The sequence below is a fragment of the Electrona antarctica genome (assembly GCF_951216825.1).
Source record: "Electrona antarctica genome assembly, chromosome: 13".
Classification (NCBI taxonomy): domain Eukaryota; kingdom Metazoa; phylum Chordata; class Actinopteri; order Myctophiformes; family Myctophidae; genus Electrona; species Electrona antarctica.
This window is the reverse complement of record NC_136794.1, coordinates 14,491,091-14,623,763: the sequence shown is the minus strand read 5'-3', so window position 1 is coordinate 14,623,763 and position 132,673 is coordinate 14,491,091. Positions and strand designations below refer to the sequence as shown.

The window sequence follows — 132,673 nt, the reverse complement described above, 5'->3', positions numbered from 1 at the left end:
TAAGTGGTCTCCCTCAAGTCAGTGGTTGGTTGGTCATCCATGGCACATCATGATTGGTCCCCGCTGGTCTAAAATGCATTTTGTGTTTTTGTTTGCCCCTGTTTATCTGTGCACTGGATGCGGAGCGGGTCAGGAGGAGCTCTGGGTTGTGTCTGTCCCACTCACAGCTAATCAGGGAGAGAGAGGAATGTTTCTGCGGGCTCTAAAATAACAAGGGACCAAAATATGACCTCCGAAAAGGTCAGTGAACAGCTCCTGGAGCCGTTCCAACACTAACCCCCGTCTTCCACCCCTTATTTGGGATAATCCCAGCTGGACTGCAGGGCTCAGAGATGATGAAAGATTACTGATTGATTCCTCAAGATAGAGACTTGAGAGATCATGTCCCTTGTGTTCAAAATGGGAATGAAATCGTATTAATAGGAAGAGCTTGTTATCGACTATTACTTCTAACTACAACTTAGTATGGTGAGTGCTGTGTACTGTACACAATAGTATGTACAAAGTGTGCACAGAATACTAGAACTCCACCTCTGCAACAGAAAACACTGACTGAAGATAACAACAATGCAGTCTGCGGCCACTTTCATGTCCTATTCTACGCATTTACAATCAGGGTGACACTGTTCTTTGTACTTGGCACTGTGTTACTACAGCTCAGAATAGGCTGTACAATATAAGTAAACGTAAAAAGGGGCACTCAGCAGAGCGCATATCTCCACCAGGGCAGGCTGGGTAAGTTGTGGGATGCAGCTGCCAGGGACGCAAGGAAACTGTTTAGTGAAATGGCATCTACAACATACGCTGCACCTTTTTGCATTCATGATGCCTCCTACAGTATGTGTCGACGTGAAAGTGCTTTTGGAGTTCATTTTTTAGGCAAATTACCGTATGGCATATCAAAACCCTGTTTGACGTTCATTGTCATATTGCAGTCACACATAATAATAATTTGTACAAATTGGGGGGTGGGGGGTAATTCTTCTGCAACAATCATTCAGTGGCATTCGTAGCGTTTGTTGTGCCCCTATGGGTAGCCTATATTACTATTACAAGTAAAATCACTTTTGGCTCTGTGTTTTAGAGTCCTCTCAATGTGTGATTCAAATTTGAGTTTTACTGGACCTGTGTATGAAACGTTAACACATTGATTACTAGGTATTAATTAATAATTCGTCCGCCATAGAGACAGTGTTTTTACCATATTTTGTCGACCCACGGAACCCACGACGTCTCCAGGGTGAAAACAAAGTAAACATGCAGGCACAATTTACACTTCCGGTTTCCTAGCAGCATAGCATAACTATACATTGTGTTGTTTAGACAACATCGATATCATTATTCAAATATTATATATCTATTGTATAAACCAGTGAAAAGGCCATATGATGAAATATTCTGTGCTTGGCAGTCACGTTTTGGATTTGATATTCCATGCTTGGCACGGCAGTCAGTTTGTTAAGCAGATTAGTTTTTAACCAAATTAGTTGATTGCACGTGCATGCGTGCACATGCAATCAACTAATTTGCGTCGAACACACACACACGCACACACGCACACATGCACACGCGCGCGCGCGCACACACACACACACACACACACACACACACACACACACACACACACACACACACACACACACACACACACACACACACACACACACACACACACACACACACACACACACACACACACACACACACACACACACACACACAGTCCGTCCCTGGCCTTCAGTGGAGTGGTGGAGATAACAACAGCAACAGTAGCAGCAGTGAAACATCAAGTGTGGTTTTGTGGCAGAAGGTCAGACACTTCTAGAGAGTGAAAACCTCTCGATGTGTGGTCATGTAACCCGCTGACGACTGGCTGGTGCCGGTGATATGTGATTGACAGGCGCCAATCAATTAGACATGTGGTCGATAGGAAGATTCCTGGTGGAGGGTGAAGTCTGGCGGCCAGGGGGGCGAAGGAGGGTGGGGGTGTGGCGGTAAAGATATCTCTTGCCAAGAAGAAGTGCTGAATGTTCACAATCAAAGACGCCACGTACAGCAGTCTACTGCAACACACACGCACACGCGCGCACGCACGCCTGTGTGTGGACATGTTTTATGAGGTGCCATTGCAGTGATGTCAGAGAAGGAATTCCTCCTCCGAGTGCATGCCTGTGTGTGTGTGTGTACTGATTTTAGTAGACGGATGCCTCTGTGTATGTATGTGCATTTGCGTAGGTCTGTGCATGCATGCATGCATGCATGCATGCGCGTGCGTGTGTGTGTGTGTGTGTGTGTGTGTTTGGGGTGTCAGCAGTGGCACCCCAGTGTGCCCCTGTGGAGGTGACTGCAGCAGTTTGCTGCCTAACACAACGGGCACCTTGGGGAGCTGGCACACTCTGGCTCCAAGACCTGCACCCCCCCAACACACACACACACACACACACACAGTCACACAGTCACACACACACACACACACACACACACACACACACACACACACACAGTGTTGAAAGTTGAAACGCGGCACATTGTGAGCTTGTAGATCTGCTGTTTTCAGTGCAAGATACCAGCATACACAACTAAGTATAAATCAAGATTTTCTCTGCTGTCCTGGTACTCAGGTCCCGTGGGGGTGGCACATCGTGAATGATTCACGTGGCGCTCCTCTGTCCCCTGTTCACCCCACCGTTACAACTCTAGTGCTCATGTGCAAACATTGTCATCATGAATAAGATGAAGTGATGATGTGAGAAACTAAATGTGTAAAACAGCCCTGTTTGTGACCCAGAATAATTTGGAGGTCTGTCAAATGACAAATATATGGTTATTATGCATGCAGTATGCATTTTGTCAATCGATCAATTGAATCAACCAACCAACCAGAATGCTATCAAATACAAGACTACTGATTGGTCAGAGAGAATCGACATCGTCATCATGAACTCCTCTACTGCTTGCATGGAAGCTCGCAAATACTGCTAACACACTTTAAGCATGTATATCAAATATTGAGCAACTGCATGGCTAGCTATTTCTCACTTAACCCATTCTGGGCGGGAAACCCTTTTGGTGTTTTACCCCTTCAGGCCGGGAACCCATTTTTGGGTTCTGTACAGTATTCAAAAATGTAAAAAAATTATATAAATATAGAGTTTTTCAGAAAACTTTAGAAGGCCTTTTTAGAATCGGCCTCAGGCTTAAATGTGTTAAAATGCTATCAGAAAGTATCTTTGTTGGACTGCATAGGTGAAATACAAATCCTTTTCAGAGAACTTGCCATTATTCTTTAACGCTCTCCTATAGAGAGGGTTTGTTGGATGTCACTAATGATGACCAGCAAAATGTTTTACAATACAATTTAGAAGATGCTCTTATCCAGGGTGACTACAGTAAATGGATCACCCTGCAACCAATGACAGGGTAAATGGTTTTGTTCATATTGAAGGGTAATATCTGCAATGGAAAAGTAAGTACATGGTACCAAACGTGCCTTAAATCAAGTTAAGCCGCTGAACATGCTGTAGAAAATACCTATTTGGCGAACATTCAGCGAAAAATACCCTATTGTCCTGTATATAAGACTCAGGGACTAGACTATTTGACATTCAATGTTCTTTTTTAACAAATTAGTCTTGAAAAATGTATATATTCGGCACAATACAGTAGCTACAAGTTTGTAGGTCAGATGTTTTTCCGCTAGATATACAGGTATGCCATTGACAAACAATGATGGGCATAGTAGGCTATATAGAGCTCTGGCGTTTTTACAATGACACACATAATTATTATGTAGAAATGGTTAAGATGTTCTTTGGTTTCAAACCAAAATAAGGCTGATGTTTCTTCAAATCTTTAAATATTTGCCACAGATGCATCACTGGTGACTGTGCCGTAGCTACTCTGGTTTGTTTTTTGTGACTTTGGGAAGTAAAACAGCTTTAAACAGCATTAGCTGTTCTGAAAATGAGTATACGGTACACAATTGAAATTAAGGATCCACAGAAACATTATTTTCATACTGTAGACCTGGTAATCTAATCTCTAATCTAATCTGTATTCTGTCCTTCAGGTGACAGTGCAGTGACTGATGCGAGCCGTAGGATCAAACTGCAGTTGATATGAAAGTGAAATGTGGCATATGGATCCATGGCATGGTGGAAGATCAACGTTTTAATCCACGACTTCAGTACGAGTCACATTTGTCACCTGTTTTTAGCCTTTGAAAGACAATCAGTTAGGAGAGAGGATGTTTGTGACAACAGCCCTATTCTGATTTGTCACCATATCACATTACTTTAACGCATCATAACCCAAGAAGGTAAAGCTATACTCAGTACCCCCCCCCCCCCCCCCCCCACCACCACCACCAATCTGGGAGAACAGGATAAAAAATATATATAGCTGCAAGCAGCGATACGACGGGACCAAGCAATAAGTCCTTTTAGGCAGCTCAACAGTGCCACTTTGGGTTACCCAGCGGTATTGCAGCCCCGAACATAGCCTACAGAAAGACCGACAGACAGACGAGGTATGAGTTATGCCTGTTCAAAGTGCCTGTTATCACTGCTTGCAGCTATATTTTTTGTACAAATGTTCACGTACAAACTTTTCTCTTCAACTGGGACTTCAGATAATGGTCCATAGATTGTGTGTAGAACATTTCACGCAAACTGCTCAAAATAGTGGAACATCTGAGGGCGGAGCTTACTGGTCAAAGTGACAGATGTGTTCCGCATTAGTCAAGGCACATGTGTAAACAAGAACCATGGCTTTTTGCCAAACGAGGCGTGAGTTATGCCTGTTCAAATTTTTCATTTTGGCCAATTGGAGTAAAACTGGTTTCAGCGCTATTTGGCATGACCCTCTACCATACTGTAAAGTTTCATAAACATGTGACTCTGCATGCATGTATTAGGGGCAGAAGAATCATTTTCATAAAACTGCAATATTCATTGGCTCATAAAAGCATCATTTTGTCACTTAAAACAGATGTATTCCCGATTATTTTGTCTGTATAGGACTATATGTCCAAAGTTCACATGTAGAAATATTTGCACATTTTGATCAAAGATCCCGGGAGATCGATTTTTAGCTGTTTTTCATATAATTCAAAATGGTGGGTGATCTAAAGGTCAGAGGTCATAGGTCCCCATACCACATTTGTTCCTCGCGAGGAGACGCATCCCCCCACTGTAGAGCATGTGCATATCTTGTTTACAACATGGCGGAGCAGCAGGGGAAAATCCAAATGCAGCTCAAATAACAAGAACAAAATAATAAAGATTAGTCAAGAGAAGAAAGCTGCTAGTGAAGGCCAGACATATATAATAGAGACGTCACCGGATTTCTCCTCTCATCCACTTGCATTGAGTTGCTCACCCAGCGCATGAGGCGTTCTTCCGGGTTGGAAACAGTGCTTATGGGCCATATGTGAACGCACTGAGCCGTTGAATATCATTGCGCGCGTTCACGTATGAAACATAGTGTTCACGCATGGAGCACAGCACGTGAACGCACGCAATGCATAGTGCCTGGCCCATATGGGCCCATAGAGCAATACCACTTTTGGCCACCATGTCTTTTGCGCTTCAGTGTTTCCTATCGGTGACGTCTCTATTATATACTCTAAGGTGAAGACAGAGAAGAGCCAGGCGACAGCTGTCTGTCTGCTGTGGCTTATGGAGTAGCCATAACCAATGGTACTGTTCATTTGTAAGTAAACACGGATCGTGACAAATCATGACAAACAAATTTTGTTTTGCTCTATAATAGCCAATAGCTTAACATTTTAATCAAGTCTTTTGTCAATTAGGGACATCTTTCATCTTCTACTGCCCAGATCCAGAAGTTTTCCATCTGAAACGGGTTGCAGATGGAATTTTGGTTGCAATATTCATTTGAAGCTATGCCTATAATCATTCATGATGAGCAAATTAATGTACATTTCTCTACTTGAACAGGTTTGCCTATATAAATATAAATGCATATTATATGAATATTCTACGATGATGAGAGTCACGGCACAACAACCTGACATTTCAAAGTATTCCAAGTAAACTATTGTATGCCTAATTATAGTCTATAGGCCTACTGTAGCCTTAGCTGAAATATTTCCACCATTTGCTTGTGCTGATGTAGGCCTAGTTAGTTTGCATTGTTAGCCAACATTAGGAAATAGGAACACAGTTGGTTGTGAACATTATAAGAAGAAAAGGACACGATGAGGACTTCCATGGAGCAGACAGAAGGAATATGGTAGCCTATTCGTTTGTGAAATGAATTACTAGTATATTATACAATACCACCCATCATTTATAATGTACTCGGCTCGCCCGTCCCTGGGTCTCTCAACCATGACATTTTGGCCGAAGTTTAGAACGTCCCGTGGGGACCAGGCCACCAGGGCTTGGAGGCCACGGGGAGACCATGGGAGTCGAGTGTGATTTTGCGATCATGCAACATTTACCCTAAAAACAAAACACGTCAACTCAATTTCATTATAACTAAGATATTCGATCGAAATCCATAATTTTTTAATGCCATATTTAGCCAATAAGACGGCATATGTTTGATGCTAACAGCTAACTAATAACCAAAAACCTCTGCGTGTCCCCGTATCATGGAGGAATGACTTCTGGAGAAGGAGGAAACTCTTCAGTGCCTCCTAATGGACCGGGATTTTTCCAAATCCCTCAAATCACTGAATATAGCTTTAATGCTGGCGGTCAAACAGTTCATGAACTATGCCTGTTCAAAGTTTGCATTTTCAATTGAGCACTGTAGCGCCACTGGTTGTGGGCTTCGTGTCTAAGCAGGGTGACATAGCCCACCGCATTTCGTAAAAAACGACGGTTTGGCCTGTAGTGCCGACAGAAGAAATTATTTATAATTAAAAATTGTGGGTGTTCTTAAAAGGTCAGAGGTCACTAAAGTTGTTCGGCATTGAGGAGACATATGTGTATGAAAGTTTTATTGCCGACGGTCAAACGGTTCATGACCTACGGCTGTTCAAAGTTTATTTTCAATTGAGTGCAATAGTGCCACCCTTTGGCCAATGGTCGTGGGCTTCGCGTCCTAACCGTTTGGAATAGGCCTCTACCATAATGCCAAAACCAACTGCACGGTTAAGCCAGAAACTGCTATTTTTGTCAGAAGAAGACAAAAACAATAAGGGACCAAGAAGTCAGTCCCTTCGTGCTTGGTCCCTTAAAAAAAGCTATAGTATTATTCACTATAGGCACATTCACTTTAACCAAAACTTGATTATGATGACGATGCATATTAGCCTATTATTTATATTTAGATAGGTTTACTTTTCTCCACAACTTAAATGAACACTTCAGCATGTTGAGCAGTACAGTGATAACTGATAAACAAAATGTGTTTTGAGCAATACTGTTGTAGCCGGCTGTTTTCCACTAGATATTTGGTGTAGAGGCAATTTCAGGCAAATAATGACCGATGGGCATTTTTACAATGACACAAATAATTATGTGGTTACGATGCTATTTCCTTTCAAACCAAAATAAGGCTGATGCTCCTTCCAATCTTGAAAAGCTGGTATAGCCACTATAGGCATTATAGGGCCTATATAGCTACTATAGGTTTTGAATCCCAAATAAGCAATGTCAGTGTGTCACGAATATAGACCACTCGTTTAGCCTTTTCATCGCTACTTTTGTGCAACACTGTAAATTGACAATATAAATAGAACATTAATAGGACATTAATTGAGGAAAAACACAAAAGGTTGTTTGCCCCGCAGGGACGATACGTGAAGTCATAACCTATAGGTCTTCTGGTCTATTACAAAACAATCCACCAATCCACTATAAGCAAGTTCTTATGGCATGGTAGAGTAAACAATCATCATCATCATCATCATCAATGCTGGCAAATAAAAACATAGGACTAATAATAACAATAATAATCTCCTTCCTTCTACAAATCTGAGCTGTCAGAGTGTATTCCTGTAAGGTGTTAATGCTTCATGAGAAGGAAAACATCCTATTTTTGGACAATGATCTCAGTCTATGCACACAAACCACTAGCCTACACTATTGTCATTGATACAGGTGCATTATCCTATCCTGTATACAGAACTGTAGGGTAGGTTACTTACTGACATGTACCAGAGGCTACAAAAAACAGGTACAGTAAAGTTAAATCCTACTGCACTGGTTCTCAAGGTGGGGTCCAGGGACCACCAGGGGTCCAAATGGACCCTTACAGGTCTGTAACTCTGCAGTGTACAAATGGAACCAAATGTGTATGCTACACTCTCAGGAGTTTTTTTTAGCACTGCAGATGTTAGTGTAGAACTGTAGATTGTGTTCTCTCTCAGAGATATAACCCATTTTAGGCTACATTCTGTGTTAAAGACCTGTACGGTTCCATTTGGACCGCTGGTGGTCCCCAGACCCGACGTTGAGAACCTGCAGCCTACTGTGCACAGTAATCAGTAGGCTGCAGGTTCTCAGTCTGCATCCTACTGTGTGGGGCTTCTTTATTGCGCACATGACGCATGTGCACTGTGCGGTCCAGAGGGGACCTGCTTCAGTGTGCTGTCATTGCACGCTATTGGATTACTGTGGGAATTCCCTACGTCATTTTCCTTTATGCCACATATCCTTGACAAGACGCCTGCAGCTTAACCTAATCGATTAACACCCCCCCACACACACAATATCAATCAATCAATCAATGCAAGCGGTAACACACGATACAGTACGTGATACGCATACAAGCCAATGCCGCGGTTTAATGATCCATTCCCGTACCATGCCATCATCATCATCACAGCGCCGCCATGGCGGTGCATTGGGTCGCATATGATTTACCTTTTTGCGCAGAGGTGCGGGGTGTTACAGACGACAGTGCGTGACAGCGCTGCTTTCCACACCTGCAGGTCTGTGTTGGGATGGGGTCGGTTATTCCCGCAGTCCAAGTGAACGTGCCGCACGGGCGGGGTGGGTGCCGCGCCACGGGGGGGCCGAGGAGGAGAGGAGACGGCAGTACAGCCCTACCGTAGCTCTCCTCCTCCGGTTCGGTTCGGCTGGAATCTCTTCACGACGCGTCCTGCGGACGGAGGGAGGGCAGGTCGGGCTCTCGCTCTCTTCAAACGCAGCTAAAGTCCAGAGGTGTGCGTGTGCGCAGAACTCCGGTGGTTGTCGACTTGTCGTCCACTCTAGCGAGCATCTCTCACCCCACGTCTTGCAGCGACTCTCCGGTCCAACAACAGAACCGACGGGGCAGAGAGTAGACGCACAATTATCCGAGCAGCGCCGCTGTTGCCCCGAATAATTCTGGGTCGGAATCGGATCGTCCGAAGTCCGAACCCAGCACGGCACGGAGCTGATGATGGCGTAAATTTACTTGAGGATGTAACGGTGTCGCTGTTGGTCGCACCGTCGCACGACAGATAGGGTCTGACTCTGATCATGTATGTTGGAACCGATGCAGATTCTGCGGAATATACTGCGATACCTCAAGAGTCTGTTCATGTGGTTCTTGTTACTGTGGTAGAAACGGCAGTGGGCGGTGACTTAAAGGGGATAGACCCATCCCGCAGAGAACGTGTAACACCGTGCGCGTGCGTGTGTTGTTGAACTGATGATAATGCAATGGACCACACAGCGCGCACGCGCACACACACACACACACACACAAACGTAAGGTAAGATATAGTCAACTTGTGGAATTAAAAGGTATGCCTGCGATATTCCTTAAAATAGCGTATACATAATTATTCAGATGGTAACCGTTGTTGTATGACGTATGATTATGTTCAGTAACAAGGGTCTCCCTGTCTCTCCAGGTATTACATAAAGAGAAAATGCATTTCCAGGTCGGGATAGCTAGGTACCAATTTGTTTCCAACCAGGATAGAGACTAGCCTATATCGGATAAGCAGGACAATTTAAATTGGAAGTGTTAACACAAATAAATGAACAGTCAAAATTAGTAGCCATACTGGAACAATATAAAATGGGAGATAATTGGGTAGGCTATACTCTCTCCTGATTTGTTGAAAATGTGCAACCCACCTGAAAACACTATAGCAAAGAATACTATAAGATTCAGAATATTGACTATATCACTTAGCAAAGTTAGCCTATATTTAAAGCACCATCCATGCACCATGACCAGCTTTATAATTGTTTTTAGTTTTTCGTGGACATCATGTATTGTAATACAGTTCTAATACAATTGAGTTTATCATATAATAGACCAAAGAATTATGATTTTTTTTCAGTGACACAACAGCAGCAAAATGTGATTTAGTTTGGAGTCCAAACAAAAACACATTTTGGACCCTCTCATGGAGCCCCTGGTGGTCACATAACAGAGGTGCAGCAGGAGTCACGCGTCTTAGTGGACCATATGACATCATAGGTATAATTAAACAATAAAATGACAGCTTTGAAGAATCCTGGCAACATTGAATCTGCATCAAGTGAGTGGTGGTGGCTTAAAAAGGATACAAGTGCTCATCTGAATTCATTTTAAAATACATTAGCAGTGGAACATTTTCATGTCAAGGACCCCAAAATTGATATGGCCCACCGGGGTGCATACTTAGTTTAGACATGGGTTAAGGTTAGGTTTACGTGTGCTGCCCCATGGGAGGTTCGGTTTAGGGTGAGGGTTTGAGATAGGTTGTAGTTGTAGGACTGGTCTAACCAATGACTAGTCTAAAACAAAAACTGTCTAAACTAAGTACTGCACCCGGCCCACCCCCATTTTAAAATATTCTGTTCCAGGTAGAACTGGAAAATAGCTGTGTACCACATTGTAAGATCGGATATTTAGCAGTGCATTATAGGCCCCTGAATGTTAACTGGTCAACTTTCAGCCAAGAGAACTGTGGCAGCCACGCTCATGACTCAATGGGAATCGAATAACCGCTTATGTCACCGACTGTGTTGCACAATATCTCAGCACTATTCTGCTATAATATAGAGAGGGTATGCACATGCATAAAGTGAGTGGCACTGTGGCAAAATGAATTTAGCGTTCAATGGAATCCGATAGGACTTTCCTGTAGATGTATAGACTGTCAAGGCCAGAAAGTTTTTGCCACTCCCGTATAACTTCCGGGTATGATGACACGCGCAGACTAGAGCCTCTACTGTTCTCTTTTCTCATTCTGTGCTTATGTACCAGGGAGGCTGTTATGTAGCACACCCTCTGTTACCCTCTGTCCCACAACTAAAGGTGGCACAAACATGGAGCAAAGATTAAATTTGAAATTCCTGGTTAAGTTGGGTTAAGGCTAGGGTTGGGGTTAACCCCAACCTTAAACCTAACCTTTCCAGTATGACCCGGAAACCGAGACAGAGCCTGCAGTAAGCGCGATGTGTGCCACGTGCGGTTCCGGTGGCATTGTCATGGTGGAGCAGCCACAACTTGTCTCTCCAGTCTCCACAGAGCCTGCCCGCTGCGCCAAACCCAGTGAGGACCTGCTGGTAGAAGTGCTGGTTGACTGTCTGACCCTGAAGAACAAACTCATGATGAACCACAAACTTTGGTCCACGCATGCAATCAGCATGACCTTGATCTTTGATTTGGACATGCACGCCTTCTTGCATGGGCGAAGTTGTGGTATTCCACTGCCTGCTCCATCTCTTGGTTTCCGGGTCATACTTGGAAGTGTAATGTTTATCGGGTACGACGCTGGTAACCCTCCCCCTATAAGACAACTTGATTATTTTCTCCATGTTTGTGCCACCTCCAGGTGCGTGACAGAAAGTAATAGAGGTGCTGCTACACGACAGCCTGGAACAGAAGCACAAAGTGAGATAAGTGAACAATATTATAGCAGAATAGTGGTGAGATATTGCACGACAGCGACATAAAGCTTACTTTCATGTGCGTGGCTAACACAGTCTCGACACACCTCGTATAGCACATCTCCACAATTGGAGTGGAAAATAAAATGAACACAATTGAAACAATGAACAATCATAGAAAAATGTTATTTACATTAATGATTTTTCAACATATACGTATGTTTTTATACGTGATTTAAAAGATGAGAGACAGCACGTTGAAGAGCCTCTTGTAGGACATTCCATAGTTAGGAGCTTGGGCAGTAAAAGCCCCATCTCTTAGTAACTACAGTAGGTATGATCTAGGGCAGGCCTAGAGCTAGGCCCTTCTAGGGACCTTTTTAGCACATCAGGGCACAGGGAGGGGACAAGAGCTCAGTAATATAGTAGTTAACTGTATCCACCTGGTGCCCAGATCTAAATTAAAGCCATGATTCCATGGCTAGAATGAAACCTGGTTCTTCAGGAAATGAGTAGTTTCAGAAACAAATCCATATGGTAATGAGGGGGCTATACAGTGCCCCCAGTGGTCAGTGGCAGGCACTGTCAAATGGCTTACAATGCGTAAATGGATTCTGATGATGCAGATTGTTTTCATACAGAATTTCATCCTTTTATTGCTAAATGCATGATTCAACCCTTTTTACACGGACTTGGTTTTAGCCAGCATAAGTTGATATACTTGTATTTGTATATTCTGTGGATGAGTGCAGTTTAGTACGCCTAGATGTTGTTTTCAGACATCTCTGTATTACACCCGTCCTGTGTCAATCATCACATGTAGCATAATAATCATGATTATATACTTTAATAATGATAACCATGGGCATATTAAAATAAGGTAGTAACCAAGGAATGCACAGCTGGCTCTTTATCAATTTATTTTAACAGCAATGGTGCTTCAAAATTGCACATTATTCCCATTTACAACATCTGATAAAAAGGTGAAAAATATAGAAAACACACCAACCCAATCCCTTTTTTAAAGAAGTCATAACAATGCTTAAACCTGAGGAACAAATCTGTCCATTTATAACTCCTGTCCACAGTAGAACCTCTCCAAGAAAACAAAATCAGACCTGTCTGAAGTGAGTGGTGCAACAGGCTAACAGCGCCCTCTGTTGGTACCCTATACATACAGACAGACACAGCCAGGGACGGACCAAGCTGGGCATTGGAGTGACTCAGGGCTTAAAGCCAAAAACAATGTTTTTTTTGCAAATCTGCACTGGTCTCATTAAATGACCCCTATGGGATCCTCAGGACTGAAATCAGTTCCCAGGACTGATAACTTTAAGCCCTGAGTGGCTGAACCCTATGGTTGCACCACTCAAAAATCTAATCTATAAACAGGTCCCTCAGAGATGGCAGTTCTCAGCAAAGAGGATCTAGTTCTGCACAACAAGTACCAGCTAACACCATTGAATTCACTCTAGAAGCAGAAAAATAGACATTAAGTGACCCGACTACAAAACACAGTGGTGACACTTAATAAATGAAAAAGCTTCACTTGTAAACAGACAAAGTAAGCCAATGCGATGCTGAACAGTGTCGCTTGATTCTAAACATATTCATTACTGTCATTAATGTATTCATTACTGTCATTAATGTTAACATTCAGGTTGTGATGAACGGTTTGTTAAGTTTGTTGCAGACTCTCAGTATTTCAGACTTTACGTAAATATCCCACAGATCTTTCAGTGTCTTAATTTCTGGCACTAAACTCGACCACAATGACGGGGCTCCAAATGTGTTTAAAAGACAGCAGTACAGACACAGCAGCCACATATAGATCCACACAGTAATGGCCTTGATGTCAATTCCACTCTGAGTGAAAATTGACATTGAGGACTTTACTGTGTCTGTGTGTCACCAAATCCAAGCACTTGGGCTTACTGTATTTGTGTCCTTATTTACCTGCTCAAACCCAAACCCATTAGAATGGGCCTGTGATGTAATTTTCTTTTCTTGTTTTCAAACATTTCAAGTGGTATAGGTTTTTAGGTTTTTACATACATTACTGGTAACTGGTGGGGTTTCTCTGCCACCAGTTCATTCAATTCTTTATGTTAATGAGCCTGTGATGCCATATGCTTTTTTTCTGCATTGATGTTTAGTCACCCCTATGAAGGCGGTGTACCATTTTTTTTCTGGCCATGGATTCGCCAGTTCAGTAAAGGCTTTTACATTTTTCCACAATAGTGCCTTCATCAGTTTCCTTAAAAAAAATGCATCTATTACAAACACTGTATAATTATAATCACAACATAAGCAATGATTATAGTGCATTCTCATAGTAATACATACATCATTTTATAATGCATTATAATCACCGTTACAATGCATTGTGTGAATTTATACATAGAACTGTAATTGTACAGTGTTAAAAGCAGATTATAATTCATTATAAATGTGTATAATGCATGAAAAAAGGTATGGGCTTCAGGTTATTGAGTTTTGTGTACAATCTCTAATTTGGTCCTAATCTATAATGTTCAAGTAAGATGCAGGATAAATGCACAAGGAGAGACTTTGAAGATGGCAACAATAATGTCAGCAATCATTTGATTATCTCAGATCCCCCCATAAATGGCAGACCTGACATTTTGATCGAAGACATTTCACAAGCTACGGCACATCACAGTGAACACCAAAAACAACCACAATCATATACTCATAGAAACAGAATGTCCATTTCTACTACTTTGTACCAAACACATTATGCTATAGTATACAGTAAATAACTTTGATCACCAAGTCACATGTGGAACTAAACTGAGGAGCAACAGGAAACGTGAAGCACTGGAAACAAATATTGAGTGCACATGAAAGTGCCCACATACAGTAGTACACCATTAGTCTTACAAAAATCACACTTGTGTCAAGTGAGGGGTGCCTCACTTCTTTAAACAAACATTAAAAGTCCATAAACTTGGCTGCCACATGGCGTCACATGGGGTGCCATTTTGTTTACGTCATTAAAAGTCCATAGACTTGGCCGCCATGAGACGTACAGTAATTTCCGAAAGCCAGGCGTTGGAGGGGCTAGTGCCCCTCAAACATACGCACCCATGTATGGGTACTGTTACTGTACATTCAAAGTGTAACACAGAGTGATTGTTTGCATGTATGGAGGTGTATGGGTGTTGTGTAGTAAAACAGTGGTGTCTTTGGAAATAGTTCAGAACGTGTTGTTCTGCAACTGGAGTGGGTTTTACTTGTGGTATTTCAAACACATGAACACACACATGAGAACCTTACAGATCAAACCTCAACCATGTATGTGAGTCATGTATGCTATAAGTCATAACAGACTCCCTGGCTTTGTTCCAGTGCTTGATTCCATTTTTAATGTCAATTGATTTGCTCATCAATCATTAAAGATTTCTTCAACAAATGGGAAAAAACTGTTGAAGCTGCACTGTTCAATGTTTCCTTTTTCTAAATGTGTGTAATTTATTGTGCATGTCTTCTTTGATGCTTGCATTTAATACCAACATAAAAAAAATCCAAATGAAGTGTGTTCTTTTATTTGGAAGAATTTCAGGGATATAAAATAGAGCAGCATCTGACTGTTATGTTGGGGGGGAAGACCTTGTTTAGCCGACATACCAAAAGTCTGACATGCGCTGCAGGATGAAAATCACAAGTGCTGCGGGTTACAAATAGGGTTGGGATTTGTTAGGATTTTAACGGTTCCGGATCCTAATATTATTTTTTTCCCCTTTTTTCTGACATATATTATGCTTATATTATAACTAACCTAACCAAGTACTTAATAAACACAAATTAAATTATTGTATTTGCACTTTACAATTACGAGGTGGCACTATTATTTAAACTTCACCACCACCATCTAGCCACCACGACAATATCATTGTTGCAATTTGTACTGTATAGTACACATTGCAATAATGATATTGTTGTGGTGACAAATGTTGTGTCTTTAATGTTCAGATTAATTTAATATGAAGGACCCCAATTACCCTAATGGCAACAAGCCATAGTGCTTTCTTGGGTTATAAAATCCTCTTAGCAGACCTTGTATTGAACTGTAGGCTACGTCCCTGTGATTTTTTCTGCAAACTGTTTATAAAGTAATCAATGTATGGAGGTATATATGCACCTAAAGGCTGGGCTCTCAACAGTTTCGTGATTAATTTAGAGCCAAATCAAAAGCAGTTGAGTTGCTTATAAGTTGTAAAAATAAGTGCAGACAAATTGATTTTTATTTAATTCCATGGCTCTATAGTTGATTGATTTTGAGTTGTTTCCTCAATGTGGACGTGGTGCAACCGGTGCAAGTTGCAACAACATTTGCAGGAAACTATGGCATCGCATTTATTGCACTTTGCGTGCTCAGCCTCAGAGTCATTTCCCGCTCTGTTAACCACACTCGCTCCGCGGCGGTGACCGCTCGCTGAATGCACAGAACAGTGGTATCCGCCCCACTCACTCATCGCAAAGTGCAATAAATGCGATGCCATAGTTTCCTGCAGTGCAAAGGTTGTTGCAACTTGCACCAGTTGCACGTCCACATTGAGGAAACATCTCAAAATCAATACGCCTACACGAGTCAAGGTTAATCTACTCACTCATGTCAAGTAGTAGACGTCACCCCAGTAACTTGGCTCTGCATGCATGCACAGACACAGCGGAGCTTAATGACGACTGATGAGAACCGTTTGGGGAACCGTTAATAAAAAAACGATGGAACCGGCTCCGGATCCGCAATGTCGGAACCGGGTCTGAAATGGACCCGGTTCCGAATCCCAACCCTAGTTACAAATCACCCACACGGGACGCGTTTTCGGATTTTTAGCTGCATTTTTCCGTCGGTTTTCCGAAAAACGTGTCCAGTGCGCAACCACATTTAGTGTAGGGTATCGGACTAACTGTCGGACCCTTGATATGCCTGCACCCTTTATGTCAGCCTGCAAAGCAATAGGCAATATGTTTGGTCCCAAGATGAATTAAGATTTGGTATAGAGTGTAAAGTCACACAAATCTACCATCCATCCATCATTGTGCCTGCTCAGATTCACACCGTAACAACAACAAAACCACGTACAGTTGTTCTTTTCACATCAGCTGAGACAAGATGGGTTCGTCCTGTTTCTCAGGAGCCCAAAGTGGTTGTGGAAAGGACATACTGTGTGTACTATACTTAATGCCCCAAAACATGCATCTCCAAACCAGTATTATATGGCATTAAATGATTTTTGAAGGAGCAGGAAGGCACAGGGCTGGTTTAAATGACAGATGCTACGCACACAAATAATCTTCAAGGGACAAGAAAATGGCCGCTACACACAGCCAAAGTGACTCAGAAAAAGAATGGTTCACTTATTCTCAACGTCCTAAAATAAATTGGCACCATCAGTGTGTGCGGCCACTTTCTTGTCCCTACCTTTTAATGACAGATGACACATGTACCAGCATCTGATTCAGAAGCAAATGTATTGAATATAATTGAATATATAAATCCATTAAGTTGGCCAATTGTTAATCCAGTTTTGTAACACAGCCCGCTGTTAACACCCTTAACACCCGGGGGTATTTGGAACCATTAAAACAGGGCACCCAGCGATTTGCAGCTTCAGAGCCCATTTCAAGGTTGCTCCGCACCATCTTGGAAGGAGCTAGAAGTAGCTAGATGTAGCCGGGAGGTATGATTACTTCTAACCGCGACAAGTGACGGGACCGCAATGGGCCGTCAAAAACACAATCTAAATCAATGCTTCCAATACTAACCAAAGATTAAGAGTTATTCACGTTTTAAGATTTTTCATCCCATCCATTAAAATGGAGGGGGACCACTTTGGATGACATCCCAACCGGAAATGACATTGAATGTTACCCAATCGACGCTCCCAGCCTGTAGAATGTTGCGCTCGGTTATGAAATGATTAATGTTCCGTCTTTTGATTAATCTCCGTCCGGGGCGTGGGGCGTAACTATTTGATAGGACGGAGACCTCCGCAGGCAGGTAAGAGTGTCAACAGTGAGTGTACAGAAAGTTATTGTGTGCACTCAAACTGGTTAACTGGCTCAGTCTTAAATACCAACTAAAAAGATGTGAATAAAAATCTAATTTGCAAATCTAATGCAAATTACAACAACCCACCTACCCAGACATACCCCCACACACACACACACACACACACACACACACACACACACACACACACACACACACACACACACACACACACACACACACACACACACACACACACACACACACACACACACACACACACACACACACACACACAACAATGTGATACTTCAAGGTGATAGTGTTTTTACAGTCCCTTTTAAAATCTGCATGCTTCAATCACATGTCTCAACATCTGTATGGGACCCGAGATGAGCTAAAAAAATGCTGTGACAGTCTCTCTAACATTACTTTGTTAATGAATATACAATCATATCCCTAGAAGATTTTTTTTGTGTGGTTTCTTGAGTAAAAAGACATTCAAATGGTCGTCTTCAACCACCGCTCCTACAGCGATATGCCACCTAGTACTGTTTCTCAGTTTAATGCTGTGCTATAAAATGACCATCCTTACGATCCGATCACCTACCTACAACACACCACTGACTATGAGCTATGAGATACTTAACATTACTGTAACTTTTTCAAGGCATCCACTGTTTTTATTTCCATTTTGAAATATTTATCAAATTTCCCCTTCTTCTGATACTTCCAGGTGATAAGACCATGTGATGTAATCTGGGGTTGATGTGACTCCCTGAGGCCAGATGGCTCATAGCCAAGTTCTACTGTGGTTAACATTAGTATGTATACGAGACCAAATGCTACTTGTTAAAACAGCTGGGTGTTGGGTGTTAACAATTCCATTTTGTTTTCCAGATTACTGACTTCCTTGTTGCTCCATCACTACAGGCACAGTATAATACAGGATACAGTATATACAATGTACTGGCCACTGGTAAACACTTTGATTTCAGTATGTTACTCTCATTCCAGCCTCATCGTGTCCTGGTCAAGGGATGCATCCTTTAGGACTTAACTAATCATTACCTTGATTCAACTAAGTTAATTCAAGGTGATCTGCAACAAGCTCCCAAATATGTAACATATTTAAGGTATAATGTTACTAATAAATAAAAGTATAAATCTCAATGCAAACAATGAGCAGCCTGACTGAATTTGTGTAACATTTGTTGAGAAAATAAAAAAATATTGTACTTATAAAACAGATTGTATAATCTCTCTATGAATCAAAACAGTCTTCCCACTATGGATGACAATGTGATGACAATGTGGCCATTTCACCTCATTTCCTCTTGGGTATTGACATGGATTCATCTTATGGTTCAAATTATAGCTTCACATTTTCCAAATTTCACTCCACAGTGGAGACACACACATCTGCTAAGTGCTAATGCCCATGAAACTAATAAACTGAAAAAAATAATATTGCTACTAAATCAGTTATCCTGAAAGACAGATTGTGTCTTGAATAAATAAATATGAGACTAGGGGAAACCCAAAACACCAGCCATACATGTCATGATTAACAGTGTCACCCTTTCGAAATATAGTATAATTAGCTTCATTTGTCGTGGCTCCTTGAAGGCAGAGCTATAGATATATAGAGTAAGGCAAACTTGGTTTCAGGATAAAATCGTGTGGAGCCATACTGGCACCAAATGTTACAAGGCCATTGTGTCCTTTCGTCCCGAGGGCTTGGTCATACAGACCTTTTTTTTCTTCTTTGTTTTACATGTGCATATTCAATGCACCTTTCATGCACACACTCCAAGCAGACAAGCTGAAAATACTTAAATTGCATTCTCTATCACCGTGGATCACCATGGGGTTGCCGGGTGTCTGCGGGTATCAGGAAGTTAAATTCAAGACTTATTTTAAGACATTTTAATGCCACCTAGCATTACATTTAAGACTATACTTGCAACAAAAACTTTTTAACTGAGTATGGAATATTGTATAATAAGTTGTAAGTATGAAGATATCAGGAGCGGTTCTGGTGTCTTTAAACTGAGCAGCAGCTTCTATTTGGAGAATAATGGACATTTTGCAGGAACTTACTCCGGCACTAGTGCACTAAGACAGATGCCTTCAATGTTAGTGCACCGCAATTTTTAGCGGAAACGGGGACTGCCCATAACTCCAACATACCATTACTCTGACTACGTGGGTTTAGGGATAGGGTTAGTAATGGGCGAATGAGACCAATGCAGCGTCAGAACAATGAGCCGTCGGACTAATGACATGGCGCTGCGGAAACTGTCTTTATCATATTTGGTTTTCTTTCCGTTTATCACTTGGCAAAATACTTTATTGCCATGATTGATTCATTGACATATTTAAAAACTATTTAAGACTTTAAGGACCCGCAGATACCCTGGGTAAGCACCTGAGGGTTTGTTTGTTATTTGCACTTGATTAAAAACCTGTGTGATTGGGCCCTGAGACGTCACAACAGCGGAATGGCCCTTAGAGCCTTTGGTGCGGACGCTTAGCAGGCAGTTTCCCAAACTAAGTATGTCTATGGCTCTGCTCCATGGCAGCTAGACAGACTTGAGGTTGTTCTGTTAGGACTCTTATGGGGGGATGATAGCAGCCAGATACCGTCAGAGCAGACAGGAAATGGCCAGGGGGACCAGCGCCGCAGACAGGAAGTAGGTGACTCTGTAGAGGTGGAGCGGGGAGAAGGTCACCATGGCAACAGCCAGGGGCAGAGGGAGCCGGGAGGTCAGAGGCAGGAGTTTACTGAAATTGACACAAAACAAATCATAAGTAATATCATCGGATTACATATTATGTTCTATCATTATATTGTGTCATAATTTTGGACATGTTATTGTGTGTGTGTTTACCTGGTACTGAGTTTCAGAGTGTTGGAGTTAATGAGCAGCACATAGGCAGTAAGTAGAGGCACTGTGTGTGGCCAACAGGGGTCAGGATCCAACTGGATGGAATACCTGCAAAACTCAGTAATGTTTAAATAAGTACTTTTTGTCCCTCTATAATTTACTCCCTGTGATGGCTTGAATATGAGGAGATTTTTAAGGTGTATGACATTCCTTTTAAGGTGAACGAAGAAGTGTACTTACAATGAAGCTACTTATTCCCAAAGTAGTTTAATTGTAAGAACTTAAGTACCGTAACCGTCTCATGCACAAATGAGACATGCTTTGGCATGCGTGTGCATGTGAACTAAGCCCAAAGGCACGCCGAAGCACGTTCCATAAGTAGTTTTTTTTTTTTTAAGTAAAATGTCTTCTTATAGTAAGGGCATTTTATCAGGTATTTGACCAATCTGGGAACTAAATCGTTACCAAGAAATTTCTTCACCAATGTGTTTCTAAAGGTGTCTAATAACATATACTAAAAGTTTGAAATTCAACTCCCGTGGGAAATTGAGTTATTAGCATAATATGTGACCAAACCCTTAACATCCTATATAAGGCAAAAAAGTCCAAATTTCATAAATCTTTAAGTAGCATGTGACATATGAAACTAGGGGGTTTTCATGATTCTGAATCCATTCCAAGCATTAGTTTTGCACAAAAAACACTCCTTGGGCAAAATTAGGCCATATCCACTTGACCAAATGTGCTGACCTCATCACGTTTGTGAGGCCGTTTTCCTCCCAAGGAGTGTTTTTTTGTGCAAAACTAATGCTTGGAATGGATTCAGAATCATGAAAACCCCCTAGTTTCATATGTCACATGCTACTTAAAGAATGATGAAATTTGGATTTTTTTGCATTATATAGGATGTTAATGGTACGGTCACATATTATGCTAATAACTCAATTTCCCATGGGAGTTGAATTTCAAACTTTTAGTACATGTTATTAGACACCTTTAGAAACACATTGGTGAAGAATTTTCTTGGTAACGATTTAGTTCCCAGATTTTCATAGATTTCTCTTACTATTATGGAGCAATGTTTTTAAAGTGCCAACATACGTGGATAAAAACCACCTGGAATTACTATTATTTTGCGGTTCCAAATCTATTACTATTTACTTCATCAAATAGGTCAACTATCTGTAATTTATATAGCACTTTACGTGTGTGTGTGTTGTTACTGTGGATGACACCATGATAAAGCATTACAATTGTTTACAACAGGGTCCACCGTTTTCAATTAATCAGTAGAGACGTACAAATATATACTTCTAACAAAAAAACTGGAAATCATCATATAAACAAAGTAATGTGTGAGAACCAAAAGTTCTACTGCTGAGCTAAGAGTTTGTTTTGTTTGTTTCATACAATACCTCTTATTGATACCCTAGCCTGGTTAACCACTTCCTCTTGAAAACATTCAATCATTTGAAATTAAAATGTTTTCAAGAGAGAGTGGTTAACCAGGCTAGTCCTACCCAACCACAGAATCTAAATGTCTCAATACTGATAGAAGAGCAGGCAGGCCAACTATAACCACAGCAGTTGTGTTAGTTGTATTGTATTAACATACTATAATATACTACCAGATAGTGGTTAAAATCATATTCACAAAAGAAAGTTCACGTTTATGCATATTGCATAAGCACAACTATAGACAATTAGACTTCGACATACACAATCTCAACATCTCAGTCTCACACACAGTACCTCAGGTTTCGTGTCCAGTGGATGAGCGAGGGTCCACTGAGCACACACACACACACACACAGTACCTCAGGTTGCGTGTCCAGTGGATGAGCGAGGGTCCACTGAGAGCGCACACACACACACACACACACACACACACACACACACACACACACACACAGTACCTCAGGTTGCGTGTCCAGTGGATGAGCGAGGGTCCACTGAGCATGAGAGGAAGTGTGAAGAGCGTCAACAAACAAAGGTGGAGCTGCAGGTCGTGCCTTGTCTCCTGCAGTGCACACTCTGACAGCAAGGGGGCACCATTACACTCCTCAGGCCTGCTGAGGGCTTGGCCATCGACTGAGCCGTTCCCTGCGTCTCTATGCTTCTGGGGCGCCTGCATGGATTACATGTGACTGATAAATATATAGTGTTCCTTTAGATTTTGATCATTAGGTCGTGTGTTCACAGAGCGCTGGTGCCGTGTTGTAGAGCCCAGCCTGACTGATATATCAGCTAATATTTGAAACTTGTGCAATTTTATGCAACTATCCCTATATTGCGCTGATCAGAGCAATGGTCACCGAGTTATGGTCATTTGCAGTACTAGAGGTTCAGCTACGTGACACAAACTCCGCCCGCGGGCCGGTCCTCCCTTAAGTCAATTTTAATTAATAATAAACTTCTGAAACACTGCCCTAGTGGCCGTGTGCAATTTAGTCTCATACATTTTCCTTTTTTTCCCCATGGACCACCTTGGAAACCACTGTTCCTTTGCGTCTCTTGAATGTTGTGTCAGTAAAATCTTACCAGATTCAGCATGTGACTCAGATACCTTTCTGTCATCTGTAGTCTCAGGACCTGGACAACATTAAAAACACAAGTTGTAAAGTCGTCACTTGAGGAAGTCAAGATTATTATAATATTATAAATATTAACCACATTAATATAACCCTGGTATCCCAATTTAGACAAACATTTGATCAGGTTTTCACTCTTTTGAATATATTTTTCAATTGCACCTGTATGAATTAACTGGTTTTCAGTCTTCAGACTCACCCTGTACAGGTGCAGCAGGAAGCTAAGGAAGAGTGACAGGGCTCCACAGGAAGCCCCGCCCAGTACAGTAAGAGACAAGATGAGGAGGAGTTGTGAGCGGAGACGCAGGGTGCAGCAGTGTCGAGACACAGAGGGTCTGTCAACAGGATAAAGTACAAAGCAATCACAAGTCAACAAATACAGTTGTAGAATACATAATAGTTCACATAATAGTTCACCCTACATTTTACATTTGAATTGATTACATTAATTCTAACAGATAAGAGGTTCAGTCTTTTCTGCACAAAAACAAAGACATGTGGCTCTTAGTATAGAATTATTGGAATAATTACTGTGAGGCGCAAATATGCTGTTTTGGTTTAGTCTGATGACACAATACCAGAATAATGACCAGCATCATACTGGAGCATCTCTAGTCCACTGCACCTGTGTAGTGGAGCCAGAATCAGTGACATCAGACATATAAGGAGGCGGAGCAGGGTGCTGAACCAAAATGCCACGGCTGCCCCAAACACGTAGAGCAGAGGAGACAGGAGGCGGGGCCACTCCTCCACTGGAGCCACGCCCTCTCGGAAGGAACCATCAGGAGATGTAGGAGGGAGGTCGTCCATGGAGGGGAGACGAAGAACGGACCAGGCCTCATGAAACCAGCTGCACCTGAACACGTAACCACATATCTCCATATTTCATCATCATACGTTTCACGTTTTATTTATAAAGTAATGTCCTATTCTATAGTTAGTCATAATTATCAAACGTATTCATATAGCACATTTCATACATAAAGTGCACTTCAATGTGCTTCACAGAATATAAAAGAAATGTTTTAAAACAGGAGGCTAGCAACAAATATATTAAAGCATTATCACAGGGACATGCAAAAGTAGAGTAAATAGCTGGACTATTTACCAATTGTCTTTCTTTTATAACCTGTGCTCTCTATTACAAAGATGTTCTTATCAAGAAAAAAAACTTGGGACATTTTAAAACTGTTGTTTATGGTGTGCACTGAATTTGTTCTTATCTTTGTACGGCACTTTGTAAACTCGTTTTGAAAGGTGCTATATAAATAAAGGTTTATTATTATTATTATTATTTTTAACCACTTCAGGGCTATCAAGTATTGGTTTAAGACTTAAAACAATACTTGATAGACCTCCAGGGCTTTAGTTTAAATGTTTGGTCGTTCTACAAACACACGACGAGTTGTGAGATTGTAGATCGGCCATTTTCGCCAAATCCTAGTCCCAAAATAGGGACGCGGCGATTCGAGCATTTAATAAGTTCCTACCCCAGTAGCAGGTGTAGAATGTAAACGGGAAGATCCACTTTGTGAGGCTGCAGAGCGCCTAACAGTGCCTCGCTCATGTCCAGCACCAGGCCTGTCCTCAGGATGGAAGACAGCTGTTCCCTGCAGGCTAGGAGGAGTGTTACAGCCATGTACACAGGCATCATGGGCCCACAGAACCTCAACACCTGGACAGGACAACATAATCAAGGTTTAGTTGTGATTTGGTTGGTGATTTAAGTTCCACAGGTGTGTTGCAGACGTGCGACGGCATGTTCTTAAAAACAGAGCGGTGTCTCACCTGTCCAAGAACTCTGGGAAATGAAGTCCTTACTGACACCTACAGTAGAAATGGACAGAATCTTTATATCATATTTAACGAATACAAGTTTTGATAACCTGATGGCTCTATGAAGGAATACAGAGTCAGAAAGCCACTGGTGTCCAATCCTGGGTTTACATTGTATTAGTCGTCAATACCGTTAAATATAAACATTGCCGGCCGGATGTAAAAATTCTGTTATTTATTTGGATAAATTAACACATTAGAATATGTAGTTTACTTGTTTTTTACGAGCTTACATTGACTGGTCAGTCATCTCATGGTTTAATTCCCTGCAGCATGGTGCCACTTTGTACTGAAGTAATCTGATCATAGCCTCTGGGACCACAGGCGTTTTGTTTTCAAAAGAAAAAATATATATTTTTTGGCATAGGAGTGGAGTGAACATTGTATTTCGCTATACAAGATTCAGTGTAGTGCAGAGGGGCGTCGCAAAGAATGTGGTGACGTCAGTGTTCTCCGCTGTGTTCTACCGGGGAGAGGAGGAGCAGGGAGGGGTGGGTGTACAGATCGGTGAACCAATACGATCCACCCCTCTAGACCAGAAATCACACTGGCTGGGGCAGGCTACAGGTCAGCCTAATCAGGGCGAGTTACACCACTGTGTTTTCTCTCCTGATCAACAGAGTACAGGTGTTCTCAGATCCGCTCGGTTATTACACATGATAAACATACCCAGGCCAGGACGGTAGGACCTACCTCAGCCAGGTAATAGAATCGGAACCCTTGGTCTATATAATGGGCCGTAAGTGGTTAAACCAGAGTTTTTACTTGGTTAATTCACCTGGTCTAGTGTTTGGCTGGAAAGAAAATCTGTCTATTACTGAGAATACAACTGGCACATGGATGCCTAACATTAATTGCAGTACCTTATACTGACAGTTGGGGGCAGTGTGCATCTGTAGGAGAGCAGAGGTGGTGTTGCCTGGTCTGCTGGTGTGGAGCATTCCTGAGATCTCTGTTACTGATGGAACACTGGCACGCACACACACACACACACAACACATTAGGTGGAACAAGTTTCCTCACCATTTATTAAGACATCATTCAAGCCATGCCTCTCCATATACAATACTGTCATAATAATAAAACTATTTGTGACTAAATTTGACTGAGAGACTGCCATTGGATTTTTTGGAATTTTCGTTTTTTCATGTCCTATGAAAGCAGGGAATCATAGCTTCAAATGGACATATTGATTGTTCAGTTTGACCCACCAGTTTTGGAGATATGGCTTATAGAGTAATGTCTTGCAGAAAACAACAAGTTGAGAAAACAGGCTTGAAAGGTTCACTTCTGTGGTCTCTAACATTACACCTAGCTACATGTTTGGGCATTTATTTCATATTTACATGCCGATTTCAGTTCTGACACTTATTTCAGACATGCTCTAGTATGTGAAGAGTCTGCCTGTGCTATTAACTCATTTTGGGAAAAAGAAAAAAAATGTTTTTCTCCTCTGGTGAAAAGCTGTAATGTGCGCGATGGCAGTCTCTCAGTCAAATCTGGTCACATTTGTGAGTGCACATCATACTGATAATACTAAGCCTCTTATATACAACTTTACCAGCAGAAGAAAGAATACAGAAGTATTCAGTAGAGATGAAATACTCCAACAGAGACAGAAGCACAAACCAGTTTTCTGACTGAGTCTGGGAAAAAGAGTATTTAAGAAACACAAACCAGTTTACCTGACAGTGGTTAAAGAGTCTTCCCTGAACCATGGTACCCTCATTCTGTATACGTTGGACAGTCTGTCTGCAGGCAGAGATACAAGCACCCGTTTTACATCTCAGTATTAAAAAAAAAACTAAAATAATGCATAATAACGATTATAAAATCTTTAGAACGCTTCATGATATAATGTATATTGGGATAGGGGATTTAACTTGCATTAACTTGTGACTTAATTACATTTATGCTTGCCCCTGGGCTTCTGTTTAAAAAAAACTAAAACCTGAAGAAAAAAAAAATGAAAAGAAAGAAATCTTTATAACAAAGGTTTTTTGTGTCTGATGTCGATCAATGTAGGAGAGTCCTAGACCAGAGGTTCGCACACCAATTACCGTTAATTTAATTAATATAATATTGATAATTAATGATGATAATTAACTTAATTAACATGTTAATATTCTAAGCTCTGTTGATACATAGGACCACAAGAGAAATAAGTCTCCGGGACTTTTTGTCTTATCCTTTTCGTGTTTTACTGTACTTCTGTGCGGTTTAAAAGTTTGAGTAGACTGGGGTCCACCTATGCTTTCTATGGCATAGGCAGCTCCCGGCAGGATCCGGCGGGAGAATCTAGACGCAGCTGCACGACATGAGACTAATTCGAGCAAGTCAGCCTGGGCACACTTGAACTTCCATGCGCGGTCAAAGGAAGCTGTCTTTTGCGTCATTTCCGGGTTTTAAGACAGCTGGTGAATGGAAATGAAGCTCCACCCACACGGCAGAATGCCGCTGGGGCAAGCTTTTCCAGGAATCTGGCCGACGTGGCAATCTGCCGCGTGGGTGGAGCTTAATTTCCATCCACCAGCTGTCTCGGAAATGCCGCAAAAGACAGCTTCTTCTGTCCACGCATGGAATCTTAGGTGTGCCCAGACCCAGAGAGAGAGGAGTGTGTGTGTGTGTACGTCAATTTAACAAAGGTGCAGACGATCAGAAATCAGCAGTGATGATTGCAGTGATGTCAGTCATCGACGTTTGCACTACAGTATGCCGAATTGAAGTGGACTCTTTTTTTCTCTCCCTGGAAATAAAAACGTCTGGGTTTCCGAGGCTAAAGTTTGAGTAATAAAGTATTCAATCAATCAAAACAGGTGTTTTGACTCATATAGTCAGAACATTTTCTAACCAATTTGAAAAACTTTTTGATTAAAGCTTCCATTTCAAAACACTGAACTAATATAGTTATATATATATATATATATATATATCCTACAGTAAACTATTTTATTTAACCACTTAGAAGCAAATATAGTAGATCTTGTAGATCTCTTATTGTTGAATATTTACCTTTTCACCTATAATAAATGAATAATGTCATGCCCAGAATACAGACTAAAATAAAAACTGGGAAACATTACCTGATCATTACATTATCAGCCAGAGCAAGACATACGTATAATTATATATAATTCATTATAACACCATCAACTGCTGGTTAAAAACTTTGATATGAAAATGTGCATTTGCATTTTCCTCCGTGCAGTCTTCCATAATGTACATACCTTTCTGTACTCTGCAGTGGCTTGCAATAGTGATTCTAAAAGCCTGATAAACCTGCAGAGAGATACAATTTGACTATAAAGGCAGGTTTCAATTTAATTTCCACAGTTGATCATGTAATATTGGTATGTTGATAATATCGAAACATTTTATTTTCTCCACCAGGCCGAAGTCAGAGGGAAAGTATGTTTTGTACTCGTGTGTGTGTGTGTGTGTGTCCGTCCGTCTGTGTACAGCTAATCTCCGGCACCGTCTGCACACACACTCCCTGGATGCCAATGACAAACCTCTGCCCCCATTTTTACATTACAATTTATCCATACATCTTTGTACAAAATGCTGCAAATCATTAACATAGTGTCTGATTGCGGTGCAACTGTGCACGCACTAGGCTGAGGAAGAAATGCCACTTGACATTTTTCCAAAAACACTCCTATCCTGGTGGAGACGTAAATGTGTGCCCTGAGGGGCACTTTTTCTAGTTTTAAATAGAATGCCTACTAGAAATGTAAATAGGAAAGACATCACCCATACAATAATCAATTGTGATGAATAATTATGAAAAAGATTATTTACAGGAAATACATCCAACACTATACATAATACAGTATATGTTCTTGTATGACTGAAACACAAAAATAAATGAAACTGGTACAAAGTCATACCTGATGAAAATGCTGTAGTTGGACAGTGTGTACTAGGCCGGAGGAGTTAACAACAACATCACTAACAGTCAAACCTGCAAAATCAACAGACACTGAATAGGAGAACCTCTCTTTTCAGCTGAACGCTTTAGAAGAATTATGCAGTATATAACTTTTGAAAAAGGCAGGTCTAAAAGCTCACAACACGTCGCGGTATCCAAAGTATAAAACAAGGTTAAAGTGCTTAAACTGTTCCTCATTTTCCTGGGGACCCCCTGGAACCTCCTCAAGGAACTCTGGGGGAGCACGACTGCCCGGACCCCACTTTGAGAACCACTGCTTTAGAAGCACAGACAAACAGAACTCTGTAAGCTTTAGAAGCACAGACAGAATAGACAACTCACCAAAGGACATAACATGTGGCACAGGAAGAGAAATCATCTGAGACTCCTGTCTCTGCCACTCACACTCCACTGTGAACTATGGGAACATGAGAGCAAATGAACATGATTTCATTTCTGCGTTAAGTCCTTGTGAGATTCCAAATCCTTACCCAACTCTAACAGCCTGCATCCTTACCCAACTGTAACTGCATGGACTTATACTAATAATCGAGATTGAGATCATGTTAATGCTGTTTAATAACTTGAAACCTGCAGTATTTCGTCAATTAGTATTAGTATAAATAGGGAACACCTAATTATAAATGTTATGCTATGTAGTCTAAATTCATTAAGGCTGGTTAAAAACTTAAAAAATGTGCCTCCATACAGTATTCCTGGGCTGTCGAGTGGCGTGTCAAGTGTCAACTTTTCCACACGCCGCTTCGCCCCTCCCTATATTAAGACAACACACCCTTGGTCAGCTGTCGAAGTGGGTGAGGTACCCACTTCGACAGCTGACCAAGGGTCAATATTCTAGGTAAACAAAGTATTTTGCACACCTGATAAATGTTCAGCGACATGTGGGCTAGTGGAGCAGTCGCAACAGGTATGTTTCTTAAAGGGAAATTCCGCAGTAGCCGTTTTTTTACTGAATTCTGTTGATAATGTGTATGTGAACCACTGTTGGTGGCAAAAAAATTAAATATACAGGGCTTCAAACCGGTGAAACGCTGTTCTGCTCAAGCAGGAAGTGACAACATTCTGTGGACGTATTTCCCACAACATCAACAACTAGACCTGTGCCCGTTTATTGCAAGATAGCTATTAATACAAGTTATTTCTTTTTTGAGCAGGCGAAGGCAGTGTGCGGGTGTCTTCTTCTGAAGAAGAAACTTACTTATTTCATATCTTGAAATATAATTTAAAAAAGGGAATCACCAATTAGCTACTACTTAAGTATTACAATAGCTTATAACCACTTAGTAATGGTTAATTACAATGTCATTTTCAGTTTCATGCACACACTACTGTATTACTTTACAAGTGAAATTATAACAAAGTGAAAAGTATACCTGTTTGCCATTGGTGTTGGATGCACTGACCACCAGATGAGATACAGAGGACAGGTCACTCAGACTCAGAGTGATAACCTGAGGTAAGAGCACAGACAGTATTTGTAAATGAGAGGGAGTGAAGTCATACTGTATTCTTCTGCCTACAAATGTGTGAAGTTTCATTCAGGGCGTGGTCTGTGTCATTTTGAAATAGGGCTAAACAGTCAGTTGAAACCAATGGGAACCAGTGCAAAGTCGTAAAAAGTCGGCGGTTTTGATGAAAATTCCTACTTTTCGTTGTTAGTTTCATTAAACTGTTGCTTTATCGACTTTTCAATTTTTAATGTCAGCTGACTTTGAAGGGCTCACGCCAAGCACGTTAGCTCGGAATTAACAAACGTTGACACCCATAAATACCCATATGTGAGTGTTGCTCTTCTCCCCAGTTCCTTTTCATGGCTGGGATTAGGGAACAAGGAAAAAGTCTATTTGAGCGTTACATTTGTATCTCTATGTTGCTGCTGCTTTTGCAGTTCCCGACAATACTTGACCACAGTGTTTCTGTAGGACGAAGAAAAAAACCCATAAAATGTAGGTTCCGTAATGCAATTCCAATGGTCTTCAGCCCTAAACAATGGTGGATTTGGCCACGCTGGGCCACGCCCCAAAATACCTGTATGTGTGTCTCACAGAATATCAGGACATTTGTGATTCAGTTGTAATCTGATTTGTGATTTCAAACAGCAGAGGTGTTAAAGATGATCATAGCTAAACTCAAGTGTGATACCGTTTAAATATTACCATATTATCTTTTTATCTTAAGGGGGGGGGACAAACCTTGTATGTTGGGAGGAGCTCTGTTCCCAAAGACAGATCCACTGCCTGCACACTGGACCATTTGAAAGCAAAAGAGAACATGATGGCGTTAACACATTTTTAGAGACAATGTTGGTTTGCACCTTTTGTGCTCAAGGCACACCAAAGGGAAAGTCAAAATGGGTATAGAATTGGCTTCTGTGTTGGAAAGTAAGTGAACGTATTGTGAATGTACTCTTTTTTTAGTACAAAGATTTAAGATAATTAATAACTTCTTGTATAGAGATGTAGTACAGTATATTGTAACATTGCATTACCCAGTTTTTAACCATGACATTTAACTGTACAAATTATCCCTTAGCAACTATGCAAATAAACCAGGTCATAAGTTTCATTACTGTACCTCTTTTCCAACAGGCAATTTGAGCGATTTAATAACTAGCATAATAAGATGATAACTTTGATTTAATGAACAAAGTGGCTCTGCGAATAACATAACATGAATAATTAGGGATGCACCGAATGGGAAAACCGAATAGCCGAATATGATTACAATTATATATCATTACTATTTTTTTTGCAGTTTTTGTACCAAGGCTGCCTTTGTTGCTACACATGTGTGTACGCCGTACTTGATGCCGCATTTTGATGACATCACCACAACAAAATGGTCGGTTAAGGTAACCCCCGTTCTTCGACTATTCGGTTTCAGCTCTAAAATCAACCAAACCGAATATGCATGTTTTGCCACTATTCGGCCGAATAGTTTTGGTGGCCTAATATTCGGTGCATCACTATAAATAATGGTTCTACTAAAACATTCATTCATAAATTGTTTTATTGCCAAACATTAATAATATTCATAATTCTTCTTACCAAACAGAGCCAATCCTATGTGTGCAGCCATAAATCCAGCTGGTCATCTCCTGTTGGGGGATTGATAATACATTTATTCACTCTGTATGATACATTTGATCTGTCAATATTTAACTGTGACAAATTCACAATCTATTGACTTTAGCATTTATCCATTTATTTAGCCCCTGTTTTCTCCCCCTGTTTAGTCATTATGAAATTCCCAAATTCAACATAATCCTTCTGTATTAACATGCATTATTAATGCAGTCTCACCAGGTTGTTGCTCCGACAATAGAAGTGGCTGTAAGCTTTCCTCCGACTAGACAGTGCAAACAGGAAGTATTTCACCTGTCCGTCCTGTGAACAGCCAAAATGGAGATGTTTGGATTCATGGCCAGTGCTCGTTTATAAGACTCCCACAACTCTTATAAACACCAAATCATTCATGTTCTTGATGAAGTAAGGGGTGAAGTACCTTTGGTGTGCTATAAGCCAGACGCAGTGTGTTCACTTCACTCCAAGCCTCAGGAGAATCTGGATGGAGCATGTTGGGAGGAAAAGTTGAGTGGTGGGATCTATACTGTAACTACTACTACTGTAACTTTGGAGAGTCCTAGACCACTAATTAAACATGATACGAGTCAACATGGCTAATACCATGACATGTTACATATTGGATATTGGATAGAACAGCAATTTCCAACCTGTGGGCTGGGGCCCACAGGTGGGCCATAATGATAATGAATATTTTTAAAAAAATGAACGTTAAAAAACTAATTTCACAATATATATGTTTTTTCTTTAAAACCTTGAAAATGTGTTTTCATTGAGATGCCGACAAATAAGAACTTAAAAGTATCCTACATTAGTTCCAATGATCGAAGCCGGGACCCAATTGATTGATGCTCTAAAAATACAGCCCACCCATCTGACCACTTAACACGGACTGGTGTTAAGTGGTCAGATGATGAAAGAACATCTGGTCTATACAGCTAAAATAACCAACCAGGAACCAACCTGAGAAAGAGATGGAGGGCTCTGGAGGTTCCTCCGGCATCATGACAGGGTGTCTGATGAAGTGATGGTTCAGAACAGACCTCCTCCTCTCTGGGTCCACTGAGAACTGAACATGACACACAGTGATCAATACCACATCCCTGTTCATTAGATGTAGGAGGCATGAGATGAGTCAGTGTCATTGTCACCTGTCCTGTATCGGGGTCAATGAGATCGAAGAAAGCTCTGACAGTGGCAAGAACGAGCTCTTTACACCTGCACGCGCGCACACACACACACAGTAAAACAGTTGGTTAAGTGTAAATTGCACGCGCACACGCACACACACACACACACACACACACACACACACACACACACACACGGTTAAGTGTAACTTGTGTAAAGGATGTTGTATTATTTATTTTTTACCAAACAATGGAGAGATGGTCAGTGGAGACCCATGACCTGGGAACTGCAGTTGCCTTGAAAAAAGAAAGAGACACACAGTAATAACATTCTACTATATGTGTATGACATGTGTGAAATAAGGCTTCAATTGCTGAGATTTAGAGAACTTCAACTCTCATACTAAGTGATGAGTGATCCTTACCACCAGTGCCATCTTGCTGGGGTCTCCCGGGGGGCAGGGCAGGGACGTGAGGCCAGAGCGCACTTGGTAGTCACGGTAACCGCCTCCCACAGACAGGACAGTGACACTGCGGAGGCCTTCTGCGTGACCCACCCACCTCTGTCTCACTGCTGAGTAGAAGTCTGTCATAGAACATAAAATGAAAATGAAACGAAAAAGAAAGAAAAACAAAACAATTGATGCTCATTAAAACTCTATAGACGGCAGGGGGGCGTCAGGGTGGTAGGTGGCGAGTGCCAGCTAAATCTGCAACATGAGCAGAGAAGAAGAGGTCTTGTTGTTTTGGCTGAAAGTGCCCCTGGACTACTGTACTCCTGTTGGCCTTCTGCACAATGTTTATGTATAGTCACATTGCATTGTTCCTACCCAGCAGGTAGGTGTCGAGGGCCAGCACAGGGGCCAGGTGAGGAGAGGCCTGGGTGATGATGAGGCTGACCAGACGAGGACTGAAGCGGGGCAGGGTGAACAGAGCACGGGCCACCACCCCTCCCATGGAGTGACCCACCAGGACCACATTACCAGGGGGTGACTCCACATCCTGATGGGGAGGAGAAAAGGAGAGGATGTGAAGCTAGTGATGAAAGCAAACGTTGGAAAAGATTGTTACACGTCTCATCATTACATGTGATCATTACAGGACATATGTAACGCTTATTAATAAATTGCATGTGTAACTGGGATACACACACACACACACACACACACACACACACACACACACACACACACACACACACACACACACACACACACACACACACACACACACACACACACACACACACACACACACACACACACACACACACACACACACATTATTATTATTTATTTTCTTTTTTCATGTAAGGATATATCGTAAATCAATTCAAATCGATTCAAACACCAGACAATTTATATATTAGAATGTATGGAAGGGAAAGACAAGCATGAGGTGTGCCAAAAGATTGAAAAAATATATATAAAAAAGTGGTGTGAAGCTATAAAGTGATTAAGACACTTTTGTGACTTGACTTCTAACACTTTGTAGTTGTTACTGTAAACTTAGTAATTAGCTCCTTTTTGAGTAGACAGCCATATGTGTGGCTGGGTCTGTCCCTGGCTGTGTCGGAGCACGAAAATAGCGTTTTTTCACCACCAAGTGTCACTGTTGCACAGCCTAACACACACACATAGGCCAGGGAGGAGGGCTTGTACAGTACAGTACAGTACAGTACAGTACAGTACAGTACAGTACAGTACAGTACAGTACAGTACAGTACAGTACAGTACAGTACAGTACAGTACAGTACAGTACAGGTCTGATTTTTATGTATTTGTACTGTGTTTCTTTCTTACTGCTGTACCATTGGCAACTGAATTTCCCCCACAGGATCATCATCTAACTAAGTACTTGGCACTGGAAGCACATCCCAGAAATAAGGCAACATACCATGAACACATGTACCAGAATAGAACTGTTGCTTTATTCTATTGGACCTAATACCATTTAAAGTGGCACATTGGATTTCATATTTCTGGCAAAGCCCCTTGCATGAAGTTTTTATTTTTATACCATACTTTCTCCAAAAAGAAAAAAAGAAAACCCTTAAAATAAAGCATCATTCCATCCTGGTCCGACCCCCAAGCTGACCAGTAGCAGAGTAAGCAGACATGCAAGTTCTGACCTTATACAGGCGGAGGATGGCCTTTATGCATTCGTGCAGGAAGTGTGTTTGCCGACGCAGACTCCCGCCATACAGAGCCACCAGCTCCTCGTTAAAGTCCACTGTGAAGACGTTTAGGTGGGCTCCTCCCTCTATGTTCTCTGCCTTCCTGAGAGCCACCGAGCCCAGGGAACGTGCTGGAAGGACAACAGACGAAAAATCTATAACATCCGATTGTGTTTTAACTGGGCTGTTTGCTTCGTTTGTGCAGAAACCTTGTATCGCAGTGAAAAACAGTGAAAATATGTGGTACTGCTTGTATAGAGCTTGTAGATCTGCTTTTTTCACTTTTTTAATACATGGATTGTATAAATATTTAACCAATTAAAATGAACACAAGAACGTGTGACTAAATAACTACATTGGATTGTTGTTTTTTCCAGGAATGTAACAGTTTTAATCAAACAACAAATAAATAAACGGCAACAAATAAACAATGATGAATGTCAGGTTGTCTGCACGTATCAAGGAGCTCAACGGCCTTTAGGACTTCTTCCGAGACCAAATGAAGAACAAATAATGTGAAATCAACAGGTGGCAAATGCAATTCTATATTTTTTATGGGGGACACAGTAGCCTCGGTCCCAGGCTTACTTATCTGCCAAAAGAAAAGCCTGGTCACAACGTAAGGCAGAGAAGCTATCGGCGGATGTATCCTCCGGAACATCCGTCAGATGTATTTCCCCCGGATACGATATTTTCCCGACCAATCACAACACTTGTTTCATTCGCGGAGAATGTAAACTGATTTGTAAAGCATCAACGTCATTTCCTTGGGCGATACTTCTGCTAAAATCCCGCAACTTCCGCCCAAACAAATGATGTCTTTACTGTCTTTACAGCGTAGGTCTTGCCCATGGTGGGGACACAGAAGGTACTCCCCAAATGTTACATTATAGTGCCACTATTATAGCGTAAATTACTGTTTGAGCTGTTTAACACTAGCATGTCTGAATTAAAATCACTACTACTATGACGGCTAACGGTCAGGCTGACCGGTGTTTTTCGTGCAATTCCATTGGCCACTCTCTCCCTGCATCTCTTCACACCTCTCCCCCCGTGGCGGGGGGTTGACGACTTGCCATTGTCTTCTAAATGTCACATTCCAACTAATTCAAGGCAGCGTTTCAACTCGACAGGACAACTCAAAGTTATTTTTCAACATGTATTTATTTAGCTATGCTCAATAGATAGGTGGAAACAATACGCCAGTCAGTCAACACACCATATTTCACCATATTTTTGATGCGCTGATATATGAAATGAATATGCGCGACAGCTGTGCGTGCGTGCGTGCAAATCAGAAAAGTTTAGGCTACAGACAAAGGAGTTGGGAGTTTGGGAGCGGCCGGCTAGCCACATATTAGCCTATATATATTTTAAAAATACCCAGCATAATTGTTGGGAAGGCTAAGCCTGGCCTAGCCGCCGCCTATGATCGATGTCATTTATATATATTTGATTTATTGTGCCAGCAGAGAGATCCGTAGCAGCAGCACGGTTTATATATACACCATAGGATAGATCAAGTCATGTGACGCATCACCGCCACAAATAGTGCTACAGCGTTATCTAAAATGCACTTCCGCATACCTCACCGTCAGTTACTTGGATATTTTCTCCCTCTCCACGAGAGAGGGAGGGAGAGAGAAAAAAGAGAGCCGTGATGCGTGGAAATCAGTTCCACTGGTCGCGTGCAGAAAAGTTATTTTCTTTTTCATTTCAGTTTACCAAACTATAATTATAGTGACGATGTGAGCGCTATATATTCAATATAGCGCTAGCTATAGCTAGTTTCTGTACCATACCACGTTCCTATGTCGCGCATTTCATATCAGCGCATCTTACCGTCTCGTTTCTGTATTGAATCAACCAAATTTGTACCGTAGTAAAAAAAAACAATGTCTGTTTACTTGGATCCATGAACATAAATTATAACATAATTATGCTAAAGATGGCGTGTATAGTCAACATGTATTTATATCTATTGAGCTATGCGCTTGGTGGAAACAATACCACACACCATATTTCTTTTTCCGTTTCGAGAAATAAAGTCAGACATGAATACTTTGTGTTAATTCAAGAATGTTTATTGTTTCTTAGTGTTACACAATATAACAATATAAAGCATGCAAGGTGTGACATAAAATCAGGAAAACATCCTATGGCATTAGTTTCTGTACATTTATCTGGATGGCACACAAAATGTTGTCTTTCTCTTCTTTCGCTTAGATACACTTGACACATGTCATAGTAAATGTACCAGTGCATGTTCCACACGCCCGTTTGTCACATTTATGGCAGCTGATTAGCGTCTTGTTTGCACATCCGTCAAGCTGACACTGCCTTCTCTTCTTGGGGGTAGGGGTGTCTGGTGTCTGTGGACCATTCTGGGCCCTCTTGGCAGCTCTTGGCGTTGTAGGCTGGTTCTGTGGTGTGGTCGGCAGCGGCTGCAGTGCGCTGCGCTGCTGGCGCCGAGGTGTGCGTGGTGGCACTGACGCAGAGTCCTTTTCATCCATGTGTTCCTTACGGAGCTGTAGTGCCAAGTCCTGTAGGAACTCCCTCCTGGTGAGCTGCGGTTTGTCCAAGCACTGTTTGAACAATACATAGGCATTGATGGCAGCCAGGTCCAGCATGTTGTAAAAGACAGCCACTGGCCAGCGACTGGTGCCAACTCTGACGCTGTAGTTTCGTGCCATCTGATCCAAAATGTCCACTCCCCACTTGGTGTGGTTGTAATCAGTTACAGACTCTGGCTTTTCTTTGGGGTCTGTACCAATCCCGATGGAACGGTGCATGGTGCTCAGGATGCAAACGTTTTTGTTGGGTTTGCTCTGGTAGATGGTGAGCGTGGCATCATTGCTCTTCATCAGTTGCGTGTGGAATAGCCTTTCTTTTCCACGTACGCATGGAGGCAACTCTCGCCTCTGTCTGTTCACAGTTCCAAGTATCGTTGTGTTTCTTGCTCGGAGAGACTGCCCCAACTTCATCGAAGTGAAAAAGTTATCCATTGTGATGTTCCGCCCTTTGTCGAGGAATGGTTCCACCAGCCTCTGGACAACATCTTGAGACAGCGGCACGCCATCACTGCAAATGTCAATTGATTTCTGATTGGGCTATTACAAATAATGGGGGGAGTTTCCCCGCAAGGTGACAAGAGCAGGAATGTGCAGAATTATTTATACTGATTGATTCAATAGTTCAAACACAATCAACACAATAACAATCGAATTGATTTCTGATTGGGCTATTCTGCACATTCCTGCTCTTGTCACCTTGCAACTACGATGCAAAAAATGTGTATAAAGGATTTGATGTCACATGTATGTAACACCAAACATTCAGGCCTACATGGTAATATTCGTTCAAAAACTATAGCCTACGGTACAAAATAAATGTAGGATGTAGCATTTATTCATATTATACACAAGTCATTTCATTGAAAACAGCCAACAGGAAATGTCATGCACAGCTCAGTCACAATGCTATAAACTTTATTATCCCATATAATTATGCTAAAGATGGCGTGTATAGTCAACATGTATTTATTTAGCTATGCTCAATAGATATAGGTGGAAACAATACGCCAGTCAGTCAACACACCATATTTTCTTTTTCATTTCAGAAACTATAATTATAGTGACGATCTGAGCGCTATATATTCAATATAGCGCTCACATGTCACTATAATTAATTACCCTTGCGCAGCAATTACACTGTCCATCTTTGTATTGAGACAATAAAATAAATACGACATTAGCGTTATATATTGTCATTTTTATATAGAGGGGATACATTATAGGGAAGGAGGTCTATCGCGTTGGAATGATTCATGTCATTGATTCATGTCATTTTTACACTGTTCGTTTAGCGTGCCCTCCGAAAAATAAAGTAAAAATATTTTTGATGCGCTGATATATGAAATGAATATGCGCGACATAGTCACAATGCTATAAACTTTATTATTCCAACATAATTATGCTAAAGATGGTGTGTATAGTCGGTCAACATATTTCTTTTTCCGTTTCGAGAAATAAAGTCAGACATCGTTATTTCTGCAAACCGCATATAAGAAATATAACATCTAAAACAACATTTAGTTTATGTAAGTTTGTAATGTAAGTTTGCCTACATGTGGACTTCCACATGTAGGTTGGAATGCAAATGACACATTAGCTTGAACAATGCCCGTCTCCAGCCGGGAGGAAGGTGTGAACAGCACGGCTTGTGGGGGAGAAAGGGTGAGGGCTCTAAGAGCGGTCCCACGGACCAGCCTGACCGGCCTGACCAGCCTGACCGCTCCGACGCGCTAGTGTTAACACTAGCGCGTCGGAGCGGTCAGGCTGACCGATTTTGAAATTTTGAAGTGGATTTTCTTTGTCCATGAAGTCCTGAGAAAGTTCCCCTTGCATGACTTTTTCTAAATGTTCGATTCAAACCATCTCTGTTTTTTTTTCCATCTGAAACGTTTTGGAAATATGATTTTAGACATAATTCTACTAAAATGTCTGCTCTTTTGCGGTCCGTGGGACCGCTCTTAGAGCCCTCACCCTTTCTCCCCCACAAGCCGTGCTGTTCACACCTTCCTCCCGGCTGGAGACGGGCATTGTTCAAGCTAATGTGTCATTTGCATTCCAACCTACATGTGGAAGTCCACATGTAGGCAAACTTACATTACAAACTTACATAAACTAAATGTTGTTTTAGATGTTATATTTCTTATATGCGGTTTGCAGAAATAACGATGTCTGACTTTATTTCTCGAAACGGAAAAAGAAATATGTTGACCGACTATACACACCATCTTTAGCATAATTATGTTGGAATAATAAAGTTTATAGCATTGTGACTATGTCGCGCATATTCATTTCATATATCAGCGCATCAAAAATATTTTTACTTTATTTTTCGGAGGGCACGCTAAACGAACAGTGTAAAAATGACATGAATCAATGACATGAATCATTCCAACGCGATAGACCTCCTTCCCTATAATGTATCCCCTCTATATAAAAATGACAATATATAACGCTAATGTCGTATTTATTTTATTGTCTCAATACAAAGATGGACAGTGTAATTGCTGCGCAAGGGTAATTAATTATAGTGACATGTGAGCGCTATATTGAATATATAGCGCTCAGATCGTCACTATAATTATAGTTTCTGAAATGAAAAAGAAAATATGGTGTGTTGACTGACTGGCGTATTGTTTCCACCTATATCTATTGAGCATAGCTAAATAAATACATGTTGACTATACACGCCATCTTTAGCATAATTATATGGGATAATAAAGTTTATAGCATTGTGACTGAGCTGTGCATGACATTTCCTGTTGGCTGTTTTCAATGAAATGACTTGTGTATAATATGAATAAATGCTACATCCTACATTTATTTTGTACCGTAGGCTATAGTTTTTGAACGAATATTACCATGTAGGCCTGAATGTTTGGTGTTACATACATGTGACATCAAATCCTTTATACACATTTTTTGCATCGTAGTTGCAAGGTGACAAGAGCAGGAATGTGCAGAATAGCCCAATCAGAAATCAATTCGATTGTTATTGTGTTGATTGTGTTTGAACTATTGAATCAATCAGTATAAATAATTCTGCACATTCCTGCTCTTGTCACCTTGCGGGGAAACTCCCCCCATTATTTGTAATAGCCCAATCAGAAATCAATTGACATTTGCAGTGATGGCGTGCCGCTGTCTCAAGATGTTGTCCAGAGGCTGGTGGAACCATTCCTCGACAAAGGGCGGAACATCACAATGGATAACTTTTTCACTTCGATGAAGTTGGGGCAGTCTCTCCGAGCAAGAAACACAACGATACTTGGAACTGTGAACAGACAGAGGCGAGAGTTGCCTCCATGCGTACGTGGAAAAGAAAGGCTATTCCACACGCAACTGATGAAGAGCAATGATGCCACGCTCACCATCTACCAGAGCAAACCCAACAAAAACGTTTGCATCCTGAGCACCATGCACCGTTCCATCGGGATTGGTACAGACCCCAAAGAAAAGCCAGAGTCTGTAACTGATTACAACCACACCAAGTGGGGAGTGGACATTTTGGATCAGATGGCACGAAACTACAGCGTCAGAGTTGGCACCAGTCGCTGGCCAGTGGCTGTCTTTTACAACATGCTGGACCTGGCTGCCATCAATGCCTATGTATTGTTCAAACAGTGCTTGGACAAACCGCAGCTCACCAGGAGGGAGTTCCTACAGGACTTGGCACTACAGCTCCGTAAGGAACACATGGATGAAAAGGACTCTGCGTCAGTGCCACCACGCACACCTCGGCGCCAGCAGCGCAGCGCACTGCAGCCGCTGCCGACCACACCACAGAACCAGCCTACAACGCCAAGAGCTGCCAAGAGGGCCCAGAATGGTCCACAGACACCAGACACCCCTACCCCCAAGAAGAGAAGGCAGTGTCAGCTTGACGGATGTGCAAACAAGACGCTAATCAGCTGCCATAAATGTGACAAACGGGCGTGTGGAACATGCACTGGTACATTTACTATGACATGTGTCAAGTGTATCTAAGCGAAAGAAGAGAAAGACAACATTTTGTGTGCCATCCAGATAAATGTACAGAAACTAATGCCATAGGATGTTTTCCTGATTTTATGTCACACCTTGCATGCTTTATATTGTTATATTGTGTAACACTAAGAAACAATAAACATTCTTGAATTAACACAAAGTATTCATGTCTGACTTTATTTCTCGAAACGGAAAAAGAAATATGGTGTGTGGTATTGTTTCCACCAAGCGCATAGCTCAATAGATATAAATACATGTTGACTATACACGCCATCTTTAGCATAATTATGTTATAATTTATGTTCATGGATCCAAGTAAACAGACATTGTTTTTTTTTACTACGGTACAAATTTGGTTGATTCAATACAGAAACGAGACGGTAAGATGCGCTGATATGAAATGCGCGACATAGGAACGTGGTATGGTACAGAAACTAGCTATAGCTAGCGCTATATTGAATATATAGCGCTCACATCGTCACTATAATTATAGTTTGGTAAACTGAAATGAAAAAGAAAATAACTTTTCTGCACGCGACCAGTGGAACTGATTTCCACGCATCACGGCTCTCTTTTTTCTCTCTCCCTCCCTCTCTCGTGGAGAGGGAGAAAATATCCAAGTAACTGACGGTGAGGTATGCGGAAGTGCATTTTAGATAACGCTGTAGCACTATTTGTGGCGGTGATGCGTCACATGACTTGATCTATCCTATGGTGTATATATAAACCGTGCTGCTGCTACGGATCTCTCTGCTGGCACAATAAATCAAATATATATAAATGACATCGATCATAGGCGGCGGCTAGGCCAGGCTTAGCCTTCCCAACAATTATGCTGGGTATTTTTAAAATATATATAGGCTAATATGTGGCTAGCCGGCCGCTCCCAAACTCCCAACTCCTTTGTCTGTAGCCTAAACTTTTCTGATTTGCACGCACGCACGCACAGCTGTCGCGCATATTCATTTCATATATCAGCGCATCAAAAATATGGTGAAATATGGTGTGTTGACTGACTGGCGTATTGTTTCCACCTATCTATTGAGCATAGCTAAATAAATACATGTTGAAAAATAACTTTGAGTTGTCCTGTCGAGTTGAAACGCTGCCTTGAATTAGTTGGAATGTGACATTTAGAAGACAATGGCAAGTCGTCAACCCCCCGCCACGGGGGGAGAGGTGTGAAGAGATGCAGGGAGAGAGTGGCCAATGGAATTGCACGAAAAACACCGGTCAGCCTGACCGTTAGCCGTCATAGTAGTAGTGATTTTAATTCAGACATGCTAGTGTTAACAGCCTAAATATGACAAGCTGAAATTTCACTTTGACATAAATCGTTATTATCAAGTCATTGACCGGAGGAATTTCATTTTTACAGGAGGTTAGCTATCTAAGAGGGAGTGTGTGCGCGAGAGAGAGATTTGATCACAAACCACTGGACCAATCAGTGCCAAGTTTCTTGGGCACACTGCCAGTAGTACTGATATGCTTTTTTTCATGTACGTTTTATATTTTTTGAAATATTTGACAGAATTTTTATAATGGCAGTAAATTGGTAAGTCAAAGAGGACGAAGAGGTGACTACTAGGGTTTTTTATTTCAAAGAATGTGGTGAAACTGAACGACGACTCTGGGGAGTTTATCAGTTGGCACATTTCCAGTCTATTACACTTGATACACTATCACCTCCTGGCACCTAAATGTGTGTCTGTACCGTAGTGAATGTCTGTTACTCTGTATCTTATCTGATTCCTCCAGTATTTTGCAAGTCTAACTATAGTAATGTTACTGCTCTCAAAATCAAAAAAAAAAGGGTGGAATGCCATGGAGGTTTATGAGCACCCTCGCTGCATGTGGTGGAGGAACCTTAATCATTTCACGGAACCTCTAGCGCCATCCTCGTACCAGAATTAGCCTATTTTAGCCCCACTAGTGAGAGTAGCATGGCCATGTGGATGGCAATGATGGTCAGTTCAATAGTTTGGTCTGGTTCGGTGTAAGGAGCAGCTCAGACTCTGTGACGCAACACTTCGCTCGACATAAGCCACTGTTTTTGGTTATATTATTTATCAGTGAGGAGAGCATGCTAAAGTTGGGTAACCAACAAAAAAGATTCACTTGACTTCATAACGTAATTTCACCCTCATCTTTTCTCTCCAGATAATTATTTGTCGTTTGGTTTCAGTTCCTCCTCTCGCTCCAGTTTCTCTCCCTCTCTTTTATATGTAGAGTGGAGATGTGGATGATCGATTAGCATCATTGGTTTTGTTGCCTATTGTCAGAGTTTAGGCCAAAATGTAACGTAATGTAAATGTAACAGGCATCACATTGTTTACTCTGTTTACTAAGGCTGCCTCTTCCAGTCAAAGACTGTTTATCTATGACACCAGACTGAACACAGACTCATTGTTAACAGACAATAGCGTGCTTGTTTTGGAAACTAACAGGCATCTATGAATGATTCCAAAATGATCGACACACAAAGAAAGTATCTATGAAGTAAAAGTTGCCCACGACTTCCCAGCTGAAATTTTTGGATTATCAATTCATTAATTCATATTCTCTTATCTCTTCAAGATTCTTCATAGTTTTATCGGTCCTAGCGCCGTTTGTAAAGCACTTGTGAGATGCATTAAAGTAGGTTAATTATTATTACTACTACTACAGTACTACTACCACTATAATGATTTGTATTACTACTAGTAGTAGTAGTAGTAGTAGAAATTGTAGTATTTAGTATCAATCAGAGGCATATTTACAATAGAGCAGCTGCCTATACCCAACTCCCTGACTGAGAAATAAAAGAGAGGAAAAACACCAAACCCGAGAACTATTAGTGGGCAGCGGATTGGCTCCTTGCGCATTCCGTTGCACGACACTCACACATAGGAATGTAAATGTAACCCGTTGTCTCATGGGTTGCCAGGTGTGGGGGGTCTAAGTGGACCAATACCTGTACTCGCCTGGCAGGAAGTTGGAACAATCTCTTTGAAAACCTGCAAAATGCATTTGAAAAGTGCGATACAAATGAAGTCAGTACAGCCCGACAATGCTTTGTTCTCAATTTAAGCAACGTCATTACTTCCCTGGGAAAGTGAACAAGAGTCAATTGTGACAATGATTTACGCATCATGTTAAAAAAAAGGAGGGAGACAACATTTGTAGCTGGTGTTTGTAGCATTCAACGAAATCAACGCTGATGAAGGCTTGTGGGCCAAAACGCGTACGCTGTGCTGCTCTGCAGCATACCATGCCAACTCTTTAAAGAATGAAAGGTGCCTTAAAACGAGAGTTCCGTGAGTGCTGATGTTTTCTCTTTTAGAGATTGTTTCTGTAAAGTTAGGTACAGACCGCGCACCAGGTAAAAATGTGTGTTTGAGACGAGTTGGAGTTGTGCAAGCTATTACCTTGACGCATCATGTTAAACCAGATAGTAGACTGACAACCTCTCACCTAAATAGTCTGTCTCCTAGCGTTTGAGAGAGATTTAACTTAACCTCCGTATTTCTGCCTCCCTGAAATGTCATTCCTGGATACTCCACTGTCCACTGGTATCAATTGTATGCACATAAGCATCAGCCCGTACCTTGTTTGTAACTGCCAGCGTTTCCCGGCAGGAAGAGCACGGGAGCCCCAGTCAGTTTGAGAGCTCGGGTCTCCTGGGCGTACTGCCCCTCCCCGTACAGGTACAGACCATACGCTGGATACAACCTGGACACGCGACGAGGCAGGGCCACCCGCTGGCAACGACAATACAGACACACATACACAATAATTTAATATGCACAATCATTTCACAACATTCTGTAGGTTTGTGCGATGAAAACAACTGTAAGCAGCCAATTTCACATGACAGATTTCACATGACATGAGGGGTCATTACCCCTTCCCAATACACACACACACACACACACACACACACACACACACACATATGTATATACATTTTATACAAAGCAATATGCTCAACAGATGGCACAGGACAGGACACAAGTGTGTCACAAGTGTGACACTAATAGTTGTGGTGTAGTGCACCTGTTGGTGTTGCAAGGAATGATGGGAGAGCATGGCTCACATAAAGTGTGGATCCTGTTGAATATGAAAACTGTCTCATTCTCTGTATTGTCAAAACTCACCACCTAACTCAGCCTCAGAGATTAAAAAAGACCAATTGGGGGTGATTATGTCATATCTTCTACTTCCAATTCTCATATGAAAAAAACACACCACTTAAAAATAACCTGGACATTAATTTCAGAATAGGTAGGTATGTACATTGATATACAGCTGTCAGGAAACAGCTTGATTAGAATGATAACGCATCACTACACGTGCGTTTTAATATTGTTTTAATTGGTTGATTAGTTCGGGTAGAGAACCACACGAGGCTCGGACTGAAATGTCACTATCGGTGATGAAGCATATATAATTAAGTATAGTATTAATATAAACCATAGTAGTTAGCCTACTTATTATAATGATAAGCACTAAAGCACTCACCCGGTACTCTGGGTATTCAAACATGTAGGTCATGCTGCATCCATTCTCTTCAAATCCCTTCATCATCTCCCACAGACCCACTGCCAGAAGACCCGCAAACAGACCGAACAAGACCCCCGTGAAGACCCTCATCACGCTTCAGTCTGTGCGGCTTTATTTATTTACAAACATCCATGTTTTCATCCGCTTCCTTCCTTCAACCAGACCACTTGTCTGCTCACCCCTCCCCAGCAGGAAGGAAAGGGAAGGTGCTGTATACGTCCCATAGGCCGAGGGGACAGTCGCGCTGTGATTGGAGAGTTGGTTGACAGGGCAACCAAAGCCGGACCCCACTTTGAGAAGCCCCGCCTGACAACTGAGGCTGAGATGACTGACAACCATCATTTACATTTACACTAAATATTTCCAACACAACATTGGCACTTTGGCAGAATATGTAGGTCATATAAGACTTTTGGGGAGGCATACATGAACTTAAACGTTTAAGTCAGTTTTTAGTAGTGTTTTAGTCAGTGTGGTTTTATTAGTTTTAGTGTGTAGATATGCCATCCAAAACGAGTTTGATCGACATAACGACACAGGTCACCTATCAACCAATTAACCAATCACAGAGCATCGTCCCCACCAAGCATGGGATAGGGCTTTGATCCTACTTAGCCTCGCCCCCCTCGGTCCACAAACCTCGTCACCAGGCTTTCCACGGTCCCTACTCCAGATCATGCTGATCCTACTGAGTGACGATACTAGCGTTGACTCCCTTTGTAACAATGGAATGCGGAAGTGCTCATTCTATCTCAATGGGATTATAGTTCCCATGTTTGGAACCATAGCACCCTCGCTTCAAAGCTTGTCGCTACTCTTTTCTTCTACGGCTCTGATCCTACTATAGTATGCTATGCAGCAGCATATGTCACTGATTGACAGATTGGTTGACCAATTGCAACTGAGAGTACGTGAAAATTGCCTAATTAGGTGGATGATGTTTTATGTGCTATAAATAGCGTATACTATCATTCATATCCCAGTTATATATAGAATAGTCTACAACTTGTAATTCTAGTGTAGTGGGGCAAGTGAACAATTTTGGGTAAGACCAGGTGTAGCTACTACTAAATTACTTTTACAACATGCATTACAACTTAAGAACCCATTATTTACAAACCATCCTTTCCAGAATCAAAAAAAAATGGCAAACTCAGAATATAGAGCGTCTAAAACAGAAAATATTTTAAGATTTTTTCTGATTCTTTTTGTTTCTCTCTTTATCTCACATGTGCAGGTGATTTGAAATGAATTAAACTAGAGAAAAGCAGCCTTTTGGGCATTTACCTCGCCTTACCTGACCGCCCCCTGCCAGGACGTGCACCCCTGGCCCTCCCTCCTCCCGGCAGCTGTGCCCCTGCCAGGACCTGTACCCCTGATACTGCCAGTCCTCCCTCCCTGCCAGGACCTGTACCCCTAATACTGCCAGTCCTCCCTCCCTGCCAGGACCTGTACCCCTGACACTGCCGGCCATTCCTCCTCCTCCCAGCTGTCCCCCTGCCAGGACCTGTACCCCTGATACTGCCGGCCGTCCCTCCTCCTCCCAGCTGTCCCCATGGCATGATCACCTTTGAGTGTACTCTTTTACAGCACTGGTTCCCAAACACTGGGCCGATCATTCGTTCATTATGGGTCCTTTTATTTTTTTGGTTTCCTACATTTTGTTTTTAATTAATATTATAAAAATAAATCTCCCAAAAAGCACAAAAATTACAAAAAATTAAACATGAATTAAAAAAATAAAAACAGTCATTGCATGAATAAATAAATAAATGGAAAACATGTTTAAGAAGTAGTGAAAATACATACAAGCTCACAACACCTTTTGTGCGGTTCTAGATCTGCTATTTTCACTATAGTTTGGGTCCTGGGCAAACGTCTAATATCTATTTTGAGTCACTACACAGTATAGTGATCAATGATCACGTATTATGGTAGACATGTAGAGTAGACGGCATGTCATTTTATTTATGGAAGGTTTAAATCATGACCTGTGTTATCTTAAAAGGAGACGTGACTGACTCTTGGGTCTTGTGAAATCAGCCATGGGTGTTACATTTCTTGACTTTTTTGTCTAATTTTGATTAACTCTTATGTATTCAAATATCCCAAATAAAATACTAGGCATGTGTGTGCTTAAGATTCTGAAAGGTTAACTAGCTCTGAAATAGCATTGCTGTAGTACCGATTTCCTTACTGCAAAAAACAATTCTGACAAATGGTTCCATTTGGTCCCATTTCTACACTCGCAGAATTAAATTAACACAGTGGACTTTACAGTGTAGTAGCCTATGACACAACATAACATAACATAACATACAATATCCAGACTTAATTGATTTAAAGACATTTATTAAAATCTTAATTACAAACTCATCAAAAAGACGAGATGAACATTATTGTCCGCTACAAGTTGTGCATAGGGAAGCTGTAATTTGTGAATTCATACACAGTAAAAGCCTTAGTGTTCATTTAATTCAAATGAGTGTACAAATGGAACCAAATGGACCCATCATCATGTGTACACTATACAGTACACTATTCAGAGTTAAATAAACACTGCCGAATAGGGAGGGGGGACTGCTAATGTTGAAAATGCAAAGTAAGACTTTTGGGGACAAAAGATGCAATTACTGGGGGCGAGAGAAATAAGTAAAGTAATAAGTAACTAGTTACGTTTGGCAGGGAGTAATAAGCAGTGTAACTTTATTACTTTTTTTAAAAGTAATAAGTAATACATTACTGTTTAAGAGTAACTTTGACTACACCGATGATTATTTTGGGGGCTCATGGCCTGAAAAGGTTGAGAACCCCTCCCCATCTCAGCAATAAAAATGCCCAGATCTGCAATATGCTAAGAGACAACACGTTTTTGTTGGTTTGACAGCCTGCATCTGACAAAGCTTTCAGTCAAGTCATTCTCCATTATTCCTTGCCTTTATATTGATATGGCATATTTCAAAATGGTTAATCTGTCTTGCATGAATCATGAATGTGTCTCTTTAATGTCGTGCCAGGGGTTACACTTATTTGCCAAATCTCAGGACTATCCTCTGACACAATATGTATTTTTTGCCATGGATTCCTGGGTAGCCTATACTCCTGCAGTATCTATCCTGCACTATAGGGAGTATAGGCACATCTGGGCAATTTTGGGCTATTTTGTCCAAAATGTTGAAAAATAAAATATTTGGTAATTGTTTTAAGTAGCGTAAAGTACAGTATGCATGACATGCATGTCTAACAGTATTAAGACAACACATGGCAACATTACTTCAGAATGAACACTTCAAAGGAGGGAGAAAGGGAAAAAAAGAATTTACATGGCAGCTTTGGACTTCAACCAAGGGAGGGGGAAGGAACATTTTTTATGAAGATAGTGAGTGAGATCACACAAAGTCTGCTCTCAGTGGGGCAGTATGTACTTAACCTGACTCCGCCAGATGGGGCAGCAGAGAGTACACTGGGTTGGGGGAACCCAGTGTACTCTCTGCTGCCCCATCTGGCGGAGTCAGGTTAGTATGTACTATCCAGTTGTTCCAAATTTGGTAGAATTTGTCTATTCTAGTTCTTAGGATGCATGTTCATTTTTCCATTTTGAAAATATACAGGACTATCCCGTGCCAATCGTCCATTGTGGGTGGGATTGGGGTTAGCCATCTTCTAGTAATTGACTTTTTGCTGGCTGCCAGGAGCACCTGCAGTAACTTTGTGTCTCTCATCTGGTTCAGACATTCAATGTGGCCCAGGTACAAGGTTGTGAAATTCAGAGGTATGTGAGTTTTAAATACTGAACACAGCGATTTATGAATATTGTTCCAAAATACCTTAAATGTGGGACACCCCCAGAGAATGTGAAAGTGATTGGCTTTCTTTGCCGCACACTGCTTCCAGCATGGCCTATCATCACCTTTGTGTTTTTCCTGATACGGGGTCTTAAAATATTGAATAATATTTTTACAGCAATGTTCTCTCCAGTCCATAGAACAAGTCGACTGGAACGCCCAGATCCCTCCCCATACCTCCTCCAAGAGTACAATTCCTGCATCCCTCTCCCACCTCTTTGATGTACAACATGCTTTCCTTTTTAGCATCCGAAAGAGGCTCCACTGTAAGGGCTGATTTCAGTATGAGATAGAATCCGGATTCAACTGCAGAAAAATCTTTGAATTTACATTCTTGATTGATATAATGCCACACCTGGAGATATCTGAAAAAGTCAGTTTGTTCTAAACTGTTGCCACGATAACCTTGCATCCAGAGATAATCTACCTACATAGGTAGACCAGCATAACTTCCTTCTCCAATACCACATGAACAGGCTCTTAGGGAGAGAGCCTTGGTTACATAAACCATGTTTAACCTGTATTGATCTGAAACTATCGATTTCATTTCTTTGTATAAATCACATGCAAGTTGTGACATCTTTCCGTATCAATGACGTAAATCTTATGTCTCCTCTATTTGGGGCAAAATCTGTATTGAAAGCACACCATCTGAAAAAAATTCAACATCTTTTTTATTTCAAATGACCTCAATGGCTTATCCATGGGTTATTGAACCCCTCTAAATGGTCCGCCAAGCCCATATCACCTATTACAGCCTGAAGAGGGAACTCAGAAATGAGACCAAATCCCAACTCCTTCCATCTAGCCTTATACCCCCTATTACTTATATAGCAGAGGAGTTATCTGTGCAGCATAATAGTAATTTCTTAAACAGGGAAGAGCCATGGCCCCTGTCTTTTCTCAGTTGTAAGGTGCTACATTTAATTCTTGTTTTTTTCCATTGCCATATGAACCTAGAAATCCATCCCTGAAAATGAGTTTGATTAATCAGTGTAATTTCGAGAATAAATAAAACTTGAATGAATAGCGAGCTTGTGTTCGGTACCCCCCACATTAATGCATTTGACGGCTTCACTCCGTCTTATTAATTGGCCTAGTAGGGGTTCACAGGGCATAAATCCTCAATCCCCGCCGGCGTGGGCAGCGGCTGTCCACCTCATGAACCGCTCTCAGCGGGTAAATGGGGCTGGTCAAGGTCTCAGGTTCCAACTCCGATATTTTTGATTTTACCTCCTGATGTAATGTACTTTTACATGTTCATCATGCTCTTTTTATTCTGTATGTATGTTTTTACACTGGAGCTGTTGGACAAAACAAATTTCCTTCGGGATTAATAAAGTATCTATCTATATCTAGCTATCTATCTGGACCCCACTGGGGTTTAAGAGGTTTTAAAGCCACAAAAAAAAGAAAATACTGAAAATGATTTTTTGCAAATCTGCACTGATCTCATTAAATGACCTCAATGAAATCCTCAGGACTGAGAACTTTAAAACTGAAACGTTAACCAAATAAATAAATAGCTTCTTGCACTCAAGGCAAATTAATCCTAGCATGCTTTTCATAAAGACACAAATTGTCACGGTGCAATACATTTATACACTTGACAAACAAATCAACAAGCATTATGGAATAAGAGAACCAAACAAATATGACTGTTAATTCAAACGGGCAGTAGTTAAACTTAACAAAATGTGTTACTTAGGTTTAAAAGTGATACATTTAAATGAACCAACTGATGGCATTTGCCAATACATGCGTAGCAAGAGAGCCCAGAGGTGGGTAATGAAGAAATGATTGAGCGGCGTAAAGGATCATATAATAAACTAATTAACCATTTTCCTTTGTTCAGTCAACTCTTCATAACTGAGGGTTTTCCTCAGTCACAGGGATTTAACAGTTAACACGTCACACATCAAGCTTAATTCATACTTTGTTGTCTTGCTCATCATGTCCTTGACGTCGTTGAAGATCTTGGTGTACTTCTCGTGACACGTTCCGACAGGCTCCGTTGCTGCTGGTCTGGGTGCTGCAGTGCGAGGAGACTGGCCTTCTTGTTCTGCGTTGAAACGGACAGCTTCTCAGGCTGCTGGTGGGGGGGGGGGGGATCTCCTGGTTAGAGCTCACTGCTTCCATCTCAGGCTCTGGATCCTTGGTGGGATGGAAACAAAACGGAAATGTAGTGCGCACGCATGTTCACATGGTCATATATGAGTTATAGTTACCATTGTGGCACTCGGTTCCTCTTTGGGTTCAACTGGTTGATTGCGACGTCTCTCCTTAGCCTTGGGTTCCTGACTGCCTTTGAGCAGGACAACACAACACGTTGCAGTTTTCTCCTCTCCGTGGTCTGCTCCTGGAGGTTTCTCCTCTCCGTGGTCTGCTCCTGGAGGTTTGGGAGACAGACAGACATGACAGATATTGGGCATGGAACGAGCTGCTGATCCAATGCCAGTAACACAAAATACTGGTAGATTGGTTGGTCTGCATTATTATCAGTATTGGCACCCTTGTCGGCAATCATGTCAAAACGACGTTATTCGGACCACATATCTATTTATATGTTAATAGTGGCCAGCGGTTATGGTAGGGCCAATGATCTTGAACGTTTACTCAAAGGCAACCCCTGCCAAGTTGTATGCTTAGGATTTTCTGTAGTAAAAACTGACTTTGGAAAACAGGTAGGGAACAGACAAAATAAATCAAGACACACACACACACACACACACACACACACACACACACACACACACACACACACACACACACACACACACACACACACACACACACACACACACACACACACACACACACACACACACACACACACACACACACACACACACACACACACACACACACACACACACACACACTTCCCACATTACAGAGCCTGAGCTCTGTGCATACATGCATGTAGATCCATCCCGTATGCTCATTGATAGACTACATCATTCAGACAGAGACCCAGTCAGGGGTCATCAATATGCCCGTACACAGACAAATGTGTCCGTGGCAAGACTTGTCCTTGTCCGTGGCATATTCTAGATATTGTATTTAGATTCTTATTTGTATCACACCACCCCACTACTGAATGTCAATCTTTAAACTCTTCCACAGAAGGCAGAGTCCTGCACGGGTCCAATTTTCGATACCTGCACCCGTCCCGCCCGTCAATCATCAGTTCTGCAACCCGCCCGTTACCCGTGATTTATATAAATCTCAAAACCAGATCCGCCCCGCCCGTCAAAAAATGGACCCGTTACCCGCCCGTTACCCGTTCGTATCACAGCCACCGATAGATCATTGACTTTATTTCATCCAACACCGCATGTGGTGGTGGTGGTGGTGGGCGGCGGCAGTGTGTTGCACACGGAAAGGAAGACATGTAGTTGACTGAGGCTACTGCTGCTTATTATCACAACATAAAGTTATATCATGATTTCGACTTAAATGGCATATTGGAATAATATATCAACAAGGAGAGGATGATAAAAAAAAAGATTAGCCTGATGAGTCGACCGTCTTGATCCAAGGCTGTTTCAAACACGGTCATCACTCATCAGGCTAATCTTTTTAACTTTATTTACACTTAGACAGAGTGGCGCATTAGAGGCCAACATTACCTGGGTTAGCTTTACATCTTGTGTTGAATGTTGGCATTATAATCCCTTGGTGTTTCATCAGCGCAAACGAAAATATAGGCTACAGGCAGCAGCCTGGTGATAAAAAAATAAACTCCACACGTGAAATGCTACGATAAGGAAGCAAGGATTCGGCCGTGATGTCACTGCTATGCAACAAGGAAGTAGCACAGAGAAGCACAGCAGCAGAAACAGAACGCCATTATGAAGGAATCGGCAGTGATGTGACATCACTGACGATTCCTTGGGCATGTGACGGATTTAACTTGTCTCCGCTGTTGAGGAAAACCCCCAGCTCAGCTGCTGTTTATAACATCGCGCAGTGCAGGTCCACTGATTAAACAAGGTCACCCACCCACATTGCGTTGCGTTCCGCCCGTACCCGTTAACTTATAAAGGTATATTGTCCCGCCCGTTCCCACCCGTCAAACTCGGGTACCCACGGGAAACCACGGGTATCCGACCCGTTGCAATCTAGTTGTGTCTAACTTACCGGTAGACACAATGTCAAATGTCCTACATATCTCACAGATTTTCAATACAGTACTGTCAGACGGAAAGACAGACATGTACATAATTACAGACAAGTATTTCAAATGTTATTGAATGTTTACCAGATTTTCCATAAGAAACCGCACTTTTTACACTCTCTATTCAGTAAATATGAACTGGGATCTGACTGTTATAGTGTTTTTGCATTCTTACATAATTTTGTCCCAACGACAATTAGCAAAGATCTACAAACTTAGGACATCACATCAACCTGTTATGAGCCTGTAGATCTGCCATTTTTGGAAAAAACGTCACCTACAGTATAATGACATGTCCAAACTAGGGATGCCAGGTTGAAAGTTGTAAATTGCATAGCGGTTGTTCAATGCAGCCTACAGAAGTAATAGTAGTGTGTTTTACCAGATGGTTCCAGCACCAAGAGATTTAGAGATGTAGTGAGCCTCGTCCAATCGTCCATGTCTTTGGTGAAGACAGCAGCTGCCAGGCCGTCTCTCTCCACAACCTACTCCAATGTCTTGAACTTCAGAATCTGCATCACTGGACCAAAGATCTGCAGACAGTAGAAGCCTTCAATACACTCTCAGAAGTTTAAGAGCCAGTTGCACCACCTCAAATGAAGTTCAAACCTAACGTAGCTTAACCCATTTAGAACCGAGGCCGCGCCTGTGTCGCCTTATAGCCTTTAACCACTTTATTTTAAACTTTAGCTGTTGAAAAATAGCAGATCTACAATCTACAAGCACAGCACTGAGTACCACACTACGAGCTTGTAGATCTGCTATTTTTGGAAAATCGTGAAAACGTGCGCAAATCTTTCAGATGGAGGTCGGTGGCAAATTACACTTTTTTTGGGGGGGCGAAAACGAAAATCTTAAAACGTTCATAACTCGCAATCTAAATCATCCCGTCTAATTATGAAAAAAGATCCTGTGTTAGACGGCGCTCCGCGGTCCAGCCGCGATAGATTTATTCTTACCTCCCGTTGTTGTCAATCGACTCTAGAGTGGTGTGGCTATTGTTAGCTGCTACACAGACATTCACAACAACTTTGATATGCATTTGGCCACAGACCACACATCTTCAAGATTATTTTTTTCAGTTGTTCACAAGATGTATAATGATAAGAGCACCCCTCACAGGTGTGATTTTTTTTGGTACCCAATGAATAGACCCTTATGTGTCTGTATGTATGCGTCATTAACCCATTTTGGACGGGAACCCCTTTTGGTGTTAAGCATTATGTTGTACTTTAGCTATTGAAAAATAGCAGATCTGCCGCACTACGAGCTTGTAGATCTGCTATTTTTGAAAAATCGTGAAAATGTGGCGCAAATCTTTGACTATATGTTCTTTCAGAGCGAACGTTTAATTCAAACCTTTTCTTCTGGGGGTGTCCCTAAAACTACATAATTATCAGATGGGGGTCGGCGGCCAAATACAGATAATTCTGGAGGTCCTTGACATGAAATAGTTTGAGAACCACTGACATAGAAACATGGGTTTTTCAGCAAACTGTCAGGATTTAGAAGGCATTTGTAGAATCATCCTCAGGTCTAAATATGACATTCAGCCACGGACCCCCATTTTTATACAACTTTCTACACTGACATTGTTCACAAATGGCAGATATGAGCTTGTATATCTGCTGATGTCCAATGCAATAATAATCTAAAATGACACTGACGGTTTTAATGGGTTAAGTGTGCCGCAGTTGTGAAACAGGATAGAGAAAAAGAGATGAAACTACTTGAGAAAGGCAGTGTGTGTGTGTGTGTTTTACCTGGGGTCCCTGCTCAGTGTGCCTGGTCTCCCACCGCCACCACACCTCCTAGCATGCTCCACGGTGGTATCTCGGATACCCTTGTGGTGATTTCTGTAACACAGGTTTGTTCTATCTACGGATTGTCCTTAGTTGATCTCTTTACCCTTTGAGCTGTCCGGCATGTTACTGCCATGACTTGCTCTCTGGGTAAGAAATACATAAGCTCCTCCGCCAACGTCAAGGCGACAATCCATGGGAGGAGACCCAATTTAGTCATCGCCAATTCCCAATTGCCCCAAGTGTCCTTGAGTCCCTGTTGCTGGCACCACCACCCCAAGTAGCTTCTGCAGTGCAGCAAAAGGGACGGTCACTTGATCCATCGCCAGATTAAGTTCCCACCAGTAAACACGGCCAATTGTGTTTGATGGAGCGCCAGGCCAAGTTGGAGGCACCGCAGTTAATGCTGCAGTGGTGGGCGAGTACTTTACCTCTTACCACACCCAGACGCCCCATAGACAGACGTTGCTAAACACTCAGGCGCAAGACGCAACCTAGAGCCTGGCCCCGCAAGACGCCAAGGCCAGTGACCATCACAGGGTTGAAGGGCGCCTCAAGCTAGCCCGCCAGACGCGAGGCCAACTGACTGGTGACGATGATCAGCACGCAGGACTCCGTCTGTAGAAACCTGGACAAACTAGACATAGTTAGTGCAGAAAACAGACAGGAAAACAGACAGACATTACTTTTTTGTTGATTTCCATTCTGCTGCTCTGTGGAGAGAGAGGTTTTATTTTTGTTTGTTTTCTTTGCGACCATTATTACATGATGTTAAAAGTTAGTGTCAAGTTTCTCTGAGGCCTAGCACGTGGAGGAACATGGAATGCCTCCAAGATCCACTTCCTGCTGAAAAGGCACCATACAAACCTGTACCAGAGGTCCTTAGGAGCTGCTTGTCGTCTAGGAAATGTCACTTACCTGGTCGATCCTCTCATGAAAGTACTACTAAAAGCATTCCGTATTAATCCACACAATTCTATATGTGTAAGGTATGAAATAAAAATGTCTGGCCCTCAACTTACCTGCTCGTCCAGAGATAGACGGCTCCTTGATCAACTTGCACCCCCGTTGTTGAGGAAAGACCCCATGCATGCAGCTGCTACAATGACCACCACACCCCAGGTCTGTCTGAGTTACAGTCTTAGACCCGTCTTGCTTCGAAGAGGGCCTCTGTCGATGGTCACATCGGCATTGGCAGGGGAAGGCGCTCCGTCACTAAAGACGATACACCTCCTTACGTTTTCTTCAGGGAAGCTACAGAACACGGACAGCTGCATCTGTCCGTCTGACCTATAGACCGTGACCCTCCACTGCCGCTGGACTGGCTTTCCGCCGAGCTCCCATGTGGCGGAGACACCAGATATGACTCTGGCCAGCTGCTGACCGTTAACGGTTGCCACAACGGGAGTTCCAACACCTGAAGGGGGGCGTTGGGTGTCAGGATGGGGCGGAGTCCAGAGGCACCCAGAGAACTCCTGGAAAAAAATGTTGCTCTGGGTAGTCACTACGGCTTTTGGTGGCGTGGGAGGGCGGACTAGCACCCACGTCTTAGTACTGTGGACGTATCGCGAACAGAGACACCGCGGGACCGAAGTAATGAAAGCTGGTCTCCACTGCTTTCTACGGCGGTCATAGCATGCACGCACCGGCCTCCACTCGTTAGTGAGGTGGTCATAGTAGCATGCCAAGTCGTCATTGGTCAGGGCACGGTTCATCAGGTTGTCCACGCGGACGTCTACCTGCCTTCTGAAACGAGCCCTCAACTTACCTGCACGTCCAGAGACAGCCGGCTCGTTGATCAAACTGATGCAATACTGCTCCATTCTGTGGCGAGAGAGAGGTGCTGCTCTGTGGAGAGGTACTGCTCTGTGCCTGTGGAGAGAGAGATAGAGAGAGGTGCTGCTCTGTGCCTGTGGAGAGAGAGGTGCTGCTCTGTGCCTGTGGAGAGAGAGAGAGAGAGAGAGAGAGAGGTGCTGCTCTGTGCCTGTGGAGAGAGAGTACTGAGAGAGAGAACAGAGAGAGCTGAGGGTTGTACAAGCCGAGCTCTGATACACCTGTGAGGCTGTGAAAGAGAAATGTAAAAAAAAAAAAAAAGAAGAAAACAGATCTAACAGAGTATTATTGATGCTGCAAGTGGTTAGCTTAGGTCTGGTCTTTAACAGACGCGGTGACTGATTTGAATGACTGCAGCTATGTTGTTATCGTTTGATTCAAAATGTAATGGCCGAGCCACAATTTGAGTTAACTTTTAAATGTAGGCCGCCTAACTAACTTAAAGTTTTAAACCCAGTACAACGGCAATAATTAAGACGGGAACCTGACGACGGTGCAAAAAACAATTGCCCTCTGTGATAGTAGTTGTGGCCAAGCTAGGCTACAACGGCTACCGACAGTTTAAATGCTTACAAACGTATTTGAAAAACACAACTACAGACGTTATCGACGATATTTCCAGGAGTAATTCGAAAATAAAATCACTGTTTAAGAGGAAAAGCTAACAATATAAGCACTGCTGCAAGATAAACACTGGTTGTCGATGTATCCTCTCTGTAACTGTGAGTAATGGTGGTCCGTTAGTGATGTAGCTGATGAGCAGGTAGGTTGCTGTTAGGCAAGTGGTAAATGCGACTGGTTCTGTAAAAGTCTCAGTGCATCTGACGTGAAAATCGGTGTGAGCCTTTTAAACTCGCGAGCTGTGGCCCGCCCCTCGTCGTTGATTGGTCGGCTCGGCTGACGTGGCCTCTCGCTGGTCGCTGATTGGTTCGGCTGTGGGCTGTCGCTGGTCGTTGATTGGTCGGTTTAAATGTCAGTTTCAGTTAGAAGTTAAAAGTACGAACGCTCGTTTATTTTTTGATTGCAATGAAATTATGTATTTCCATCAGCCGTGTGTGTGTGTGTGTGTGTGTGTGTGTGTGCGTGTGTGTGTGCGTGTGTGTGCGTGCGCGTGCGTGCACCCTGCCACTCGTGCTATTGTGGCAGTTTAAAGCACATTTCTATTGGATTCAACTATTACCTTAATGTCTGTTAAACGTGAAATTATGAGATAGGTTTCCTATTGTAATAATAATAATAATAATAATAATAATAATAATAATAATAATAATAATAATAATAATAATAATAATAATAATAATAATAATAATAATACAAATAAAAATGTGACTTTGGTTTGGTTGCACCACACACACACATACAGTTGATCTGTAAATGTAACAACGTTAAAATTATGACAGATAACAGTGATAACAGTTAATTCACTTCTTTCGAAAATGTATCGCGATACTATACGTACATACGTCTTCTCAGAGAAACCGCAGCACGCATGCGCCACGCGTGCGACACGGGCCTCATTCCTGATTCTGATGGGTCAACTCAACGTGCGGGCCTCCCGCAAGATTGGCCAAGCTGACGAGCCGCTCATTCCTGATTCTGATTGGTCAACTCAACCGATTGGCCAAAATTTTGAACGCTTCGGCGGTAAATACCGTCAACGCGAACAGAGCAGGTGTAGTCTTGTAGCGAGAGAGGAGAGAGAAGCCAAGGAAAGACATCGTCCTCTCAGAGTTAAATTGACACTTTACAGTGAGATTGTACTGTAGTATCAAATGGTGGTCCTTGGCTTGCCCTAATGTATAGGCTATATTAAAACCAACATGGTCTTCCTGAGGGAGTCAGAGGGACACCTGTTAGGTTGAAACGTGTCCGTTGCTCTGTCCATGCAACTATGTGAAAAGGACATTAACTGCGGGCTGCTTTCTCAGTGTGTGTGTGTGTGTGTGTGTGTGTGTTCAATCAGATTAATCTTGGAGAACTAAATAAATAACAATATTCTCATCTGTTTAATTTCCAGGTTGATCTGAAGATGAATGGTGCCATCCTGCCACTCTGCAGCTACAGGACCCACACTGGAGGTAAGTGTTTCATGAGGAATTATAACCATGAATGTCATTTCCTCCTAAATGTATACTAATGTTAAATGGACATGCTTGACACATTAAAGCAAAATTACACTTGGGTAAATGGTGCATTTATATAGCGCCTTTATCCAAGGCGCTGCCTTTACATATTGTGCATTACATTCACCCATTCACACACACATTCATACACCGATGGCGGCGGAAACCATGCAAGGCATCAGGAGCAATTAGATGTTCAGTGTCTTGCTCAAGGACACTTCGACACTAACTCTGAGGGAGCCCGGGTTTGAACTGGCAACCTTGCGGTTACCATCCAGCCACTCTAGCCACCGCCGCCATCCACGCACAATGAAACCGGTCTCAAAGTCAATCTTTTAGCATACAAACAAACAAAGTGGATTCTGACCATATGTAACATGATCCTCTGAGATCTGTTTCACTGCAATGTAAGTCAATAGGGAGACTATTTTGGACTATCAATTTCTAATCAACAGAACTGAAGATGTCTCACCATTTATTTGAAATGACATCCTATTGTATTGTTAATGTGCCTATTAAAGATAGTGTTATTTTGAAAGAAAAAGTTAAAGTTCTATATTCTGATCGCTTAGCCTTAGAGTGTTCAGTAACTGGTGTTTTTATAACCATATCTTTTTGTTTTACTACCAGCTCTACTTTAAATGAAATATTGTAGTTAATCAGAAAGTATTAAAATGGTTAACACTATTCTCTTCTGCCAGGTTGCAGTAAACGACGAGGGATACGGCACTCTGGAGACAGTCCATCGCACCACCAGCTCCAAGAAGCCTGTGAAGAGAGTCACATTTAACCCACAAGTTCAGGTACGAGTGTTTCATTAATAATACGTTAGTTACATTGGCATGATTGCATATCTCTGGCTCTGCTGTCGGGAAGAAACCACCTAACTCCAAAATGTTAATTTTTCAGGAAATTAAAAAAAATAAAAAATCAGGAAATTAAGAAAACCTTACATTTTAAAAACAAAGCAATACCGCCTCATCAGTTGGTGTTGTGACTTTATATATTATCAATTACTTGCATGAGAGGGAGAGAGGTGGTGGAGTTAGTTGCTTTAGCATACAGTTTGAGGGTCCAATGGAGTCAAGAGGTTTTGTCCAAAGTGTTTTTTTTTTTACTACTTTCCATTGGTTCAATATTTTCAAAACGACACACAGACGTAAAGGGTGTTCAATAGCACTGATTTATATATATATTACAAAAAATGTAAACAAAAATGGAGTTAGGTGGTTTCCTCCCGACAGCAACGATATAAGTATATGTAAACACATACAATCATAACAGCTTCTTAACAACAATATGAGATTTCAAATCTTTGTATGATCTTAAGGCACTAACCCATTTTTTGTTTATTTTCTACACAGGTGCAGGAGTTCGAACGGGAGACCCACGAGAGAATCAGACTCATAATCATACCTGATTCTGAGTGTGATTCTCTAGTCACCCGTTCCTCCTAGGGCTAGGGTGGCGAGGAGGAAGCCGAGGCAGACTGTGGTGACCTTCAAGTGGGACAACGTTTTGGCCCAGGTGTATGGTCAGCCTCTGGCCATGCCCATGAACCCAGGCCTTGTTTAGGGTGGGTCCATCCACCATCCAAAGACTTCTACTGGCTGGACAACAAGCCATATCTTTTCAATGGACAAGAACATGTGCTACTGTTTGGTACAGCAGTGGACATTATACAGGACACTCAGAGAACATCATCACTGGAACAGTGGAAGGAAGTTACCACTAAAGGCCAAACCACACCAAAGGGTCGGGTCGGACAAAACGTTTTTTAAGGTCAACCACATTAATGCAACTCATTGCAGTGGTTGACCTTAAAACACGTTTTGTCCCAACCTGACCCTTTGGTGTGGTTTGGGCTGTGAGAGTGATGCATTGATGCCCTGGAGACTTGTAAATATGTGTAAATATCTTATCCTATTAGTGTGTGAAATTAACAGTTTTGCTTTTATTTTTACCTGTGAAACGGATTACTTGAATACGGTACGCTAACAGCCTGAATAACTTCATGATCATCAAAATGGACAGTAAACTGTGGATACATTTCAGCAACTACCAAACATAACATAATAGGACATGGAACATGTCCCAAATAATATAGAACTGAGCGACTTAAAAAAAGTGCATGGTTTGAGAAGGTGAACTTTAGTCAACCAACAACGTTTAAGTGGTGCATTGCAAAACATTCTCCAACGCAACTGGGATTGGGGGATGTGAATGGCTAATTGGGACTCTTGTGGAATACTGCAACAATGTTGATGAAGGCTGAACTAAAGTCCAAAAAGAGGATCCAGGCATACATGTTAATAAAGTCCATAAAGGGGATTGATCAGTACTTGTTGGTAAAGTCAGGTGCAGATGTAGTAAAGGCTCATGTTATAAACATCCTCAATTTAGTGGTTCATGCATTTTTTAAATGCACATAACGTGCAAAAGCACATTATTGGCTATTTCCCCTACCATAAGCCCCCTATGAATTGCATTTAATTGAATGGGGCTATGGGGTGTTGTGCTAATTTGCTTATTTCCATCGCTCAAAAAACAATCTTCATAATGTAAATAGTATCCCAAGCAGCACTTATTTTGATGGAAATAAGCACATTAGCACAAAAACCCAACCCCCATTGAGGGCTTATGGTAGGGGAAATAGCCAATAATACACTTTTGCACAAAATAACACCTGGACCTCTTTGGTGGGAACGTAACAACTACAAATAAAAGGTAAGAAAGCCTTCTATTATGGAATTCTCCTTTAAAAGGAGAACGAAACTGGGTATATGGATATTGACAATGGTTGGAAATGGGCACTATGTTTCTGGAACACCTTGTGTTTTCCCACTGATCTTTACCATTCATTTTGTATTACCGACTTCCCTCATTTGAGGCTAAAGTGGTTAACCTTGGGGACAATGTGCTTTTATGGCCTACAGTCCAGACTAGATTGTCAATAATATGACATGATTAATACCTGTATGCTCCAGCGTATGCAGATTTGAGCAGGGGTGCGTTGGTACTTTTGTGCAAGCTATAAATAAATTGAAGAGGAGGGGAGATTGCGCACCCCTGCCCGAACCACGTTTCAAAATGAAAGCATCAGACAAATCTCCATTAATCTTAATACAAGCTGTAGGTTTGTCGTATAAGGCCTGGATAACTTTTATAAAATTGTCATGAAAACCAAATTTCTCATTTAGAGGAAAGTCCACCGAATTATATTGCATTTTAATTAGATACAGAAACCTTTATTATGACAATGCATGAAACTGCCTTAGCTGGCCATGAACTCAAATACCTGTACATGTCATCATACACACGATGTAAATTTAACTCAATGTTAAACATCACTTCTGAGTATTCGTCTGAGTTAAATTAATGCATATTAATGTCATGGAATAGATAAACTACTTCAATAGAGCTTGAGGAACTGAGAACCTATTCGGTCTTGTATTGCTTTGAAAAGTGTGCTCGTTCTGCATTGGGTAATTGTGTGAGCAATTTGAGAGTCAGTACAAAACGAGATCAGAACCAATCAGAGCATACAGGAAGTTGATGGATATTCCATACTCTCCAAAATAAATACAATGACAATCACATAATTATGCACTTTATCTCAGGGAATGATTTTACACACATTAACACATTTTATACATGTCTGACATATTTCTTTCCCACATTTCTTTCTCACATCAAGACACTTGAGAACAAAGGCTGAGAAGAAGCTCCCTCACACCAAGAGTTTTCACTTCAGATGCAGAAAAAGCAAGGTTAATTGCTTCAGGGCAACTGATTTATTATCTCGCCACAATTAAAATCATAACTTTGGTTTTTGACTTCGTTCCAGTGTCAATTAGACTTCAGAAAGGAGAGCATATGTTTTGGATTTGGACAGTATCTAAGACCACCTGTGTTTGGTTTATCTACTTTGAAATTGGCAATTGTTTCTTCAGCATCTATCTATCTGGTTCTTTTTGAGGTGGTGTAACTGTCCGTCGTTCAATAGGGGCATCTGGAGGCTGCTGGGGAGATAATCCTGCCAAAGCAAAGAAGATAATGTGCCGTTTCCTTAAAGTACAATATGTTATGTTATAGTGCACATCACTAGGATTAGTTTCCTTAACTCTGTCTAACCTCCGTCAATCCAACAGTTTGGAGTGCTCTATCCTTGTAATGGTCCAGTCAGGAAGCACTCCTTTAGTTAACTCCCTTTGGAATCTGCCAGACGATCAAAAAGAAAGCACAATAATTGTTATTGTAGAGATTACATATGCTGTATATTATACTCTGTATTATTTTCTGCTTTCCACTGTTCACCACTTGTTTTTTATGAATATCGTTGCATTTGGGCAGAAGCCTTGTTATCTCCAGTTCATATCTCATTTATTTTTGTTTATTTATTCATAAATAAATGCATACTTTGTCGTATTACAGTGTCATGCAAAAGTAGTGAATATAGGACATCTACAAGATCACACAATCTCAGTGTTGCAATGTGATACTTGTTTTCTTTTCTTTCTTTTTTTACAAGTTCGTAAACTTGTTCAAAACCCTTCAAAAACACCAATTGGTATTGGATTTTATATTATTATCTTTTTTTAATCGTTGATTAGTCACCTTCACAATAAAATACAGCTTGTAAGGGACCTGGGGCCTGTTTCATGAAACTTGGATGAACTAATCCAGGATTTAAGCCAAAACCAGGCTTGTAAAATCCTGGTCTGTACAGCCTGGTTTATTCCATTCCACTAAAGCCAAGCGAGGCTTAGGCCTCACTCAGACCTTCACAACAGATTGTTGTATATCTGATGCATGAGACTTGTTTACTGATGCAAGCTCACAATGCATTTCCAATGGAAGTCACATGGTTTGACACAACATTTTTGTTGTATGAGGGGGAGGGGGGCAGTCGAAACACAGCCGAAAGCCGTACAACAAAAATGTTGTGTCAAACCATGTGACTTCCATTGGAAATGCATTGGGGCGGCCATGACACTTACCCTTTGTTTACATCTAGCATCCAACAATGTTGCGAAGGTGTGAGTGAGGCCTTAGAATGGGCGGATTTATCGAGCCAGGATCATAAAGCCTGGCTGAATGCAGAGCCTGGCTTTTCCTCACTAGAGGAAGAACTTCCGCACACCAGTTTGTAGAGCTCTGAGACTTACTTTATTTTAAGGCAACAAATTGCAACGTTTCGACCGACTAGGTCTTCATCAGGCAAACATATTTATATATTATATCTTGGCAAAACAGGCAAAACTTGTCGGGATGCGATTCTGGAGCCAGTGGCGATCCCATATCTTCTGAATCCTAACCTAATGCCATCCTACAGGATGACAATGCTCGCCCCCACAGAGCCAGCATCATCACTGAGTACCTCCAGAATTTGGGAGAGGATGGAATGGCCTGCCGTGAGTCCAGACCTCAACCCAACTGAACACTTGGGGAATCAGCTCCTGTTACAGGCCTATAGCAATGAGTACTATCACAATATAGAACCTTTTAACACTTATTTTAACCAAAGAAAATCACTTACCCTACCTTTAAGTTTCCGAACATTTTGTGATGAGTTTATATTGTGATAATCAGTTAACACTCCTAATACTCACTCATAAATGGCTGTTAGCACTCTCTTAGTCTCTCTAATTCTCTTTCCCTCTTCTCCACCAATGGACACCTGGAAGATGCGACTTCCCTCCATGACCACATCATGGTCAGGGAGACGTACACTTGTCAGGTACCAGAAACGCATCAGAATACTGACAAACTTCCTCCCTGGAAAGTAAATGTTAATATTGTATTTTAGGAGAAAGATTCCAACCTCAACACATGAACTTGTTGTCACTGACAGTGGTTTATTAACGACTTAAGCCCATGTTCTTTTTCTAGGTAAAACGTGTCCTCATGGTTACCGTTATCATCATAGTAGATGCCCACGTCCCCAGGAGTGGAGAACATGATGTCTTCAGGCTCTGCAGAGAGAGCCTTCTGGTGACTTGATGGGAGAAGGTTGCATTTTTCCTCCAGTTTCTCAATCAGCTGTAAGAAATATACAAATGAGGTGATGTCAAGGTTGAGCAAAAAGGGTAAAAAGGGCAGAGCAGGTTAATATGGCCCTAATTGTGAGAAGCTGAAAATGACAGTACAGACAGTTTGGTTTCTTGCTATCATGCGGTCAATGTGATGAACATCAAGTGGACATTCAATTTTGCCATGAAAAACAGATAATGTGCTGTTTATAAGTATGGAAAGATGGTTGTCTGCTTATGTATTTTATTGACCTGTACTTTGAACTTTTGTACTTCTACAAAATGCGAATAACATTTTCAATCAATCAATCACTAGGATGATTTCCTTTTTTTTTAATTTTATATATAAGTGTATATTTGTACGTCTTTAAATGTTCTGATGAATTGAAAATGGAGGACCCTGATGTAAACAAGTCTTAGTGCATTTTATGGTTTTATCCTCGTAGCAGTTTTGTATTGACCAATTTGACCTGTACCTTTGTTTGAACTGTACCCATGATTCTACTAACTGTGAATAAAAATCAATCAATATCAGGCTCGTCCCTTGTGATTGAATGCTTTAGTTTAGATAACTGGTGACTGAGCCCTGGGGGACCGCATGTAATTCAGACAGGGCATTATCGACATGCGTCTGCATGCTTCCGTGCTTGCGGTTACTACAATCACAGTTTAGATATATGGTATGTATTTGTAACAATTCAAATATTGAACATTGTCATTGCTATAGCACTTTAGGATGTGATGCATTTCTGTACTCACATCTTCAGTCACAAGACCCTCCAAAGCTTCAAACTGACACTGTGACAGGAGTCTGGAGACATGGGAGAAAGCCTGCAACATCACACGTTATGGGAACAGTTATGAAAATGTTTAAAAGCTTCCATGGACATGATTCAAGATTAAATTCCTTTTTGCCATATCGACTTCGGCTGCTAGGAATTTGTCTCAGTAAATTGAAAGAAAAAAAGGACAGCAGGAGATGGATATGATCGAATCATAGTTGTCTTTGAGTTGTGGCATAATAATATAATATGAACATCTATTGATCATCACCCAGGAGGTAGCCCAGGTGTCACACAGAAGCAACAGCAGACAAAGATCTGTTGTCTTTATCATCATAACTTGTACTAGCTCCGTTTGGAACCTCTACGCTGCTAGTGGGGAACATAGAACCTCTTTTTAGTTTAGCGGGGTACATAGAACCTTTTTTGGGGGGCGGGAGGAGTTGGGGAACATAGAACCTGGAGAACATATAGATGACCCCCTAAAGGGAAGCAGCTAAACTTGTACATATTTAAGCATGTCTTAATCTTAACTTTATTGAAATGTTTTAAACTCGCCTGTTTTGCTCCCTCGGTGAATTCATCGATATTAAATTCTTTATCATAAAAGGTTCTTATCAGAAAGTAATAGATCCGTGTTCGGAACCAGATGACCGGGTTCGGTATTCCAACAACAACCCGCTTCGCTGGTTTTTGTCCCGGATCTGAACCGTAATGTCGGACTGAGGACAGAACCGGCGTGGACCTGGTCAGAACCAAACGTTGAGCTAAAGCTTTATTAAACAGACGAGAAACACCCGACCTGTTGCACAGACAACAACCTCTTAACACCACCATGGGCAGCGCCATCTTGATTATCCCACAACCTCCTGTCCGTCTACATATATCTTCCGACTGGAAACACATTAGATGCTTATTTTATCATATGTAAACATCCATATAAAGTCAACAAATTGGCCTTAATAATGTGCAAGTAATTTAAGTTTAGTCAGTATTACGTTTTTTTCTTTCTACACATACTAAGGTCTGCGATATTCGCTATGGGGAAGGTAAACAATGTGACACCTGTTCTCAGGATGGATCTGTTCTGTTTCTGTTTAATGTTTATCCCCGAGTTGGAACGCCTGCGTCAATATCATGGTGACGCGAGGTTAGTTTCTGTGGTTTTACAGAAGTACAGTAGCCTACGCTACATCAAAAACACCGAGCTGCTACAGTACAGCATCATGTTAAATGGAGTCTCAGGAAAAGGTTGCAGTACAGATCTTCACTGAGGTGGATCGGGATGTTTTTCTTGGTGAAATATATCCACAGGTAGCCTACAGCAGCTCGTGGTGGTATTATTAATAAAGCATACACATGCTTTAATATGAAACTTTATATGAAAAAGAGAAATGTAAAACCTTTACATTTCTCTTTTTCATATAAGGTTATAAATTGTCATACCCTCCATATCCATTGTAGCGGTGTCCAGCTGTGCTCAGAGGAGTGCATCTGGGACCCTGTGTGGACACATGGACGGTTGAGTATCTGGGGCAGAAGGGAGGCGACAGAGAAGTGAAGATTCATGTATCTGCTGTCCCACAGATGGACTTCCTGCATAAAAACTTTGTGTACAGGTGAGCTGATGCCACACACACACACACACACACACACACACACACACACACACACACACACACACACACACACAATGTTAGGTATAAAGGAGTGGGTGAAAATACAAAATATTAATCAATTCTATCTGGCTGTATTCACAGGACTCTGCCTTTTAATGAATTTATAAAAAGAGCATCTGAGAAAAAACACAGCGATTTCTTCTTATGTGAGGTAAGAGTTTAATATTCACTTCAGAGCAGCTGTTATGCACTTTGCATGTTCTATTTTAAAAGCCACACATTATGGCTTATAGTTTATGGATACAAAAAATGTACTAATCGCTTCTAAATGCAATACTATCTACCAGTATGTCTGTGGGACTGGAGATAAACTTTGAAGTTTTCTCTGGTTCACCTTTCAAACAGTTCCTGCTTGTAGATCAATATTTTACGTATTACTTTTTGTTGTCAGGATGAGAGCTACTATCTTCGATCACTGGGAGAGGACGTTCGAAAGGTATCCAGCAAAATCCATCAGTTATTTATTATACTTTAGTAATATATCAGGTGTAGTTCATAAAAAACAGAACCAGCAGTACTCTGATCCATGTGATCTGGTTCCTTCCACAGGAACCTGCTGATCTGACTAAACAGTTTCCTGACCTGGCCGAGGACTTTCGTATCCCACAGTTCTTTGCACCCAACCAGTTTTTCTCCAGTGTTTTCCGTATCAGTTCCTGTGGTCTGCAGCTGTGGACACACTACGATGTGAGTGTTGGAACCATTGGGATGTGGGAACCTTCATTTTGTTTTGATACATTTAAAAAGGTATCTTTGAAAAACAAAGAGAAGGTCCCGCACAGGCGCACACTGTCAGACACTTGCCAAAATGTTACTCTTTAGTGTCTGACAGTGTGCGGGACCTTCTCTTTGTTTTTCAAAGATACCTTTTTAATATATGCACCTGTCACCAGCCTTTTGACGTGTGTATCGGCTTTTTGCCAAAAAGGTTTTGATAAATTTGAAGTGGAATACCAATATGCAATGTGTATTAGAAGAGTGATTCTACAAACCACCTCTCTCTTTGGTCTCAGGTGATGGATAATCTGCTGGCTCAGGTGACTGGGAGGAAACGTGTGGTTCTGTACAGCCCCCAGGATGCCTTGCACCTCTACCTGTCAGGTGAGTGGACCACATATAGACAGATGCTGAAAGAGTCTGAAAACTCACCTCTTCAGAGTCCACCATAGCCCGCAGCACTTGCCATAGCTTCGACGACCTTGCAGGGCGTATGCATATTATGTAGACAAGGCATTCTATAGTGTATACTCATAGTTTCATTGTACAGATATTCTACTGTTAGATGGATGTTAGGTTCTTAGCTTACTTTTCTTTCTATGAATTTGAAAATTGATGCTGTGTTGTAATGCAGCTTTTTCTTCGTGGTTCATTGAACCAACAGGTGATAAATCTGAGGTCCTGGAGATCGACTCCCCTGACTTGGAACAGTTTCCTGAGTTTGTGAAGGCACAGAGATATGAGTGTGTGCTGGAAGCTGGAGACCTGCTTTACATCCCTGGTATGTCTCAACTGTCTCCTTATTCTCTGCACATTTCTATGCATGCTTTCATACTGTGGAAATAATTTTTCATGTGCCAATGCACTAATGATCTCTAGTGCTCCATACAGCCTGTTTTCCTAATGTATTAATCTTAGTACAGTGCTGTTGGTCTGGGGTCTGTTATGTTCAGATTATGATTCACATTGTGATTTGGCCTGATCTTTTGTTTATAGTGCCATATATCCCATAATTATTGTGCTAAAGAAAATAAATGTTATTTCCATTATATATTATTAATGCACATTATCTTTACCTCAGCCATATGTATTAATTACGGTCTATCTATCTTTCCCTTTTAGCCCTATGGTTCCATAACACCCTGGCATTAGAGTTTGGTGTGGGTGTTAATGTGTTCTGGCGCCATCTAGCTGCAGAGAGTTATGATAAGAAGGACCCCTATGGAAATAAAGACCTGTTATCTGCCACTCGGGCCCTACAGGCCATGGAGAGGGCCCTGAACACTCTTGATGACCTTCCACCAGACTATCGGGACTTTTATGGACGTCGGATGGTTCAACGCATCCAACAACGTGCATACTCCACTCCCTGCCACCCTATCAGAACTGCACAGATCTCGGCCTCTAGAAATACATTGCCAAGCAGTAACTTGGACAAGCCTGGTTGAATCAAATGTGGACCAACTGTGGTGTGTCTGTACTATGCAAGAATTGTGGAATATACAATAATTCCTCCGGACTGACAGGAGCGCTATATTTTTAGTCCAGTGAAACCTGGCCTGTCTTATCAAATTTAATGACGACTTTGGCTCCTAGTCGGGACCTAGTCCTGATTGGCTGCCACACACGCTACTGTCATGTATTGGTTACTCAGGTCACATGACCAGGACACAGGTAACAAGTTTAATTAAATAAGGTTAGGAAGCGAAGACCGTACGGTGGACTCCATGTTGCTCCCTGGAAGGAAAGAAACATGCGTCTAGCATAGACACACTTATGCCAAAACAATGTTAGAAAGTTTCCTGAGAAACATTTTAAAGCTTTGTAAACAGTGAAGCAGCAGGTGTCTAATAAACAGTCCATTTCTATCAGTCATTTTTTATTAAATTCAGCAGAAATGTATTTTACGTTTTCTTTCTTGTGAATTAACCTCCAAACCAGTGAATTCAACTTTCATAAAAGTTACTTGGAATCCATAAAACAATGTACTTGTTAGGATATTATATACTCTGTACCCAATGAAGTGTGCATCTTACCTGTTGACAACTTATATTAGACATTTTCAAAAGTACTTACATGGTGTTATTGTGTACTTATAATTTCAACATTTAAGTAAAATATCTCTGCTTCTTCCATAAATCTAAAACTATGTTTTTGTGCAAGAGCCAACCAGTGACTTACTATAGGCTATAGAGACCATATTATATGTGACAGAAATAAGCACCAAGTTATGTTGCAGGTTTATGGAGGCACAGTAGCATGTAAGCAACAATGTTCAACTTGTACCTCAAAGGATTGATAACCTGAATCAGGCCATCTTATCACAAATCTTTGAAAGCTGGTGAATAGCAAGTGCATTTTTGCTTGTGATGGCATTCATCAGTGTTAAGAAGAAAGCTTTTGTGTAGACAAAACGTAACAAAAAAAGTAGATACTTGTGGACAGACATACACACCTAAATAGTTTGTTTTCTTTTTCATTTGTTATACGTTGGCTTTTGATGCAAATGACAAAAAAAGTTGTGTGAGAGCATAATAAAGAAAATCACTCACACCTTTGCACTCATCTACAACATGCACGCTAGTGTGCGCGGGCACACACGGTCTGTTGAGACATGCAGTAATCATGTCCTCTCAGGCATGAATATAACAGTCATTCAACGACAGTTTGTCATGGCATTGAGATATGATGATGGAGCTGGACGATGCAGCATCCCTATAATCTCCATGGCAACAAGGCAAACCCATATCTTCAATCTTGAAAACAGGCAGCAGAAAGTTTCAGAAATACAGCAATAAACCATTTGTCTCTTGTGCCAGAATGGAGGTTATTTTTGTGCAGGATCTACCGTCCTCCTGTCACCTAATCCAAACATCCTGTGGCCATTCTCCTTCATCCATGGTGCAGAACAGAACCATTGTCTGCTTTCCTAAAGGCATGCGGCGCCTAGACATCCGTGTTCCCACTCCAGGTGTAATTCTGGGGAGCTCTCTGGGTGTGTACAGTATGTACAGAAACACGGAGGAATTCTCTTGGGACAAAAACAAACAGACGGAAAAAGATGGCACATTGCGTGTGTTTGTGTTCTTGAAGTATGTTTTCTTTTTCTTAGTTTTTCATACGGTGTGTTTGCTAATAGGCAGACAACAGTGCGGACACCGTTTCCCAGATGATCGGTCAGCGCAGGGCAAAAGAGCAGAGGTGACCACAGGAGTTCTTATTCTTATGGCGTCGGTGCTGTTCCACGGGTTGATTTCATTTTATCGAGTCTTTTAGATAAGTGATTGTTGTTGGATTCTAGTTCATCTATCTTGTCCAGTGCTGAGCGCAGCTGTCACGGAGGAGAGAAACAGAATAAAACGGATTAATTAAATTAATAAATTGCACAAGTGGGTAGTGTAGCCAAAAACTTTACCAAAGTAAAAAAGTGTTACTTTAAAATAATATGACTCAAGTAAAAGTAGTGATCCAAATAAAATAATTACTTAACTAAGAGTAAGAAAGTATCTAGTGAAAAGATTAGTATACGATCATACGATCTGATAAAAATGACAAGGTAATACGCTTGCATTGAATTGCATTAACCTGCTATAACCACAGTCGGTACAATATGGCAGCTAACCAATGAGAACAAGGAGTGCTTTTTTTTACATTTACATAGTATATATTTGTACCTCTCTCTGTAGCTTGCGTTTCTCTGCTTTTAATTCATCCTCCACTTTCTCTGCACACTCTGATGCACCCTTATAGCGTGTCACATGACCCTCAAGTCTAGTCACCTGTACAACAACAAAAACATCAATAATAAAGGTACAATCAAAATGATATAAAAAAAACCTAAATGATATACATTCAGTATACATACAGTAGGCCTATAGACTATTACATTGTTCACTCACATTCTGCTCCGAGGCTGTGACCTCTTGCTCTGCTTTGGCCAGTTTGAACTTCAGCTCACTTAATTGTCTGCTGGAGTCCCCTATAATATAAACACTATGTAAATGAAATACATAAACACAAACTAACACACAAACACATTAACACACACAAACACATACTCTGTCTAACACACAAACACACACACGTGTACGGACCAAAAAACCTACTCTGTATTTCTAGCATGTTTGGATCTGTCCCGTTCTCCAGGAGCTCTCCGTCTGGACTCAGCCCTCCTGTAGTGCCGTTTTGCGTTTTCTGCTCCAGTTGGGCCTTCAGTTTCTTTACCTGTTTACAAAACACGCTCATGTACTGTATATCTCTAGATCAAATCCTGGCGGTGCACATTTTGTATATATTCGGTGTATAATAGCAGTAGGTGAGCCATAACAAAAACTCTATTACTTCTCCCAATTATCTTTTGTTTTGTTTTTTGTAGAAAACCAAAAATCTAAGAATATACCAGCTCATCCATCAAGAGGCTTGGATGAGAAATATATTCATGTATATTCAGGTTACGCTGAGAGAACAATGAGCCAATCAACTAGTATACAGTACATGTCATTGCTCTGATTGGGAATATTGGATCTGCTGGCAAATTGTATAATTATTATGTTAAACATTTCTATGAATATATGTATTATTTATACACAAAATAGTGTGCATAGAAACACAGTCAAACATTAATGCAGCATATCTATCAATTATTACTCCATTCTTAGATTGTTAAGTGTACACTTAAACACTGAGTAAATTACAGTATAACATTGTTAATACTAATGAATGAATATTTGACCAACCTGTTCGATCATCTTTTCACGCTCATCCACCAGCTTCCTTAGACGGATTTCTGGAAGATAAATCAGAAACAGTTCACATGAAATGAAACCAAGAAGCCATTTCACTTCATCATAATGACACACACACACACACACACACACACACCTTATTCTAACCCTAACTCAAGAGTTTGTAACTCGCGCACACACACACACCTTATTTTAGCCATTTGTAACTCAAGAGTTTGTAACTCTGAGAGGGTATAAATGTAACCAAAAGAACCCTTACTGTTCCATTTTGTTACAATTGCATCCTCTCAAGAGTTAAATGAACACTGAGGATTTTACCTTGTATAATAGGTGTTAACATACCGGGGATGGGAGGAGCCAAGGAGATGGAGGGAGGGGTCTGGGTCAGGGTGGTAGGTGACATGCAACAGAGCAGGCATCCATGGGTGGTGGTGGTGGTGATGATTGTGATGTAATGTAATGTGATGCAGTGTGTGAAGGTTAGCATGCAGACTGTGGAGAACAGGTCAGTTCTACGGCTCACTGCTTCCAATGTTACACTCATCAATCATGCTACATAATGAATGACAGACTGACATGTAAACATCTAGGCCCATGTGAATCATGCACCTACAGTATGTAAATTGAACATTATATATTTATATATACAGGGTTTTTTTCCCTCCGTGCCTTTCTGTTAATTGACTTGTTCAGTTTATTTTCTTCCTTTTTCTATTCTAACTCCTTCTTGAAATAGACAAATGTTGGGAGATTGTACAAAAGATATATATAATATATATATTGCAAGGAGGTCCCCATTCTTTTGGGGGTATTTTTGTCACTGTACATTTGCATATACTCCACATTTGTCCTCTGCATTTAACCATGATAACCATTAGGAGTAGTCAGTGCTATCAATACAGTGCTCTGCGATCTGACACATTAAACCTTTTATTTTCATTTTTAATTTGATGCTAGATTCAGATGCTATTTTGACTGGTCCAGACATACGTGCATCGATGTATTGTAGTCGCATTGTTAATGTTCAAATCGATTACCGATTCATATCGATATTTTTTGACACTACTACCCATTCAGCGTATATGGCCACCCCTCTGCAGTAAAGTTGAATCAGAATCTATGTGTATATGTGGTCAAATATAACTACAGTAAACCATGAAGGCACAATGATCTTTTATTTTCTTTTATCCCACGATTTTTGTAACCCATTTTTTTCATCCAGTGCTTATTGTCTACTGTAATCCTGGGCGCTACACTCCCTCTGCCAACCTGGGGAGAGCAACGGGCTGGCCTCATGCTTCCTTCAATACATGAGGAGCCAAGCCACTTCTTTTCACCTGAAAGGAGGAGTTTCCCCAGTTGGACGCAACGCGTGGAAGGAACACGTTATTCCAACCAGTTCCTTTCCCTTCCATCAGGTGCCCCAGCTGACCAGGGGGAGGCAGTATAGAGACGAGGATTAATGCATTTTTTGAGTACCGACTGCACCACCGTGCCCAACGGGCACAATGATCTTAAAGGTGGTTGTACACCGGCCGCGTTTTTCGGAAAACCAATGGAGAAACGCCGCTTAAAAATCCGAATTTGCGCCCGGTGTGTGGAGACTGGAGACCTTAACTCTGGGATCTAGAATCATTCTTAAACAAATGTTGTAAATATAACCATTGTATCCACATTTTGGATCTGGATTAACATTTAATAAGACATACAGCCGTGCTTTTGGGTTTTGATTGCAGCCACATGTGCAACAAACAGCAGGCTATCATTGACAACCAACAGACAACCGTTTTGTGTTCTCAGTCCATAGCTGAGAGATGAAACTTGCTTTATTTTAATGGCATATCAATAACTGCAAACCAGAATATAATAGGTAGAGCGTCTAACACACATTATGAAAATCTATAATCAAGTGCACAGGATTATCAACTAACCATTCAGCCTAGAAATTAAGTATGAATCAGATATAGATTATACAAAACCTTCTTAACCATTTAGAAACAGCCATTTTTTAAAGGCATTTGCAGAGTGAGAACATTACAAATTATAACCTTTTACAAACAGTGTGTGCCTCCATAACAAATAAATATGTTCTTTCATACTACATGCCCAGTGCAGTTTTAACTACTTATATATATATATATATATATATATATATATATATAGTAGATAAATAAGTAGATAAATTATATATAGTCATCAACAAGTCATACAGTGACATTCTTAAGAGTTGTTTTACTCTGTCCAATAATTAGTTATTGTTGTAAGACCAGGACATATTTCAAGGTAATTTAATCCCAGTAATAGGTACAGTATGGAGACTGCAATGAGTTAAGTTATTATAAATTAGTACTTTGCACATGACTAGATTTGATAATGGTGTGCGCCCAGAAACAGCAGATGATTACAGATCCAACCTTGTCGTCTATAAACTAGGACATCTTACAGTCTTTTCTTTCTTCTTCTTTTCCTTTGCTTTTGCCTTTCTTGGCGTTCTTTCTGTTATCTTTTCCGGATGGTGGAGACTCTTTTTTGCTGATCGCTTGGCCCGCTGCATTTTGAAGAAACTCCAGGTCCTGCTCAATGACCTTGACTCCATCCTTTTTTTCAACTAAGACAACTTCCTTTTTTCCTTCCTGGACACTGTTGGTTTCTACAACCCCCAGCTCACTAGCATTCCCACTCCCTCTCTCTGAACCATGTACTGGTTCCTCTAAACCATTTTCAGGTTCCTCTGAACTGTGCACCGGTTCACCTGAACCATTTGCTGGATCCTCTGATGCATGTATCGGTTCATCAAAATCATGATCCGGTCCGTCTGAACCATGTTTTTGTTCATCTATTCCGCTTGTTTTCGTCTCGATTGTGTGTTCTTCCTCACTCTCGTTTTCCCCCTTTTCAGCAAGGACTGTTTCTATGCCAGAAGACAACTGATGATCCTGAGACACACTGTCCCGATCCTCGTCTAGTGTGTCATGGATCGTACGCTTCTCCTGGTCACTCTCCACTGGTTCCTCTGGGCTAGTGACCGGCAGCTGTACCTCCTCCTGTGACGGGATGGCATCACCTTGGCCTAGCTCTGTGTTAGCATGGTTGACCTCCACTGGCGTGACTTCCAAATCCGTTTCAGGTTCAGCCACATTTTCAGCTGCATCCAAGTCATCAAAGTCAAAAGAAAGACATTCATGGCCCTCTTCGTCATACTCTTCTACAGGGTCTTGGCTACAGGAACCTGTCTTGGCTGCTTCTTTGGCTAAATCTGATATGTCTGTGGTGTCCCCCTGTACTGTTTCTAAATCTAAGTCTGTCACTTTGGCCTCAGTTTCACCAACAAACACTGGCATACTCAAACGTGTAGGACCAGAGTCATGATCAACATGTTCAGACATTATTGTTACATCAGCACCACACTGTTTATCTAGAGAAACATTACAGCTTTTCTCAGATGATTCATGAGGACCATTTTCAGGCTCCATCAATCCCACATTCAGTTCTGGATCCTTTCCGGTCTCCTCTTGACTTAACATTGAATGATCCCCATCATTCCCATCATTGCAAGGGAAAGACTTTGTCTCCATTTGCAATGTTTGTTCGTCCTCTTTGTTGACCATCTCCATTATGTCCAGAACGCCCTCAAGAGAACTCTGGATGTCAGTTTGGTCATTGGTGTCTGACATCACGGTTGTTGCTTGGTCAGATTCTAAAGGGACTTTGGAACCAGGCAAACTGTCAACACACTCGACACAGTCAAAGAAAATGTTAGTTTTGGATGGAAGATGCAAGTCGTTTTTCTTGCTTTCAGAGTTGCTTACCGCCTCAGATTGGACACTGGTTTCAGTATTGCATAGAGCCTCAGATTGGACACTGGTTTCAGTATTGCATAGAGCCTCAGATTGGACACTGGTTTCAGTATTGCATAGAGCCTCAGATTGGACACTGGTTTCAGTATTGCATAGAGCCTCAGATTGGACACTGGTTTCAGTATTGCATAGAGCCTCAGATTGGACACTGGTTTCAGTATGGCATACAGCCTCAGATTGGACACTGGTTTCAGTATTGCATAGAGCCTCAGATTGGACACTGGTTTCAGTATTGCATACAGCCTCAGATTGGACACTGGTTTCAGTATTGCATACAGCCTCAGATTGGACACTGGTTTCAGTATGGCATACAGCCTCAGATTGGACACTGGTTTCAGTATTGCATAGAGCCTCAGATTGGACACTGGTTTCAGTATTGCATAGAGCCTCAGATTGGACACTGGTTTCAGTATTGCATACAGCCTCAGATTGGACACTGGTTTCAGTATTGCATACAGCCTCAGATTGGACACTGGTTTCAGTATTGCATAGAGCCTCAGATTGGACACTGGTTTCAGTATTGCATAGAGCCTCAGATTGGACACTGGTTTCAGTATTGCATACAGCCTCAGATTGGACACTGGTTTCAGTATTGCATACAGCCTCAGATTGGACACTGGTTTCAGTATTGCATACAGCCTCAGATTGGACACTGGTTTCAGTATTGCATGGATCATGTAATTCTTCCTCAATGTTAGCAGTACTGTCTGTGGTGTCAGTTCTGTTGACCTGGTTATCAGTCGGAGGTTCAGAATTAGCCTCATTAACAGACACAGACTCATCCTTTGACCCATCATTAATTTCTAGTTCAGCATTAAGGGCATCAGTCTCACCTGGAGATTCTGCTCCATCTTTGGAGTTTTCTATACTGTAAACACATATTGCATTTTGGTTACCAGCGCTGATTGAACCTTTCAATTGGCCAGTAAGATTAGTGGTGCCGACACTAGACTCTTTATCTGGACTCTGTACAGATATCCCTGCATCTACTTCCTGTCTGTCCTGCTCATTCATAAGTTGATCCATCTCTGGTTCATTCGGGCTTTCAAAAGGAGAACTCTCTGTTGCATTCCCCTTATGCGTCACGCTTTCTATCTTTTCTGGCATCTTTTCTTCCTTTGTATCTTTACTGTGCTTGTCCTCCTCCTGGGGCCCCCCTTTCTTTTTCTTGCCTTTCTTCTTCTTCCTCTTCTTCTTCTTTCCTGCAGCTGCAGTGCCCTGAGGCTGAGGGTTAGCGGGGAGTTCCTTTGGTTCCTCGTTCCCTCCCTCATCCTCTGCGCTCTCTGATTCGACGTGAGGTTCTGCTATAAATACGATTGGGGCTGAATCATCAGGTATGTTCTCGTTCATTGTATTCTCTGTCATTTCCCCAGGCCGTGCACTAGAGTCTATACTCATGTTCAATTCAACCACCGTCTCTACGAGATCGCTTTGAGTCATCTCTCCGATGCTGTTAATCCTTTCATTGACTAGAGGTTCTAAGTAATCAACAGTAACAGTTTTAGCTTCCGTCTCGGCATCACGGCTCAGTGTGTCTACCAAATCTCCCTTCTCTGTACTTTCTACTCCATTAACTTCAGCAGCTGTATCCTTCTCCTCCGTACTGGCTATGACCTCAACAACCTCAGACACTGTATCTGCTGTGTTTTGCGCATCTGTAATTGGAATGTCCTCATCAGAGTCTTTCTTGAGAAGGATTCCTTCTTCCACACTGTCCCTCACTGAATATACATTCATCTGTTGTTCTTCATTGGATGCTTTGTCTCCAGAAACAATAGCAAGACTACAGGGTGCAGTAGAGCTTAACAGGCTCTCTTTAGGTTCCTCAAACGTCTCTTGATGTTGTGAATCCAACTTCTCTGCTCCACTACTTCCCAGCTGAGGCTCCTGTCCTCTGCCTGAGAGATCATGAAAAGCAGTGAGTGGTAAAAGGCCAAAGTGTAAGGAACTGAGAGATGTTTTGTCAAAATTCTTCATTTTAATGTTGGCCAGTAAGCAACATTTAAAAAAAGGAAAAAAGAAAGCTTGAAAGGAATTGAAGAACAGTCATGACTGATCCAGCAGCAGGAAAGGAGACAAAGTAATAACCAATACCCAATTGAAGTTCTTGATCGGGGGAAAAAATCACCATGACAGACAAGAAGAGGGACAGAAGAGGGACAGACCCTTTGCCAGAATGTAAATCTCATACTGTAGTCTGTAGTGTAGAAATACTAGGTTGTTTCAAGTTGACAGTCAGTGATACAGTTATCACTGACTGTCAACTTGAAACAACCTATGTATTTCTTTGTAAGCATTCAAATATATAAATAAAGAAATATACAGGCGCTAATGTCAGTATTAGAGGGAAATGTACCATTGTATTACATCCAGCTGTTATTCTGTAGCTTGTCCGACTGATTTACAACCCTAATGATAATACAAAAAAACATATTTCTATTCACAGACAAAAACTTCATATGTTTTCTTCCATTCAATCTGAGACATCGACTTTAGTGTATTCTGTGTAGTCTGAGAACCCACCTCTTCAGACTCCATCTTAGCCCATAGCACTTGTAGTAGCACTTGCCCTAGCCTCGACGACCTACAGGCTCAATTTATGTAACTCAACTAAACTTAGCACTTTATGTAGACTTAGCACTCAATAGTGTATATGCATAGTTTCATTATATACTAACACTGTTAGGTTCTTAGCTTACGTATGATTCATGATGACTATTTTTATGTATTTGTTTTTATTTTTTTGTTCTTGCAAGTTGCCTACTATAAATCGCTCTGGATTAAGAGCTGCTAAATGCCTAAATTATAAAATTGTATAGACAATTATCTTCATGGTACTGCATGTAGGGTTGTCACAATTATTACATAATAATAATATAATAAATACAATTATTTGAGATAATCACAATTATTTTGTCGTCATATATGAAAACAGCAGAAATAGCAGATCTACAAGCTAAGATCAGCTATTTCCGCTAGTTTTACCTTTTTTTAAATATAAAATTAATTATAAAACTCATTTATTGGCATATTTCAGTTATTTGTCATATCTGCCCTGTGCACTCTTATTACGAAGCCTAAAAGCCAAAACAAATGTAATTTCTATTCATGATGTTCCAATTTCCAATGCCAAAAACACAATTAAATCGTTAATAGCAATTATTTGTGTGACAATTAATCGTCAACCTAAATGTGTAATCGTGACAGCCCTAACTGTATGTGCACAATATGTGATTTGATTTGAAAGGTAATTGAAATATATGATTTCAAGAAAGAAAATGACTAGAAATTATAAGAGAAAAACAAATGAAAGTCGATAAGTTAGTATTAATAATGAAGACAATTTTGAAGAATGCAAAGAGTAAAGCTTAGGCAGGAATGCAGGACGTGCAATGCAAGAGAGTCGAGGTCTGAAGATGTTAGCTAGTAGCACAGCCCCACCACAGTGCAGCACAATTATAGGGTAAAATGTTAATTTACCCAATTGTAACTCAGAGAGTGTGTCAGAGATAACTAGTAGCACAGCTTTACACTACTACAGTACAGCACAATTAGTGTTGTTGTGAGATAGAGAAGCATGCTGTGAAGATAATAATTTACAAAACGTTTTGATAATTTTGTTTCTGTACCGAGCACGCTGTTCCCTTCTGTAGGAGACGTCGGTGAGTCCTGCGGCTGTCCGTCTATCTCCTCAACGCCTCCATTGATGTTCAAATCAGGTCCCAACACTATTCCATGTTTCTGGATGAAAAAAAGAGCACACATAGGTTTAATCTCTGTGCCAGTTAGTACAGGTGTGTTTTCATGTTGCCTAATATCTGCAGATGGCTGTTGCTTGTTTCTTGATTGAATACTTTTTAAAGGTACCGGCAGTACAATGAGCACCCCAAATGGATGACACAAAAATATGTTTCCATAATGGTCCAGGACCATTACACACTCAAAGTGCTGAACACTCAAAACAACTGGACAAAACAACAAAACCAACTACAAACACTGTCTAGATTGCTGTCTAGTCTGTGTGTTTATATCATTTTCCTCATCTATCTTTTCCTAACCTATCCTAACAGCCGTTTTTCTTTTTTTGCCTTTTAAGAAAAAGTTCTTAACACATTCACCTGCCGTTGACAGAGCTCACCGTCATGTGGTATTTTCAGTTGTTTATGATAGATTGCCCTATTCACCAACGTATGAATGGTTCTACGTTGTCAGGTGACCGATAAAACTGGAAGTGAACCGGAACGGAAAAGTCTGTCTACCATTCGCCTCAATGTAAACAGATTTACTAAAATGCATTTATCGGTGTTTCCTATCCCAGATTGCGTTTTTTCCAAAACAAGCTTTATTCACGGCCCATAACTAAAGCACTGATGACCGCAGTTTCAAAATGTATGTTTCGAGTGAAAGAAATTACGATCGTGCTGCACTTTACACAGATGGAATGTTGTTTATCTGTAAAGGCAGCTCCAGACCACACCGACGGTCGGCCGCGGAAGCAACTTTAGAAAGCGTCTGAAAGAGTCGCCTGCCGACAAGCTCCAATCAATAGCCGTCGATATCGCCGTGCTGATTGGTCAGAACCCGACTTCGGGAGCCGTCGATATCCGTGTGGTAGTTATGAGGGGGTAAATAATCCACCTTAGAGTGGGTCTCTAGTCTGCTCGTCATGTTGCAGGGCTGACTACTGGTGTAGTGTAAACTAGATACCATATTCTCAATCTCAACTCTCAATTCCTATACCAATCGATCAATTCCAAAGCAAAGCTAGCACAAAAATGCTATGTGTGTTTTGTTTTTGTTGCGGGATGCAGACTAGAGGCTCTGTGTTTGCCAGATTATGTGAGTGAAACAAGCGACCAGATATATGAAAACAAGCCCAAAAAAAAGCAACCAGTTTCACTACTTAAGCCCTATTACATCAGCTATTTTCAAAAAGAATCGTGAAACCAAGCCCAAAGCAACTACACTTCAGAAACGAGCCCAAACTAAAGCAACACGCAACTATGAATATTTAAGCTATTTTACAGGAAAACTAGCCCAAAGTTGCTTTTAATAATAAGCAGAACTGGCAAAAGTGCTGCAGGCTACTTTGCATGCGCAAAAACAATGTTTCATCAGCCATCTGGTTTGTACTGAATGCTAACCAGACAGTGGCCTGGTGGTTAGAGTGTCCGCCCTGAAACTGGGAGGTCGGGGTTAGATCCTCGGCCGGGTCATACCAAAGACTGTAAAAATGGGACCCAATGCCTAACTGCTTGGTACTCAGCATCAATGGGTTGGATTGGGGGGGGGTCAAATCAACTAATCAAACGTGTGTGACAAATCGTACGACTTTGAATCTGTTACAATCTGTGACAGTTTGAAGTAGTCTTGGACGTTTGGACGTAGTCTGAACAAGTCTTTTTGGTGAGGAAGGACCTTTAGCAAAATGTATTCAGTACCAATATTGTGAACAGAGTTGTCTGAAGACAAAGCAATATAATCAATTACAGTAAAATAATCAATGCACAGTTGGAACGCAATACCACAGCACACAGACGATGATATTCCACACATGTTGAATACCTTGAGAATATCTTTCAGCTGGACCACCTCATCTCTCAGCTCATCCCGTTCAATTCGGATGGTATCTGTGTATTCTTTCTGTCGTTCTAAGGCCTGTACATCCAGTCATGTACGACAGAGGAGGAGGATATGGATGAAAGAAGGATGAAGAAAATGAAAGGCAGCTTAAAGTTTCATGCAAAGCAGAAGCTATGATATAAAAGTGAAAACCTGAGTCAAATCACTAAATGAATGGTTCAGGGGTTGACAGGGCATACCCCAATTTTTTTATCCTTCCATTCCACTGTCTCCTGCAGGTCACTGATTTCACTAGTAAATCCGCCTTGCTTCAGCTTCAGCTGACGGATCTCCTGAACAGCATAGAAAATGCAGGACAGGTTGAGAAAAAGAAGAAAGAGAAAGAGAGAGAGCAAAAGAAGAAATGGTGGTGCATGCACACAGGTAGAAAGGTGAGGAGTGCTCCTGCATGTGGCATTTGTAACCATAGCGAGTAGCAACCCAATTCCGAGCATGTCATAATAAGCAAACATTCTGGAAAAATAGCAGATCTACAAGCTCACAAAACATTGTGACACATTCTGGCCTGATGAAGATGTATTGACATCGAAACGTTGTCATCTTTTACTTGCACCGTGAACATTTAAAAGGCTCCAACTCTCGGAGTTGCTCCAGTGCCTTCGTGGGGTCATTCGTTTTTGACGCATTGAGCTTGTAGATTGGCTATTTTCTGCAAAGAAAATTGGTGGAGGGAAAAAAGGAGGGTTCCAAGTAAAGACCCTGGGGGGATCCTGGTCAACGAAGTATAGGGTTTAAGTCGTCGAAAAATAAATCCATTTATACTTCGTCGCACAACTCTTTCGATAGCGTTGTTCTACTGTGAATAATGTTGTACCAAACAACAGTTTTTAAAGTCAACCACACCAATGCAACTCCTTGCAACTCAACTCCTTGCTTTGGTGTGCTTTACCTTAAAAAACGTTTTTCTGATCTTTGGTATGGTTTGGGCTTATAGGTGATGCCTTTCATCTGTACTGTACTGTAGATGTTTGCTTAGCATGGAGCCCCCTGGTCCATTACAGGTGCTCAGGTTCACACCTGGGACCTTTTAAAGGGATGACACAGAAAATGATGTACTCACATTTAACATTTCTTCACTTTGATTTAGTGTATCTTGCAGTTTGTTGTACTGGAACTGGAGTGTGCTGTGGGCTTGTTTCTCTCTCTCATGCTCCTGTGAAGTGAACACAAGACATGAACATGAAAAACTGTCATTTTCGAGAAGAGTTGTGTGGAAGTAATAAAAAAGTCCCCCCATTCTGTGTTGCCTATAGAACTGGAGGTCTGAAAAAAAATCAGTAACATTATGAAGTACATCTTTGTGATGTCACTGAGATGTACTTCATAATGTTACTGATTTTTTTTCAGACCTCCAGTTCTAACACAGAATGGGGGGACTTTTTTATTATTTCCACAAATTAGTTGTATTCCTCTTTAAGTTAAGATGTTAGGACCTTTTTTTTTTTTTAAATCAAGGACGTCATCACCTACAGTACTATCCTTTTATAAGCAACACAGTTAACATGTTCTTCTAGCACCACCATTAGGTGAACACATTTCCACTTGCACAGAAGATATCTCATAATGTAAAGGGCAGATTACCATGAAACTGGCTGAGCTCATATATGCTCCAAAGAGGAAAAACTCATTCGATTTTGGAGACCCCATGACCTGTTCTCTTATCATAACACCCTCAGTTCAAACTTTACATTTTGAGCCCCCAGGACCCGAGTCACTGATTAGAGCAGTGGTTCTCAACTTGTAGGTCGGGGGGTCCCCAGATGACAGTGACGTGATAGGACTTTTAAGACCATTACTGCATCAAAAGTAATCAACAAACTATGCTATAAAAACTAGTCAAACATTGGTCAAGTTGTTAATATAAGAAAGAGGCAACAATTGTGAAAATAGCTGATCTACAAGCTCACTACACCTCGCACTGTGAGCAGTGTGAGCTTGTAGATCGGTTATTTTCACAATATTTGTCTGTGGAACCGAGTTGAACTAAATATACAGTAATGCCTCAACTCCTATAATTCCAAGTGCTTGTCTGGGTGGGGGTCCCCAGTTTTTTTGGGGGGTCCCCAGTTCAAATATAAGCCCTGCTTTTTGTCTTTTATTGAGACCCCACCCACCCCATTCATCACATGTCTTCTGAATCTACCTTGACTTTCTCATCATATTCGCGCCGGGACTCGGACAGCAGCTCTTCCAGCTCCATGAGTGAGTCCTTCAGCGTGTCCACCTGGTACATCAGGTTGTTCTTCTCATTGTCCAGCTGAGCATTCGACACCATGGCCTTTCGATACTTCTCATCCACCGCCACTAATGCATCCTGAGACCAACGACAAACACAGTTTTCTGTCTTCCGTTTTAATTGTTATATTTTTGTGTATGTTTTTTTTTCCTGCTGTGTTTTATTGTACTGTATGTCTTGTACTGTATGTCTACTGTATGTTGTTTTCCAAACGGTTGCTAGCATGCAAAACATTCACAAACAAAACGTGGCAGGTTGATGTGCAGCAAAATGAGGGTTAAAGGAAAGAGATTGTGACTGGAGGGTTGGAGGTTGAGCCACTCCTATGATAAGCAAGGCACTTAACTATGTCATCTATGAAAGTATGTATAATAATCATTAAATGAGAGCTTGGGTAACACAATCAGTCTGATATTTTGTCAACGTGCAAGGAATGGATTAAAAGCCAGACACTGTTTTATGGAAACATGTCAATTAATGTATGGAGAGGCAGGGGGGTCATTTTTGTCAGTGACTACAGTTCATAATTGTATCAAAACTAATCAAAATGTGATCTATCAAAGGCCAGTAATTAGTACAGCAAAGTTCCCAACACCAATTGCAAGTTGGGGACAGGAAAACCAACTGGTTAGTGGACCAAGAACCTCAGCCTGGTACCTTGACTTCTTTGAGGTTCTGCATGTACTTGGTTTCCACATCCTGAATCTGATCCTTCAGCTCATGAATCTCCTATATGAACAGACAGCAGTGAGCAGAGTGGCAGGATGAACACACAGCAGTGAACAGAGACAGAAAGACAGCAGCACTGCAACAGTGAACAGAGACAGAAAGACAGCAGCACTGCAACAGTGAACAGAGACAGAAAGACAGCAGCACTGCAACAGTGAACAGAGACAGAAAGACAGCAGCACTGCAACAGTGAACAGAGACAGAAAGACAGCAGCACTGCAACAGTGAACAGAGACAGAAAGACAGCAGCACTGCAACAGTGAACAGAGACAGAAAGACAGCAGCACTGCAACAGTGAACAGAGACAGAAAGACAGCAGCACTGCAACAGTGAACAGAGACAGAAAGACAGCAGCAGCAGCAGCTTGGTGACGCAGGACAGAGCAGGTGAAGAATAACAGTAGCAAGAAGTGAAGCGTCTCTGATGTGGAAGCAAGGGCAGATCGGGTGGGCTTGGATGAGCCCAGGCCAACCCAGACTGACAGCTTGCCCCATTCATAAAAATCTTGTTTCCACGGTAGTGCAGCGTTCTGGTCACGGTACACAAGCTCCAGCTTATCGTGGCCACTTTAACAATGCAATTGTGTGTGTGTGTGTGGGGGGGGTTATATTGACATCATCCACCATGACTGTGGCCCACCTCGTTATCCAATACTTGGGGGACACCAACTCCTTTAGTTTTACCTTGATCTCTCGTATGGACGTCTCTGCATCTGCATCCAAGGCTGTGTCAACACTTCCTCTCCTGGAGGAAGTCCCGCCTAAGGAAGTGAGGGTCCCTGCCGTCAAGACGGAAGCTGCTCTGGATCCCTGAGGGAGACAAACATGACTTTACAGCAACGCTACAATAATGCATCATTCAGCATGATAATCACTACAATAATGCATCATTCAGCATGATAATCACTACAATAATGCATCATTCAGCATGATAATCACTACAATAATGCATCATTCAGCATGATAATCACTACCATAATGCATCATTCAGCATGATAATCACTACAATAATGCATCATTCAGCATGATAATCACTACCATAATGCATCATTCAGCATGATAATCACTGCAATAATGCATCATTCAGCATGATAATCACTACAATAATGCATCATTCAGCATGATAATCACTACAATAATGCATCATTCAGCATGATAATCACTACAATAATGCATCATTCAGCATGATAATCACTACCATAATGCATCATTCAGCATGATAATCACTGCAATAATGCATCATTCAGCATGATAATCACTACAATAATGCATCATTCAGCATGATAATCACTACCATAATGCATCATTCAGCATGATAATCACTGCAATAATGCATCATTCAGCATGATAATCACTACAATAATGCATCATTCAGCATGATAATCACTGCAATAATGCATCATTCAGCATGATAATCACTGCAATAATGCATCATTCAGCATGATAATCACTACAATAATGCATCATTCAGCATGATAATCACTGCAATAATGCATCATTCAGCATGATAGTCACTACAATAATGCATCATTCAGCATGATAATCACTACAATAATGCATCATTCAGTATGATAATCACTACAATAATGCATCATTCAGCATGATAATCACTACAATAATGCAATTAAATATACTAGAACTAGAAAAGATGACTGACTGATACATTGTGATCATGACTCCTGAGTTTTGGACAAAAAAAAAGACATGGAATGGTGGGCCACACATGGCTGGGGAGTATATATAGATTTGCGTCATCAGTGTTTCCCCTAGCCAGAAGCGGATAGTGTGGGGAGAGCTAGAATATTTGTGATTTATTTCAGTCTTTTGCGGCTACCGGTATTTGCTTTTTCTGGCCTATTCGCGGTCGCCTACTAAAAATCATACTGTGGTGGCTGAGCTGATTATGATTGTGTGGTGGCCCACCACACAATAATGCATATAGGGGAAACACTGGTCATGATCCAAGGTATCCAGAGAAAAATATTTTGATTGCTTATAAACAAAAAATAAGTGTGTGGTATAACTGCATACTGATAGAACTGCACGTGTAATCACATTTTATAGGTTCAAAGAGAAATGCTTGTGTAATCATTTTGTGCAGGCCACATCCTTGAATAGTGCACATAGAGGACATTTAGTTCATTAAAAAGAAAAAACAACAGAAAGTCATGTTTGCTTTTGAACAGAAATGAAAAAGAGCACTTTCATTGTTCAAGGTCTTTCTCCACACGATAATCAGGTCATCAAAGGCCTCTATAAGCACCCTTTTCATGAGATCTAACAAGTTCAAAATGTTTTGAATTAGCTCCACTCACCTTTTCAATATAATCCCCATCAGACTGTTGAGAAAAAGAAAACATGGTCAGAACAATGCAACAGAGAGAGACCAGACATAAGGGCCACAGACCCCAATGCATCCACTACGATTAGGAAGATGCAAGAGGAGAAGATGCTTGAGCTCAGCTTGTTCATGAGCTCCAGAACATCTAAAAACCCACTGATGCCTGGACTGGATGTGGACAACCAGTATAGATTGGAACTCCTCTGCAGACCTGTCGGGAACACAACTGTGCCACACACGAGAAGGGAAAGTCTCACTGTTGGCAGCCCATCCTCACTCAAGAAAACATTTTACGTTGTAGTCAAGATCCAAACAAAAGCCACCTCCAACCAAACAACCATCATTTCATTAGGCCACATCATGCATATGATTAGTGTGCAATTCATATTTCAACAATTGCAATAAATAAAAACCGAACAGCATGGCAATTGTTCATCACTTCACATACAACAAAATACACTATCAAAAGATGATGTTGGTCATTTTGTCATATAGTCTCGTGCTCAGACACTGTGTTTCACTCCTTCTCTGTCGTGCACAAACCACCCTTCTCTTGCACTGAATGTGTAATTGTATTATTGTATTGACATAATTATAGTGATTTAATATATTCATGATGTAATATTCACATTCAGCTGCATGCTTTGTTATTGAAAGTCCATCCGACAACATCATCAGCATCAACTCGCTCAGCACGGAGTTAGATCAGCATGGGTCATGCCGTGCACTGCAGTCGGCAGGACCAACTCACATCTGGGAAGTCAGGAATGGTGACATCGTCAAGGTCTCTGGTCATGACACTGCCAGTGGCTGTGCTTCTCCGATAACTGGCCAAAGAGCCGCTGTCATCCTACAACCAACACCAGAGGGTGCAATGGAACAGCGAATAGGGATGTATGTGTCAGAATTGACACAGCATTTGAATCTCATGAACTAAAAGGGATAACATGGCACTGCTTATCACCTCATGTACATCAGATTGATATGGAACAAGTTGTCATAAGTACTTACTCTAAGTCTATCTACTGTAAGTTAATAGAATATGTATTCTGAAGCCATGTCATGTGTCATGTACTGTACTGAACTGAACTGTTACACAAACCATTTCTAAACGTAAACCACATCAGGGATCTTCTGTTCAAATGTACTACATATACACTGTAGCACATCATCCCACAATGAATTTGTGACAAAGTGTGACACAAATCAGCCACTGTACGACATCCAAAAGCTTTGGCGACCGTAAGTGCAGCGCCCATTCCAAAGTGAAGTCCCGATTTGTGGCATTTAGAGCAAAACATTGCAAAAATATACGGTCATTGTCAGTCATGTCTGTGTATATTTTAGTAATACTTTGTATATTTAAGTTATTTGCCCTTTGAGATTTTTTTTGGTTTACAAAGCCTAAAAGGTTCTGGAGGAGGGGGGCTCACCACTGGGCTGGTACGAGCTGAACTGGCCCTAGAGGAGGTTCTGGAACTGGGACCACGGTAGCTAGTGTACTCAGAAGGCTGGAGAGAGAGAATACTGCTGTGTTGGTGTGTGTACACAGTAGATGTATGCACACACGCATACTGTACAGTGTACATACATACGCGCGCACACACACACACACGTACACTATGCATACACACGTACAAGTTTATGTCCATATTTACATAATAAAAGCACATACACGTTTGTGTGTTTGTATGGACAAACAATCATGCAAGCAGATTAATGCTGTCTCTCACACACACACACACACACACACACACACACACACACACACACACACACACACACACACACACACACACACACACACACACACACACACACACACACACACACACACACACACACACACACACACACACACACACACACTTTGCAGAACACCCATGCTGACGAAAACAACAGTCACAGTCCGAGATTAGAACCATTATCTAACCTACTGACACGTTTTAAAAACGAATTGGATGCAAAGTCATCTAAATTCCAACACCGCAAACAAACTCATAAATTACAATCAGTGAAACAGTTCCCTTACAGGAGTAAATAGACAACTTGCAGACACAGCATGAAACACACTAAACCTGTCATACTGTTAATGTTAACACTGTATTAATTACAAATGTTATTATTGTTGTTTTCCAGCCTCCATGTAGAGGAGCCAGTGAAGGATCGTTGGGTTGAAAATTAATACCTTGCTCAACGACTTTTTTTGTAGTTTATTGTAGTAATGTATTTATAAGTGGAGGAGTTGGGGGCTCAGTGCCTTGCTCAAGGGCACGTCAATTGTGTTGGGGGAGGGGTGGTCATTCACTTCCCCGCCCAGTTGTTTTCTGCCGGTCCGGGGAATCAAACCGGGAGTGTGTACTGTATAGGTGTCTTTACATAACACGCTCCTCTACCCTTGTTTAGGCCACCGCTGCTCTACTTCTACAGGAGAGATGCACGATTGGAACAGAGCTCCCATTTTTCCCCCAAAAAACAAATTGTATCACTGAGCTTCATATACTGTAGATTAGATAGCAAACCATGACAGAACACAACCAAAACTTCATGCACATCAAACCAAACCATCCCATAATCCGCAAACGATCTTACGCGAGTGTTGGAGGCAGTCACTCGTCTAGAACCACTGTAAAGACTGTCCTCATACAGGGAGTTCTGCAGGTGCACACACATACACACACATTGGAACAGTAGTACAGTCGATGGGAACAGATATCACTTTACCATTCCTTTGCTAGAGATTTGACAACATGCTCTTCAGTCCGTGTTTAAACATGAGCCTGTATCTAGTGCTTCGCAAAAGGTTCCCTCCACAAACTACACTGTTGTGACAAGTTTGACACAAGTGCTGTGCTTTTGAATATCAAAGGGTTAGATTATTTTACAGTACAGCTATTTGCCATGTATGGAGGAGTCAGTCGATTGCCTGGTACATACAGTACATACACGATTAAAGCTCCAATCTGGGATTCGTTTTAATTAGTACATTGTCGTATAATCCAGTATGTATGGTGGGATATGCGAACACAACAATCATTTGAATCCACAAACTCAATGTTGCAATTTTTCTATAATCTCTAAATAGTGACCAATTAGGCTAAATGAATGACCTACCAAATGAAATCATTGAGTTTAATTTGTATATATATTTCTCATGTCATCCTTATTTGGACTTTATAGGAACAATATATAATCATGTAAGTTTCCTGTACTCCCGTTTCGTACCTTAGACGTCAACTAGGGGCCAGGAATGTGAGCTTGATTGTCTAATTTGCCTGTACATGAGTATACAGCAGTTGCATGACATTATTACTCGCATTACATCCTAATGAAGGCTTCATAACCTGCATCAGGGTGCATCCTGTGTGATTAATGGCAATTAATGTAACCATGAGGATAAGTAAATTGCTGTGATCAATAACAAGAAATCTGCCACGTTTGAGGTTTCTAGAGACTCTCTCCATACTCTATTGATAAATGTTTGGCATTGTATGGAGATATGTTCTCCCACCAAGAGGCATAGGGTCACATTTCCTGGTTGCACAAACGGAAACACACGGCAGTTACTGTTAGCCAATCCTCATATCGCAATAACATTGTATGCTACTGTACTTTAGTGTCTAATTTCATCATCATACCGTTTGCGTTAGTTATGGATTGCTGCTTTAACTTGCACTTACCATTTAATTACAGAATTACCCGCTACTTCATACTGTACTGTAAAATAACCTGCTTGGCTAAATTTGACCAAACGTGAAGTTAGACACCCTGGAAACGCGTGGAATAATTCAGGGGAGAAACAGGGCTAAAGTGATGAGAGTGACAATCACAAGTGACAGGTGAAAGGTCAGACAGTGACAGTGGCAAAGGGGGGAGCTGTGCTGGGTTAAAGGTCAAAGGTCAGGTAACTGACCCTACGCTGGCGCTGGTAGGTGATGCGACTGAGGAGGCCGGATAACTGAAACCACCACGAGGAGAGAGCGTATGAATGGACCTGGAAACAGCAGGTGTGTGTGTGTGTGTGTGTGTAGTACTCATGTACAGTATGTGGCTGTGCGTGTCACTCTGTGTCTTCTCTGTGTCAGCCTGTGTGGTGTGAGTCTATCTGCCTGCATATCTGTCAGTCTGTCTGTCAGCCTGTACTGACCTGATAGCCGTTGTACGTTAAGCCCTTTCTGGAGGACAGTCCATTCTGACTGTACAGGTCAGAGGATGCATAAGATGCCTGAGGGAATGAACAAGAGGAGAAGAGACGAGAAGAAGAGAAATGTGTAACAGGAAATGAGAAGGTAGGAGTGAACGCATGCAGCAGAAAGCCGAGAATGTCAAAGGTCAAACAGCATTTCACAATTATTTTGTTTCCTATTAATACAATTGCAAATAACTATGATTTTCATATTAATGTTATATGATTATTGTCAATATCAAGTACAGCTAAACCAGTGAAACGGAACATGCACGCACTCACACACTCAGTGGCGTGCACTAAAGCAAGACCAATGCACTATCCGACCTATATACAGAACATGACACTACAACAGTGTCATTAATCCCACTGATACAGATACACAGCCAGATGGAATGCTGCACCACTACATGCACCACTACATGCACCACTGCATGCACCACTGCATGCACCACTGCATGCACCACTGCATGCCTCTTCCTTATTCAAACGTCACCAAACTCTGGATTCACTCCAGTTCTTCTTAGAAGGTCAATTTGAATGCATCGGAATTTGGAACCTCATAGGAGAGGACAGTGAAGAATGACAGAAGACAAAGCAAAGGGGTGGACAGCATGCGCCGTCTAGTACATGAGGTGGATTTGAACCCATGACATGGTATGGCTTCTTTGTCATCCGTCCACGTCTCTCCAATCTGACTCTTTATTGCTCAAAAGTGAGCAGATGAGTTCAAAACTCACCAACACATCATTTCATTAACGGACATGAAGTTATACAGTAACAGACAATATAGTGTAGCTCAAAAACAACACGCAAGTTAAAACTACACACAAACTGCAACACACACTTGTGTCAGGAGTTATCACAGCAGAAGCGTTAGCAACTTAGCATAACACCAGCGGTTTACTGAGCAGAAGTACACACTGGTTGTAGGTCTAGTCTCGAAGAACGCAATGCCCTGGTGTCATCAATCAATCTGGAGCTCTGGAGGTTTAAAGAAGAGAGACCACCAGACACACATCAAACGTCAGAGATAATTAAGAAAATGTAAAGAAAACATGTCAGCATCACACCATATAAAATACTGACATCTGGTTTATGAATACTGTGATATGCCGACCTGTGAAGCAACATTTATACTACTATCGTTTGAGGGTGTCACTTGCCAAAAAAGAACAAATTGCCAAACCACACTGATGGAGCATAAATTAAGTTGGATTGGAACCCACCGTCAAGTCTAACTTGGAGGAGCGAGATGCTCTGCTCTCATCACTTAATCTGGAACTCTGACAGAACAACACAACAGGACATAAATATGAAGAACGGGATAAACTCCAAACACTACGTTCCTGAACTCTGATAAGAAATCACAAAGTACAAACACTGCAAAATACTACATTGTACTACATGTGAATTCAGTGGGATGCTACCTGAATTAATTCATGCTACAATCCGGAACTTATTTTATATGACTAAAACTTAATTTTAACCAATCTGTATGAGAGTATGTAATGCAATATAACTACTGATGAATTGAGTACAATGGACCACAATGGAAACATGCCTCCTGGGGCATGTTTCCATGTGTACTCCTTTTAGCATAACCTTTGACTGTACTACCTGTACTGTTAACATACTTAAAGTAATCAATCAATCTGCTGGTCTCCCTACAGTACTCTTCCATTATTGACAACTTGAGACATTGCCAATGTCAAAAACTTCAGAATTAAACAAAGCCTGCTGATTCTTCAAATGTAGGACTATTTAGTGGGTTCAGGTTTGGGTAAATATGAGTGATGTTCTTCATATTGTTCTGATGCTGTCAATTTACCCACAGCTCCCATTTAGAACAGACCACATGGGCCAGTTCAACCAACATCTACAACTACACTAACTTCTATTAACTTAATAGTGTATAATATTAAGTTAATAGTGTATACACTGTATTAACTGCACTAACCCGACTGGACATCACACTGGATTCATCATCACAGCCATTACTCTGTGAACAGAGAGCAATGGGTTAATGGGTTATGAGTGATGAAACGTCCTCATTTGTTGTTCAATGACGCCACTTCTAGGGTGAGGTTTTACATACGTCTTCTCTGTCTTTATGTTTGGATTTCTTCTTCTTCTTTGACTTCTTATGTGAGCGAGAGGAGGAGCTCTACGGGGGAAAGGAAGTAACAGTGTATTTGGTGGGTTTTGACCCAGTCCAGTGGTCACTCACATCACCACATTGTACCCAACATGCTTAGCCGTTCATTGGCGGACTGTAATGTATGTATGTTAACGTCTTACTCTGTTAGACGAAAGCTAAACAAGTTATTATTAGTGGTTTCACTGTACCAGCTATTGATCAGTCCATGTATCTCATTAACCCGCACTCATAATGTCATATTAATCAAGGATAGGGGTCGCACTAGTTAGAGCATACTCCTTTCATGCGGAAGCCAAGGTCGTGGCTTGGAACCCTACTCGGGGTTGATGTCAGCAAAGGGCATGCGGGTCACTAACACCTAATCTAATAGGTTCAGATCTGAGCCAAGTCTCCTGCAGGAGGCAAGGAAGCCTGAAGCCTGCCCTGGACAGGAGTCTCCAGACGTTGAATGAATCAAGCTCAAGAATAGAGACATACTGTAGTAGGGTATAGTATGCTCACGCACACACACACACACACACACACACGCATGCACACACGCCTCAATAGATCCTTCACTATTCCATCAATACACATGCCAACACCAACTTGACCCATTATGGACTGAGCCAGACACACACACACCTCTGATGCCCATGATCCTGTTCTAAATTGATCTTATCATAGTATAAATATGACCCCATATTTGAGATCTGAGCCTAAAATAGAGCTGTGTGTGTGTGTGTGTGCGCGTGCGTGTGTGCTTGCGTGTGTGTGTGTGTGTGTGCATGTACAGGCGGGCACAAACATGGTTCAAATGCTTTTGAAGCGATTAAGTCTGGTGGTCACGCCAAATGAAATAAAACAGAACCCCTTTTTGTAACTATACCTTTCAGGACGGGAACCCTTTTGGGGTAGTTGCTGCTATGTACAGTATATTAACATACATTTTCTTTGTTATTTTTGAATAAATAATTTAAGGTTTTCAGAAAACTTAGGTCAGGATTTAGTTTTTAGAATCAGCCTCAGTCCTAAATGGGTTCATTAACGGAACTAGGTAACTGACTAAATACTGTAGAACTTTCTCCTTTCAATTCAGAATTTTTTATTTTTGAATGACCTGACTTTACTATTAAATAAGAGATACAGACAGTAGGAAAGCTGAGAAGGAGACAGTCTATGGAAAACAGATGGTAGGCAAACCGAGAGACAGTGTAGTAGCTACAGATGGTAGGACATTTTAGCAGGTGACGGTTTAGGAGAGACAGGTCACAGGCGGTAGGAAAACTGAGAAGGAGACAGTGTAAGGGAGAGGAAAGAGCGTTCTAGCAGGCCATCAAGGGCGCTGAGAATCTAAACCACTACTTTGTCATTGTCGTCATCATCGTTATTATCATCTACATCAATCTAATGATGTGTTGTTTTTGACACTGACGAAGGCCTGTGCACCGAAACGCGTTGTCTGGTATGGTATGTCTGGTATGACTGCTGCTGCGGAGCACTTTGATCATTAAACAAAGACTCTTACTCGACTGGATGTGCAGATTTTATTCATTTGTTCATCCATAACATGTAACAACTAAGGTCAGTGACAAAACTTGACAGAATAAAGTTAGCAAGACATTAACGGTTAGTTTTACCATGAATTCTACTTTGTAATGCAAAAGAGATACACAACCCTTACCCCTCCACCACAGGCCCCTATTCCATCAAGATCTGACTGTGCAATATAGATAAGAAAGCACATCAAACCTTTGTTGATTCCAGACAGGAATGGGATAGAGATAAAACTCCCAAAGAAGGAAGAAATATTTACCAGTAGAACTTAGTGCCAGTTTGTGCAACTACAGTACACACTGTGATATTATAATCTACCACATTATGTGTACCAAAATTCAGCTCATTCTACAAATAAATCTAATCATGTAAGTTAATTTGATATGTAGTTCTGCAATGAACGATCTACATTCAATTCCACTGTGGAATTGAGGCCATAAAGATGATTTAGCATGAACTTAGCCTGGATCCAGCCCAAAGACCCCGCCCACTCTCTGAGTGGACTGCGTCTGCTACAGTCTGATAATCAGGCTAGCATGAACTACCTCTCTGGTGTACTGTATGTTGATTGGATTCTTATTAGATTAATTATTTGCGCAGCAACCATTGAACTTCCAACAACAAGTGTATTATCTGTCTTAGAACCATCTTGGATTTCATCATAAGCCTCAGCAGGAGTTGTGTAGAATTTGAAAGCCTGGATGGACGGACGGACGGACGGACGGACAGACAGACAGACAGACAGACGGACGGATGCGGACGCACACACACACAAACACAATGTACATACTGACCCTCACACTGCTGCTCACGGACATCCGTTCATCATCGTCCGAGATCTGTGAGAGAAGGATGGAGGTGGAAGGTCAGGGTTTGACAATGGTAACAAATGGATGATTGGTTTCCCATCGTAACAGTAATCAGACTGTGAATAACAGATATAACCTGCTGGAGTGAAATGCAGTTTAATGTACAACTGATGGCAAAACAAATGCTTGTTTTCACATTGAAAGATGCAACAGTATGACTATGAGCAGAGTGGAAAGAGAGGGAGGCTTTACAAACCGTCTGTATCCGTGAAGAACGTGAGTATCTCTCACTGTCCTCCTGGAGAAACGAAGGAAAGATGGAGAGATGCAAAGGAACGAAGGAATATGGAGAGATGGAATGAAAGGAATAGACAGATTGGAAAGTTCAAACAAAGATGGATGATGGGAGTTGACCAGGCCTAATTATTATTATTATAATAAAGATGATTGTATTTGTCCAGGTATTGTAATCTAAATGGTTTTGGGGAACAATCGAACATGATCCTTTTCAAACACACCATGCTTTGACATGAAAATGTAATTATTCAATGTTGCCGATATGCCAATATCCCTAGTCAGTTATGTCACCGATTCCCATACTGAACGAAATGATAAAAGATGCAACAGTATGGGCAGAATGGAAGGAGAGGAAGGGTTTACGAACCGGCTGTATCCGTGAAGAACGTGAGTATCTCTCACTGTCCTCCTGGAGAAAGGATGGAGAGAGAGAGATGGAGAGATGGGAAGGAAGGAAGGAGAGATGGAAATGAAGAAGAGATGGAGAGAATGAATGGAGTATACAGATTGGAAAGTTAATCAAAGATGGATGATGGGATTTGACCAGGGCTGCATGAATGCAGGATAAAATTACATTATTGAATTTGTCCAGATATTGTGGTATTAAGATTTAAATGGTTTTTGGGATCATTTAACATGATCCCTTTCAAACACAGCATGCTTTGACGTGGAAATGTATTTTAATCAATTTTAGTGATATACCAATATCCCTAGTCTTTATGTTAGAACAGATATGGCCTACATTTCCCATGTGGTTGGACAAAGGATGAAAGATACATGGGCAGAGGGTAAAGAGAGGAAGGTACAAACCGGCTGTATCCTTGAAGAACGTGAGTATCTCTCACTGTCCTCCTGGAGAAAGGATGGAGAGATGGGAGTGAAAGGAAAATAGAAACGGGAAAGTTCAAACAGAGAGATGGATGATGGGAGTTCAGTTCAGAATCAGAATCAATCTTTATTGATTCCATATTGATGCCACACAATTTGAGCATAGAATTCCCAATGGTTTAGTGAACATCTGCCCACAAACACAGCATGCGTCGACACAAACATTAAGTTATCCCATACGATGGGGCCCTATGTCGGGAACGATGCAAGTCATTCCATTTATACTGCTATGCGAAACATGTCATATGCCAAGCTTCACCAATCAGTTAAGCCGACAGGTTGGGTTAACCAGTCAGACTCAAACAACAACAAACGTCACACGCTGTCCAAGCTATGCCATGGACACATTTTGTGTCACACAGATTCCGTTAATTATAGTATAATAATGCCCAAACACAACTACATTTCCCATGTGGTTGGATAAAGGATGAAAGATGCAACAGCGGGAGTAGAGGGGAAAGAGAAGGAGGGCTCAGTAGGGTTCGAATCCATCGTGAACAGCTTGACCGATCGTCTACTCTATACGAACGGGGAAGTCGGTGTGGAGGGTGACCTTTGTTGCTGCACTAGCAACTCGTACTGCCTGCCCTATGGCAGAACGGAGGGAGCAGAATAGACGCGATATGGCCTCCCGGTATGGGGCTCCTCACTTGGCAGGTGTACCAGTGGGTAACAATATCAGTGACAATACAGAAATGTGTGGAGAGTATCAATAGTAGTAGTAGTAGTAAGTAGCCTTGCCGAGCCATGAGGCCCATAGGGCAGGAGCTCCTGTTTCTGTAGCGTGAGGCAGCTTGATGTACAAGTACACCCCCTGGACATGACGCTAGTATGTCGCAGGGATTTACCCCCAATCCAACCCTTGATGCTGAGTGTCAAGCAGGGAGGCACTGGGTCCCATTTTTAGAGTCTTTGGTATGACCCGGCCAGGGATTGAACCCCGACCTCCCAGTCTCAGGGCGGACACGCTAACCACAAGGCCACTGAGCTGGTGGAGAGTATCAATAGCATCTGTATTAACTGTAGTCCCAGTTTTCAGTTTCCTATTCTAGTTAATTTTCCCATAGCTTTGTTTGATTGGCTCAGCAGCAGATATGAACTGTGGAAACACATGTGAACGTATGTTGTGTGTTTCGGGTTCAAAACTGCTGAAAAGCCAAACAAACAAAGCTATGTAAAAATTAATTGGAACAGGAAATAGTATGCCACCTTCTGAAAACTGCAACTACAGTTGTGCACAGAGCCGATAGGCAGTTATGACTAAATAGTGACAAAAAATGGTAAAAACAAATAATTGGCTACTCTAAATTTTGGAGAAAAAAAAGAGAGGGGGAGTTTACAAACCGGCTGTATCCGTGAAGAGCGTGAGTACCTATCACTGTCATCCTGGAGAAAGGAAGGAGAGATGGAGAGTTGGGAAGGAAGGAAGAAAGGAGAGATGGGAAAGTTCAAACAGAGAACCGCAAACCAATATAACTGTTTAGAGCTTCTGGAACATGATACTTTTCAAACAACAGCATTTGACTTCAATTTGTTAGTATTCCCATACTGCTGATATGCCAATATGCAAAGTGTTTATGTTACTGATGGCCCTACAGAACTACATTTCCCATGTGGTCGGATTGGGTTGGAAGGATGCAATGAGCAGAGGGGGAAGAGAGGGAGGCTTTACAAACCGTCTGTATCCGTGAAGATGAAGAATGTGAGTATCTCTCACTGTTCTCCTGGAGAAAGGAAGGAGAGATGGAGTGAAAGGAAGAAGAGATAAAGAGATGGAATGAAAGGAAGGAGATATGGAAGGAAAAGAAAAGAGAGATGGAGAGATTAAATGCAAAAAAAGAGGTGGGAAAGTATGTTCAACCAGAGAGATGGATGATGGGAGTTGAACAGGGCTGCACAATTTCAGGATGAAAAAATATTGTGTCTAGATATTGTGGTATTATAATAATCTCAATGGTTATGGGAAAACATTTAAACATGATCCTATTAAAATCGTATGCTTTTCATTGCTTTAATTAAATTATCCCAGTTTGTTCAAATGCCAATATTATGTGATAATTTATAGTAGAAATTAAAGTGTAACATTGTAACATGTTTAAATGTGCAGCCCTAGATCAGAAGTTCTCCAAGGGATTAAATTATCTCCAGTTCGTATCTGGGCCCTCAGCACCGATATATCACCTTCTCTTTTGTACATAATGTACATTTTTAAAACAACCTCCAAATAATGTTTGTTATTTTATAAACAACAGGAATTCAAGAACCAGGTTTCAAATCAATAGCGTTGATGGTAAGTACAGACACTGTTTCAACACACAGACTATCCACATGCCGTAACCATCAGTGATGCAGTATAGTCAGTAATCCAATCAACACACAGACAAACATGTTGCACAATCACCATTAGCATTCGTCCTGATACTGCGGCTTCCACCAAACCACAATTAAATGCTGCTCCCACCAAACCACTACATAACAATATCTTAACAACTGATCCAACATTGTGAAAGTTCCACTTTCTACTGTTAGGAACATTTGTCCCCCAGTGTAGTTGTACTATATTTGTACTGTAAAAATCATGTATTGTGCTCTTATTTCCCCCCTTGGGATTTGCCAGGAATGCACTCGTAACTCATGAAAAAGTAAGATACTCAAATTGTATCAGCTGATATTCAAGGAAAAGGCATGCTATTTTACTGTATGATATATGAATTGTATATATGCACTTATGCAGCATAGTATTTCTTTCCAATGTACATGGCTTGTTTGATGTAGGAAATTGCTTTAATCTGCAAAAGGCTATGGTTAGTTTAAAAAAAAAACACACTGAGCATCTCAAATGGTTCAACCTCCCACAATCCTGTGGGACAAATAAAATAAAAATAGCTGCATAAGTAAATGTGATAAAACCCATGCAGTTACAAACAGACTAAAGACAAGGTTATTCAGATGCAAACCCAAACAGACCCTGGCACACAGATAATTATTTTTATGAGCCAGCCATGATTATGTTGCAATTGGCTTTGTCATAACAAGCCTTAACAGGAATTATCTGACATTCTACAGCATACCACACTGTGTGTAAAAGCTTACATCAACAACATGCTAAAAGGAGGCATATTGTTAGTGTCCATTTGACCATTTCTCAGCACAAGAAAACCGTACCATCCATTGCTCTATATCGGCAAACTTTCCGTCCCCTTTCTCCTCCACTTTGGTGTCCAAGCCATAATATTTCTAATTGAACCCGAGAAGAGAAGAGGCATGAGTACATGAACACAGAAAGAGTCCTGCAGACAACAAATGAAATACAATCAAATGATAATGAAAGGCTAGGGGGTTGACAAGGACTTAGAGGAGGCCTACCTTCTGGACCTGAAAGATCTACACACCATCAGCAACGAAGAAGAAGAAAGAAGATGAGCCAGGACATGAGGGAGAAATAAAAGATATGAAAGCAGAAAAGATGTATAAATAAACAGTGGAAAAAGACAAATATCAAATAAACACAAGCATTTAAAGGGAATGCAGGAAGTGCAACAGAGTGAAAGAGTTGACATAATAAAATAAAATTATAAAAGAATAATTAATAATAAATGGCTGCTGGAAAGTGTCAGAACATTATCACAACTCGACAATATCACATCTCAATTCTCAAATGTTTGTTTTGTTTGTTTTCTTCTTTAGTTTCTTTACGACTTTTAACACAAATTCTATTGTTTTGTTTTTTTGTATTTGATGCCAAGTTGCAAACTTTATATGTCATATAATTCTGTAAATATGTCTGATTTTATTATGTCATCCTCGATGAATAGTATTTTAAGCTATTATGAAGAAGAAAAATAACGCAAATTCGCAAAACAACAGATGCCATTTAGACAATGCATTAATGCATTGCATTATGTATTGTCTACATTACTTTCTGGCAATGGCTGGCAGCATAATCATATAACACCACCAAAAAACATAATTGGGTCTGTATCGCAACCACTTCCTGTGCCGTTTACATGAAGCAAGGTTGAGTTTGCCTTTCAGGGCAATCTTTGTGTTAGTTGGATAAACAGGTTTTCAGTTCTAGATATTTACTGTAGCGGAAGATAAACTGCAAGCACATAGGAAGTAGCGGTACACAGAGGCATTCTTTACTGACCAAATATAACAATATCCAATCCATGAAGAATCTTCAGGTTAATTAAAAACAAAGTTCATTTTCATTCATTCAGAATACTACTGAACATGCTTTGTTGTCACCTGCTGCGTGGTGTTGCATCAAATATCAATACACACGCACAATGTTCAACATATACAGTCACAAACTGACAGATGAAACGAACAAAGGACAAAGCAGATGAATAATGTCCAAATGACCAAGACAGTGGGGAGTTTATCTGTTACAGATGAGTACGTTTACAGTATCTTAAAGCCTAGTCATCAGAACCAAGGCCTCTGTAACGCTTGGTGGTTCTACTGGTCAATGACTAGCAGATCAACTTATTCAGGAACTCACACACCTTTCCACAAATGCCAAAAACCGGGGTCTAGAAAGAACACTTGCCAGCACTGGACTTCCAATCAATAGCTCAACTCTGGTGGTTCTCCAACACTAAAAACACTAAACAACACTAAATAAGGCTCATGTCTTGGACATTGCTATCATGTGCAAAAAAAGTCATATTTTCATATCCTGAATCATACCAGACAACCTTAAAACAGCAACTATGACTCATTTTGACCATGACCTCAATTTCATTAGCAAGATACTTTGAACATTCAGAACATTCAATCTACGAATACATTCCCAGCAACCATAGCCATGTTTCTGTATGAAAAAATATGTAGTCATATTTTATATGACTACATATATAAACACTTGCCCACTGATGGCCTATAAGAACTGGATTTTAAAGCCTTTAAACCTCGTCTCTGTTCCAGGACTAGAGTTTAAATAAACTATCATACAAACTGGGATCGTTCATTGGTGGTTGATCAGCTCTCTTCTTCAGCTGGATGGAATTGCAACCTCCTATCTGTACCAGCCAATGTTGTTTCACCCGCGTTTACACCCCCCATACATCCGTAGAAGCTGCCCTGGCATTTACACCCTCCATACATCCGTACAAGCTGCCCTGGCATTTACACCCCCCATACAACCGTACAAGCTGCCCTGGCATTTACACCCTCCATACAACCGTACAAGCTGCCCTGGCATTTACACCCCCCATACAACCGTACAAGCTGCCCTGGCATTTACACCCCCCATACAACCGTACAAGCTGCCCTGGCATTTACACCCTCCATACAACCGTACAACCTGCCCTGGCATTTACACCCTCCATACATCCGTACAAGCTGCCCTGGCATTTACACCCCCCATACAACCGTACAAGCTGCCCTGGCATTTACACCCTCCATACAACCGTACAAGCTGCCCTGGCATTTACACCCTCCATAGTCCATACAACCGTACAAGCTGCCCTGGCATTTACACCCTCCATAGTCTGTACAAGCTGCACTGGCTGCAAAGGGCCAATTAAACCTGTAATTCTAATTTAGCACCATGGTCTACTGTACCTCTTGTGCCGGGCCTGCCGGCCCAATATATGGATCGGTTTATATCTGGCAAAAATCCATGTCCTCTGACCTGACCTGACCTCTATGCACAGTGTATATATACACAGTAACTTTGATGATCTCAGCTATTATTGCGCTAGACTTTGGACTCTTGTCCACATAGAATCCCTCGTCTTCGTTCACACTTCTAATTGAGGTGAAAGGTCACGCTCCGACATTAGGAATCACTTATCACAGCAGAACATAGTAGTTCTACAGCTCTGGAATCAGTCAGATCATCTTTAATGAAGGTAACCTCACCATCAAGGCAAGCATGTGAAATAGCACGTCAAAAAGAATAAAGCCATGAATAAAAACCTATTCTTCTGAATTTCAAGTATTTTCAAGTCATTAAAAAAGGTTTTCGTTGGCAGCTTAAATAAAAATGTAACAGTTGTGTTGTGTAACACAATGCATTATATCGTTGGGAAAGCAGTGCTTTTACATGCTGTACTGTACTGAATAACCCTGTCAATTCTATGTATTGGAATTTATATGTGTACCACATTATAGATCTAATTTTCAGATAATATGACACCTGCAGACAGATAAGTATGCAGGTGTCATTTAATTGTTTCCTTGTTCACATTTGCATCCAACTCACTCAAACACCAGGAGTTCAAAAGCAGTTAAAAGTCAGAACGGAATCAAGTACTCGGCTAGCATATTGTCCAATATATGTCTGGTCAACAAATTAGTATGTGAATGATAAGCCATATTCATCTCTCAACAGATGTTCACAATTGCCCAAAACACGTTAATCATGTAGGCTACTGCTTAACTCACCGAGACTCCCTTTTTCAGCAGAGGATTTTGTGGGCACCCTGGCCCATTGAAGGCTGCTCTCACCTACCTACGTCCCCGCCAACTGTCGTCCAGCCTTTGTTTTGTTGCCCTCAGTCACGAGGTGTCTCACCCACAGCCTGACACACTAAGACAGACATTGCAGTGTGTCTGGAGTGAACCGTGACTCTCAATCTCCGAGCTACGGACGTGAGCACGGGCGTGAGTGACACTGCTGATAATACTGCATTAGATCCCTCTTCAGCATGCATCCATACTTAATGTCCAGATGATACCGTCTTGTGTCCAGTCTTCGGCATGCATCCATACATTAGCTTAGCCTGCTAAGCTACTTTGGTTTTTCCCGCGCGCACACACACACCTAACTCCTGACCAGACTCAGATTAACAGTAATCCACTAAGTATGACTGTGTGTGTGTGTGTGTGTGTGTGTGTGTGTGTGTGTGTGTGTGTGTGTGTGTGTGTGTACACGCGTGCGTGTACCCGTGTTTTGATTGTAAAGTAATTGTGGCACAGAGAAGAGATAATCCTGATGAGTCTTAAAGAGAGAGTAGTCTGCTAAAGCAGCGATCAAAGTAGATGAAAATCTCACATAAATGGTAAATGGTAAATGGTGCATTTATATAGCGCCTTTATCCAAGGCGCTTTACATAGATTGTGCATTACATTCACCCATTCACACACACATTCACACACCAATTGCGGCGGAAGCCATGTAAGGTACCAACCAGCACATCGGGAGCAATTTGGGGTTCAGTGTCTTGCCCAAGGACACTTCGACATGTAGACAGGAGGAGCCGGGATTCGAACCGCCGACCCATGGATCATTGGACGACCTGCTCTACCTCTTGAGCCACAGTCGCCACAGTCGCCACAGTCACATGTTAAGCTGCAGGTACACACTAGGCTACAATGACTCCCACTTCAGGATGCCATCTATCGATTTTGACTAGAACACTATTTTCACATGCTGTCCACAAATACATCCATACATGTGGTAGTTTGGTAGACTTGCTCTTTATACTATTCTGATCATCTAGGATCACAGAACCATTGTCCGAGCGCTACGGGTCTGACCTTGTATTACTAAATGATAGCATCTTATGATGTTAGGATTTTCAATTGATTCTACAGTTGCTCTCGTTGCAAGTTAATCTGGATGAGACAACATCAGCTAAATGAAAATGTGAATGTTTTGGAGCCACAGCCACTTGATGCTAACATCACACAGTGCAGTAGTTTGTATGCGTTGTGACATGTGTTTCCATGTTCAGGATTAAGATGAGCCAAGAATAGAGAGGTCTGGACACAACAGACGTCCTGGTATAGAGAAGATCAGACGTGTTAAACCAGAGAGCACAGGAAAACACAAGCAACACTGCTGACCAGCAGTCCACGCAGTCGCACACACAAACACGCTGACACGCACGCACAGACTTTCACCTCACCACCTGTTTCAACATACTGTAGGACGAGTGCAGTGTTGATGCAAGTGGTGAGCTTGCAGCTGTGTGTTTACGTTTACCTTGATACCATGACAGTCACTGACCATTAATAGCAACTGGTCACAGTACATTTCAGGCCCGAAATGAGTAAAGTCACTGACTGAGCGTCAGATACTAAAGTCATTATACTGAGACTGGCAGTTCTATAGTTTTCTATTTTTCAGAAATAATGCATCATTTGGTTGAACACCTGCAGTTCCACCTGAAATGCCACCAGTGACCCATAACTCACTCTGAAGGAGATCAAAGCCTTTGAGCTTATAAGAACATAAAGTAATGTTGACAGGACATGCCTTTGTTCCTATTAGCCAACACAATGTGACACCAAGTAATATCCAGCCATTTGTGTTGTATAATTACTTTCTGAAACGGATTATGTAACCGGAAAGCAGAATATCAAAGATTTCAGAAGATTCCAGAAACATTCTGAGGTATATTCCTGGGCTCTGAAGTTCAGCTGAACTTACATCACAACACAAGGTTGATCAGGGTTCAAGACATTTAATTTATATATTTTCTTTTTTATATAATTTTTATCCCACAATTTTGTAACCCATTTTTCACCCCTGTGTCAATTATCTAATGTGATCCTGGGCTCTACACACCCTCCGCCAACCTGGGGAGAGCAACGGACTTGAACTCATGCTTCCTTCATGCCTGAGTGTCCAAGTTGCTCCTTTAGACCTGACAGGGGGAGTTTCCCCGGCCGGACGTAGCGCGTGGAAGGAACACGTTATTCCAACCAGTTCCTTTCCCCTCCATCGGGCGTCCCGGCTGGCCAGGGGGAGGCAGTTTAGAGACCAGGATTACGTTACGATTATGTTTTTTGTGAGGGTACCTACCCTAGGGGACACGGGGAGAACATGCAAACTCCACACAGAAAGGCCCTTTCGCCAACCCCGCCTCGGGTATGGGCACTGATGACGCGGGGGAGAGGACACGCCGCCAGCGCCCACAGCGTCCCGAGCGGGAATCAAACCCAGGACCTTCTAGCTGTGAGGCGACAGCACTACCGACTGTGCCACCATGCACGGTGCACGAAATTTAATTCTCGCACTTGTCAGTTGTCAGTTGCTCTGGAGAAGAGCGTCGCCGTCAGCTAAATGCCTAAATTGTGAATTGTAAACATACGTTTACACAATGAACTGTATGTTACTATTGCACATCACTGCTTTAATATGATGCAGTATATAGGGACTAATGTATACTGTACTTCATCAAAATGTTTAGCAGTGACATGTTTATTATTTTTTAGTTGATGTAGATAGACGGACAGCGTTTTTGTAGAAGTTTAAGAAGCACTGAATTGTACCTCTTTCTGTTGTCTCTCCAGTTCCTTCATGCGGATCTCTCTGGCTTCTGCCCTAGCTGCCCTCTTTGCTGCCAGCCTGGCCTCCGCCTGAGAGTGGGAATGTGACAGAAAGAGAGAGAGAGAGATGGGAGAAGTGAGAGAAAAGTTAATGTAGTTCAATTCAAGTAACAAACATCTATAAGTGATGAAGACATGCGACCAGAAATCTTGTTCCTGGACAGTTACAATGAATGATTGGAAAGTTGCAACTTGCAAGTCATGACTAGAGACAGAATAAGTCAACAGTTTTGTTTCGTTGCCAACATGACAACAGTGAAAATGTCGCAGGGTCTCATTGTGGTCATTTCATGTCATATCATGGATCAGAGACAACATGCATCCCCATGGGACAAAATTATCAAACCTATCCATATGATCAAACACAGGATAATAATACTAGTAACAATGTATGCCAAATGGTGGCTATTAATAGACAAATAGACATTGATGCTATTGATGGATAGCATCCTGGCAGTGTCTACAAAAGCAGAAAAATACAAACACATAACTCAGTGTGTGTGTGTCTAGTCTACTGTGTGTGTGTGATCCATGTCTTGTCAGCATGTTTGACTTGTATTAACCCATTAAGACTTGAGACTGATTCTACAAATGCCTTCTCTAAATCAGTTCTCACACTTTCAAGGTTTTTTCAAAAATGTAAAAAAAACAAAATAGCAGATGTACAGTACAAGCTAGTGACATGTATGTACATCTGCTATTTTTGAATAGCCAAGGTAAAAATAAAAAAAAAACACACCCGTGTGAACTGAGTGGTGTAAGGTTTTATATAGCATGATCAGCTGTGGTCTGACGTAATGTCTGACGTAATGAAATAAGGTAAGGTATTATGTAGCCTGATCAGCTCTGATCTGACGTAATGAAATCACACCTGGATGTGATTTCACAACTGGCTTTTTTTGTGCAGAGAAAATGACCACGGTTGCTACGGTCATCCAGTTCACCCGGGTGTGATTTAATTACGTCAGAAAGGGGTGCTAAAGCAAAGGCCACAGGGCCACCAAAATCAAGCCTCATACTGCAGCCTTACTCATCTGCAGAGAGAAAAGCCTGGTCACAACCTAAGGCAGAGAGTGTTTAGCCGGAAGCGGGGCTTCCCCTGGAAGTTGTCCTTTTTCCGCTTCCGCCAAATTCCAGCACTTCCGTTTAGACAATCAACAGCGTAGGTCTTGCCCAGCATGACGAAAATGTTCATTGTAGAATCCGCCTATAATATTTGCAAGTTTGGTCCGGTGCTACTGGAAATGCCATGGGGTCACCATCAGTAGAGGAGGTCACCCTCTGGGGTTATGTATGTAGCACAGAAAGAATCATGGCAATCCACTAAGTCGTTTTAAAGATATGATGTTTGGGACAAATTGGAGGATCGACGCCACCATCCTTAGTGTCACTGCCACTGGTGGGGCTAAAATGAACTCCCCTCGCTAAGCAGGTATCTTGAGGTAAGTACTCTTGAGCCAGGCATTTAACTCTGCCTCAGCTGAGCTGTTATAGTAATGCACTCAGAGGGTAGGATCACAGATTTGACTGTGATTTGCTCTGCAATCGGACATTATTTTACATTTCATAAATAACAAGATGGGGGGGGGGGGGGGGGAAATCACACCTGTGTGAAGTGAGGGGCGTTAATATATTAAAGTCTAACTCATGTTGATTAGGTGATGTAATGGTGATGAAACAAACGGTGCCAACACAAACATTAAACGCCATTAACAATAAAGAGACAATATGACGTAAATGGCACATTATGACACAATTTTCCCTTCATTGTCAATGCGTTTACAAAACAAACATTTAACTAAAGACAAACATTAACCTGTGTATAGGAGGTGCTAGCGCCCCTCAAAAACAGTACTGGAAATATGCAGCAGCAAACAGCTAAATATGTGTAGGGGAGGAACACAGGAAGTGTAGAAACACTCACTGATTGTGACTTCCTGTCCTTGCTTTAGCCCATTCAGTGATTCATTAAATGGCATTTCCTCATGAGTCTAAGCTCATTGTCCTTGTATTGTTAATGTTTATTCCTAATGTCCATGTGCTCAGCCAGCATCCTATTCAAAGATCAAACAATGAATAACCGTGTGTCTGTTTCATGTTGTGTCTAGGCTGTAATGGAATGGTAAATGGTGCATTTCTAAAGAACTTTTTATCCAGAACACTTTGCAATGTGCATTACATTCGCATCACATTCACGAAACGACAGTGGAGGAAACCATGCACTTAGGCACCAATCCTGCTCATTTGGAGCAGTTAGGAGTGTCTTGCTCAAAGACACTTTAACACAATGCTAGGAGGAACCCGGGATTGAACCAGGAACTTTCTGACTCCCATGAGGCTGCTCTACCTGCAGTCAGAATCAGCACGTGTAATTTGATATTAACCTGAGGGCCACATTAAATTAAGGTGGGGGTCGCATGTGGCCCCCGGGCCAGAAGGGCAAGCTCAGCCTCTGGTGTTCAACCAATCCATTCAATGACATTATCTGTCCCAGGGGTTTAAATGATGAGCCACAGAGCTTGTCAGCTTGTCACTGGACTTTAACAAGTTTGTAACTAGACTTTTTTTTTTTTTTTTAATACACAGAATAAAGTTTACCTTTACTGGATAATAACACAGAGGTAAGGACAAAGGCAGGAAGAAGAGAAGAAACTACAGTCCAGACATCTTAATGTCAAGTCAAAGTGGTTGCATAGAATGACAAGCGGTGTCATTAAATGGAGAGCAGAACTAGGTCACATACTTCTGCTGAGGTGACAGATGGCTGGGTTTGCCATACAGGCCCATGCTGTGAAGAGCAGGATACTGTATGCAGACAATGACAGGACATAATTTTAAAGTAAATTCAGTTAATAGTATATGCGTATGATCAAATATTAGACCCATTCTGAATCCTCCTGGTGAATTAAATACCACCCATCTGGTAGGTACTAAACGCAGACAATTATTTGAGCAATGACCAATATATCTGCAATTAGTTTGCCATCCCTCTGTGCTAATCATACTACTATCTATTGTATGAATACAATGAGACAGCAATATGTCAGTGATTTCACTTAATTCAAATATCACTTTTTTTTCCTTATTTTTTTGGATAATCCTCCCTACCATAGAGTGTGCTGACCATATAAGGAGTTCCTCCCTGTCCCCAGTCAGCCCCTGGGGTCAAAAAACCCTAGTTTCAGTTTTGGTGGCGGGTGGCAAAGCCTTCATCCAATCAGGATGAGAGGGGCCTTCCTCCAATCATGATCGAGTGGGGGCACATGCTGTTGGCCTGTTGCACTTCCCCCCACTGTAGAGTGTGTGCATGTGCACATTTTGTTACTGGGGCGGACTGGGTGGTTTTCCAAATCACTCAAATCACTGAATGCTCCTTTAACAACCAACCATACAAGGGGCATCAAGAGCATTAAAGTAAAAATGTAATCATGTGGATCTCGGAATGCACATGAGTGCATGGTTCCAATTTACTATATTCACACAGCGGCCAATTTGCTCTCGTCACGTCATACTTGCGGATTGGGAATAAATGATGGCACTTATATGACTTAAGTGCAAAATGGCCACCGTGTGAATATTTTTAGTGCATTGTGGATCTCAGACTTCATGTGTCCAGCTTGTGATGTCAAAGTTTCAGCCTAATCTGATTGACTCCTACTGTGAACTTTTTCATTTTGATACCAATTGGACCAGCGGACAGCGTTTTGTCAGATGAGATTAGCACCGGAAAAAAAAGCATGCATGCACGCACAATGATAATCAGCACCTCAATCTCATAACCCCAGTTAACAGAGCAGGTAGTAGGTTCCATTTACTGAGGCAGGTGCTAAACCTCATGTTATGGTGGATGAATGGTGACGGCAATGCTAATTATATTGATTACGGTTCACAACTCTGTTCTGCTAGTCACACACACACACACACACACACACACACACACACACACACACACACACACACACACACACACACACACACACACACACACACACACACACACACACACACACACACACACACACACACACACACACACACACACTTCATTAAAGTGAGACCTACACTAGGACAGGATATTGTCACTAATCTGAGAACAATCAATTTGAACGCACTTGACTGAAGAGGAAGTGACAGAGCTGAGTCATACACAAGAGGTCACGTAGCCCTGTCGACACGTCTACCCACCCAATTCTTGCGTGAGAGAGCTGTGGGAAAAACTGTTAAAAGTGCCCCCCCTTTGCTTGAGGTTTCCCCATCAATCAATTGCGTTCCACGCGGCCTACAAAAACCTCTATATTGTTAATGCTCAAAATGAATCAATATTTGAGCATCCACACAGACATGGATCAAACCATTAAATACTTATCTCAGGAAATCTGAAAGTCAACTTAGCGTGCATGACTGATGACTTGGCTAATACCAAACTGTGTGGAAGAAAAAAACATTTTATTCCTAGTACACCATTTCAATTTTCAACCAGATCTGACTGACACACACACACACACACACACACACACACACACACACACACACACACACACACACACACACACACACACACACACACACACACACACACACACACACACACACACACACACACACACACACACACACACACACACACACACACACACACACACACATAAAACCTTATGAAAATACACCATATCGGTCCCAGCGAGTATATGGAATCCTGGATCATCTGCTTTCTGTGTTTATGTATGGCACCTTTTCTTGAACACAACCACCAGCAGCACTCTAAGTGGGCCAGAAGACAGGACAGAACCTCACCTCCTATTTATAATGACCTACATGGACTGCACTTCTACCAGAACCGTTCTAATTCTGTACAATTGCAACAGTGTCACCGTCCTCCCGAGAGTAAATGAGCTAGTTCGTTTACTTTCAGCTGTGGAGTCACGAGACATGGCCAAAGCATTTCCGGGGGTCCCCAGCCAAAAACATTAAGAACCCCTGGTAGGCTGGTATGGTGTAAAGATTATATTTATATTACTAGTGTATATTACACACTTTGAATTAACCGACATAAAAGAAGAAAATCAAAGAATCTTCAACTGAGGACTAACTACCGGTATTTCAATCTTTGAATTTCAGGGGGCAGCCCTACCAAACTCAGTCTGGGCCATCCTCCAGGGAGTGTATGTTTTCTAACAATTCAACTCAGCAGTGTCTCTTATTACGGCATGTGAATGAATGGCCAGGCATTCATTTATATAAAGATATGGCACCTTTCTACTATTTTCTTCCCTTAGTTCAAACCACTTTACAATGTAGTTTGAATATGTTGGTATTGTACATAACAGCTCAGAGGTATTGGCCTGGTTCCTTAAAAACGGATCCTTCTTCGTCTGCTGCTGACAATTCTCTGAGGACACCAGGTCTTTATCAGAGCTCCCAGCACCACCACACCTTACCAGTCTGGCCTTTCTGTACCACCACTCCCATACCCCACAACGCCTGGTTTAAATGACCAAACTTGTCGGACATTTTAATGACCACAAGTGCTGAAAGACGGAACAAAGAGGGGGGTACAGAAATAACTCTGAACTCAGAGCAAGCAGAGGTTAGGTCATTCTTCAGATGAGGTGGAAGTAGATTCACACTTCAGGCTATGTTGAGAGAAACATATTGTTCATTTTACACTATTATCCAGTCAAAGCCTACTAATCACTGAACCAGTAGTACTGTAAAGTATTTACTCTTTATAATATCATAACCGTCATCATCAGCTTCTAAACAGAATGTGTAAATTGCGGCACAGCATCACTTCAAGACAACCAGAACCAAACCCCTAAAATATACAGATGCAAATTGTGAAACGTTAAATAAATTATCATGTTTAAACTATAGGTGAACTTTAAAATACATTTAATATCTAAGTGTAGGGGTAGAGTAAAGATCAGTAGACAATAACAATAATAATATTCAGCATTAACAGTAATAAGTTATTCAGAGCCTGCAACACAGTAATAACGTGACATTACATACCTGTTTATCATTTAAAAAGATAACAATAAAAGTCAATATTTGTAATAAATACATGAATAAATACATGATAAAGTTATATCAATAGTTATACTGCAACTTTTTGGCATATTATCACGTCAATGACAGAAGGTGGGAGACCTGCCCTCCCTGTCTGATGAGGTGTGCATACCACACACGCACGCACGCACGCACGCACAGGCCAGGAGTGAAATGAATGCTGCTTCAGACTTTTCAAAAGAATCACTGGGGCAATCACTGGGCAAAGGCCACTGTTTTAAAAGACAATGTTTAACTTTTATATTTGGTGGGAATAAACTAAGTAAACAAGTTATTAGCATTCAACCTTGATGGAAGACACATTGGTACCAACAATTGTTATACAATGATGGCACATGCATTTCCAATCAAACAAGATAAATTTTATTTGAGAGGAATGCACCACCCAGGCACCACCACACTGTCACGTTGAAAGCTGCGTGGTGATAACTTCACAGACTGTGACGTACACAAGTGTCACTTGGGGAATAAAAATAGTCATGTTGAGGTTACCCAGATGTTTCCCATTGCTTCTGGAAGGACTTCCTTGGTTTGTTTTTTTCTAAGGAAGAAAGAAACATGGAGCAGCTTGTGGTCAAGACAAGACGTTTCACTTGGAACAGTTTATGTAGCATGATGCATCTGTCACAGTATACCACCGACACCACTACTGCTGCTTCTAGTACTACTACTGTCACTACAACCACTACTACATTATTACTACTACTACACTTTGTTGTTGTCGTCGTCATTGGTGGCGTCTTTCTTTGTCACTGCTCCTATAGATGTCCCTTACTGTACTTAATAATGGCACGCTGTAACTGTATCTTAAAACGTCTGTTCTGTCTCCGATGCCTACAATTCCCTCACAGGATCAATAAAAGGTATCTATATCTATAGTACTATGACTACTAGTAGTAGCTGTAGTGTTCCTGTTGTTGCTCTATAATGGCAGTAAGTATATAGTCACAGGAAGTTACACAATGTGGTTGCGAGCGTATCGTGAATAACAGGCGGTTAGCTTCAGGAAGGAATTTCTCAGAGGGGCACAGTGGACATGTTTAGTTCCTTTTGTTGATTTATGTCTTATTTGGTTCTCTCACTTTAGTCACTTCATCCTTCTACAATTATGTATCCTAACTGTGCCACAGTGTGCCAGCCAACCTACTGTAGGCTGCGATTCATGCTGTATACAGTACTGCATACAGTACATCTGGCAGATGTACAGTATATAAAACCACACATGTATGATTTCACTGGACATTTTAATTCAGGACTCTCATGTGTAGATCTACTGTACATAGGGAAACATAATTACTATTGTGTGTGTGTGCGTGCGTGCGTGCGTGCGTGCGTGCGTGCATGCGTGCGTGCGTGCATGCGTGCGTGCGTGCGTGCAGCAAGTAAGCGCGTGTGCACTTGAGTTAATATACAGTATATCTCTAAGTCCCAATTCAGGGGCTTCATCCTAGGTAGGCTGCCTAGCCCAGTCCTACGTTGGACCAATAGGCCGGAACAGAGCCTGGGGAAATTGGAAAGGCCTTGGCGACGGCGTGCCACTGTGACGTAATCAGCCTTCAAATGCACATTTCAAAGTGCGTGCATGGCCCCTGAATTTGAAGCGTTGTTTGTTTCTTCCAACAGGATAAATGGGCATTCTTGCATTCAGTGAAAGGACTCTTATCACCATGGCAACACTGTGCCCCTGAACACTGTGATAGCATGACGAGGATTTGCTTTCTTCTTACGTTTTTATTTGAGAGATTCACATTCACTGTACATAAGACACACACACACACCCTTGAACAGGACTACTTGAATCCCTATTCTAAAAACGGAGTTCACACCCTGCATATCTGAAGCTATCCCGATATTGCAGAATGAATTAAGCTTAAATTGATTAGACATATTAAATCACCAGCCTGACTTTACCGTCTCCAGCCCTCATCTCAGTACACACAGCAACCTTTGGGACACATTGTGTACCACTGTTGCTTTAACCACAAAATGACCTAAGGACTGACTTTGTTGCCCTCGGAGTCTGCTCGACATTCCCATAAACAGCAGCATATCAACTGGACTGGACCTCATTTGGTAACATTGAATATCAGCTCACGCCTCCAACTCCACCCATCACTGTTCCTACAGTCTGCTCTGCATGGAGCTCCATGGTGAATAAACAGGAAGGCGTTTGTGATAACAATCTCAACTGGTCCTGCATGGGATGATGTCATCACACACACACCCCCCACCCACAGTCCTCATGTCCTTTTATGGAGACTTGTCTTGTACTGGGGGTCTAGGGAGGGATATTAACTGAATCCAGTGGGCTGTGCATGTCCCTGTGTGTTTACACATGGAAATATAGGGGATATATTGGGATTATTAATGTTTGTTTAAGAGTATAATCAGTGTTTCCTGGAGTATGTCAACCTGACATTGAACTCAGGGTTATAAGCCTCTGGTCTTTAAGCGCCGAGCAAACTAGGAATTAGGAAAGTCAGGTGTAAAATATTTATTTTATTTTATTACACAGCTTGGTTGAATGCTTGATTCTGATCGACAAATTCAGTGGTCTGTTATTTCTGGATAATGACTGCTCCGCTCTATAACAGACCGATGCCTAATCAAACCCTTGGAGCACCTGCTGTGCCCCGCTGATGACAGCCATGACAGCCATTGTCACAATGGCAATGACACAATGTCATTTACAGGCAGCTAAACATTGCTCTCAGAAATGTTTTTGAAAACATTTGAGCGAGGAATAGACGATGCAGTACCCGAAAAAAAACGCTTGTTTTCCGAATGTGCTGCAGCTGGGCAGACGCCGGCCAGCACAACACAGGAAATACCTCGTTTTGTTGTGCTTTGGGTCAATGTATTAATTGTCTCCACCAGGCCGAAGGCATGGTGAGAGAATATGTTTTGCACTCCGTCCGTGTGTGTGTGTGTCCTTCCATCCTTCCGTTATCAGCTAATCTCCGGTACCGTTGGCCCGATCCATGCCAAACTGTGCACACACTCTCCATGGATGCCAACGATGAACCTCTGCCCCAAATATTCCTCAACGGCCTGTTATAGCGCCACCATGAGGATTTAGGCAAAACACATTTCTGTAGATTACCCGTACACATTTTATCCATACATCACATAATTCGGTATACACTATCTACATAGTCATGTGATCAACACGGATTTTCACCATTTCCCATCTTCCATCCTGATTGGCTAATATTGGCTTTCAAAGCTCACATGAATGGTCCGTTTCGAACAAAATGCCACAAATCACAAAAACAGTGTGCAATTTCCGTGAAATTATACACGCACATTTCCACTAGGCCGAGGACGACATGCCACTCATTATTTTCCAAATCAGCCTCATGGTGGCGCTATAACAGGCCAATTCCTGTTTTTAGCTATAACTGCATCAATCTGTATACAACTTATGTATGTGCACTCCCTAGAGGCCATGGAAAAACATTTTCCCTGCATCCCTCCACATCTGCCGGTTATAGCGCCACCATGAGGCCGATTTCTGCTAAACACATTGCTTATGTTAGTCGCACAGATTTCATCCAAATCTCACGCAAATCGGTACACACGATCTCTGTAGTCATGTGATCAAGACGAGTCTGTTGGATTTCTCAGATTCTACACTGATTGGCTAACATTTTCAAAAGTTTTCAGGAGTGGCCCGTTTCGTTCAAAATGCTGTACATGTCCTGCTCATCCAGAATTCTATCCTCAGAGATGCTATGAGTGATCTAGCTCTGCATTTCCTCAACAAAATGAAGAAAATTGTTGCAAAAAACAAAAAACTAAACATTTTGCCAAACATCACACACAGTCCTATCCTCCTGGTGGAGACCTGTGCCCAGAAGGGCACTTTTTCTAGTTTATGTACTAAAGTAGCCGTGTAATAAGCGGGATAATGTATGGCTGAGTGAGTGGTCATCATTTATAGATAAATCACCGACAGGCTGATTAACATACTGCAGGTATGAAAACAGAATTTAGTTGACCTATTCTAAAGTAGGCCGATTCGATTCTAATAATTATGTTGATCTATATGAGGCATTGACAGCCCATAGATCCAATTCCAAACCGAGTCCTATCTGATTGCATTAAACAACGTTAAACTTACTTTTCCACTCACTTTATGCATAGTGCATACCATCTATAGTCTATAGAGGTTCGGCCCGCTACACGGCCCTCACATCTAGTAACCTCTCCCCCCTTCTCTCTCACTTTCGCAATTGTTTGTAGAAAATCACACCCGCGTGAAGTGATCTTATCATCGTACATCATCATACATCATCTCATTCCGGCCAATCAGAATTACTCCTCACCTTCGTCTTCAATGTTTGTGTTATGCAATGTTTAAGTTTACACGAACAATCAAAATTGTCCATTCATTACTTGCGCAAGCAGAGCGTGCAAGTAATGTTATTAGTCAGGTGCTACGATGCGTATGTCCCTTAGCAGCATATGATATGACGTCATATGCTGGCACGGGACATACGGAAGATATGTACATATGAAGATATGTACCAATGCCAAGGTATAATTGGTTTACGATTATGACGTAATGATGATATGTTTCAGTGTCGGGTGGATTAAAGGGACATATGCATCAAACCACCCGAGTAACCACAGTATACCACTAATCAACTCAGAAATTACATATATACATAGACATATGAGCATATGACGTGATGAAGATATGTACCAATGCCAGGGTATAATTGGTTATCGATGGTGACGTAATGATGATATGTTTCAGTGTCGGGTGGATTAAAGGGACATACTTCAAAATACTTTTTTCCCTCCAAAAGCAAGGTACGTAGCAAATAGCTAAAACTAATAATTCAATATTGCAAACGTTCTTTCACAGAGAGGATGAGATTTGAGTATGTAGCGGTCTACAGTACTTGCACGCTCTGCTTGCGCACTAGTAGACCATTTATGGTCTACTTGTGTGCAACAAGCAAGTAGGCACTCGACAGAGTGCAGTTCTAGTTGTCAATGGAATTTAATGTTTGTGTAGGACAAAGTTTGTGCACATACACCAAAAGCTGGACATAGGAGGGGCCCTCAAAAAAAGATGTTCAGGCCGCTATGCAGGCCTCACCTCTAGTGCTACGCCATGCGGCAACGCCGATCTGAGTAGGCTTGCACATTATCTCCCTCCCTAGCCTCGGACACCCAGGCGTTTTTATTTCCAGGGAGAAAAAGAAAGTCTGAGATCGAATCCACTTCAATTCGGCATAGAGTAGCGCAAATGTCGATCACTCGCTTTAGTCAGGCTAAACTAATCAAGGGTTAACTGGCTAGATTAATCTGGCAAGTCAAGACAACTCAGCTTTCATGAAAACAATTAATCGCTGATCCTGGATATATTAAGCCAGGATATCTGATAAATCCCGGCTTAATCCCTAATCTACGTTTTGTGAAAAAGACAGTCAACTAAGTATACAGGGTTCATATTGTTAAAAAGGGAAATAGTTCTCCATTTAACAACTCACACAGAATAAACAGTTAGAACAAGCAGCCAGTCCCTGGTGAAGCTGCCCTGATGACTGCACATGGCTGCTGAGTGACAAGGTCTATGCTCTGCATGTTGTTCCACTTAAATGCAACAGCATTCACACAGATCAAAATGTGTGTTCTCAAACAGATGCAGCTGGAACGGTAACGTCAACATGACACTTAAATCCACGGGATGATCTTTCACTAACACACAGTGGGACTTGCAGTTACTCTTTAACCAGAACCTTCCAAGAAAGTCACTGTGTTTGCTTCAGAACAAATTCCAGGCATGTCATTATGGTGGAGGTTGATATCTAACACCATCCTGGAGGTCAAACTGGTGTTCTGTTCACAGAGCCGGAAGGCCACAACAGCCACATACACAAGGTGACTTAATTCCATTGTGGCGCAGAAAATGTGATTATGTACAGTTAAATGGATAGAGCATTGCACCAACAATGCCAGACAGGGTTGTGGGTTATATTGCTTGTGTAGCTAAATAGGTAAAACATGGCAGGGGAGTACATGTTCAATTACGATGATAAATATCAGTAAGACATCTGAGGGCGAGGTTGCTGGCTGCCGGACGCGGCTGCACTAATAACTTTGGGCCAGGCCCGTCTAGAGTTTGAATGGACAGGTATCAGTCAAAAGGGAGACAGAAGAGGAAGGATGGATGGGGAAGGATCAACATATGGAATGACAGAACAGGTCAGCTCCATATATGGATATCTAAGGGCCGATTTATACTCCTATTTTACCGCTGTAGTGCCGAAATGATTTTGGCTCGTCAGAAATTTCAGTAGCACCGAAGAGCCGACTTTAGGACGGTACACGCCCCCCCGAACCTCAAATGGCGCCACATTGTAGGCTCTACAGAGCTGAACCGACGGCTTTAAAATAGGAGTATGAATCGCGCCTAAGGGTTTGAGGTCAGATGTCTCCATATACAGTTTGGGCAATCCCTTATTGAATGGTCCTAAATACCCCCGGGCGTTCGGGGTGTATAAACTACACAGGACACACAAAGCACCCAACCACATACTCCTGAACTAGGACCATGACGTCCTAGTTCAGGACTAGGCCAGATCCCAGCCCATATGGGGATGATCTTCTTCACCAGTTGAAATAATATAGCTTATTCTGGGCCATATCTGACTAGTTATGATATGACTTAAGTTGATCTGGCTTCAATCGGACTCTCTCTGATTCATCCAGGGACATTCATCCTTAGTGGGCAGAATTTATGTTGGTTGAAATCAGATGATATTCTGGGCCAGATCTGACTAGTCTTGGTTTGACTTGATCGAGAGTCCCCGGGGGGTCCCCGGAACATCCAGACCCCCAGAAACGCGCCCAGAGGGCCGGGCCGATTCCGGCGAGCCGCCCCACGTCCGAAACGGTTGAGAAATGACAGAGTTACCGTGTGGGGGTCCCTGTACTGTACTGTACTGTACTGTACTGTACTGTACTGTACTGTACTGTACTGTACTGTACTGTACTGTACTGTACTGTACTGTACTGTACTGTACTGTACTGTACTGTACTGGCACACCAAAAATCATCATATACAGTTAATATGTGCGTGTGTGTTTGTGTGTGCGTTAGGTTGCGCACAGGTGGTGAAAAACAACCATGCTATTTTCGTGCTCATACCGAGGCACCCAGGCACCCAGCCAGGCAGCCAGCCACACACATAGCTCAGTAAGGGAGTGGTTGCACCACTCAAAAAAATATGAGATCATGCCTTTCAATAATCAGCTTAATCTCAATAAACTGTATGAGGACAGCAACAGGATTTAAAGTCAATATGACAGATGTTTGGAAATCCTGTGCACAGAATCTCAAACGTTCTCGTTTCCAGAGCTGCAATTCTGTCCAGTGTGTGGTCTCCTTCCATTTGGTTCATACACTATTGAACGCTTCCCTGAACTCCTTTGAACCAGCTCCAGAAAATACATGTACAGTAACGTGACACTAATGAACCACCTCAGCAGTTCAGTGTCTCACTGTGGCTCCTGTACAGCTGCTTCCAAAAAGCCCATTAAAGACAGAAAAAACAAACATTCCCTCTACAGACCAACTGGCCTTTTCCACATTTCCATGTTGGCAGGTTGGCCAGTTAGTGCAGATCATCTGTCATTTACAACCCACCTACCCTCTACCTACCCCAGTACCCCACCCCCCTACCGCTGAACACAGGAGGGGCGGGGGGGTGTGTAGACAGTAACAGCTGATCTGTCAGAAGGGTCTATTTCTGAAACTCTCGTTGCAGAGAGGGCCAGCTCATCAGACCTGACATACCATCCTGTCAGAGGAACTTGCCAGTAAGAGATTTGACCCAGCCGCCACTTAAAGGCACAGGGCACCAGAGCCAACTGATGCCAGATTTTTGAGTGCAATGCTAATTCTGATTTTGGAGAGTCCTAGACCACTGATTACCCAAGTTTTGACCAATATTTTTGTAAAAAAGATAAATTAGGTAAACATAGTTTCTAATTGAAATTCTTATAAGTAGCCTAAACAAAACAAACACATTTTTAAGATACAAACGTTAAATTACTTAATTTAATATATTTAGATAATGTATTTGTGTAAACTTCAATATATGAAAATATTAACTTTAATTATATAATGAATGAATGTCAAGCAAATAATTGATAATAATAATAATAATAATAATAATAATAATAATAATAATAATACTTAAAAAATTGCCAATTATTTATAAGCTCACATGTTGCATTGCATCGGGAGCTTGTAGATCTACTATTTTTGATTTTATTTACCTAATGCCTAAAATAGGGACAGGAGGTTGAAAGTGGTTATAAACGCTGCATACAGTAACTAATTACTGATAAAAATGACCGCTGTATCGGTCAGATTTCTCTTTGCCTCACAGAGGTTCACACAACAAGCTGACTGTGAAAAGGTTCTCTGGCTGTCCAAGGGCGGGTGCCAATATACCGAATGATTCAGAGGAAAACTGATGGGAAGAGTTGAGTGGCTGCTAGTTCAGCTACTGCTGACCACCTCAGTAAACCTTAGTCAGAGAACATTCCAGACACATTTTACCATCAATAGGAATGCGCAATGTCAAACAAACTGCAGTCAGCCACAGTTCAACTTCAAACAAGATAACGATTTAAATAGCCAACCTCTGTCTGCAGGTTTGAATCAGAAATAAGGAAGATAGGTGTGTGTGTGCGTGCGTGCGTGCGTGCGTGCGTGCGTGCGTGCGTGCGTGCGTGCGTGCGTGCGGGTGGGTGAGTGTGATGCAAATTTGATGCAACATCCGGCTTGGGTCTTTGCAGTTACACACACACCAAACTTCCCCTCAACTAACTTTTTCTACCAGGCATGATGCAGGGACAACATGACTAACTGCAGAGTTAAGTGCAGCTTTTTCTTCACTGCATCATGCCGAGCTGTGTCCACATTTACATTGTGAATGATGCCTCCATAAAACATAAGCAGGACTTCATGTTGGGTTAAATGAGTGGACATCATTCATATCTGATGGTCATTTATTCAAAATGTCATGACAATTAGCTGATTAAATCCAGTAGATATATACATCAATCATTTGAGTGATTTCTTGGTTTGGATGGACATATGGAAAGAGATTATAGGAAAATATTTAAGTTTCCAGACTATTTGCCCCATTCTGTTTTCTAAAATATTAAATTCAGAATTTCTAAAAACCCAAGATTAATAACTTAACTATTTCACAGAATCACTTTGTGAGCACAGATGTAAACATTTTCCAGTAATATCAATGTCACATTTTGAAAGAAAATTATTTATATCTGACACCTCACAAAGAGGATGAGTCAGGCTCTAATAACCGAGCGTGAAAACACTGTCATTTTCATCACACTTCAAGTAGGCCTACAAGCTAAACATTAAAAACCAGCAGTCCTCAACACATTTCTGACAGGGACATGAAACTTCAATGAAAATGAAGCTGAAACCCAATATCTTCTGATTCTTCTATTCATCAAGTTGTTGTTGTCCACAACCTGGTTGCAAAGACAGCTTGTCGACTTGTCTTGTACTGTATATAAAACACACCTACTTTGTTATATACTCATTCCTGATGAAGACCCAGAGGGGTCGAAATGTTGATTCCTGACCATTTCCTAATAAACTACTGGGAGCTTAAGAACGGTGTGCGGACTTCCTAGCTTCTTCACAACCTGGTTAGGAGTTAGGACATCTCTTGGCACAATTTCAGCCCCTGACCCACGATTGAGAAACTCAACCGCTCTCTACACACACAAGACATTGTTCTGAATGCAAAACAGCCATTTATGCTGCAAGTGTCTCATCACAACAGTTAATTACAGGAATTGGACGCTGTGAGGAGGCACAACCAACATAAAGAAAGAGATTAGGGTGGGTGCAGGGTCTCCCTTGAAGGAGTGTGAGCCAGTCAAAACACAACTTCACCACCTGTTGGAAGCAAACACCTGTGAGTCAGACAGTTAATGTCCCTCCTGCAAACTACAGCCCCCCCATTGTTAGGCAAGTAAAACATCTTTGCAAGTTTGCACAAGAAGGGAATTACTATGAATTCTGCTGAAATGTTTCAACTAGCCAGGAGGCACGAATAATGGTAGTTAATACACCATGACACTCTGTCAATGCAGTACAAGTACACCATGGTTTGACAGAGATTATTTTAGGAAGGTGGTAGGGTAGAATGGTAGATGCTTTGGCCTGTATCCAACTGGGCCATGGCCTGGTGGTTAATCGTTATGCCAGTGCACACATAAGGTGTATGCACTGGGCACAGTCTCTGTGCAACTAGGCTTTGATAATCAAGCAAAGGAATGTCTTAAATGATCATGGTTAAGAAGATGATGGGTGTATGTAGGTTTTGGGGTCACATCTTGGCTGGTAGGGGTATATTTAATTCCCCTACACGTCATCTGTACCTCATAAGGGGGGCGTTAGTGTGTGTGTGTGTGTGTGTGTGTGTGTGTGTGTGTGTGTGTGCGCGGGGGGTAGACAATGAAGTGGTCATCATGGACTCTTCCGGACAGCGGACAGAGTCAGTTAGTCAGACAGACAAGACAAGAGGAATAATGAGTTAATGTTACCTCTCTTGCGATGAGGCTCAAGGCATCATCCTCGGCCGTAGATCTCTCCTTGGTGCTGCCTCTCTTCCGTCCTGTGCCCTGAGTTCCCATGATTTCTAAAACTAAAGTCACTGTCACACTCCGACCGAGCAGTACAAATCCGACACTCCAGAAACGGTTCTAGAGAAGCGCGTGGGTTGTTGACAACATGACAAAGGTGTTTTACAAGTTACAACACGGTGGTGATGGTCACTGTAGATAAACTTACATCCGTCTTCTTCACACGTCCTCCTCTTGTGTGTGGTTTCTAGTATCAACGCGCAACTCCGATTTTTGTCCCAACTTATTTTATTTTAAGCCGCCCGCAGCAATAACTGGCAATGTAGAATGTAACATGTGCGTCCTTGTGCGCTCTGACAAATCCACAAATCTAACAGTAGGACGTTACATTACCTCCCTGTCACGCTTAAACGGCGGAATACATTTCATAGCCTATTTAAATAAAAATATCCCATAATATCGCGTTGAAGTTGCGTGCAAGTTGCAACTCTCTCCACCTGATAACGCACAACGGACGGACTAAGCAACTGGCAGAGAGAAGTTTGGGACCAGGAGCTCCTATTGAGCTCATAGGGTAATCTTTTGCCTCTAAATGTTACCGAACGTAATGATTTGTATTGAATGGACCAGTGACACATGTGTGTTATTGCAACATAGTTTACACATAAACATCCACCGCGTTACACAATTTATTGTAATCGTAAAAAATAGTCCATAAAGACTGTTCAAATTATACTCTGAGAGTTACTAAAGTACACATCATTTAAAAAGACAATTAGATTGTGTTGTACACTACTTGTGTGCACTTGTTGGCTGTACAACAACGTGATTTAAAAGTTCCCACAACTCTATTAAAGGGCACAAAGATTACCTTAGGCCATAGTCTCGAATGTGGGGCTCTATTCACGTTCAGGGGTTGAGTCTGTCTATATTTATAATGATGACCAGGGGCTCTAAAAACAGATCTTATCATTCACGTCTTAAAGCTACATAGAGAAAGTATAAAAAACGACAGCCCTTTATAATTAGAATAGATGAACCACGCGTCCACGCGTGTTTGTTTTAGAAGTGGGAATAGGATGACGATGTTCATTTTTAGAATAGTTCGAGAAGCTTAACTTTCTCCCTTTCAGCTTAATGAAAATGTTTCAAATGCGTTTATATTTTAAACTGTTGCATTGCATTAATTGAGTTCAGAAAATAATGAACAATCTTCATATGACCACCGCGCTCTGACTATAGGTGCGCCACCCGTTCAAAACATATCAAAATAAAGGGTATGGGTCGCACTGTTCGCACACACCAATTAGTTCAAATAGTTTATTTCATATTTGAAACCAAGGACAAACGTTTCGGCTATCCAGCCTTCATCAGTGTGGAGTGTGACTGAAAATAATGAACAGAACACCATCATTGCCCCTAAAATAATGATGTGCAAAAAAATATAAATTGTCATGGGGATGATTTTCTACATTAATGAAACAGCATACGGCCATTATGGGCCATACGCCAAATATAACATTTTGATTATTACAATAAATCAGCAGTAGGCACGTATCATGGCATTGGATAACATACAGTACAATGTCTCCTCCCTGTGGTTGTATAGTGCAGTGCATCTAGGCGTACAGAGTGGTTCTCAAACTTTTTCATGTCAAGGACCCCCGGGGCCCAACACACATATATAATATTAGTCACAGTCGGCCACAGACCCCCATTTTAAAATATTTTTTACTGCTCTGGCAGTGATTTTAACCATTTTAATTTCAAGGACCCCAAGTTTGTCATGCATTAGGCTAAGGCTACGGACCCCCATTTAATGACAATTCTATCTCTGGTACCCCAAAATCTGGGACTGCAAAATGATTACAGCATAATTGTGATTTATGAGATGTGTGTCCACGGCCACACATCTGTTTTTACATAATAATATTAATAATTTGGGAGTCCTTGGCATAAATGCTGCACGATATAGTTACCATAGTTACTATGCACCTATAGTGTGTGTGTGTGTGTGTGTGTGTGTGTGTGTGTGTGTGTGTGTGTGTGTGTGTGTGTGTGTGTGTGTGTGTGTGTGTGTGTGTGTGTGTGTGTGTGTGTGTGTGTGTGTGTGTGTGTGTGTGCGTGCGTGCGTGCGTGCGTGCGTGCGTGCGTGCGTGTGTGTGCTCTGCCTGCTTTGGCATTGTGACCACAAAGCAGAACAAACCCTTGATTAAGGTTGCCTACTAGTGTTACAGCGAACGAAGCTGTTCTAGCACTTACGTGTGTCTTAATAATAAAAACATAAACCCGTAACCCAGCTTCAAGTCACACACTCACAGCCATTAGGAGCAACAAAACAAGAGAGTTGTATCTTAGGGTAGGGAGGAGTGAAAGACATTCAATCAGTGCAAAGTTTGCAAACATTCTCGACATATTAGGCCTATGTACTTTTTTTAGTTTCTGTTCTGTTCTTACTGTAAATGGGAACCAGAACAATGACACTGCAGTGTTTGAAACGTTGGTTTGACCAGCTGGTTTCAACCGTTGTATACAGTCGGGAGTGCATGTGATTTCTCAGTTATATGAGCACTTTATAGGTTGTCAGCATGGGGGTGTGAATGAGGAAATGATATTGTTTTCTCACTTCTCACTCATTTACAATTCAGGTTTGGACTTTGCTTGAATCGTTTAGTTTGGAGTTCTTCAAAGAAATGTCAAACGGGGACAACTATTGCTTGGACTTCTTGAGCACTATGGAATGCATGACACTTGAGGACGTATACACTGCTTTGAGATGTGGACTGTAAGAGAGCTTTCACTGTGTTCTTTGAGGTTTGCTGCTTTGGTTGAGTCTATTTAGACTTGACTTGTCATGGGGGAACGGTCTTCAGGGGCTCCAGCAGGGGCCCAGGACCACGGTGACACTCTGAGGAGAGATTTCAGGACCCTGAGGGTGAAGATGGTGCTTCTTGGAAGCTCAGGGGTTGGGAAATCTAGCCTGGCTCTGAGAATTAGCAAGGATAACTTCAAGAATAATACATCACCCACTATTGGCTGTAAGTTCACAATACTTATTGTATAGCCAGGGTTTACTGTTGTGTATACAGAACAGAAGTAATACCCCTTTTAACCACATGGACCCTAGTGTTCCTATTCTTTGGTAAACATTTAGCAAAAATAGCTGATCTGCAAGCTCATAACGAATCGTAACGTGAACGGTTATGAGCTTGTAATTCTTATTATTTCATTTCTTGTATATATATTTTTTTGTGGGTTAACTCTTGATTTGTTGTATGTGTTCACTTATATCTGATCTTCTAGGATCAAAAACATCTTCTAAGCCCAATGTGTCTGACATTGCATTAATACTTGCATTGATTGGGGTCAAAACAATTCAGCTTGTTCTACAGTTACACTTGTGAGTTCAGCTCTGTCAGCTAAATGCCCACTTTGACTTTGTAAATGTATGTAGTTAGTTAATAACTACTAGTAGTTATTATCATGAATGAATAATGAGCGATAAGATACTCATCCATTTACACAGTATCTGTTTACAGTTTCACTGCAGTGAAAACATCTGTCCCACCTGGTTTCACGGTAGTTTAACACATGTCTCACCTGGTTTCACTGTAGTTTAACACATGTCTTACTTGGTTTCACTGTAGTTTTACACATGCCTCACCTGGTTTCACTGTAGTTTATCACATGCCTCACCTGGTTTCACTGTAGTTTATCACATGTCTCACCTGGTTTCACTGTAGTTTAACACATGTCTCACCTGGTTTCACTGTAGTTTAACACATGTCTCACCTGGTTTCACTGTAGTTTATCACGTCTTACTTGGTTTCACTGTAATTTAACACATGTCTCACCTGGCTTCACTGTAGTTTAACACATGTCTCACCTGGTTTCACTGTAGTTTATCACGTCTTACTTGGTTTCACTGTAATTTAACACATGTCTCACCTGGTTTCACTGTAGTTTAACACATGTCTCACCTGGTTTCACTGTAGTTTATCACGTCTTACTTGGTTTCACTGTAATTTAACACATGTCTCACCTGGCTTCCCTGTAGTTTAACACATGTCTTACTCTTACTTGGTTTCACTGTAACATCAGCTGTCTCACCTGGTTTCGTCTCTTAATGGGATTATAATCAATTGGTGACAGAGCTATATACAGATTATTTGAGTGTCATCCATAATTATAATAATGATTTGGTCTAATCATGGGCCATGCAGTTTGAATATCAGTGGCCCAGCTATTGAACATTGCAGAATTCCACCATGTATCTACCAGGTGCCTACCTGACCAAGGTGGTCTACCTGGGTGATGTCACCCTTCGTTTTGAGATCTGGGACACAGCGGGACAGGAGAAGTACCACAGTGTCACCCCACTGTACTACAGAGGCGCTCACGCTGCGCTGGTCGTCTATGACATCACTAAGAGAGTAAAGTCAACACACACAACATTTACACAATCACAGTGTGCATGTGCACATGCACGCACCCATGCACACACTGTGCAGTGTGCTTGCAAAGTATACTGTATAATATATATAAATATGCATTTTATATGTGTTCTATAATCTGTGTGTGTGTGTGTGTGTGTGTGTGTGTGTGTGTGTGTGTGTGTGTGTGTGTGTGTGTGTGTGTGTGTGTGTGTGCTTAAGGACACGTTTATGAGAGCTCAGCTGTGGGTCAGGGAGCTGCAGAAACAATATATCCCAGGATCTACTGTGATCGCCCTGGTTGCTAACAAAGGAGACCTCGATGACGAGAGACAAATCTCCAAGGAGGTACTTCAACACGCGCGCGCGCACGCGCGCACGCACGCACGCACGTACGCACGCACGCACGCACGCACGCACGCACGATGGGCATCGTCCCATTGGGGAAAATAACTGTTTTTAAATAAATAAAATAATATTTTAAATTTTAAACTTTAGTTATAGAGGGCAATTATAATGTATCAAGACATATAAGGCATATTAGCTAGGGATCCTTTTAAAGCTTGAGTTATACGGTGGGCTAATATAGCTCAGCTGAAAGCTCACAACATGTAATGCTGCAATGCTTTGTGAGCTTGTAGATCTGATGTTTTTGGTGTACACAACTGACTGTACATCAGGCATAAATCTAACTCCAACTCCTGAACCAACCTCTAAATGTATTAGTAGGCCTATTATAATCCTAACTCTGACCCCAACTTCAATCTTTTCTTATTGTAAGCCTAAATCACACCCGTGTGAAGTGAGGGGCGCTCTTATCATCGTACATCAACATGACGTAAAATTTGCTGAGACACTGACGTAAAATTGTCCATTAATTGTCAATGGAATGGGAATTTAATGTTTGTGTAGGACAAACTTTGTGGACACACACCAAAAGCTAGACAAAGCATTGCCCTAACATTTCAGTGAAAGACAATGTGTAATGTGTAAAATGCTGATCATACTGTCACCATACAGGAGGGACAGAGAGTATCTGTGGACAACGGTCTGCTTTTCATGGAGACATCAGCCCTGTCAGGACACCAAGTCAGTGAGCTGCTACTGGTAATAGGTACAAAACATGACCGTAATGTTATCTGTTAGAATACTGTCATGTTTTGTTATTGCACGTTGTTTTTTATGTCAAACAGGTTCTCTTGTGAACAAAGTAAACCAGTGCAGTTGAAATTGAATAAGTCATTCTTTGAAACTAAAAGAAGCTAAAACAGGGTAATGTTCTGACCACTAGAGGGCGGCAGATACCAGTGCAACATCATTACAGTTTATTTCACATTATAGTTGTATGCTTGCCTCTCTAACCCAGAACATCTCACTCAGCCCACAGAGTGAAGCAGAGCATTGGTGAACAGCAGGGGGCGCTGACGGAGTGGAAAGACACATCACTGGTGGACCTTAACAGACGAACCTTCAACCCCTTTTCATCCTGCTGCTTCAATGCTCCACCCTGATCTTACTATAAGAATCTGTCTGTCTGTCTGTCTGTCTGTCTGTCTGTCTGTCTGTCTGTCTGTCTGTCTGCATGTCTGTCTGTCTCCTGCCATGCTTTTTGTTCTTGCTTAAATGTAAATCGCTCTGGATTAAGAGCGTCTGCTAAATGCCTAAATTGTAATTATTTCACAATAAAATACATTAATAAAATACTAATGTAATTCCACAGCCTTATGCATGTACTGTATGTGCATGTTTGGTTTTTTGTTTGTATGGAATACATGAAATGTACAGTATGTAACATCACAGCCATTATAGGGCTGTGCGTGTTTGATATTTTGTTGGAAAATAAATGACTGTGCTTGACTTAACCACGCCATGAATTTAGATTCATCATGGACGAAAATGACAAGCATCTCCCAGAGTAATGGAGTATTTATGCTTCCATAAACCACAGCAACATAAGTCCACTCTGCTTAGATTATGTTGTACATGACACAGGCTTTCTGTAAATGTTTGCATTTGGCCCACTACACTGTGCATCTAACCTCTAATGTTTACCTCGCACATTCTCTTTATGTCTCTTGGACACACACAGGCTGTTAACTCTGCATCAGCCTGTTCCACTTACTGATTGAAAACACACATCGCAGAGAGCCTAGCTGTCTCAATGGAAACAATGCTTAGACTGTTGATTGGAACCAAGCTTCTGAAGATTGTTTGAATTTACTGTTGGAGACCAGAAAAAAATATATAAAAGAGAGAGAGAGAGAGAGAGAATAAAACGGTGTACTTGAAGGCAAGGATAAATGGGGAAATGGTGGATTGTTTGAAATCATGGGTAAATAAATCATGGAAATATATTAAAAACAAATAACGAAACCCTTTTCAGTGTTTGCAGATGGAGTAGACTGAAGCTCTTGTGCGATCTATGCACTGTTCTTACTTATGAACAGTTAAACTGTCTCAGAGTATTTGCAAACATCAAACACATGTACATACATTTCAACATTCACATGAAACGAAACCTGTAGACAATCTAAAATCTGTGGTGACATTAACTCATCAAAAGCAATTCATTATTCAAATGGAGTGAGATCAGCTAGATACAATATTCAGTGTATGAACATCTGATAGCACAGCAGAGAAGACATTCGGTTCTGGTCAGTCCCGCCTCCTGTCATGACGACGCCAGGCCCAGGAAATGAATCCCAATGCATTTTTCCCATAGACATTTCAAGTATTTATTTAAAGACAGATGGACAAACGCCGCGGGCCAATTATTTGGGGGCCCACTTACAATATCCTCACGGCCCACATTTTGAGAACCACTGGCATCAGTGTGTTATTATTATTGTTATTATTACTCTTAGTCTTCAGTGCCAGTCACTAGCACATCCTCTGAGTGTATGGAAACCCAAATGCTACTTCCTCTCTGGTACTCGCCGGCCAAAGCGCCCCACAGGTCGTATCCCTCGTCCAGTGTACCAGGAGGCAGCGATGTCTGGATCTGAGAGACAGGAGGAACATTTATGTATTGTTCAGTTACAGCAGAGCGGCATTAATTGAGTGTGCTTTGTTCCCCTTTTTCCCCCCAATTGATTCCTCCTCACATTTGTGTGTTGTCACTGGTGTAACCACTGGCCTTGTGGTTAGAGTGTCCGCCCTGAGACTGGAAGGTCGGGTTTCGATCCCCGGCTGCATTCCAAAGACTCTGAAAAATGGGACCCAGTGCCACCTTGCTTGGCACT

General features: G+C 41.6%; 5 protein-coding genes and 2 long non-coding RNA genes across 11 annotated transcripts; 2 read left to right on the top strand and 5 right to left on the bottom strand.

The window, feature by feature from the left end:
- Positions 1-12,713: 12,713 nt before the first annotated feature.
- Positions 12,714-17,969, bottom strand: LOC306935196. The gene is made up of 2 exons (XR_013791362.1): positions 14,200-17,969; positions 12,714-13,932 (listed from the first exon to the last, which is right to left on the bottom strand). It is a non-coding gene; the product is annotated as an uncharacterized lncRNA (long non-coding RNA).
- An 8-nt stretch (positions 17,970-17,977) lies between these two features.
- pgap1 (post-GPI attachment to proteins inositol deacylase 1) lies at positions 17,978-46,735 on the bottom strand. Its single transcript, XM_079518133.1, has 26 exons — positions 46,528-46,735; positions 45,614-45,767; positions 35,426-35,601; positions 34,125-34,296; positions 33,720-33,880; positions 33,539-33,591; positions 33,316-33,382; positions 33,128-33,233; positions 32,586-32,644; positions 32,384-32,467; positions 32,129-32,178; positions 31,274-31,325; positions 30,455-30,532; positions 29,403-29,478; positions 29,020-29,093; positions 28,357-28,408; positions 26,815-26,881; positions 25,993-26,098; positions 25,082-25,120; positions 24,784-24,968; positions 23,919-24,149; positions 23,493-23,628; positions 23,244-23,294; positions 22,619-22,830; positions 20,706-20,810; positions 17,978-20,598 (listed from the first exon to the last, which is right to left on the bottom strand). Exons 1-26 carry the CDS (start codon positions 46,657-46,659, stop codon positions 20,460-20,462), a joined length of 2,817 nt encoding a protein of 938 aa, XP_079374259.1. The 5' UTR covers positions 46,660-46,735; the 3' UTR covers positions 17,978-20,459.
- A 5,803-nt stretch (positions 46,736-52,538) lies between these two features.
- Positions 52,539-55,103, bottom strand: LOC306935876. The gene is made up of 3 exons (XR_013791432.1): positions 54,977-55,103; positions 52,643-52,773; positions 52,539-52,568 (listed from the first exon to the last, which is right to left on the bottom strand). It is a non-coding gene; the product is annotated as an uncharacterized lncRNA (long non-coding RNA).
- Positions 55,104-63,946: 8,843 nt separating this feature from the next.
- Positions 63,947-68,049, bottom strand: maip1 (matrix AAA peptidase interacting protein 1). Of its 2 annotated transcripts, XM_079517505.1 has the most exons (6): positions 67,725-68,049; positions 67,144-67,215; positions 66,268-66,394; positions 65,965-66,130; positions 64,487-64,570; positions 63,947-64,388 (listed from the first exon to the last, which is right to left on the bottom strand). In XM_079517505.1, the coding sequence occupies exons 1-5, from the start codon at positions 68,013-68,015 to the stop codon at positions 64,492-64,494; spliced, it is 735 nt and encodes a 244-aa protein (XP_079373631.1). In that variant the 5' UTR covers positions 68,016-68,049; the 3' UTR covers positions 63,947-64,388; positions 64,487-64,491. The 2 variants fall into 2 exon arrangements, with proteins under 2 accessions (XP_079373631.1, XP_079373630.1); XM_079517504.1 differs by having other exon boundaries at positions 63,947-64,570; positions 67,725-68,048.
- A 105-nt stretch (positions 68,050-68,154) lies between these two features.
- On the top strand, positions 68,155-71,014 carry tyw5 (tRNA-yW synthesizing protein 5). The gene is made up of 8 exons (XM_079517501.1): positions 68,155-68,480; positions 68,631-68,785; positions 68,927-68,996; positions 69,237-69,281; positions 69,395-69,532; positions 69,859-69,946; positions 70,227-70,343; positions 70,685-71,014. The coding sequence occupies exons 1-8, from the start codon at positions 68,400-68,402 to the stop codon at positions 71,008-71,010; spliced, it is 1,020 nt and encodes a 339-aa protein (XP_079373627.1). The 5' UTR covers positions 68,155-68,399; the 3' UTR covers positions 71,011-71,014.
- A 1,740-nt stretch (positions 71,015-72,754) lies between these two features.
- On the bottom strand, positions 72,755-125,558 carry LOC306934741 (leucine-rich repeat flightless-interacting protein 2-like). Of its 4 annotated transcripts, XM_079517490.1 has the most exons (23): positions 124,960-125,558; positions 108,221-108,307; positions 102,356-102,373; positions 102,155-102,226; positions 100,666-100,713; positions 100,334-100,375; positions 98,912-98,953; positions 98,469-98,510; positions 98,061-98,102; positions 97,790-97,834; positions 89,087-89,110; positions 87,456-87,581; positions 86,701-86,772; positions 85,951-86,121; positions 84,868-84,960; positions 83,987-84,079; positions 83,730-83,822; positions 81,794-81,905; positions 74,299-74,348; positions 73,669-73,786; positions 73,462-73,541; positions 73,237-73,341; positions 72,755-72,893 (listed from the first exon to the last, which is right to left on the bottom strand). In XM_079517490.1, the coding sequence occupies exons 1-23, from the start codon at positions 125,047-125,049 to the stop codon at positions 72,786-72,788; spliced, it is 1,773 nt and encodes a 590-aa protein (XP_079373616.1). In that variant the 5' UTR covers positions 125,050-125,558; the 3' UTR covers positions 72,755-72,785. The 4 variants fall into 4 exon arrangements, with proteins under 4 accessions (XP_079373616.1, XP_079373613.1, XP_079373614.1 ...); XM_079517487.1 differs by lacking the exons at positions 72,755-72,893; positions 73,237-73,341; positions 73,462-73,541; ... (10 more) ...; positions 108,221-108,307; positions 124,960-125,558 and adding exons at positions 76,034-80,062; positions 89,864-89,962; positions 90,546-90,623; ... (4 more) ...; positions 95,259-95,300; positions 95,397-95,547; XM_079517488.1 differs by lacking the exons at positions 72,755-72,893; positions 73,237-73,341; positions 73,462-73,541; ... (5 more) ...; positions 100,334-100,375; positions 100,666-100,713 and adding an exon at positions 76,035-80,062.
- Positions 125,559-127,751: 2,193 nt separating this feature from the next.
- LOC306934855 (ras-related protein Rab-5B-like) lies at positions 127,752-130,942 on the top strand (the record flags this gene model as incomplete). The annotated part of the gene is made up of 5 exons (XM_079517664.1): positions 127,752-128,036; positions 129,280-129,431; positions 129,654-129,779; positions 130,452-130,545; positions 130,812-130,942. Exons 1-5 carry the CDS (start codon positions 127,853-127,855, stop codon positions 130,940-130,942), a joined length of 687 nt encoding a protein of 228 aa, XP_079373790.1. The 5' UTR covers positions 127,752-127,852.
- Positions 130,943-132,673: the final 1,731 nt, after the last annotated feature.

What these genes read in the sequence shown, in the direction of transcription:
- pgap1 (XM_079518133.1), bottom strand. Translation starts at nt 46,659, where the DNA reads ATGAGGGTCTTCACGGGGGTCTTGTTCGGTCTGTTTGCGGGTCTTCTG. An exon ending in CCTCGACACCTACCTGCTGG is followed by an intron (nt 33,881 to 34,124) that starts GTAGGAACAATG and finishes GTTCTATGACAG; the next exon opens with ACTTCTACTCAGCAGTGAGA. An exon ending in CCCCCAACTGTCAGTATAAG is followed by an intron (nt 25,121 to 25,992) that starts GTACTGCAATTA and finishes TTTCTACTGTAG; the next exon opens with GTGTCAGTAAGGACTTCATT.
- maip1 (XM_079517505.1), bottom strand. Translation starts at nt 68,015, where the DNA reads ATGGCGCTGCCCATGGTGGTGTTAAGAGGTTGTTGTCTGTGCAACAGG. An exon ending in TCACCGAGGGAGCAAAACAG is followed by an intron (nt 67,216 to 67,724) that starts GCGAGTTTAAAA and finishes GTGATGTTGCAG; the next exon opens with GCTTTCTCCCATGTCTCCAG. An exon ending in AGGGTCTTGTGACTGAAGAT is followed by an intron (nt 66,395 to 67,143) that starts GTGAGTACAGAA and finishes TATTTCTTACAG; the next exon opens with CTGATTGAGAAACTGGAGGA.
- tyw5 (XM_079517501.1), top strand. Translation starts at nt 68,400, where the DNA reads ATGGAGTCTCAGGAAAAGGTTGCAGTACAGATCTTCACTGAGGTGGAT. An exon ending in TTGGTGAAATATATCCACAG is followed by an intron (nt 68,481 to 68,630) that starts GTAGCCTACAGC and finishes TATCCATTGTAG; the next exon opens with CGGTGTCCAGCTGTGCTCAG. An exon ending in CATAAAAACTTTGTGTACAG is followed by an intron (nt 68,786 to 68,926) that starts GTGAGCTGATGC and finishes CTGTATTCACAG; the next exon opens with GACTCTGCCTTTTAATGAAT.
- LOC306934741 (XM_079517487.1), bottom strand. An exon ending in CGAGACTAGACCTACAACCA is followed by an intron (nt 93,338 to 94,222) that starts GTGTGTACTTCT and finishes TCATTCCCTCAG; the next exon opens with GCATCTTATGCATCCTCTGA. An exon ending in CAGCTCGTACCAGCCCAGTG is followed by an intron (nt 89,963 to 90,545) that starts GTGAGCCCCCCT and finishes TGTTGGTTGTAG; the next exon opens with GATGACAGCGGCTCTTTGGC.